Genomic DNA, 144,179 nt, shown 5'->3' on the forward strand with positions numbered 1-144,179 from the left:
TTCAAGAGTCCAGTTTTTTTCAATAGTCACCCATTTAGCGCTCACCAATGTATCAGTGCCACATTAGATTCAGACAAGAACACATTCAAATTTATAAAAAAATATATCATTTTTATTTTTATTTACTTCATGTTTTAGAGTGCATATAGACATATTCATTTATTCAAACATTTCAATATAACAAGATAAAAAACACCCCATCAACAACCAACCTTCCTGCATTCAAACTCAAACACATTCATCAATCACTAACAAACATTCTCATACATAATTCATTCATTCAACTTAGACAGGAATTAAGGAATAATGCTCTGAGAACATCCTGAACATGTCCTCTCAGCCATAGGCCGGAGATCGGTGATTAAAGGTTCAGGGCAAGTTGTTTCAACGCCGACGCGCGTTTCGGTGCCAGGCCCGTAGACTGGCCGCACCTTCGTCAGGGCAAAAGAAAGGGAAGGAGAGGGGGTAGTAGGTAACAGTATCACAAATGCTTCTGATATCCAGGCACTCTTGTATTCAGGCCCGAATTCACTTAAGCAGTCCACCCAAGGGGAAATGATGGCAGGTCACCACCTTTAAATAACAAACAGGGTTTCGGAACCTTCCTGGAACCCTAGGCACAGAAGAGTCCTAATATGCGAATAAAGCAGCGTGGTATTAGGTTCGGGGCCGGAGACTGAATCGGCTTAATCGCGTTACAAATTAGCGCGTAGCAGCTTTGTTTCACAGAGTTTAGGGTTCAGGCGAGTATCAGCTCTCAGCACGCCCCCGCAGTCAAAATAAAGGGTCTCGTCTTGCGGTGCTTTCAGCAATAAGTACCGTCGGGATACGGACGATCCTTGTGGAGATTCCCCTTGACTCCGCATCCGGCAGCCGCTTATTCTTCGCTCATTCATATCAAGCCCTACTCGTTTCTATTACTCTATTCTTATCACTTCTCTTCATATGTTCTTTCTTTTTTCCTTTGCTCTTCTTTTTTCTTTCTTCTCAGTTTTTCTTTTTGTCATATAACTGGCCTTTACCTCGTTTTATCCTTTGTTCTTCATGGACTTATAATATTGGGTCTTTGATGTTTCTTCATACAGTATTTATATTCCTTAATAGTTTTCATTCCTCAAATCTGTACCTCGACTGGTTTTTGAAATGTTTTTCTGACTTCTTTATATGCTTTTAAAAATAATTTCTTGGAATGTTAGAGGTTTGCATTCTCCAATTAAAAGTCAGAGAGTTTTAACTCTCCTTGCCAAGCTAAATGCAGACATTGCCTTTATACAAGAATCACACCTATCAGCTGAAGAATCTGCTAAACTGAGGAATTGGGTGGGTGAGGTCTATTTTTCCCCGGGTGATAGTAAACTTAATGGAGTCCTGATTTATTTCAAAAATCCCTTACCGTCAAGCTCATATCGAACTGTACAGATGATTTAGGTAGATGGGTGCTAGTGAATTTTACATTAGATAATGTCCCCATTTCCATTTTAAATGTTTATGCTCCAGCGACTGGTGATGCCTCCTTTTGGACCTCCTTAGCACCACACATTACACAACATTATGTTGATAACTTTATTTTTACAGGTGATTGTAATGAGGTTTTTGACCCATTTTTTGATAGACACTCGTCTACCGCTTACATACCTCACAAATCACATAAATCTTTAACACAACTTATTTCTCAATGTAAACTTATCGATGCTTGGAGACTTTGTAACCCCACTTTGCGAGAATACTCTTTTTTTTCACCCCCTCATCAACCTCAATCCCAATTAGATTTTTTTTTTATTTCACATCATCTTTCCCAGTCCCTTATTTCTTCCGATATTGGTTCCATCTTAATCTCTGATCACGCGCCAGTCTCTATTAATTTAGATGTATTACATAATTCTAATTCCATTCAGAAATGGCGTTTTAATAACTCTCTACTTCTTGATTAAGAATTTGTCTCTACCTTTACATCCTTTTTTCATGACTACTTTTTGTTCAATCAAACTGATGATATCCAATTTCCTGTAGTGTGGGATGCTTTCAAAGCATCGGCTAGAGACTTCATAACCAGTTATGTTTCACGCAAGCGAAAGAAAGGTCAACAAATTAATAATGAACTTTTCTCTAAAATTAAACAGTTAGAACTCCTTCAAGCGCTCAATACTCTTAAACATGGGAAAGCCCCGAGCCCTGATAGTTTAACTGTTGAATTCTTTTCTAATTTCTCAAAATTACTTATCCCCAAATTGCACATTCTCCTTTTCACTTTTTTGCAATCTGGCTCTGCTTCTGTTACATTTTCTGACGCTCTTATTTGCATTATCCCGAAACCAGGTAAGGATGTACAGCATTGCAAAAAATATAGTCCTATTTCTTTAGTTAACATTGATTACAACATTTTTTCGAAAGCGTTAGCCTTGCGTTTAGAATCGTATTTACCCACTCTTTTAGGAAAAGAACAGTCCAGATTTGTTAAAGGCAGATTGTTGGCGGATAATACTAGACTGTTTTTTGACATTCTCTCTAAGACCTTGCATTCTTCTCTCTCCCTTGCAGCCATAGCTTTGGATGCTGAGAAAGCTTTCAATAGGGTTGAATGGTCATATCTTTTTAATACTTTGAAGTGGTTCGGCTTTGGCCCAAAAATTTCCACCCTGATTTTGCTCTTGTATTCTCACCCTAGAGCGGCGATTTCGGCAAACGGCGGTTTATCTTCTTATTTTTCCCTTAATAGGGGGGTCAGACAGGGATGCCCACTTTCACCTTTTTTGTTCAATCTTTCTCTAGAACCTTTTTTACTGAGGATTCGTCAAAATAATGAAATACGTGGTTTTAATTTCCAGCAGTCTCACATTAAAATGGTAGCATACGCCGATGAAGTCTTATTATTCCTATCCCAACCTACTACGTCCCTACCTGCATTTGTAGACAAAGTTAACGCTTTTGCAGAAGTCTCTGGCTACAAAGTAAATAAAGATAAATGCAAAATTTTACCCCTTACTAAATTCACTCCTAAAAACGACTTTTCTGATTCAGGTTTTACTTGGAGTCCCTCCTCTATTAAATATTTAGGTCTTCGTTTTACATCCTCCCTCTCGGGTACAGTCACTCGATGTATGGAAGATTGTATACAGAAACTTACTACTCTCACCACCAAATGGCATCCTTTGTATCTGTCATGGTGGGGGAGATTAGATACAATTAAGATGATGCTCTCTCCTATTGTCCTATTTACAATTTACAATATACCATTTTCTATTCCCTTGAAACACTTTAAGAAGATTAATTCAATTTTATCTCTCTTTTTGTGGGGACACAAAAAGTCTTGCATGTCTTTATTCAAATTGATGCGTCCTAAAAAAGAGGGTGGGGTGAATTTTCCAAATTTTTCCTTATATCATAACTCTTTTTTATTAAATCAAGCATCAAATTGGATTTTGGATTCCACCTCATCATCTCCCCTCTGATTGACCTTAGAACACTCTTTCATTTCTCCTTTTTCTTTCAAGGAATATCTTGTTTTTTCTCGTAAACCGCAATCCTTATCAACTCCCATTCTTAAATTTACTTCCAAAATCCTCCCTGACCTTCCCACTACATCCTTTTTTGACCAGCCTTTTTGGCATAACACGTCTATTTTAATTATTTTTTTTCAGGATTTTGGGAAATCCTGTAGCTCACTGGGCCTTATTTGGGTTCACCAATTATCTCATCACAACCAGTTTATATCTTTTTCTTTAGCTGCCTCTTCTTTTCATTTACCTTCCACTTTTCAGACTAAATACTTGTTACAGTTAAGTGCGCTTCAAACTGCTTACGCAGCTTATCTGGCTTCCCCTCCTTATTCTTATCAGGATTCTTCTGTTACACCTTCCCTAAGATCCTTACTTCTTAAACATTCTAAAGCTTCAAAAATCTATGCACTCCTTCAAACTTTACCTTCCCCTCGCACCAAAACCAAGACAGAGGAGGCTTGGGAAGAGGATCTAGAGGTTTCCTGGTCCATAGATTTATGGGACAAGTTATGGTTAAAGATCCGCAAATCTTCCAGAGCCGCTAACACAACTCAGACACTATTTTTCCTTTATAACCGTCTATTGTTACCACCACTCACTCTTAGCAAACGTTATCCAGACACTCCTGACATATGTTGGTCCTACTCCTCACCACGCGCAGACCTTTTTCATATGCTTTCAAATGTCCCCTCGTTCACAGTTTTTGGGTGCAGGTAGTATGGTCTCAAATTAACAAGATTTTTTCCTCCACTCATTCCTTTTCTATCTCTCACATTTTCCTGGGGAGTGTTTCTCCTATTTGGGATCATTGTACTTTCAAGGTCAGGATAATTGACTTACTATTAGCAGTAGCCTTCCAACAAATTACCAAAAATTGGAAAGATTTTACTAAAATATCATATCAAGCTTGGTGGTACGCTGTCTGCTATAACCATAGATTAGATATGACTTTTGTCTTCCCTTAACTTTAGCTACAAAAAGAAGAGAATTGTGGACTCCAGTTACATTATTTTTTGATATGAGTGCTAGGTGTTCTCTGTCTATATATCCGATGCAACAAGAAGTTCCTAAACCTCCATGACTTCCTCTAACTTATTAGATGTACTTCTTTTATTTTGAATTTTTATTTATATTGTATATTTATTATGTCCTTTATTTTTCTCTAATTTGCCAGTAGCCAATTTTGCTTACAGTCATGCTCAATTTTTGGGTTTCTCTATTTCGTATTATTATTATTTCCTGTTTTACTGTATGATCTTATATGTCATCTTATTTGATTTATTTTGTAACTTTTTATCTCATCTGTTTCAATAAAGTATTTTCTGAACTTAAAAAAAGAAATGAAAGTCGCACAGATGAGTAAGCCTGAAGTTGCATAAGTAGGAAGAGCCTTGAAAGGAAGGAAAGGCTTCCTCTGAGCATCCCGGAGAACAGCATGTCAATACAGAGCATCAGCTTTACATTCTCTCTACATCAACTGTGTCAGTACAAGAAATGAAAACATGGCTGCATTGAGCAACAAACATGGAGCAAGGGTCTAGCTTACAAATCGCAGAAAAAGTATGGTTCTATTAAACACAGCATTTTCATTTTTGTGCAGAAGTGTTCACAAGGTTACATATTGTTAGAACACAATTTAATTAAATCATATCTGCTTTTTCATCCCTCACACAATTCTCCACGTTTTTAACTGATGACATCATGCTCCAATATTTTCCTATACGTGTAACAATTTCCCTGGACTTTTGTACTCCTTGATTATATGCTGTATAAATAGTACGTTCTACTATTGTAATTACAGTCTTTACAGTAACTTTAACACCATCAATAAATGAGCACCCCTGTTTAAATCTGCTATTTTCCAAAGCATTTTAATTTTAGTAAAATTATATGTATATATAGTATACTTACTTATAGGGGTCAACCCTCTTCATCCATTGGTATGTTCTGTCACTTACATTTCCCCCCACCCTTTGCAGCATACAGCCTGCGGCAATGAGTCATCCCACTTCACTGTGAGTGACAGCATTTTGCTCTATCACAAAGTAGTTCCTTTTAGTTCCAGGGACTACTGTGGCAATACATGTTTTTTTTAAAACACACGCATACATTTGGTTTTAGCCATTTTTTTATAACCTCTAGTTCCCACAGCTCCCACAACCAAAACGTTTTTTTTTAAACGTGACTAAACTAAAAAGCATTGATAAGGTGATAATGCTGGCACTCAACGCCAGACCTTTTGACTTTGGCGATGCTTCTTGAAAGATGACACAAGTCATGGGAAGGAGTGCAGTGCACTTGAAGGTAGGCGAAGCAGTTATTTTCTCATTCCTGTACTTCCATTCCTGCGCTTGCCATATGGCATCTTGTTTTGCAGAGCTTTGGAAAAGAATCAATTATTTTTTTCTTCAGTTTTAAGAACGTTTCATCACTTTTTCCTTAGTGCATGAAAATAAGACATAAGTACTTTACCAGGAAAGAGCTGGAGTTTAAAAAGTATTCTAACTCGGTGCCAAAATCTGCGATTTAAATCATGGTGCAGTGCGAATGAGCTTGGATTACCGCAGAGAGATATTTGTTTTCACCCGACATCTTTTGTTCTACTACAAACACTTAAGATGCACCAAAAAGTGTACGTTTCGCTTACAGGAGCATGTCCTTCCGGTTCTGCACACACGGTTTTGCCGAACTGGTCACACTGTCTGCTGTTCTATTAAAAGACTACTTGACATTTCAGCAGTGCTTAATTTGTTAAAACATATATGCCGGGGCCCTTGTCAGGAGGCTACTGAGGCTTGCACCACCCATTGCCCCTGTCAGCACTTACAATGAAAGGACCAACACAGCTACTAACCATTACACTCCCACAAGAGTGACAATTCAGATTATTCCAGCCCCTCACAGTTATAAGAATGGCTTGGAGGCAGGTATTAGTCATTTTTATGGCATATTGAATTGACAAACAACTGTAGTTGTGCTCCTCTCTAAAGTAAATAAACAATGCCACCATGTGGTAGACTATCATAAGCGCCAGTGTTGACAATTAAGTGCCAAGGCCAAGCACTGGAAACTACTGGGTCAAATTAAAGCACTGCATTTCAGGCATCAGAATTTATCTCAGGTTCCAAAAGCAACATTATGTATTAGAGGAGGTGCAATAAATCAAAGTTAGGCAGGTGACTGTGTCCTAGGCAGTCATGCTGATATTTTGTAAGATGGCATCAAGCTTCAAATGATTGGTGTGTTCCAAAAACAGAGACAGCAATTTTGTGTAGTTCACCATTGTCTCCAGTCTTCAGAACCTCATTTCAAGGCAAATAGTAGGAGGCCACAGGGAAAAGGAAACTGACACCTGCTTAATGAAGGCTGCATGATTCAAAGAGGGCCCTGCCTCTCCCACCATAATGTACCCTTGTAAAGAAACCTATTAAGCCTACAGAAACCCAGTGAAACCTGACACCAGCACGAGGGAAGTCTTGTGAAGTCCCTGCATGTTAGCCTGCATCGACCAATCTCTTGAAAAGGCAAACATTTAATACCAAGAAGCACAGCAAAACACAGCACCAGTGCAAACAAGATTATGTGAGCTTCATGTTTACAACAACCTTCAATAGCCAATCTCAGAGGACATTGTGAATGCGGTCAGAATGAGACTTTAAAAATGGATTATTGAAGCCTTCGAGAGCCTAGAGGAAGATTGTACCAACGTCTGGGATGAGTAAAGACCTCCCCATCCATGACAATCAATGTCAACCAGTCCATGAGGACCTCATCATTCCAACCAGGAGAGCCCTTGAAAAAGAACATTGCAGCATTAGGAAGCCCAGAGAAATCCAGCACAATTGTGAGGGGTGTAACATCATCTATCTAATCACAGCAACTCCAATTAGCCAATACCAGAAGACACAGTCATTTCTACTAACACAAGCCCTTGAAAAGAGATCAGTGCAGCCCCAGTAATCCCAGGAAATCCCACACCACTGCGAGGGAGATCACACGAGCTTCCCAACAATGGTAATCTACATTAATTAAACCCCAAAGGCTTCTACTGCACTCATCCCAGAAGCATCTTCCCTTCATTTAATTTACTCTACTTTGTCGTATGACAGCCTAGTCATTTTTCCTCAGCACGAACCATTATCTAATTCATCACTGTATTACATCTTCTGAGAGTTCAGAGTTTGGATTATGATTAGGTTCGGGTTTATAACTTGAAGTTATGGTAAGTGTAATGGAAAGTGGAAAGTTTATGGTTACATATGTTTGGGTTAAAGTAGGAGGTAGGGTTGGGTTAGCATAAGGGTAAACCAAACCTTTGACCTGTCTCCAGGTTAGAGTTCAGTTTATAATTAGAGTTACAGTTGATGTTAGGTGTAGTGTTAGGAGATAAGGTTAAAGCATTAGTGAAAAGGTCAAGGCTATCACAGTGCGATGGGGTCCAGGAGAATCTTAATATGCATGCGGATAAGTGTCAGATGATGTGATTAAGTTTAGCAAATGTTCTCAAGGCAGTGGCAGAGGAAAAACTGGATGAAGGGATTGTGACATACATGTGTTACGTTGTTTACATGTGTTTGTTTTTAATATTATGTGTTCCATGATTACAGTTCCTAGATACTGGAATGGGGAGATAACTGTATCTTAGCAGTACTGGATATGAGCAGTTGCTCTTTACTGTGCTGCCATAAATAAACCAAATATTATACATACATTCTGGATTTGGATCTTTACAATGGCAACGAGGATGGGATATATAAATTCTGGATGTGGAGACATACTAGCTACACCATTCCAGGCCGCACTGCTGCGGTATTGTCTCCAGCAAACCCAACATTTTCTTATTCAACATATCCTGCTACGGATTGAAATGACTTCCGCTTTTTGAGGATTTTCGCGAAACCCCAAGTTTCCTTTCACCTTTCACCTTTCATGTGATTCCTATTGATTTTCAAGTATTTTCGGATATTCGTCATCCCCACAGTTGTGACTGCTCGAGCCTGTTGAACCAGTTACTGAGCAACACGTTCCTGTGACGTAACCAGCGTATTACCTACGAAGCTGAGCGCCGTCTGTTGCATGGAAACTGCTGCAATGCTGCTTCATGTTTCTATTCCTGTGACATCTACCGTGACACATTACCTGGATTCAGCGCACAATAATGCTCACCCAGAAGTCGAGCTGTTGTGATGGCATTCCATTGCAAAGTGTTACTTAGATATGGTGTACGGGTGCGTCGGTCATATTATTTATCTGCTCACCTGAAGTCAAACTCTTCAGTTAAGCTCTTATGCTCTTTCCCAGTGGGTGTTTATTCTCATATTTATACAGGTTTACATTTTGGTGACTTGTTGACTATTTGTTGTTCCGATACTCTGGATCTTCAGCATTGTTTCCTACAATGATTCTTAAAATTCTGGGGATTTTGGACTAAGACTCCATATTGACAGTTGATTGTGGGGTAGTGTAATTACTAGTGTACAGTTTGGTCCACCTAATAAGTTTATGCAAAGTAAGGGGAAGACCCCCATTCCGTGGACCATATGGAAAGAGGAATTCATCACATATTTGAGGGCAATTGATGGAGAAAGAATGGCTTCAGAAAGCAAGAAAAACATTCTTTTACATTATTTAGGATCTGAAGGGCAAGTTGTATTTAGGACACTGCCGCAGACTGAAAGTGGTGGTGATCACAATACCTATGATAAAGCCATGTTGCGGATGGAAACTCGTTCCAAAACTACAACTAGAGTTGCACACAATAGACTTTAATTCTATGCCAGGGCACAAAAAGACAGTGAAACCTTTGATGAGCTTCTCACTGGCTTGCATGCTTTATCCACAAACTGTAACTGTGGGCCAATTACTGATGAAATGTTCATGGGCCAAATCATAATGCATGTTAGGAGCAAAAAAGTGCAAGAGAAATTATTGCTAATGGGTGATCCACATTTTCAAGCAGCCATTAGCACAGCTAAAGCTTTGGAACAGTCTGAGAGATGGACGAAATACTTGTGTAAAGATACTAAGACCTCTGGATATGTGACCAGTATAACACCTGGCACTTCCAAGAATGTTCAAAGTCATGGGAGTAAGGTTAAAGTTTTTCATTGTTTCAGGTGTGGGAACACTGGTCACAGTGCGTTATCGCCACGTTGCCCTGCTATTGGAAAATAATGAAGTACATGCGGGCATATTGTGCATTTTTTACAGGTATGTAAAGATGTAAAAAGAAATGCCACCACTAGCAATACTAGAGGGAAGATATTGTGTGTGATTGAGGATTCATATGGTGACACACAGGGTGGAGGGGAAACAGGTATATTGGTCCTCCTAAGTGTGTAGTGCTTATATTAAATGTTGAGCTTCATTCGATGGCCATCATCACTAAAGAGTATTGTGTACAGTGTTTTGGTGATTTGATACTGTTGGATGCTCTCAAGAAGCCTGACATTATTGCTGAAAGTTTTAATGGGTCCAGAATTGATATAAAGGGTTGTGAAGAGGTGGAAATTGAGTTTAAAGACAGGAGGGCGCATATTAAATTACATTGTGGCATCTAAGGGAGTCAATGTGTTGGGTTGGCGTGACCAGGCTAAATTGGGTATCGTGCTTAATCCTAGAGGTAAAGAGCCTGTATTGACGATTTCGGAGAGCACAGACAAGTGTCATGTGATTCAGCAGTTCCCCACTGTTTTACAGAAAGGTTAGGAACATTGTCAGCCTTCAGTCACAAAGTCAAGGTGAAAAAAGAGGCGGTTCTAGTGAAACAAAAATTGAGGTTGTGCCGATTAATGTGAGGAGGAGTTGAAAAATATGTTGGAAAGAGTTGGATCAGGATGGTATCATTAAGGAGGTGGAGTCATCAGAATGGCTTTCTCCCATTGTTTTGGCTCTCAATCCTGATAAAAGTCTCAGACTCTCTGTGAATTTGAGAGCGTTGAATGCCAACTTGGTGGTAGATTGTCATCCTTTGCCTAACATTAACAAAGTAGTATGTATGTTGGTGGGGGCCCGAGTGTTTTTCACTTTGGATTTTCATTCAGCATACCACCAGGTTGAACTTACAAAGGTTTAAAAAAAATAACTACATTTATAACACCACAATGTTTATTCCAGTTTAAGAGAATGCCATTTGGTTAAGCCTCAACGGTATCTGTATTTCAAAGAGCAATGTATCACATCTTCAAGGATGTGGACACATTTGTAAAATGTTTCTAAGATAATATACTTATCTTTTCAAAGAATGGTGAGGGCCACTTTTGGCACGTCAAGAAGGTGTGTAATAGGCTGAGAATGCATGGTTTGACACTCAAGGCAGGAAAGTGTAAATGTTTCAGAGATTCTTTGGAGTATTTGGGGCACACTTTGTCAGAGGATGTGTTGGTGCCAAAGAAATCTTTGGTAGATGCTATAATTAAAGCACCGGCGCCTGATAATAAGGAGAAGCTTTTGTTGTTTGCTGGACTCTGTGAATATTACAGCAAATTTGTACAAGGCTTTACAACGAGAATGGAACCCCTCAGGAGTTGACAAGAAATTCTTCTGAGTTTGTGTAGTCAGAAAGACAAGAGGTGGTGTTCCAGCATATTAAGGAGGAGATTCTCAAGTCCTTCTGTTTGAACAAGATGAGTGTTATTATGGTTGATGCCAGTTTGTATGGGGTGGGTGGAGTGTTGTGTCAGAGGAGTAGTAAAGAGGAATGGTGTGTGGCGTTTGCATCCAGTCACTCACTGAGACTGAAAGGAGATATGCAGCGATCAAAAAGTAGCTTCTGGCTTGTGTTTCTGCCATTTAACACTTTCGCAACTATGTGTGGGTAAGTAGGCTTCTGCTTAGAACATACCAGAAGCCCCTTGTGGGAATTTTGTCTCCAGGTGGGGTGTGGAATTCCACTGCACTTATTGCGAGGCTTACTTCCACAATACAAGAGGATAATTTTGAGGTGCAGTATGTGCCTGGGAAGAGTAATAGCACTGCCGATTGTTTGTCAAGATTACCATGTTCTGATAGTGAGAGTATAGGAGATAAAGATGAAATTGAGATGGTGGCAACTGTTAGGGATTTTGTGTCTGCAGAATGTATGGGTGTGTCTGAGGAGGATTGGAAATGAGAGATGAGTGAAGATGTTGTTTTTCAGCTGATAACAAAATATTTGAGGGAAAGGTGGCCCAAGGAGAGATGTGTATCTTCTGAAATCAGTCCTTACATAAAAGTCTCAGATGAGATGGAAGAGGCAGGGGACTTGCTATTCAAAAGGAGAAAAGTTGTTCCACCGGGTGCCATGCAGGAAAAGATTTTACGGTTTGCAGCCATTACCCCGCATTTTTTATCCCGCGGACTTTCAGTCCGCATACCATTATCCCGCAAGGTCATTGACCGCGCATACCATTATCCCGCATTTTTTCAAAACGCATGTGCAGTTATCACGCATGCCTTTACAACGAATTACGTTTTAAAGGCATGTATGGTAAATTCATTTGCGTTATGAAAACCACGATAACGAGAGAGGTAAGTGGGTTTGGGTTCATTTTTTCGTGGGTTAGTGATTGTGTAGTGTAGTGTTGTGTAGTGTAGTGTTGTGTTAGTGTAGTGTAGAGTTGTGGTGGTTGTTTAGTGTAGGGTCGTGCTGGGGGAAGTGTTTTAGGGTTTAGGTTAGTGTTGTAGTGTTTGTGTAGTGTAGGGTCATGCTGGGGGTAGTGTTTTAGGGTTTAGGGTGGTGTTGTAGTGTTTGCGTAGTGTAGGGTTTTGTTTTTTATGTTTATGTTTTTTGCGATTTTTATAGCGCACAACTACCCGGAGGTGTCTCGGCGCTCAGTATACAGAACGATAGCTATGGCAGAAATTTAACGTGAGAAAAGCCAGGTTTTTAGTTTCTTCCTAAAGCTAATGAGTGTAGGGGCCATTTTGATGTGAAGGGGGTGTGTGTTCCAGAGTTTAGCTGTAGAAATCGTGAAACATCTGTCACTCCAGTTGGCTCTTTTAGTTCGTGGGACTTTGAGTAGATGGGCAGAGGAAGAGCGAAGCGTTCTTGAATTGTCAAGCGGGCAGAGGGCGTCTTTAAGAAACTGTGGGCCTAAATTGTTGATGGATTTGTAGGCGAAGCATAGTGCCTTAAATTTTGTACGGCTCCTGACTGGGAGCCAGTGCAGTTGTTGAATATAAGGGGAGATCGAGGAGAACTTAGGGATGCCCAGTAGGATTCTGGCTGAGGCATTCTGAACTAGCTGCAGCCTGTTAAGAACTTTTTCCTGGGCGTTCAGAAGAAGGGCATTGCAGTAGTCTGTTTTGGCGAAGACCAAAGTGCTGATTAGGGTTTTGCCAGCTGAAGTGGGAAGATAGGGTAGAAGTTTTTTGATCCTTTTTAGGATAAAAAAGGATGAGGAAACCACAGAGTTGACATGATGATGGAAGGTCATTTTATTGTCAAACGTAACTCCCAGGTTACGAACCTTAGTAACAGGTACTGGTGGGGATCCCATCTTAGTTGGCCACCATTGGGGGGACAAAGTAGGTTCCAGTTTCCCGAATGTCATCACCACTGTTTTGTCAGAGTTTAGTTTAAGACAGTTTGATGACATCCAGGAACTGATTGCCAGCATTCCTTCATGAAAGTTGGCAGCAACTGATGCACCATCGTTGTGCACCAATAGCAGCAATTGAGTGTCATCGGCGTAGGTCGTCAGGGCAATGCCGTAAGTTTTTATCACCCTCGCTAAGTCCGCAACATAAATATTAAACAGTGTCGGACTTAGCGAGGATCCCTGTGGGACTCCGCAGGGAAGGGTGAAGGTACGGGAGGTGAAATGGCCCATTTTTACTATCTGTGAGCGGTCCATTAAGAAGGAGGCAAGGAGCTCTTTGGCCTTGTTGTGAATGCCTATTGCTGAGACACGGTCGATCAGGGTGGCATGATCGACCGTGTCAAAGGCTGCGGAGAGATCTAGTAGTATCAATACTGCCGCTCCTCCTTTGTCCAATGTCATCCTTATTTCATCTGCCGCTTTTAGTAAGGCAGTTTCGGTTCCGGGACCCTGTCTAAACCCGAATTGGGTTTCATCCAGTAGGTTGTTTTTATCTATGAATTTAGAAAGTTGTATATTCATAGTTTTCTCGAATAATTTTGCAGGAAAAGGGAGACATGCAATGGGTCGAAAGCTGGCTCGGAGAAGGGGATCAAGGGTGTTTTTTTTTAGAAGTGGCTTAATGATAGCCTCTTTCCAAACTGAGGGATATAAGCCAGTGCTGAACATAGCATTGCAGATGTTCGTCAATGCAGGGGAAATGGCTTCTGGGATGAGGCCTTTCCAGTCAACGGACTTCGGAGGATTGAAGGAGGCGACTCTTTCCCTTTGCCTTCACCGCCAGTAACAGGCTTGGGACTTAAAGCCAACGACTTGCCGGACCCGCTGCGCGGGTCCTGCTGCGGAGAAGGACACTCTGCGGGGAGCTCAAGGGGAGCCCCAATCCATCAGGCATCTTGGTCACCGGCAGGGCTGCGAGCAGGCGAGCAGGGACTCCATTGCCCAGGAGTCCCTGCGTGCAACACCTGTGGCCGCTCTCCCTGCCGGCAACGCCCCCTGACAGCGGCTCAAAACCACAGCGTTTCTCGTGCTGAAGTGGGAAACCTTTCCAGTCAACGGACTTCAGAGGATTGAAGAAGGCGACTCTTTCCCTTTGCCTTCACCGCCAGTAACAGGCTTGGGACTTAAAGCCAACGACTTGCCGGACCCGCTGCGCGGGTCCCGCTGCGGAGAAGGACACTCTGCGGGGAGCTCAAGGGGAGCCCCAATCCATCATGCATCTTGGTCGCCGGCAGGGCTGCGAGCAGGCGAGCAGGGACTCCATTGCCCAGGAGTCCCTACGTGCAACACCTGTGGCCGCTCTCCCTGCCGGCAACGCCCCCTGCCCTATCCTATTTCTTAGGGCAGTGCATCCGCTGCGCGGGAGCGCGCGGGAGCGACCGGGGCAAAGACCGGGCAAAGAGCGGGCCGTTTGAGGCCGTTCGAGTACGGCAGAGTCCGGCCTAGGCCCACCCCCCCTGGTCGATTAGAAGGCCATAAGGTAGGCGGCGGACTCGGGGCTAACATCTTCCGCTCCTTGGTGTAATTATTACTGCCTGCCATTCCACCGCCATCTGTACCCCCTATAAAATGCTGTTACGGTCAGGGAAGGAACGTACTGTCCAAATCCACACCGCCAAGGGTGTCGTGTCTGGCCCCCTTGACGCTTTCATAACACGGGCCACTGGAATCCTGGAAAAGGAAATTGCCATGGTAGAGAAAAGACTCTCAATAGACCTTATTAGTGGAAAGCGATCATCACGGGGGGCCCTAGCTACTTCCACCTCCCCTGCGCCCTCTGCCCCACATGCTGCCTTTAACTGCGTCCACACTACCTCTACGGACGCAATTGTCCACTTAGAAAACATAGGGGGAAGCCCAACAGTGGATACTTTGAGGGAAGAAAGGCATAGTATAGATGCTTCCCAATGTAGCCAGGGGGATGATGATAATGATTCCTTGATTAGTGGGGGGCCGGATTTTAGTCAGCTTTCTGGATGTCTCCCCCTTAATCGCTCTAACATCTCTAATCCTGCCGAAATCACTAACCATCCTATACCCAATCCTGGCCCCAACATTAAGAAGAGAAAGCTGGATTCTAGATTGTCGGGGGAAAGAGACTTAAAAATCCCTAAAGTAAATAAAGCCCAAGATGGTAGGAGACAGGGGTCTGAGCTTCCCCCAAACCCCTTAATTCCCTCTGTATTTAACAATATGCTATGTCCTTCCCTTTCGGCTTTGGGCTCTTCAAGTACCTGCCCCATGTGCCTTAATAGTGACAAAGTTTTGCTAGCAAAAATGGAGGCCATGTTTAAAACATTACTCTTACCAGTCCTGGAGCGGACTAGGCTCATGACCTCAAAAATTGATAGTATGGAGGCTTTGATTAACTCAAACCATACGATGCTACAAACGTTACTTGGTTCTAATAATATGGGTGCCAGTAAAACATCAACATCTACTAAGGTCACTTGTAATAACAATATGGAAAGGGGTAAAACACTTCCTAATAAAACCACAGGGTCGAATATTGCCACGCTTAAAGGGGGTGAAAAATCTAATATTACATCTTCCAAATCAGGTGCTAGCACTCATGCCCAGGCACCAAAGCCCCACTCAAAACCAGTGGCTAAACAAAATACTGGTGGGCGCCAAACCATGGGTCCTCCCCCACAATCTACTTTAAATCTTGCCCCCCCAAGCACCCAAAGAGACCAACGTACTGCCTCCACCAACCACAGGGAGGGGGGACGCAAAAGACCAACTATCCCTTGTGTTGATTTACCACCTGAAGCAGCTCAACACACCATCGTCTTGACAGGTGTAGCACCATTAAAACCGGGTGCCAGGGAGTCTTATGGCGACCTTCGCAATAAAGTCATTTTTTGGTTGAATAAAAACCGCCCGTTACCCCCCTCCACTCCTATGGAGATACTATTCGTGAGGAGAGTAGATTGGGTGGGACATGGGTCAAAAGACTTGGAGGGAGATTGTATCTTAATCTCGTTTAAAGATTCGTGGGTGGTAGATGCCATTCGACAAGAACCGAGGTTTGCAAGGCAGGGGGATGTACAAACATTAGCCTTATCATAATTTTATCCACACAGGCAAATACCCCCCCCAATCCTACCCTTTATTCCGTAAGGGCCCAGCTATAATACACCCCCTGGCATTAACTCCACTTGACTGTCAGCGTCCCTTTCTCTTTAATCACTTTGGCCCCCTCTCTGGCCTTGAGGCTATCGATTGACTCAACGATCTATCTAGTGAGCCTTTGCTTGCTAGCGCAGTAGCCCAAGAGTCCATTGAGCATAGTATGGTGCGCCCATATCAATCCAGCAATCCAGTAGATGAGGATGGAGGTCAAGCTTCTCTGCTACTTAGCCCTCTACCACACGCAGCTGTCCAGGGGATCTCGACCAAGGACAATCTCATAGCTCCAGTAGATTGTGTTATGCACCTAGAGGTTAAAGATGATAAAGGGATGCCTCAGGGAGTTGCACAGCCCTTACAACCTCCGTCTCTGGACTATCTGAAAGATCACTTGAAAATCTTGTCCTGGAACATAGCGGGTATCAAGGCGCGCCTTGCTTCTACTGATTGGTCGAACTTTGTGGACAATTACGACATCATCCTGCTGCAGGAAACGTTGGCAACTGAGCCTGTTCACAAGTTGGGTTATATTAACTTTTTTAAACCTGCAACTAAAGGGGGTAAAGGGCGGGCCTCAGGCGGTCTGTTGATTTGGGTGAAACAATCCTTGGGTTTCTATCCAACTGAACTTCCTGTGGAGAACCCGGATCTCATACTAAACAAAGGGAACCAGCAAATCATGAACATTGTTAATATCTATGCTAGAGGTCTGCCTGGTGGTCGAAGTCCACCCTTGTTGAACTTCATTGACCATATAACCACGGAAATGGACAGAGGCAATATCACTATTCTTGCTGGTGATCTAAATTGCAATATAGAACCTTTGTTTGATATGGGAGACACTTGGAGCATGGCAGAGGACTCTGTTTGGGGTATCCCGGATTTACAAGTGGTAAAGAGGGCAAAGGCAACCGAGGCGGCAGTATCTTGGTTGGCATTTTGCCTACAAAAGGGGGGTTCGTGCATGTAACGGCCGTTCTACTTCGGACATTAAAGGAAATTGTACTTTTGACAATGGGCAGAGGCAGAGCCGCATTGATTACATTTTGCTGAACATGGAACATTGGCAGTTATTAATTGACATGGCAGTATTACAGCACCCGGAAAGTGACCACAACCCGCTGTCATTGTCATTGAAGATACCGGGTCTAAATAGACAGGAGGAGCCAACTGCCACCTATACAGGGGACCCCCAACTTACCAATGACAGGAGGAGATTGAAATGGTCCCGGGTCATGGAAGACAAGTGTTTATGGGACAACATTAATATTGTGGTAGAAAATGCGCTTAATGAAATGTCGCAAAAAGATTTGTTGGGGGCGGACCCTGGACTGGCTAACAATGTGATGGGAGTACATACTAAATGCTTTGACCATTTAAAAACCCTTCTTTCCCTACCGTGCGGAAATGCTCCTACTAAAACAAATCCTTTGCCCCAAAAATGGTACAATAGGAAATGTAGGGAGGCACATGCAGCTCTCATTTCAACCATCAAATCTCGGGATATGGTTGGAGTGAAAGCTGCAAGGCTCAATTACAGGAAAACCCTTAGAGAAGCTAAACGGGAGTGGGAGGATAAGTTCTGGTCAGATCTTTTGGAGGTATCTTCCACTAACAACCAAAAAAGGTTTTGGGATCTAGTTAAATGGGGAAAAAACGCGGACTCTTCTACCCCGGCAAACAATGTGCCCCTTGAGGATTGGGTATCATTCTACTCGGCCCAATTTAGAGCCGATGACCACGAAACTATGAATCCCTCAGGCAATACACTCTTGCTGACCCCCCAAAGAGAAAAACTTACCTTCACAGTTGCTGAGGCCGAGCTGGCCCTTGCATTGACTCTCCGAGGGAAAGCCCCTGGCATGGATCTGATCCCGGCAGATTTATTCAAATCTAATCCCGCCTTGTGGCTCCCTTATATAACAATGATAGCCAACACCTTAGCCCTTGGAGCCACAGTCCCGAAATCATGGAGGGGAGCCGAAATTGTTCCGATTTATAAAAAGGGCGATAAGTCCATCCCAGGCAATTACCGCCCTATCAGTTTGATCGATTCGATCCAAAAGATAATAGCACGTATGGTCCTGGGACGGGTCCAGGGATGGATTGAAACAGAGAGTATTCTGTCACCCATGCAGGCGGGCTTCAGATCGGGAATGAGCACCATAGATCAGGTGTTTAGATTCTGCCTGATCTATTGGAAGGTGGTATGGCTCGGCGGCGGCACCATCTATGCTGCATTCATTGATCTGAAGTCCGCCTTCGACTTGGTGCCAAGGGATAAACTGTGGGGTGTGCTGAAAAATCTGGGGTGCCCATCAGAACTATTAGACCTCATTGTTAGACTCCATGAGGACAACTATGCGAGGGTGAGGTGGGGGGGCCAGGGACAAGTGACGGAGACATTTCCCGTAACTCGAGGTGTCCGCCAGGGGTGTGTCCTGGCCCCAACTCTCTTCCTCCTCTTCATCGATCAAGTTGTCAAGTTTTTCACGGATACCCCCACTGATGCCCCAATACTGGCTGGGATGAGATTTCCTCTACTCATCTTCGCAGATGACACTTTAATCCTCTCAAAAACACGTAGCAGACTTCAGCGGGCTCTCGACCGCTTTGAGGAGTACTGTGCCATCAATAACCTGGTGGTTAATGTGGGGAAAACAAAGTTCATGGTTTTTACAAAAAACCATCCAGTTCGGAGTTCCGTGAGGTTGAATGGAGTAAACCTCGAGCAGGTTGATACCATGACCTACTTAGGGGTTACCCTCGATAGCCGTTTAAGATGGAAGGACCAGATTAACATACAACATCTTAAACTTGCTAGGCTGACTGGTTGCCTCATCAAAGAGCAAAAGGAATCAATTACAAAGCGGGTCCTCCCGGCCCTCAAGATCTATGATGTTAAAATCTCTACCGCCATTTTATATGGCGCGGATCTGTGGGGCCACATGGACTTGCTTAACTTGTTTTAAACCCAATGTAGATTCCTTCGTAACTTAGTAGGCCTCCCGCAGTCGACACCCTCGATCCCCCTCTGCTTGGACCTTGGTTCCCCACCGATCAATGAGATGGCTAGATTTAGGCTAGTGGCCCTGTGGAGACGGATATGGACATCTCCAGATCTATCCCTATTTGCAAAGGAACTGGCCGAAGTTAGGTCTATTACGGGTTCAGGGAAAATCCCATGGCTTTCTGCTGTTAAATCTATCCTTAATGACATGGGCTTGGAACACCTCTGGACATCCCCTCAATCCAATGTTTTCCCTTCCAAAGACGAGTTCAAATCCTTGTATTGGGCCACGACCCGCTTAAAAAAAGTTCTGCTTTCTAACAAAAATAGCCTCACAGGCAGGTTTCTAACATTCAAACTTGACCTATCGCGAGAGCCCTATTGGGACGTAATAACTCGACCGTTAGATAAGAAGCTGTATCACCAGTTTAGAGTGGGTTCTTTGCCTTTGAACCCTTTTCTAAACAAACGGTCTACAGGGTTATCGCCCTACTGTACATGTTGCCCAGGTCATATTGAATCTGAAGGACATTTTCTTTTTGCTTGCCCTAGGTACGCTGCACCCCGAAAGAAATGGTTAAAACCCTTGTTTCAAAAATTACCATTCAAAACATCGATGGAAGCAATATGGGTGCTTAGGACCAACACCTCCGAACTCTTTGTAGTAAGTTTGGCAAAATATCTGGGATGGGCTTGGCTCCTAAGGCTAAAAAACAACATGCCTTAGCCCCAAGGACCAAGATGCTCCACAATCGGTCATAATCTGATTGACTATGTATTAGTTAACTGATTTATGACTTAGTTGTTTCATCTGTATCCCTTGTATTTTTGCCATATAAAGGGCCCATTTACAATGAACTTGAACTGCAATGTCTTTTTTAACTTAAATGTATCTTTTTTATAAAATAGTCAGGTTCTTCATTAATTGAAATTTAATCCTGTTTTATCTATTTGTCTTAAATGTTCCTTATTTGCATACTTTTGTTAGTGCTTAATCTTTTTATAGTTTTGTTCTTTCCTGTTTTTGCTTAAATTGAATTAGTTAAATTCTTTTGTATTTTAATGTGTCTTTTATGATTTGTTAAAAATCGAAATAAAGACTTTAAACCTGGCTTCTGGGATGAGGTTGAGGATGGCAGGGGGACAAGGATCTAAGGGTGATCCTGATTTTGTGCTAGAAATTAAGTGTCTGATTTGTTCCTCAGTGACTGCTTCAAAATTCGAGAAGATAGGGGTATTAATGGGCAGCCGTTGGTTGGTGGTGGTAGTGGGGACAGAGTGGGTGAAGGCTGAGAAAATAGAGGTGACCTTGTCTTCAAAGAACTCAGCAACAGAGTTACAGAGGGATTGTGAGACGTCAGGACGAGGGGTAGGGGGATTAGAAAGTTGAGTAACTACCTGAAACAGTTGTCTTGCTGAGTTTTTTGCCTGATTGTCAGGGTCATGCTGAGGGTAGTGTTTTAGGGTTTAGGGTAGTGTTGTAGTGTTTGCGTAGTGTAGAGTCATGCTGGGGGTAGTGTTTTAGGGTTTAGGGTAGTGTTGTAGTGTTTGCGTAGTGTAGGGTCATGCTGGGGGTAGTGTTTTAGGGTTTAGGGTAGTGTTGTAGTGTTTATGTAGTGTAGGGTCATGCTGGGGGTAGTGTTTTAGGGTTTAGGGTAGTGTTGTAGTGTTTGCGTAGTGTAGAGTCATGCTGGGGGTAATGTTTTAGGGTTTAGGGTAGTGTTTGCATAGTGTAGGGTCATGCTGGGGGTAGCGTTTTAGGGTTTAGGGTAGTGTTGTAGTGTTTGCGTAGTGTAGGGTCATGCTGGGGGTAGTGTTTTAGGGTTTAGGGTAGTGTTGTAGTGTTTGCGTAGTGTAGGGTCATGCTGGGGGCAGTGTTTTAGGGTTTAGGGTAGTGTTGTAGTGTTTGCGTAGTGTAGGGTCATGCTGGGGGTAGTGTTTTAGGGTTTAGGGTAGTGTTGTAGTGTTTGCGTAGTGTAGGGTCATGCAGGGGGTAGTGTTTTAGGGTTTAGGGTAGTGTTGTAGTGTTTGCGTAGTGTAGGTTTATGCTGGGGGTAGTATTTTAGGGTTTAGGGTAGTGTTGTAGTGTTTGTGTAGTGTAGGGTCATGCTGGGGGTAGTGTTTTAGGGTTTAGGGTAGTGTTGTAGTGTTTGCGTAGTGTAGGGTCATGCTGGGGGAAGTGTTTTAGGGTTTAGGGTAGTGTTGTAGTATTTGTGTGGTGTAGGGTCATGCTGGGGGTAGTGTTTTAGGGTTTAGGGTAGTGTTGTAGTGTTTGCGTAGTGTAGGGTCATGCTGGGGGTAGTGGTTTAGGGTTTAGGGTAGTGTTGTAGTGTTTGCGTAGTGTAGGGTCAAGCTGGGGGTAGTGTTTTCGGGCTTAGGGTAGTGTTGTAGTGTTTGCGTAGTGCAGGGGTACTACATTAGAGTGTAGGGTAGTGTAGGGTAGGGTAGTGTACTTTTACTTACCTTTACAACTTTTACAACGAGTATACCTTTAACTTGCATGCCTTTACGTTGTAAAGGCATGCATGCTAAAGGCATATTCGTTCTAAAAGTTTTCGTTCTTTTAATTTGCGGCCTAATAGTACATGCAGGAATATTTTTGCGGACTGATGGTATGCGGGCTGTTTGTCTGCGGGATAACGTCATATATTCAGATTTTACAGTCGGCACATGAAGGACACCTAGTCATGTCTTCCATGAAGTGTCTCATTAGGGCACACTTTTGGTGGCCAGGTCCAGACAAAATGGTGGATAAAAAGGTGAGAGAATGCACATAGTCTAGAAACAGTGACAAGATGCTGAGAGTATTTACTGCCCCTCTCAAACCTGTGCCATGACCTGATTCTCATTGGCAGAAAGTGGTGTTTGACATCTCAGGTCCCTACAATAGTTTACCTCTGGAGGCTAGGTTTGCTCTGGTTTTAGTTGACTATAATTCAAAGTGGTCGGAGGTGAAGTTTGTAGCCAAGGCCACCTTCCAAGTTGTGATCCTATTTTTTAAAGACACTTTTGCTCGCAAAGGATGCCCTTAGGTGCTTGTAACTGACAATGGTATAAAACGTACGTCACATGAGATGGAGGAATTTCTTCAAAAGTGTGGTATCAGACATGTCACCATTGCTCTTTACAAACCAAGAGCAAATAGTCAAGTTCAGTGCTTCAACCTGGTACTTAAGGATGATGCTAAAATAGTTTGCAAGTCATGAGGTGAATGGAAGGATATTATGAGGAAAAGATTATGGATGTATCCCATTACACCTCATTCTGTTACCGGGGTGAGTCCATTCAGGTTATTGAAGGGGAGGGATCTCATTTCAAACTTATGTCCATGGTGGATAAAGAAGTGTTGTGGTCATTTTGACAATATGGATTTTGGGTGTGGTAGCTGAAAGAGTGAAGGAACGGCAAGTCAAGATGAAGACAAGATTTGATGATAAATGGAAAGTAAAGATTCATGATTTTGCTATTGGTGATTGTGTAAGAATCCGCAAAATGGGGTTCATGGCAAAAGGTGGATCGAAATTTGGACATCCTGTCATGGTGGTTAGACTCAACAGAAATAGTGTGGTCGTTCAAGATGGCACAATGGGAAATGTAAGGCAGGTCGTCAAGTGTAGGAACAGTGCTGAATGGCACAAAATTGGTGGCAAATCTGTTTTGAGTGATGCGATGGATTCTGATGGACATCAATCTGTGGCTTCAAGGGTGAAGGAGAATGACAGGATCATGCTATTACCAGCAAGGTATAATGTTTAGAATGTTCATTAATAATTTTGTTAAGGAAGAAATTTGTTACGCTGTTCACATGTGTTTGTTTTCAATATTATGTGTTCCATGGTTACGGTTCCAAGGTTCTGGAATGGCGAGATGACTGTATCTTAGTGGTACTGGACATGAGCAGTTGCTCTGTACTGTGCTGCCACAAATAAACACAATTTCATACATAAATTCTGGATTTAGATCTTTACAACGTGCCAGAGCAAATGGCAAACAGAAACAAGGATTCAAGACAAGGAAACTCCAGCTTGGGCTATTTAGGGCCTGCAAATGTAGACGGCCATACTTCCTGCCACTTGCGCACTCCAGTTCCCAGCACGTTTAGTACTCACTCAACATGTGCCTCATTCCCACAACACTATGCATCATCCCCAATATCTAATTGAGTACAAACACCCTAGGCAGTCCAAATACTTAAATCAATGGCTATTTGTAACAGCAAAAACAACAATTGATGGACAGAATGCAGAACAATGTCATACATTCACCCCAGTACAGAGATCTGGGCCTAAATCATCTTTTTTTTTTTTGCACTCCACACCACCCCAGTTCAGACATGGCCATATGCAAATCAGCCTTGACCCTGTGCCTCATGGGAACAGTGCAGCCCGAACCGCCAAGCCATGTCTTTCCTGGACCGGAATCAAGCATCCTAGGACCGGTTTCTGGCTATCAGCCATCTTCAGCCAAGATAGCTTGACTCTAGTGGTGTGGAGAGCATGGGACTCACGTCTGAGCATACCCATCCCACTCGGGGTGACAAATGCAAAAACAACAATTGATGGACAGAATGCAGAACAATGTCATACATTCACCTCAGTACAGAGATCTGGGCCTAAATCCACAGTTTTTTTGCACTCCACACCACCCCAGTACAGACATAGCCATATGCAAATCATCCTTGACCCTGTGCCTCATGGGAACAGTCCAGTCCGAACTGCCAAGCCATGTCTTGTCTGGACCGGAAGCAAGCATCCTAAGACCGGTTTCTGGCTATCAGCCGTCTTCAGCCAGGATAGCTTGACTCCAGTGGTGTGGAGAGCATGGGACTCACGTCTGAGCATACCCATCCCACTCTGGGTGACAAATGCAAAAACAACAGTTGATGGACAGAATGCAGAACAATGTCATACATTCACCCCAGTACAGGAGGTGGGGATAGCATTGTGCAGAGCAGCCTATTCAGTCTATTCAGTTGTCAGTGACAACTCCTCCCACCACTCTTGCCCAGGATGGCACATCAGCATATGCAGGGCACACCTCAGCTCCCTTTGTGTGAGTGTCTGGTGTGATTGCACCAGCAGCCCCTTTCAGTCTAAAACCAGACAGTGAATCCACAAACAGGGAGAGGCACAAAGGACGGTTAAACAAGAAAATGTCCACTTTCTAAAAGTGGCATATTTAAACACACAATTTAAAAACTACCTTCACTGAAAGGTGTGTTATTAAATTCTGACTGCAGAGATCCCAAACTCCAAACCTCTACAGATTTACACTTTACACTTGTAAAATATTACAAGGCAGCTCCAATGATAGCCTACGGGAGGCGAGTCCTTGCAATAGTGAAAAACGTAATACACAGTATTTCACTATCAGGATATGTAAAAAACACCAGTACATATCCAACATTTAACATACACTGTACCTAGCCCATGGGGGTGCCATGGGCATACCTTAGGGGTGGTTTATATGTAAGAAAAGAGAAGGTTAGAGTCTGGCAATTGGGTGCACTTGCCAGGTCGATATGGCACTTAAAGACTGCACGTGCAGACACTGCAGCTACAGCTCTGAGATACATTTGAAAGGTTACTTGTATGGGTGGCACAATCAGTGCTGCAGGCCCACTAGTGAAACAAAAGGGGATGATGGATGAAGCGTTTGAGCAAATCAAACACTCACCCCCAGTCAACTGATCTGGGTTTAATCCATCACCATTCTTTAGCTCACTCAGCCACCCCATTTCAGACATGGCCATATGCAAATCAGTCTGACCCTGTGCCTCATGGGAACAGTCCAGCCCGAACTGTCAAGCCATGACTTCCCTGGACCGGAAACAAGCATCCTGGGACCGGTTTTGGATTCATAATCCTCATCAGCCAGGCTATCTTGAATCCAGTGGCCAAGTGAACAAGGGACTCACGTCTGAGCATACCCTGCCAACTTAGGGCGAACAAAGCAAAATAAAAGGGGATGATGGACGGAGCGTTTGAGCAAATCAAACACTCACCCCCAGTCAACTGATCTGGGTTTAATCCATCACCATTCTTTAGCTCACTCAGCCACCCCAGTTCAGACATGGCCATATGCAAATCAGTCTGACCCTGTGCCTCATGGGAACAGTCCAGCCCGAACTGCCAAGCCATGTCTTCCCTCGACCGGAAACAAGCATCCTGGGACCGGTTTCGGATTCATAATCCTCATCAGCCAGGCTATCTTGAATCCAGTGGCCAAGTGAGCAAGGAACTCACGTCTGAGCATACCCTGCCAACTTAGGGCGAACAAAGCAAAACAATAGGGGATGATGGACGGAGCGTTTGAGCAAATCAAACACTCACCCCCAGTCAACTGATCTGGGTTTAATCCATCACCATTCTTTATCTCACTCAGCCACTCCAGTTCAGACGTGGCCATATGCAAATCAGTCTGACCCTGTGCCTCATGGGAACAGTCCAGCCCGAACTGCCAAGCCATGTCTTCCATTGACCGGAAACAAGCATCCTGGGACCGGTTTCGGATTCATAATCCTCATCAGCCAGGCTATCTTGAATCAAGTGGCCAAGTGAGCAAGGGACTCACGTCTGAGCATACTCTGCCAACTTAGGGCGAACAAAGCGAAACAAAAGGGGATGCTGGACGGAGCGTTTGAGCAAATCAAACACTCGCCCCCAGTCAACTGATCTGGGTTCAATCCATCACCATACTTTAGCTCACTCAGCCACCCCAGTTCAGACATGGCCATAAGCAAATCAGTCTGACCCTGTGCCTCATGGGAACAGTCCAGCCCGAACTGCCAAGCCATGTCTTCCCTAGACCGGAAACAAGCATCCTGGGATTTTGGATGCTTGGTAGCATTTGATTTACAGGTCCTGGGCACACACAATGCACTTTACTAGGGACTTATCAGCAAATCAAATATGCCAATCAGGTATTACCAATCATGATCTCAATTTACACAGGGAGGACTTGCACTTTGGGACTAATCAGCAGTGGTAAAGTGTCCAGAGTACAGAAACCAGCACAAACGATATCCAGCACCCAGTCAAAAATTCAGGAGGTAGAAGCAAAAAGTGAGGCGAATCCAGTCGAGGAAGGTCAGGTCTAACACTATACCACCATCATAAATGAAGCTGCTAACAGAAGTAGAAGACTCTTCAAGACAATCAAGCAATAGATCAACCCTCTGCCTCACCCTCCAATCCCATACTTCTCTGAAAAGGACAATCCCCTCAAACACTTCTTCAGTGTGTAAAAATACAAAAGATCCAAACGCACATCAACACCACCAAACCTGCTTCTACTGTGACTGTCACAGACACAGACTCTTCCCTGCTGTATCCCCCAATGGTTGCCTTTCAAACACCTGTCCTTTGCAGAGCTAGCCAACAACCTGAACTTGTTTAGAGCCACCTCCCTGAAGAGGATGTCTTACCCTTGATGATATCTTACCCTTGCCTTAGAAGCTCTCTTTCCCATAATCATCGTCATCAATACCTACCTCACTCAAGGCATCTTCCAAAAAGCTGACAGGATAGGCCAGTTCCTTTCACTCCTGAGATAATCCATATTAGACCCTGATGATCTTGACAACTACTATACAGTCACTCACCTACCCTAATCAGCAAGTTCATTGAATATGTACTCTATGCACAATTCCAGGATTCCATCAATGCCCACCATTTTCTGCATGGCTACCAATTTCCTTTTAGACTCAGCTGCAGCTCAGAGACCTCTACATTACAAATGCCAAACACTGCCTGTCTGATCACCTGAAGGTGTTCTATGCCTCTTGATATTTTTAGACCTCTCAGCCACCTTGGACACCATTGCTCATCCAAGGCTTCATCCATACCCTGGTCTCGAATATGACAAGGATTGTCCATTAGTTATTTGAAGCAGATCCAAGCAACACCAGTTCATTCACATGGTTATTTCCCAGTCAGTAAGAATTCTTATCACCTGTGGAGTCTGGGGTTTCATTTTGCCCATGTCATCTGAAACCACTACATGGAGACACTTGGTAATCTACTCACCAATGCCAGCATAAAAAAACTAATTACGACGCACAACTGTTCTTGAAAGTATACTTTGCTCTTGACATCTAAAACCTCAAGAGCTGCCTGCACCTCATCTAGAACTATATGTCCAGCACCTAAAAGAAGGTCAACTCCATCAATGCAGAATACCTACTATTCCACAAAAACAACAGGTAACAAATAGTCTAAACCTGTCAAAACTATTTGGAACTGGATGGTTTCAAACCACAACTTTCACATAATGCCAAGTTACTCAGGTACACCATGAGCAACGACCTCAACCTCAAGGAATACAACGACGAGAAATCCTATTCAGCCTGGTATCAGCTCTCTCTACAGAAGTAAGTGAAATTATTCCACCTGCAAAATAACTTCATAACTGTTGTTCAAGCCCTTATACTCTTACGTTTGAACTAGTCACCCTGCCCATTTGGCTGACAAGCTCAAAACATCTGATGACTCTGAGAAAACCTACAGCTAAGACACCATTAGACCAGATTAGATTTTGGAGATGCAAATACAGTTAATAGGCTTTCCTCATTTATGCACCCAGGATCTGGAACAATATCCCTGTATCCACAAGACCTGCCACAATGGCAGTTTAGGAAAAAACTTTAAATAATGCCACATCACAACAAATTACCAGTGCGCCACCACTCTCAGAACTCAGCTTCCCCTTCAATCACCTATTGGCCGTAACTTTGCCTTTGACCCTGTCCAGTGTTCTTCTGTGTTTTGCCTAGGTTTGCGCTATACAAATACCACATTAATAATATATACAAATAATTGACCAGTCAAGGTCAGGTTAAGATAGTGGTGTGAAAACAGTACCTTCACCTCATAAAATTTTCTGGTGGTAACAGCAGGTTATCTAGGATTGTGATTGGAAAACGATAACTTAATTAATGACGTAGTTATGTATTATCTGCATCACCATATTACATGTCCTTTAAACATCAGCAATAAACAATCAAGTCAGAAATAATATACATACGTCCAGAAACATTTCACAATTTCATCATTTTACTCGTTCAGGAAATGAAATACAAAATTGAATAAAGATAGGCGTCCTTGAAAACCTTCATCGACAGCCTTGGAGCACACTCTAAAAAATCAACAAAACAAATTGTAAAGAAATTCACTATGACTTACTATGTTTATCTTTCAGGTCAAATGATGTCAGGACTCTGCAACATATTACTTGCTGTTTTACATTAGCACATAGTTGATGCATCATAAGAAAGCAAATGTGCTCTTTTTAGGGTGTTGCTTCTAACCCAGTACCGAGTAGAGTTTCCATTATTCAGTTGGCTTGTAGCAACAGTTGAAAAATATTTCCTGGGCCACCCGTAACATTCATAGCCGCACTTTCCTGAACATGACTAGACATTCCTAATATTTCAACTAATGTTGCTGTTGGTATCCAGAAAAAAGAGCCTCCTGAATGTCAGCACTTTGGGCAGTGCAGTTCAGTTGCCAAACTAAACTAAGGAGAAGTAGAACACAGAATCCGCCACATACTCACTGCATTATTCAAAACCTCAATTGCCACAGCCACCTTCCCCGATGGCTGATAAAACACAGAAGTCAACGCCCTACTAAAAAAAATATTGGCATACCCCAGGGAATACAACAACTACCAACGATCTCTCTGCTCTTGTTCCCAGCCAAAGTATTTGAAAAATCTATCAACTAACAATTCTCCTCACATCTGGGACCAGAACCTCCTACTCGACTGCTCCCAGTCTGGATTCCAGAGCAACCACAGCACCGATACAGCCATCATCACAACTACCGATGACATCCAAGCCCTACTCGGCCAAGGAAAGACTGCAGCCCTTATCCTCCTAGACCTCTCCGCCGCCTTCAATATGGTCTACCACTGCACACTCATCACAAGGCTGTACAACACAGGTGTCCAAGGAGCCACTCTCAGATGGATAACCTCTTTCATTGCTGGAAGAAAGTAAAAGGTCTGCCAACCCCCTTCATCCTACAAACCCAAGGGAATTATCTGTGGACTACCCCAAGGCCCCTGCTCAATCCAACCCTCTTCAACACTTTGATGACATCTCTGGCAAGCCTCGTCAGAACCCATGGACTCAACAGCATGTCCTTCAACGATGACATTCAACTCATCCGCTCCCTCTCCAATGCCACCATCAACACCAAGACCGACTCCCACAACTGCATGACATACATCACCAACTTTATGAAGGGCAACGGCCTGGAGCTCAACTTGGACAAGAAAAAGGTACTTATTTTTAGAAACAAAAGCTTCCCATGGCATGCATCCAGGGGATCCTCAGAACTCTGACCTACTACTACCCCCACAGACCATGCTAGGAACCTTGCCATCATTCTAGACAGCAAGCTAAGCAGTATAACACAGAGAGACTTAATCTCCTGCCCCTGCTTTTTTATCTTCCGCATGCTTCATAAGATATTCAAATGGCTATTGGCAACCCCAAAGTTCAATGACCTGGATCTCATCTCCAGCCGACTGGGCTACAGCAACTCTCTCTATGCAGAGATTGCACCTCACCTCCTCCGATGACTCCAGAGTCCAGACCATAGAGAACCCTGCTGCCAGCATTGTACTGGAATTCCCTAGATAAAGACTCATCATCCCCTACCTCATGGAACTCCACAAGATCCTTGTAAAGAAAAGATTCCAGTTCAAGTTCCTGACCCATGCATATATAAGACCCCACACAATTGAGGACCCGCATACTTGAGCCACCGCCTGAACTTCCACCAGACAGCTCCGTTCTGGGTATCTTTCTCTAACCCTCACCCCTGCATTCGACATACATAGCAGATGCGGAGGTCAATCCTTCACCTACATGTCAGCAAAAAGTGACGAGCAACCCTTTCATCTATGGATCTCTCACTTCTTTCAGAGTTCCGAAAGTCACGGAAGACAATGCTATTCAGCTAATCAACTGGACCCTGCCAGTGCCTGGATAACCTAACTGATTGATTAATTGATTGGTTGAATGGTTACTGGTATGGAACCAGAAGTTCTGCTAGGCAAACAGTAGAAAATGACCTTTGACTTTGACCTCCAAGATACAAAACAAAAAATAAAGCAGTGTTACACGGCACTGGATTACAAATTTAATGTCAATAAAAGAATGAAATTGTTTCTTACTTTGATTGCCACCAGGAGATTTTTTTAGTTAAATACTAGGTAGGTAGTTGTTCTTTCTATGCAAAATCTGGTGTGACTAAAGTTCTTGTGGGATTCTTGTCCTAGTATGATTAGTAATTCTGTACCTTAGCCAAAAATTAACTTTTATCTTACCATTGGCAAAGTCTGCAAGATGAGCATTTACCATTGACTGAAGCATGAGCACTGAAGATCACTACTTGCTGTATAATGTAATCAGTTTTTCATCAAACTTACCCTCATCTGGAGAACTGTAATGTATGTGTCACGTTTTGTTCCAAATGACAGCTGAAAAGTCATCAATTCCAAGCAGAATTTTCAGTTAATCCTGCCATCTAGGCATAGGTGCAAAAAGACCAATTGAGGGACAGAATGCAGAACAATGTCTTACATTCACCCCAGTACAGAGATCTAGGCCTAAATCCATCGTTTTCATGTTCCCATCCCAATCCAGTTGACCCTGCGCCCAATGGGAACAGTCCAGCCCGAACTGCTAGGCCAGGTCCTCCCTGGACTGGAGACAAGCATCCTAGACCCCGTTTCATGGTTTCACCCCTCATCAGCCAGGATAGCTTGACTCCAGTGGCATGGAAAGCACGGACCCACGTCTGGGAATACCCATCCCATTCGGCTGATAGAGTAAACGCCTGTACACTGGAAGGGGTCTAAAGGATTATCCATCACAAGTGTCTGGATTCTTGGAAGTCAAGAATTCTATGTCAACCTTTTAACGTCTCCATTCTATTGATGGACATTGTCTTGATTTACTTAGATTGAAGTGACACTTCTTCGTGATAAACTGCTCCATGTTTTAGTGCCCTAAAGGGAAGAATGTAGCCTTCTAGAGGTAAGAAACAAGGCTGGATTTACATTATTCAATCTCAGGCATTGAACAAGACTTTTGTCATACAATGTTATCTTTATTGGTATGCCCCTGCTATTAGAAACCCTGGGGTTTTGTGAGTTTGACAAGTGAATGTTTACTTTGAATTTGAACACTTGACTCTCTCAATTGCAAATTGAACAGTATAAGCTGCTGGCAGAAGAAAACAATAGATTGTAGGTTTAGAAACAAAAATAAAGATTTCCATTTTCAAGAGTCTGCACTTAAAAGCCATTAGAAACCAATGCTGAAGAAATTATGATGGGTGCTCCTCGCTGAAGGACAATACAGATCTCCCCATAGCATAACATAATATTTTCTCTTGAAAATAAACAGGAACATTTAGGCAGAGATGCTTTGAAGACCAAGAGCAACTTGCAGACAAAGAAAGATGGTTTTGGCAAGACCTGCAGAGAAAACATTTCACTAATGTAATGATGCCTTCATCCATCAGTGATGGGAATGGAACTCTGTTACATCAAAGCTTCATTTCATGAAGCAAGTCTAAAATTTATAGGAGTTTGGTGGACTTGATTCATGTCAGATAGAAAGATTTTCTCACCTTATAGTAGCCTATGGAATACTGGTCTTACGCAATGAAAGGGTGGCATTACAGACTGAAGCTACTCTGGGTAACAGGTACATGGTTATGACTTTCTTGGTGGAAAGGGAACAATTTATAAATACATGTATGAAAACCCCTTTTCAAAATGAAATAAATTGGTAAGCAGCCCATATGGGTTGAGGATTATGTTAGTAAAGTTCTCCTGAATCGCTTTGACTATCTATTGGATTGCAATTGATGCTGAGGCAGAGCACCAAAGTGGCAAATATGTTATTATTAGATCTGCATCAGAGGGTAAAGAAGCTATATGCGATTCCCAGGACTGAGATGATTCGGAATTTATTTGAGATAGGTGTACCTCTTGTTAGAAATTGGGTTTCTGGTTGGCAGAGGTATGCACCCCGTACAAGCAGGAACCATAATCCTAGTCAGGGCAAGTCAGATACCTTAAATTAACCTGTGCTCACCCTCTGCTTTGTGGCACAGAACATGCAGGCTTAACTTGGAGGCAGTTGCAGTACTTTATACCCACTTCTAAGGGCCCAGGACTGGGTTGGCACTAATTGTCTGGGCTATACTTGCAGCAAGCAAAGTCCAGGTGTTGTAGATGAAAAGAAGATGTTTTTGATGTGCCCTGAGATGTTAGAACAGGGGTCAAACTCGTTTGCCCTTGCAGACACTCTAGGATCAAGTGAGATGGCCCAATCCTTCATAAGAAGGGCAGAGGTTAGCAGGCAGCAGGATAGCGTAGCAGAGCAGAAAAGCAATTCTTCCAGAGCAGTAATCCAGCACAGTGGCAGTCCTTGTATCAGCACAGCAGTCCTTCTTCCTGACAGATTTCTTCACAGGTCTAGTAGTGTCTGACTTAGTGGGTTCAGAGTCCTAGTACTTATACCCAGTTGTGCCTTGGAAGTGGAGGTGACTTCAAAGAGGGGCTTTGAAGTGTACATAGGTGTAACCTTTCCCAGCCCTGGGTCCAGACTCACTACAGGGGTATGCAGCCATTTGTGTGGGGATAGGAGACTGCCCATTCAGCTGTAAGTGTCAGCTCCTGCCCAGGATGACCCATCAGCATGTAGATGGCCACTCAGTCACACCTAACTGTCCTTTGTGTGTGGCTGTCTAAAGGGAATACACAAAGTCTAGCTGTCACTCACCCCAGACATGTATTGGAGACAGGCTGCAGGCACACAGAGCTTTAAGAGCAGAGAAAGTCCATGATTCTAATAGTGGCATTTCTAAAATAGTAATGTTAAATCCAACTTTGCCAGGCAAGAGGATTTAATATTACCATTCCAATGATATTAAACATGCCAAAGCTACTCCTTCTCGATCAGGAATTACCGCTTAAAAGTGAAATAAGGAATTCATAATGTTCACATAAGAGAAGAGTAGGCTTCACAGTGGTGAAAAATGAATTTAGGTATTTACATGTAAAACTTAAAAGGACATGTACTACCTTTTACTTATACATCACCCTGCCGTGTAGGCTACCTAGAGCCTACCTTAGGGGTGACTTATATGCAATAAAAGGGGAGTATAAGGCTTGAGAAGGGGTTAAATGCCAAGTCAACTCGGCTGTCTAAACTAAGTATGGGCGCAAAATCCGCTCCGCTCGCGAAATGTGTGAATTTTCGGCAATTTCACGATCCGTGAATCTTGCGTAATTGCCGAAAAATTCGCAAATTCGCGAGCGGGTGGATTTTTTGTTTGGGCCCACAGGAAGCATAGTTAAGGCAGGTGCTCGAGTAGAAGCTAACTTTGTGACCATTTTAGAATGCTGGCTGGCGCCGTTCTAAAATGGTTACAAAGTTAGCTTCAACTCGCGCACCTGCCATAACTCTGTAAGTGCTTCCTGTGGGCCAAAAATTAAACCTCAACATTAAGCACTTACAGATATAAATAAGCTCAAATTCAGTAACTTTTTAATCAGCCCAAAACATTAGTGAGCACGGTCGAGGCTGGGGAAGTGTTCTTTAAACCCATATCTGCCGTCGACAATTAGCTGTAATACCCTAGGGAGATCTTTGCATCCCTGAGGCTGCTTTCTCCTCACCTGCTGCCCTGCTCGCTCTCTGACCCTTTATACACAAAAGGCTTGTGAACACTCATACACGAGGCATGTTGACACGCATAGAAGCCCCGCACCACACACTAGCGGTATCAAACGTCTTCCCGCCCTTTCTCAACTATGATGGACAGCTCACTCAAGGGACCTCGGTGCCCGAGTAGAAGCTCAAATTCAGTAACGTTTTAATCAGCCCAAAACATTAGTGAGCACGGTCGAGGCTGGGCAAGTGTGCTTTAACCCCATATCTGCTGTCGAAAATTATCTGTAATACCTGAGGCAGGTCTTTGCATCCCTGAGTTTCTCGAGTGCAATCCCCGTTCCTGTGACCAGGAGGCTGCTTTCTCCTCACCTGCTGCCCTGCTCGCTCTCTGACCCTTTATACACAAGAGGCATTTGAACACGCATAGAAGCCCCGCACCACACACTAGCGGTATCAAACATCTTCCCGCCCTTTCCCAACTATGATCGACAGCTTACTCAAGGGACCTCAGCGCCTTTCGGCGCGGTGGCAAAGTTACAGGCACACATGGTCAGTGGAGACAAATCTTCTGGCCCTACGCAGCTGCAGTGTAGGAAAAGCACTGTCATTTACCCAATGAGGCAGCACTTACTGGATTAGCCAGTAGAAAGTACTCCAGTTGAGTAGAGGTATTCCACAAAACCGTGGCATCTTCATGGATAACTATGCCGGGCAGGATTCATTCTGGCACGAGGCTCCTGTCACAAAATTTAAACCTCAACAGGATACACTTACAGATATAAATAAAGCAGGTGCCCAAATTGAAGCTCAAATTCAGTAACATTTTAATCAGCCCAAAACATTAGTGAGCACGGTCGAGGCTGGGCAACTGTGCTTTAACCCCATATCTGCCATCGTAAATTAACTGTAATACCCTAGGGAGGTCTTTGCATCCCTGAGTTTCTCAAGCGCAATCCCCGTTCCTGTGACCAGGAGGCTGCTTTCTCCTCACCTGCTGCCCTGCTCGCTCTCTGACCCTTTATACACAAAAGGCATGTGAACACTCATAGAAGATCCGCACCACACACTAGCGGTATCAAACGTCTTCCCACCCTTTTCAAACTATGATGGACAGCTCACTCAAGGGACCTCGGCGCCTTTTGGCTCTGTGTCAAAGTTACAGGCACACATGGTCAGTGGGGACAAATCTTCCGGCCCTACACAGCTGCAGTGTAGGAAAAGCACTTTCATTTACCCAACGTGGTAGCACTTACTGGATTAGCCAGTAGAAAGTACTCCAGTTGAGTAGAGGTATTGCACAAAACGGTGGCATCTTCGTGGATAACTATGCATGGCAGGATTCATTCTGGCACGAGGGTTCTGTCACAAAAATTAAACCTCAACAGGAAGCACTTACAGATATAAATAAAGCAGGTGCCCGAGTTGAAGCTCAAATTCAGTAACGTTTTAATCAGCCCAAAAGCATTAGTGAACACGGTTGAGGCTGGGCAAGTGTGCTTTAACCCCATATCTGCCGTCGAAAATTAGCTGTAATACCTGAGGGAGGTCTTTGCATCCCTGAGTTTCTCGAAGACAATCCCCGTTCCTGTGACCAGGAGGCTGTTTCTCCTCACCTGCTGCCCTGCTAGCTCTCTGGCCCTTTACACACAAGAGGCATGTGAACACGCATAAAAGCCCAGCACCACACACTAGCAGTATCAAACTTCTTCCCGCCCTTTCCCAACCATAATAGACAGCTCACTCAAGGGACCTCTGGGCCTTTTGACGCGGTGGCAAGGTTACAGGCACACATGGTCAGTGGAGACAAATCTTCTGGCCCTTTACGCAGCTGCAGTGTAGGAAAAGCACTATACATTTACCCAACGAGGTAGCACTTACTGATTAGCCAGTAGAAAGTACTCCAGTTGAGTAGATGGAAATCGCAAACAAATCCACAATTTCGGAGGAAAATCCGCGAATTCGCAGACTTTTTTGTGATTTCGCGCTAATTCGCAGATCCGCAAAATTCGCCCATACTTAGAACTGCCCACAGAGGCTCTGCAGTAGCAGGGTTGAGGCATGTTTAAAGGGCTACTTGTGTGGGCGCCACAATCAGTGCTGCAGGTCAACTTGTAACATTTAATTTACAGGTCCTGGGCACAGGTAGTGCACTCTACTAGGGGCTCCCAGAAAATAAATATACCAATTGAGGATAAGACAATAAAACCATGTTTAGAGGAGAGAGCACACGCACTTTAATACTGGTTAGCAGTGGTAAAGTGCTCAGAGTCGTAAAGCAAACGAAAACAAGGTCAGAAAAAGAGGAATGCAAAAAGGTTTTGGGGAGACCCATTTTCCAAAACATCTGCATTGAGATTATTTACACATTTATAAAATATGGATCTGCAGATGTTAAAAGGTTCAAACCGAAGTTGCATAAGGTAACTTTTTATATTCTGCCCTTACCTTAGCAACAGGACTTAAAGCTCCGCACGACAGAGATTGCCACTGGGAGTATCAGTCATTTACACTCTCAATTTATTCAGACTTTGAACTCATTCTACCTGTTTCACAGTAATTTGTGCTGCATACGTAGGCATATACTATATGTTAGTCCTGAATTTTTGCTTCAACCCCTATTTTATCTGAATTTGTTTTTGTTGGGTTTAGAATTTTGTGCACTTTACCGGCTAAACACTCATAAAGTGCTTGTGCTCTCTTCCTAAAGCATGGTACAATTAACCTAAATGTATTTGGCACATTTAGTTTACATATAAGTCCCTAGTAAATGGCACAACATGTACACAGGGCCTGTAAATCAAATACTACTAGTGGGCTGCAGCACCCATTGTGGCACCCAATAAAGTAGCACTGCAAAACATGTCTCAGGCCGGCCACTTAAGCCTGTAGAGAAGTTTTAAGAACCTTATGCCAGGCCTAAACCTTCCTTTTATAATACATATAAGCCACCAATAATGTGGGCCCTAAACAGCCTCTAGGGTAGGTGCACTGTCTTTAAAAGTGGATCGTGTATTGTTAAGTTTTACATGTTCTGGTAGTGAAAAACTCCTGAAGGCATTTTTCACTACTGTAAGGTCTCTCCTATAGGATAACATTGATTTGATTTATCAACTTTAATACTTATACATCAGTCAGTCAGTCAGTCAATACATCTTTATTTCGGTTAATAAATACCATAAAAGCAATGCAATACAAAAATTCATTATATACACATTATATACACATTAAAATTTGTACAGAAATAAGATATACACATGATTGCCGTTCAAACAATCTAAAACAGTTAAAATCTTTGATGCAAAGAGAAAAGAGACAAAATCTGTATCATGAATATAAAGGCCCAACCCTATTTTCAGACAATCCTCATTCAGTTATGTGTCCTCCTGATAGTGAATTCATTAGGGTGAGTCTGATTTTAGTTACACGCACTGCCGCTACCAAAAAACTGGCTATACTATGCGTAACCTGCATAGAATCAAGCATTTGTAAATGTAGGAGGGCAGGACTCACCTGGACGAATTTTAGTTCCTTCAGAACAGGTTATAAAAAATGTTTACGGGCTACCAGAAAGTGCTTGCAAAACATCACCAAGTGGAGCGTGTCCTGTGTAGAGAAACTATCACAGGTGCAGGGTGGAGTATCTTCAGGGGTCCCCCACTTCAGATAGGTACCTAGTGTGAGGTGGATGAGGTTGAACCTGAATCTAACTAAAAGGAAATGATGGTAAGAGTTGGTCACGTACTTCAGATAGGGTTCCATGACTGGGGAGATCACAAGTTGATAGATTGATCTCACCATAGGTTTCCTGAGTTCAACTTCCTCCCTTTCCGACTCAAGTAAATTGAGGAAGTTGCGCTTGATCCACCCTACATCCTCATTCCTGAGACCCTGTGGTGACAGATACATTTCCGGACGCCCCAGCCTCACGCATGCCGCTCTGACATACGCAAGCCAGGGTATTCTATCTACTCTATCCAGGGCCATACAATCCTTGAGTATTAGGTGGTTAAGCGTGATCTCCTCATTTAGACATGTTTTAACCCATCGTAAGAAAGGGGCCATTTTTAAGTGATCAGAAATATACCCCAAGCCTACTTCACAGTGGATGGAATATGTAGGGGATGATTGAGGGAGTGACAGAAGGGATCGTATGAACTTATTTTCTATGATTTGGATCCCTGTTGTTGGAACATAGCCCCATATATCAGCCCCATATGAGGCAATTGCTACGCACTTTGATTTATAAATGCGGATCATAGCCTCCATGGGTCTTGCACCCAATCTTTTTGAAAAATTCATGAGGGCTGTGGTAGATCTTGCAACCACGTTACCCTTGAGTTTCAACTGGGGTCCCCAATTCCCTCTTTCATCAAATAAAACCCCTAAGTAACAAAAGGAAGGTACCCTTGAGATTGGCGTTCCATTGCATCTAAAGGTTTTGATCTTCATGGTTTTCCTGCGTAAACCAGCCACCATTACGTGGGATTTCGAGGTGTTGATTTTTAAGTCTAAGGCCTCCATAAAGGAGCCAAAATGATCTAACAATCTTTGTAATCCAGTACCAGTTTGAGCAAGTTGGACGTCGTCGTCTGCGTACAGGAGGACCGGTATAGCCGACCCTCCCATGCGCGGGACGTCCAGGGTGGCCAGATCTAAGGATTTACCCAAAGAGTTAATGTAGAGCGTAAATAGAAGAGGGGCCAGAATGCAACCTTGTCTGACCCCTCTTCTTGATCTAAATTGCTCAGTACATCTGCCCTCCCTTGTTACCCTAACAGAAGCCGACAAGTTCTGGTAAAGATCATTTAAAAAATTAACCAACGAAATGTCCAAACCCATATCCCGCAAAATGAACCATAATTTAGAACGATTGACCAAATCAAATGCGGAAGAAAGATCCATAAAACCCAAATATAGAAGCCCCTCCTTCACCACTGTGTACTTGCTAATAATGAAATGAAGGTTTAGGCATTTGTCTATGGTCCCCCTATGTGCCCTAAAACCGTACTGGAGATCAGAGAGAACCCCACTCCCCTCAAGCCAATCTCCCAATCTCTGTAAGATAACTCTGCCTAGGATCTTTACGGCAGAGTCCAGCAGGAAGATTGGCCTGTAGCAAGCGGGGTCTCCCCTGTTCCCTTTCTGGAAAATCGGAACGATAATAGAGGTTGACCAAGAAGATGGGGAGCCTGCTGTGAGTATTGCATTGAAAACATTTGTTAGAATTTTGGACCAAAATTGTGGGTACAAAATGTAAAGATCTGCAGGGACCCCATCTGGGCCAGGGGCCTTATGTTTGCTAGTATCTTTAATCGCCTTTTCCACTTCAGAGGTGTTAAACTTAATGGACATATTGTTTCGAGGTACAACTAAATCTGGGGGAGTAGGAACCCCTAGCTCAATATCATAGATGTTTCTAAAGTGATTAAGACAACTCTCATCTTCAATTACACAGTCCATATCTAATTTCCCCTCCTCAGTGAAAAACGACTGATTGATGATAGCCCAAAATGTTTTGCTGTCTCTCAACACATCAACAGATTGTAGATGACCCCAAGCTTCTTCCTTAATTTGGTTCTTGCGATTTGCAATTGCCAGTTTGTATTCCTTACGAAGGTTCGCCACAATTAGCCTATCCCTGGATCTACGTTTCAGCGCTTTAAGTAGGGCACTATAAGGGGGTGAGCACTTTTTGTCAAACCATTTAAACACCTTCTCACAATGTGAGCCGTTTCTAGACTCCAAATTCTTGGAAATCCGTGAGCATATCTCTACATAGGCATCCACAAAAGCAGCCCCTGATGCAGTGGAGTCTAAGCAGAGAGCCATATTGTCCTCGGTTTCCTGTGCAAGTGTTTTAAAAAAGGTTTCTGGAATAACCCTCTCCCATTTTACCCTCCTGCCCTGCCCTCCACTTGGCAAGTCTTTTGATGCCACCACGCTTGATTTCCTCCCATGCAAGAAACTCTCAAGATCTATAGCCAATATGAAGGGGTTGTGGTCACTAAAAATTGCGGTCACTACACTGTACTCCTGCGTTTTGGCTAACACCCCAGGGGAAACAAAAATATAGTCGATACATGTGTTTGCGTCCCTCCCAATAAATGTAGGTGCTCTAATCTCGTCATTACCTAAGCCTGGTTTGAATAAGTTTGAGTTGGCAAGGAGACTCTCAAGGGCATCACCCTCCTTACTATGTTCAAAATGGGGGACCCCCTCCACAGGTGATCCTCCGTATACATCATTATAACAATCCCCCTCACAGGGGTGAATATTATAATCTCCCATAATAACCATCTCTGGGACAGAAGTGCAATCATGTTTGTAGACTGACAGAAAATCTGCCAGGGCAGTCAAATGCTCATTCTCAGATGAGCCCGCCCTGGAATTATAAAAATTAACAATTAGACGCTTTTGTTGGTCCGAAATGGTCCATTCAATTATTAATGAATTCAGAGGGGTGGGATCTATTTTTTTTAAAACCCCAACCAAGTTAAGTGAGAACAGTGTAAGCAAGCCCCCTTTAGCTCTTCCTCTCAGCCCCGGTACTGCTGGGGTTGAGAAACTAAGAAAGCCATCTAATGAAAAACTGGGTGATATATCCCATGTCTCTTGAAAGGCCAAAATATCATACTGCTTAACAAAGCCCTGCCATAAAGGATCAGAAGTTTTTTCGCTTAGTCCAGCAACATTCCATGTAAGCATTTTGCAACATAGACTTATTATTTCTTTGTGTGTGCTTTTAGCTCCAATTTGTAGTGGACTTCTATTTCATTGACTCTGATTACTATGCAGTGCCAAGTTGATCCATTTTACATTTATTTCTGTGTTTCTTTCTACCTCTTTTTGCAAGGTGGTACATTCATTTTTTCTGGAGATCTAGCAAGTGCATTTCTTAGGACTGGTACAGTCTTCGTCCCTACCTTCTTATGTTTCAGTGGAGTTTCATCTCCTATAAAAGGACTAGGGTAAACCTCTGGAATTTCCAATCTAAAAGAGCAGGTGGTGAGGTATTACCAGTGCATAGCCCATGCAGCAATAAATATGAGAAGGGTTATTTTGAAGTGGCATCAAGGGAACCAAAGACAGCTACCACCCACCGCTGTCAAAAGACAGCAATTACAAAGTAATTGTTGTCACAATAGAACAAACATATAGGATTCCCTGAGCACAAAAGTACACATATCTGTGAGTTTTACAGATAATATCTATTAAAAAAAATCATTGTCCATATCTGTGCATCCAAATTATGAAAAGTCCTTATTTTTATTTTCTCAGTCCAGATGATCACGAAGACTTGTGGATACAGCAGTACAGTCTTGGTACAGTACACAACAGCCAAACGCCAACACGTGTTTCGTCAAGGGACATCACCCAATGACTTCCTCAGGGCCTAAAACTGTTATCACTTTCAGTATCAAAACAGTCAGGTTGGTATCAAGGACCTTTGTTATGTAATTCACCTTCAAATGATCTTTCAACTATTTCAATAATTACTGTCTTCCTTAGTATAGTATTCTCGGTATGTAAGAACAGGCAATATCAGCCTTCGTTCTCTGGAACCATCAAGAGCATCTCGGGTTCCCGCAGCAAAACGTGTGTCACATCCTATTTTCAATACGGCGTCGCTACAGCTACAGCTACAGCTGAGAAGGAGTAGTTGAAGAGTCAGCTCTTTATGTCCTTCCTGAACTTCTGCAATGCAGGTGCTATGCGGAGATGGAAGGGGAGGTTGTTCCAGGATTTGGCAGCCAGAGTGAAACGGTGTGGGCACATCTCCTGCTCCTATAAATGCAGGGTGTGCGGGCCAAGAATTTGGATGAGGAGTGAAGTATAAGGGTAGGTTGATAGAAGTTCCGTGGTTGAGATATGCCTGTCCCTTGTTGTGTAGGGCAATGTAGGGGTTGATGAGAAGTTTGTACTGGCATTGTTTGCCAATGGGGAGCCAGTGCAGAGACTTGAGTTGGGGGTTGATGTGAGTCCATCTCGGGAGGTGGAGGATGAGCCTGGCTGCTGTGTTCTGGATGGTCTGGAGTCTGTTTAGTAGCTGTGAGGGGGTTCCTACCAAGAGGGGGTTGCGGTAGTCCAGGAGCCTGGTGATGAGGACCTGAGTGATTAGCCAGTTGAAAAATTCCCTGAGCATGTGCAGGGTGAGGAAGCAGGAGGAGGAGAAGACAGCGTTTATCTGTTTCCTCATCGAGAGCTGGTTGTCCAGAATGATTCCAAGGTTTCTTGCGTTTTCTTTGGGTGTGGGGCCGAGCTTTATAGGCCGAGCTCTATAGGCCACCAGGAGTCATCGCACAGTGAATTGTTGCTCCCAAAGGTGAGCACTTCTGTTTTGTCTGTGTTGAGTTTGAGTCATCTGTTTCGCATTCAGCTTGCAATGCTGGTCATGCATTTGTGGAAGTTAGACTTGGTGTTAGTCGAGTCTGAAAGAGTGAGAGGATGAGCTGAGTATCATCTGCATTCTAGATTATGGGTATACCCTAGTATCTGCCGAGGGTGGCCATAAGGTCCAATTAGGTGTTGATTGAATGAGATAAGGCTTAGGGAGGATGCTTTTGGAATACTGTAGATGCTGTTTTTTGGACCCAGGGTGAAGGATGGGAGTTGGAAGCTTTGGGTTCGTCCAGAGAGGAAGGAAACCATCCATTCAAGGGCTGTCCATTGGATCCCCATTTGGTAGAGATTGTGCAGGAGGGTGAAGTGGTATATGGTGTTGAATGCTGTGACAAAATTTTAAAAAATCAGGACGGTTGTTTCTTCTCTGTCTAGGAGAGTTTTGATGTTGTCTGTAGCCACAATCAGAGCAGTTTCAGTGCTGTGAGTGAAATCCATACGGTGAGGGGTCCAGTAGGTTTTTGTTATCGAAGTTGGTGGTAAGTTGGTGCAGTCTTTGGGGTCGGCAGTGGGTGTTTGAGGAGCGGATTGATTGATTTCGGCTTGTTTCCATCCTTTGGGGAAGGTGGCCAAGGCAATGGATGCATTGATGATGGTGGTGAGTTCCTTGCTGATGGTGTTGTTTACTAGGTTGAACATGTAGTGGGGGCAGGGATCCTTTGGCGCTCCTGAGTGGATGGCGCCCATGATGGTGGCAGTTGTGTTCACAGTGAGAGGTTCCCATGTGTTTAGGGAGATTTTGTGGGAGTCAGTAATGTTGAGGAGTCTATTGAATTCGGTTACAGGAAATTAGGGTTGATGTTTTCATAGATGGTGGAGATTTTTCTATGGAAGAAGTCGGGGAGGGAATCACAGAGCTCCTGAGAAAAGGTGATTGTGTTCTATGTGACTATGGGGTTGGAAAATTCCATTATCATGCATAATAGTACCTTGCTGTGGTTGAAGTCGGTGTCCAGGAAGGAGGCCAGGGTGTTTTTCCTGGCTGTCTTGGGTTTCTGGTGATACTCGCTGAGGGCTAGTTTGAAGTTACAGCATCATTGTTGGTTTTGCTGGTGAGCCAGAGCCTTTCAAGACTGAATCACTGACAAAATATCAACGGTCAGAATATCGACCTTCAAAAGTATTGCAGCAAGAATATCGAAATCAAGAATATCGCCATCTTATCTACATTATGGTAAGCCCAAAAATATTGAGAAAATAAATATCGATGTCAAAAATATTGTTGGTAAAAATATTGCTTTAAGTAAAAAAAAGTTAAAATAAAGTAAATAATACATATAATTAAAAGAAACATAGTAAAAAATATTTTGAATTATAATTAAAATATGTATATATATAAAAAATATATTAAACATATACATATAATATATATATACTTACTTATTAATATGTTTTAATAATTATTGTAAAAATATTGTTTTAAGTAAAAAAAAAGTAAAAAAAGTAAATAATACATATAATTAAAATAAACATAGTAAAAAATATTTTACATTATAAATAATATATATATATATATATATATTTAAAAAATACATTAAACATATACATATAATATATAAACCTACTCAATATGTTTTAATGATTATTGTAATAATTTTTTTTTTTGTCCTCATTAGCCTCAGATTGCCTTCCAAGCACCTCCATCCGTAGCCGCCCTTTGTCGTGCCGTGAAAGCAAGGTTCTGATAATCGCCATACTTATCAAGAGACTCCTCAATTGCACTTCAAATATCCGGACTTCCTGTCTTCCGACTCACTTACTCAAAACCCATTGCTTAGGTATCGACCCTCCGTGAGAGATATGGGAGATTTAGGAATGGCTTGTGCATTTTTCCGAGGTTTGCTTTCGATACATATTCATTGGACTGCCCTTCCTACCTCTCCAACCATTCCACTACCGGACACCAAAAGGCATACCTTCTCCTATCTAAGGAGGTTGCATCCAAACTTAAATTGTATCTCAGTGATGATTTCCACTCTATATAGGTAGGAGGAAGGGAGGTAGTCCATTTTTTACATAACTCTCTTCTCGCCAACAACATAGCATAAAAATAAAATGTTTGTTCATCTATGACTAACTCGCTGTCCACCCCAAAAAATATTAGGAGAGGGCTTACCTGAATCTGTTAAACATATACATATAATATATAATATTCACTAACACCACTCCCACCTCAAACTCCGAATACAGGGCGGGTGCTGTCTCCATAAATGAGGGTAGGACCTCATTCTTGCTGCATATATAATATATATACTTACTTATTAATATGTTTTAATAATTATTTTAATAACTTATTAATTGTTTAAAAAATCTTAAACATTAAAAATACATCAATGCACATAAAACAAAAATACAAATAGAAATTAAATAAATATAAGTAACACATTGTTCAAATGAATTATATACTACATTAGCTAAAATAATGCAAAACATATTAGATAGTGGAGGGAATAAAATTACTATTCCAACTCCAAACAGTGCAACAGTAGTGAAAATGTTGGATAGCGTAGCGGTTAAAATAAATTACTATTCCCACTCCAGGGAGTGCAACAGTAAGGAAAGTGTTGGATAGCGTAGGGGTAAAAATTACTATTCCTACTCCAGGGAGTGCAACAGTATGGAAAGTGTTGGACAGCATAGGGGTAAAAATTACTATTCCTACTCGAGTGAGTGCAACAGTAGGGAAAGTGTTGGATAGAGTAGGGGTAACAATTACTATTCCCACTCCAGTGAGTGCAACAGTAGGGAAAGTGTTGGATAGTGTAGGGGTAAAAATTACTATTCCCACTACAGTGAGTGCAACAGTAGGGAAAGTGTTGGTTAGCGGAGTGGTAAAAATTACTATTCCCACTCCAGTGAGTGCAACAGTAGGAAAAGTGTTGGCTAGGGTAGGGGTTAGAATTACTATTTCAACTCCAGTGAGTGTAACAGTGTGGAAAATGTAGGATAGCATAGGGGTTACATTAACATACGTATCAATTAAATAGTTTTTGTAAAATAAATAACATATTAATAATAAATACCAATACAATAAAATTAATATTTGCTTAAATAAAATAAAATTATTTTCCACACTATTCCCCCATTAACACACCACACACTACACATTAAAAAAACTAAATTGATTTAACTATCAATTAATCAATTAATAAAAAAGATTAGGTAAAGAAAAAATAATTAACAATACATTAATATTCAATACCAATAAATAAAAACATATTCATTGAAATTAAGTTAAATGAAATGAAAATGGCACTTATAAAGCGCATGGCTACCCTAGAGGCTTCCCAGCGCTAAGAACCGAGTCCACAAGTGTTTAAATAGCTGGGAACAAGAACGTCTTTAACTGTCTGTGAAAAGATAAATGGTCTTCTTCCACACGAATATGGTCACGAAGAGCGTTCCACCTCCTGGAGGCAATGTAGGAAAATCGTCGGCATTTAATTATTTCTCACCCTATTCCCCTAAAAACCCACAACCCACAACACATAAAAAATCACATAATTAATTTAATTATCAATTAATCACTTAATAAAAATTAATGACCAATTAATAATTAATTAACAATACATTAATTACCAATACCAATAATTAATGTATTTATTATAATTAAATTTCTTCCCACCCTATTCCCCTATGACCCCACAACCCGCCCTGATATTAAAGCGCAACATTTACTTAAATAAAATTACTAATTTCTAAACATGTAATACATATATTTAAATATTGATGAAAATACATTAAAAAAAATGTTAATCATACATATAAAATACATACTAAAATACATCACACAAAAAATGTTTTCGATATTACTGACAACAATATTTCTGCTAACAATATTACTTACTTTGATATTACTTCATTCAATATTAAAACAAGCGATATTACTTACCTTAAGGTCAATATTCTGTCCCTACGATATTAAAAACTCGATATTAAGGTAGGTCGATATTTAAAAATCAATATTTTGACTGTGCACCAAGACATTTGCAGGTGGACTTGTGGGTTTTGAGCTCAGGGGTGGACCGGCTCTGATGTTTCGATGATCTGCTGGTTTTGGTGGGCTTGAAGGTTGTGACTATGCTGGCGCAATTGTTGATCAATGCGCTGAACTTTTTGACAGCCCCCTCAAGCTAGGTCATGGCCTCGGGAGGTGAGATACTGAGGGAGCTGGTCCAGAGGTCTTCGGTTACTTTGCTCCAGCTCCTGTAGGTGGATTTGAGTGGGGCAGCAGATGTTGTGGGAATGGGTATGATGTGGAAGTGGACGATGTAGTGGTCAGACCAGGTGATTTTGTTGATGTGACTATACCTGATTCTGTTGCTGGCTGAGAATATGAGGTCAAGAGTGTGTCCAGGGATGTGCATGGGGCCTGTGTCCAGTTGGGAGAGCCTGAGTAATTCCATGCTCTCGAGTAGCTTGTTTGTGTTGGTGAAAGTTGAGGTCATTGAGGAAGAGGAAGTCTTTTGATCGCCAGCCGGGAGATTAAGTCAGAGATGGCTTCGCTGAAGGTGGGGCATGGTCCAGGAGGTCTCCCTCTGACCATTGCTTTGCTGTTGGTGTTGATCTGAAAGTTGAGGTGTTCCATGATGGGGATGGTGGTGCCGGCAGTGACAGTCCAGTTGAGGGACTCTTTGTGATTGATGGCTATTCCACCTCTGTACTTGTTGGTGCAGTTGTGGTGAATTATCTTGCATTCATTAGGTGTGGAGGGCACTGTCAGGTGCTGATGATGGGTTCGGTCAAGTTTTGGTGAGAAAGATGATGTCGGATGTGATCATGTAAGGGAGGTGGTGGTATCCCAGATCTCTCTGGAGTGTTTGTGGAGGGATCGGGTGTTGATCAGCAGGCACTAGAGCTGACCTGTTATGGTAGCGGTGGGTGGCGGCTTTAGAGCACAGGGCTCTGTGCTGCAGTAGAAGTGGAAGTAACAGCAGGAAAAGGTCCTGCTGTTGATTGTGGTGAGGCATGGTTGCAGTTGTTATCTGGGATTGAGGATTAAAAGTTTGGTGCAGGTGTACCTGTGGATGGCTGGGGGGCCAGGGGCCTGGGAGCTGGGCACTGTCCAGGTGCGGACGGGCCCAGACAAGCTTGCCATTGGCGTGCCAGTAGCATGCCCACTGCATACGTGCTCTCCCAGGAGGGGGGGCGGGGTGCTAGATGGGATCAGGGGGATGTGGATGGGAGATTAGGTACGAGAGAGCAGCTGTGATGAAAAAGCGGGGAAAGTGGTTAGCCTGAAATAGAGGGGATCCAAGATTAAAGGGGGAAAAAGTGAGTGTTTAAGGGGAAAAATGATTATGGAATAAAAAATAGGATCAGAAGGAGTAACAAACGAGATTAGAAGAGAAAAATGATGAGGGAGAAAAATATGGTTAGGAGGAGTAAAAATGAAATTAGATGAGAAAAAATAATTAGGGTATAAATGCAATAAGGAGCGTAAACGAAATTAGAGGAGAAAAACAATTAGGGGTATCAATGTATGCTCTAAAGGTTCACAGTGTAACTGCAACAAATGATGGATGGAATGCTGAATGATTAGAACATTCTCACCCAGTCAAGAGATCTGGGTTAAATCAATCATTCTTTTGCCCACTACGCCACCCCAGTTTGGACCCAGCCATATGCAAATCAGTCTTGACCCTGTGCCTCATGGTAACAGGCCAGCCCGAACTGCCAAGCAATGCCCTCCATGGACCGGAAACAAGCTTCCTAGGACTGGTTTCTGGCATTACAGCCGTCTTCAGCCAGGATTGGGAACAATCCAGAATAAACTGCCAAGCCAGGTCCTCCCTAGACCAGAAACAAGGATCCTGGGACAGGCTTCAGGGTATGTCACCCTTCATCAGCCAGGCTAGCTTGAATCCAGTGGCACAGTGTGCAAGGGATCCACGTCTGGGCATACCCATCCCACTTAGGGTGAAAAGTGTAATTGCAACAAATGATGGACAGAATGCTGAATGATTCAAACATTCTCTCCAAGTCAAGAGATATGGGTTAAATCCATCATTCTAAAGGCTCACCGGCCAGTGGGCATGGTGTTAAAAAAGTAGGACATTTGTGTTAAAGTTTTACTTGTCCTGGCAGTAAAAACCTCCTAAAGTAATTTTTACTGTCTTAAGGACATTGCTCCCATAGACGAACACTGGGTTACCTTATTTTGAAGAGATAACTTCAGTTTGGGAAAGGATAGAAAAGTTTGCTTCTTCCACTAAAATGAACTGTAATTTTAAATCCTCTATTATGGTGAAGGTGGATCTTAAGTTACTATTCAGAAAATTCTACTTTTAGAAGTTGACATTTTTCTGCCTTAACATTTTTCTGCCAATGCCTACTGTCACATGACTGTGGATGGCTCTCCTGTGGTGTTTTGGCTGTTTCTTACAGACATGAGGACAAAGGAGGCCTAGATGTCAAGTGAGAGGATCTTTCTGACAGGATGGCTGTGGAGGAGTTGTGCCCTGCCTGATTACACATCAAACGACCCTGCCCTCAGAACACACAAAGGAACCTGAAGCCAAGCCTGCCCTTTCCTTTGTCACCCAAGACAGCTCGGAGCTAAATCCAGGGGAAGAACTGACAAAAAACTGTTTGAGGAGTAGGTCAGAACCCTCCTCTCCCCCATAAAGGCAGGCACCAGGTCTAACAGTAGCACCCTCAGAACGTCTCATCAGAAGACTGCTGGACCTGTGAAAGATGCAGAAGAAGAAATTACCATCTGTCTGAAAAAGGAACATTTGACCTGAGTGCCTCCCCAGAAGTCCCTCTAAGTGTCAGATGGTTGGCCTCCAGTCTGATCTACAGGGACACAAAGAAATTCCATGCCTCTCCCCAAACTTTCCAAATGATCAGCACTAACTGAACCTGCCTGGATCTGCCTGAGTCATTCTACTGTCCTGAAGTGATTCCTGACCTCCAAGAGGTGCCCCCTGGTGCTGGACCCTTGGCTGGCATCAAAGTGTACTCCTCCTGAACTTTAAGTGAAAATATAGAGGCTCTGAGCTCCTTGTGACCATCCATCTATGAAGACCACTAATGTGAAACTCCAGTGAAACCTGAACTTTTCGCACCTAAGCAGTACCTATTCATGACACCCGACCTGCTCCTTGCACCAGCAATGAACTCCCTGCGGATGCCGACACATGAACAAAAGCCTCCCATGTTCACTTGAGAATGCAGTTCTTCAGCAGGACAAACCTGGTCCTGTACGTGGCCCAGGCTCCATTATGATAAGCCTGAACTTGAGATTTTACCCCAGCTGGGAGGCGGTTGGGCTTTATGGTACTATTATAACTAGAAACTTTGGCTCTCTTTAGCACTCCAGCAGAGGTCAACAGGGCTCAGGCAGGTCCAGTTGCAGGTCTAGGACAGTCCAGTTCCAGGTCACTGGGGCTTTTGTGTCCCTGTAGCTCAGAACAGGAAGTCAGCCAACTGATCCTTGGAGTCACTCTGGCCGTTCTGGGATCAAACAGCAAGGTAGGCCTCAAGCAGCAGGGCAGTCCTCTGAGGGAACAAGACAGGCTTCAGTCAGCAGGGCAGTCCTCTGGTAGCAGCATGACAGTCCTTTGAGAAATAAAGCAGGCTTTAGCAGCAGCACACTCCTCAGTAGTCCGGGGCCGTCTTCCAGGGGTCCTCTGCAGGTACAGTGCACTGATTAGTGGCTCTGGAGGTCCAATATGTTTACCCTGTGCCACAATTTGAAGTGGGGGAAACTTCTAGCCGATCCCCACATCTGATTCAGAAATATTCCTGCCTTTCCCTTTCTTTCCCTACCCATTCCCTACCCATGCTCCATGAAGTCTATGGTGACAAAAGACTGGTTCCACCGTAAAATTCCTTTGTGAGTGTGCAGGAGGCAGCACTTTGAAATTTAAGTGGGGCAGCCAACAGTCTGCGCCTCCCTGCCTGGACCCAATATGCCTTCCTGGTTGAGGAGCAGCCAACAGGTTCAGGCAGATGGAACTACTAGAAGGCCTCAGAAAGTTCAGGGCAGGAAAATTTAATCAAATGTAGTACAAAAGGGGTGGTGATGGACGGAGCATCTGAACCAATCAAACACTCACACCCAGTCAACAGATCTGGGTTAAATCCATCACCGTTCTTTAGCCCACTCTGCCACCCCAGTTCAGACATAGCCATATGCAAATCAGTCTGACCCTGTGCCTCATGGGAACAGTCCAGCCTGAACTGCCAAGCCATGCCTTCCCTGGACCAGAAACAAGCTTCCTAGGACTGGTTTCTGGCATTACAGCCGTCTTCAGCCAGGCTTGCTTGAATCCAGTGGCAAAGTGAGCCAGGGACAAACGTCTGAGCATAAAATGCCAACTTATGGCGAAAAAAGCGGTACAAAAGGGGGTGGTGATGGATGGAGCATATGAACCAATCAAACACTCACACCCAGTTAACAGATCTGGGTTTAATCCATCACCGTTCTTTAGCCCACTCTGCCACCCCAGTTCAGACATAGCCATATGCAAATCAGTCTGACCCTGTGCCTCATGGGAACAGTCCAGCCCGAACTGCCAAACCATGCCTTCCCTGGACCGGAAACAAGCTTCCTAGGACCGGTTTCTGGCATTACAGCCTTCTTCAGCCAGGCTTGCTTGAATCCAGTGGCAAAGTGAGCAAGGGACTCACGTCTGAGCATACCCTGCCAACTTATGGCGAACAAAGCGGTATAAAAGGGGCACTTATTAAAAGCAATAAGGTAACCCAATGATATCCTATAGGAGAGGTACGCCTTACAGTAGTAAACAAATTACTTCAGGAGTTTTCACTACCAGGACATGTCAAGAAACTTAAAAACACACATTCTGCTTTTTGAATACAGTGAACACTTCCCTTGAGGCTGTTTAGGGCGTACGTTAAGGGTGGTTTATATGTGTTAAAAAGGAAGGTTTAAGCCTTGCAAAAGGTTTATTTTGTCAGGCCGAGTTCGCAGCTTAAATCTGCACTACTGCCTGCCTGAGACATATTTTTGAAGGCTATTTTAGTGGGTAGATCAATGAGTGCAGATACTGTTGCAGCGATACTGCACATATACAGAACTATGACCAGGAAACAGGGCCTCAGTAAATAGGAGTGTACCAACCTAATACATTAGTACCGAAAACCCCACCGACTAGCTGTAGTGTCTCATTTGTTCTCCGTCTTTCTCCGTCTACAGCGAAGCTACCAATGATTAGACAACCCAGAACATGTCATTCTATGTTGGGAATCGCGGGAGCCAGACACTCTTTCGCTCACTCACTCGTACTTGTCCACAATGCAAGTAATCTGAGAGTGGTATAGTTTAAAATGTTTATTTCAACTAGCGCACTCTATGGTGCAGTACACAAGCCAATACTAGCAGCACAATGCACAATATACTCAGAATTCTTACAATATCTTAGAATACAAACGGGGATCTCATTTTCTAAAAGAAGATCTCTGGGCTTTGTCAGCAGACCCAGATACCTCAAGGCCTAGATGCAATGTTCACATTTCTGGACAAGCACCGCTCTTCTTTTTGGAAAGGTGTCCCTCCAAGTGCGTGAAAACATGTTGCGCTTTCAATATTAAAGCACACGATTTCTAATAGTGCAGCTGTGTGTACCATGTTATGTCTTGGTGCGAGGGACTGACCAGAACGGAATAACAAGGGGCATTGTTGTTTAACCTTGAACATTGTGTGCAGACTAAACCTCTGAGCACAGCAGAGAACGTGCAAGGTAGACAGTTCAACTTCTCATGTGAAAGGGGCACAAACGGGGTCTTGCGAAATATAAGCATGCAGTGTTGTGAGCAAAAGCAGCCTTGTGGCAGCGAAGCTCATGCTAACTTAGCAAATGTCGACAACGGACCAATAGGCCATACTACAATACCAACGAGTAGCATTTATTTACAGGCACTGGGCACCCATGGTACAATATACAAGGAATTTACAAGTAAATTAAATGTACCAATAAGGTGTAAGCTAGTGTTTTAGGGGGCGAGCACAAGCATTTTAGCACTGGCTAGCTGTGGCAAAGTGATGAAAGTCAACACAAATGGGTATGGAAATCAAGAAGGGTGAAGGCAAAAAGTTGGGGGTGACCCTGCAGAGAGGGGAAAGTCCATCAATGTCTGACATAGTGTTGACACTGGAAGAGGAGGGGACATGAAGCCCACAACTCCTGACATAGTGGGCCTTTGGGAGACATCAAGAGCTTGACCACAGTGTTTTCTGCATAGGTATTGTGCTCAATGCTATTGAATGTGTTTTAAATCAGTGATATAGCTTTATTGTGTATTTTTATATTTCTATTTTATTTTCAGTTTTCTTGTTTGGACTCCCTTGCATGGGAAGCATGCCACAAAAAAAGTCCCCCAAAACAAATTATTGATTGTTTTGATCCTCTAATTTGTAAACTTCTTTTGAAAGAGGCATCACTAACGCTAAAGTCAAGCCACTAAGAAATGAAATTTAATTCATTCTAGCATTCTAGACATATCGAATCAGGAAACTAATTCACTTGTTTAGAATAAATCACTTTTGATTAGAGTAATAAAAATAAATAAATAAATAACTAAATAAATAAATAAATAAATAAATAAATAAAGTATTATAGGGCCAAATTCAATTTTTCTGGTTTCATCAAACCGTGTGTAAAATCTTGTCCTCCGGAAACACATTTCTGTAAGGAGTTTGAGTGTAGCGCATTACTGCCATAAATTCATTATTTTATCTCTGACAGAACGCAACTCACTAATGTAAAATTGTCCTTGTCAATATTTTGAAACATATGGAAACCTCACTTAAAAGAAAAAGCGAAAACAACAGAAGGGCGACGTCAAACCTTGCTTGACCTACGCGTCCAATTTCTATAGAATAAAACATTTACTTTCACTGCACTCTATATAGTTTAACATGACAACCAGGCCCAGTCATTCAGTTTGGAATGAAACTTTAAATATGGCTTTTAGCCTTCTACCTTTAAAGTGAAAGAAACATTATATGCAATCTGATGTCAATGATACATAACTCTTAACACCACATACGCAATCCCCTCTTGGGTCTATTTATTGGAAAACATCATACTGCAAGTGTCAACTATGAGATGGGCTCTTGATACCCACCCTGGCAATGAGCTCCAGCTGGCCTGAACTTGAGTTATCTTGCATAATTGATAGCATATTGTGGGAATCTATTACATCATAATGTCATTTCTTGACATACTGTTGGCACATATTCACATGCATTGCCAGCTACATTCAAGTAAACTGTGGCTGGTTGCAACATTAATTAAGGGGTTGAGGAACAGCTTCTGCCTCTATATCAGTTAATAGTAAGTAATTTCCCAGATCTATGTAACCATTTATAACAAGTGCCATATGTATCCTTTCTCAATAATTTACCCATTAGTTCATCCATGCTCTCACAATTCATCAATAATTAACTCGCTCACACTTCTATCCTTCCATTCACTCATCTATTTATGCAGCCAGCTTTCTGTGCACTGTTTCCTCCATCGATCCAGCCAAGCAGTCAATAACTCATTGCACATGGATTGAGGTGGGCTTCAATTCCAGTATTAAGAATTGTGGAATCCAAGCATTGTTACTCACTGATATGCTAAAATGGATTGAAAAGACTGTTCATGATAGTGAATGGGTATGGAAACCATATATAACAAATAGAAGTACAGATGCCTAATAGTGAATATCGTAGATGTTTTTTACTGAGGAATTCTAAGTGACATCAAATAGATAATGAGAACAAAGCTTGAGTTGTCTATGATGTTATTCAGAACCCCAAGATGAAAAACTCCCATTATCAGCCTCCTACTAATCTGTAATTTTATGGTTAATGCTGCCCTAAATGATCTGCCCCTTCTTTTAATATCTACACTGGCGCAATACAACAATTGAAAGCCCATATATAACATGGCCTCCCCTTCCTTTCCTGTTAAAAAATAGGTGGCTTCCGGCCACCCTCCCCAAACACCCTCTGTATTAGGTCTACCTCTATCCAAAAAAAAGAAATTAGCTGGTCTCCTACTACCCGCCCCACACTTATATTTACCTTTTCCATGCTCGAATTGAAAAAAAAATCTGTCCTCCTTTTAAAAACTCCCCTGCATTTACCATCACCTCCAATTTCCAAATATATAAAATAATACCTATCCTCTTGCCTCTTCCCACCACCAAACTCTATATTTAGACTCTACTATCTAAGCTGAATAAAATACCTGCCTTCATGCCATCCACCCCCACTTCTCTTTGACCCCCTCTGCTGAACATAAAAAAAATACCTGGCCTCCTGCCAACCACCTCCAACTCACTGAGCGCCAGTTCTCCACGTATCCATCTGTGCCCAAAGCCACAATCTCCACTCTCACAAAAAAGAGAGCTGGCACTGCACTGACAGCAGTGTATATGACAGCCACTGGTTAGGACAGAATTCATTTTCCTGTGAGGGTGGGTCTGCAAAGACCTGTTCTGGCAGAGATATTTATTGGTAGCAGGGCGGGCTTTAGAGCAGTGCGACAGGTTCGGCAGCACTGGGCGCCGACCTGTGGAGGGGGCATCAGCCTCAGGGGGGCGATCTATTTAGCAATAGCTTAGGATTGGAGAGATGAGGTGAACTTTTGCCCAGTGTTACTGAGAGAATCCGAGGAGGCGGCAATGGGGTGTCGGGCGCCAAAAATGATTGTTGCACCAGGCGCCACTAGCACTAAAGCCGGCCCTGATTGGCAGACACAGGCAGTATGCCATCCGCATTCTTCTATTTTGGTCAGGCATATGCAGACCCAGGAGAGACACTAGTAGATCGATGACTTGCTAACTGCCATTTCACCACCTCACTTGGGTCTCTGGAGATTTGGGCCAGTTGGCTGCACACAGGGAATGTGAGTGCTTTCCCTCGTGATGTCACAAAAGTAGGAAACAACTTTTTTCCCAAGTCTCCCAAGTGTATTTTTATAAGTAAATCTGTGAGTGGTGGGTTGAAACACTTATTATTCGGTTGAGGAACAGTTTCTGCATCTAATTCAGTTAATGTCAAGCAATGTCTAAAATCTATGTAAACATTTACAACAAGTGCCATTCATATATGTATAGACTCTCAGTAATTTACCCAGTGGCCTCCAATGGAAGCCGTATATAACAATCCAATAACTGTTCATTCGCAATCCTACGTTCAATATTATAGGCAAAAAGTCAGTCTAAGATGAATCTTTTGTGGTGGATTGGCATCAAAGATAGTCTCCTAATGACTACACATAAGTGCGAATCTCATAGGCTGCCACCTATGGATTTCCCATTATCTCTAATTCAAATTGAAATATCTCCCTACAAATATTTTAGAGCCTTTCACTTCAAGTGGAAAGAAGAAATCCAGAAGGCCAGCATTAAACACGAGTATTTTGATCCTGGAGGAAACACATGTTTTTAACCTTAGATTTTTTTTGGGTTGTAATTTACTTTTTGGGAGTTACTAGTAGATTAGCTGGAAGGATACAAATTAGGAGTTTTGAATAACTGCAGTTTAGTATTAGACTTGAAATTTATTGATACTCTCCTACCCAAAGATGACAATGATTAATTGTAGTTAAGTGCAAAATGTGACATTTTGAATGTAAGAATTCCATAGAGGAATGAAAGAAAGTTACAGGCATTAGCAGGCTGTCATGGAGAACAGACGTGTTGGTAGTGCTGGTACAGTATTAAAAGCCGCCTTCACAAAAGCATCAGATTACCAATAGAAGTAGACAAAATGATCTCAGAGCAATTGGAGAGGGCAGCAAAATGTAGCTTTGACTAACGTACCACACTTTCTTGTAATGTGAGGTGTTGTTGAAGTTATCTTATTCATGCATCTGACCACTTTAAGACAAAAATATGTCCAGACCTTACTTTTCCATGTCTTAAATTGCTATTACCAAAAGTTGGCCCTTGTGTAAAAATGCATTTCCTCAAAGAAATTGAATGGGGATCACCCTTTGATAAATCAGGCCCCTTGTCCTATCTCACCTCAACTGTTGTTTATCTTTCTCAATTACCTCATTAGAAGACTCTTCTCCATTTCACTGCCTTGAACATAGTGCTATTTTCGTTTTGGTTTTCTCTACACGATGCTCCTTGCACCAAATACTTGTTAACTCTGCTGTTTTCTTATTCCTTGTTTTTGTTAATTCCATTGTCGGTTCTTAATTTGTTGATATCTTCATGTTTTGGCTGCACTTTACCATTTATTTTTGCTTTGCTTTCTAGGTGCCTCCTCACACTTTCAGTTCTCCACGTTCTTCGAATAAAATTTGCTGACTTCCCTTGAAGTACTGGTGCATTTGTGTCCATATTTGATTGTAAGATTCTGAGTAACTTTGTTAAGTGATTATTATGAAAGAGTCATATAAAGAAAAGTTAACAAAGAAAGAAATATAAAGAACCATGAAAATATTTTTTATGTATATATATATAATTAGCATACAAAAGAAATGTTGATTACGCTGAGAAATTCCTCAATGAAGTCTAAAGTATTCTGGTCCCTTCTAAAGGCCATATGAACAAATATAGATAAATGCAATTTCATGTAGCGCTTCATTCAGCTGGTTTTGCAATTTGTAGGAACTGTAAAAACAGCTGTTATTACCCAAATGAGCTGTACTTAATTTATCACCTCAATAAGATTTAAGGCAAATTAGGTCTGAATGGAATTCAAACTTGTAACTTACAGGTTATATCCAATATCAGCAGCAGTGCTTAACTCATCGAATTATTGTTGAGTGACCACAAATTAGATCTTTTAAAATATAGTATGGTTTGCATCAGATATGGCTTCAAAGAGATGCAAGGACATACATCTCTGGTAGAAAGGAATCAGACAGAGTTTGTGAGTGCGACATTTGAATAATTCAGGGTTATAAATACCCTGGTAGATTTAAGTGTTTCAAACAATAAGCTGCCTGCCACCAATGAGGCAGGGAGCATGTTCCAACACTCTTGTGGCGGCCAAAGCAGATGGGATAAGATACAGCTTATCACTAAAAAAATAATTACATGTATGCATTTTGGAAGCAATGCTGAGAATAAATCAGAAATAAGGATTAAAAACTCAGGTGACAGCAAAGGGCTTGATCAACTTTTAAGTGTAAACAGAAAAGTGGGATGGAGTTGTCATCTCACTAGAGGTGGATAGACAGTTTTGCCATATGGGCCTGGCTGACCATGCAGTCTTCAAATACTATGAGAAAGATATTAGAACTTTTTTTGCTCACATAGGTTGAATTCAGGTGCAGAAACATGTCGACTATGTCTGCAAATGAAGATTCGGATTCATATTATCAGGATCTGCAAGCACTTACAGTACAGGTGAATCTTACAACTTTGGAATGTGTGCTAAGCTGCCCAATTATCCTATGTCTTGTAAAGGTTAGGAAAATGGATGTTGGAAGTTGGAAGGGTGGGTACTCTGTGAGTGTATTCACAAACATTTGCAATGCATTTTCCTAGCTTAAATGTTTGAGCAAAACTACTCCAATAGATCAGGAATGGTATCCAGATACACCCCTAGTTTACAATTTGTAGGAGAAGTTGAAAATGTGCAATGCCATGTTTTTTTTCTGGAGCTAAACCTGCAGATTATCCAACTCAAGATGAACTTTTTAAATATTAGTATGGGAATCAAGAGTTTGGCCCCCATTAGGATGGCGGGCGTACTTTGCCCGCCCACCATCCCCGTGCAAAACGGGACCGCCCGCCATAGGAGCAGCGGTTCCGCCTTGTCAATTAGGATACAAACGTCACACTGGCGGGCGCATCCGGTATTTTTACCATTGCGGTGGGCGGTGCTGAAAGAGCCGCCCGCCGCAATGGTAAAAATGCACGTTGTGCATTTCAAAGCACAACACGACAGGCACTGCGCGGTGCCTACCATGTTGCACTTTGAAATGCAGGGGGTACCATAGGTACCCCCCATGTGCACCTCCCAACCCCCCGGAGTCCCTGGGGGCCCGCAACGGGCCCCCGCAGGGATTCTCTGCATGCCTTTCCGTGGTGGAAATCTCTACAAAAAAAATTGATCTACAAAAGTCATAAAGGTAAGTATATAATGCATACATTTACACCATGCTTTATAGAACTAAGCCTGTGCATCCTTCCAGATAGCAGAGACATACATTATTTAGTCGTAATAATTCTTTTTAAATTTGAAACACCAGTGTTTCAATTATTTGGTTGTTTTTTCTGCAAATCCACGGAGAATGAAATCGAGAATCAAGACAGCAAAATATGAATGCGTCCAGTCATTTAAAAAACAACAAGAGTTCAACCCAGTTACTAATCATACACACATTGCAATGTTATTTATAGCCCTGTACTAATAACAACGTTAAGTAAGAAGGCACAGAATTCATTGAAAATAAGAAACTAATGCTACTTGACCAGGAACACTTAAGCTTAAGCAAGATTAAGTGTATGAATAAGTTATAGATGTCAGGAGAGATGTACAGGGCCAGGACTTTGGAACTAATGTTTTCAGTGAAAGTCACGTATTGGACACGGGTGGTAAATACATAATCATATAAAATATGCAAATGTAATGTGGCTGTCACTACATCAGCCCAGAAACATTTTAATAGCAAATTAAATTCTGAACATAGTGCTAAGTACTGACAAGATGAATTGTGTAGTGCAGCGCTGTGGAGCTATCACTTTCTGTCCTTCAGAAAAGCATCAGGTACTCTGTCAGCATCTCTCTCAGACTACATTGCTTTTGCTAATGGCCTCATTACAAGCACTCCAGTAGTCCCCATTTAGATCCAAGCGGTGTTTACCGTGGAATCAGGATTACAAGTAACGAGGGTGAGCCTCACTCTTGAACATTTTTCCAATCCAATCCAATCAAAAAAATTCTTTATTTCGGTCTTTTAGACCATAAAAGATGCATAGCATATACAATTACACATATATATTAAAAGAAACAGAACATGTTATAAAACACATTATATAAAATTGGTTAGCAAGAAATACCATACATGATAAGGATTAGAAAACAATTCATAATTTGAGGAGATTTCAGAATTCAGAAAGATTGTTCATGGCTAAGTAGTGATGGTTTCATATTTTCGGCATTTGTGCAATTAACAGTTTTTTTCTAATCTGCCACATAGCCAGAATGAATTTCGCCACTGCAAAAACTATATGGGGTACTGGTTTTTAGTAGTCTGTACGCATGCAGATGGCTCCTGAAACCCAAGTTCCTGCATAGGGGGACCATCCAGTATTTCCTTGGTCTAAGATATGCAGGACAAAAGAATAAAAGATGAGTTTCCTCCTCGTCATGAAGGTTACAGCCTGGACAGGTTTTATCATCCCTCTGTAACCATTTACAAGTGAAAGCTTTGATGGGCAGAGTGCCAAGCCTCCACTGTATAAACAATTTTCTTGCTAGGATGGGGTAAATAGAATCCATAAAACCTTCGAATTCGTAAGAATTTTTGGATTGCAGAAACCGTTCAGTTAGGGTACCATTATTAGTTCCAGTCAGGAGAATTTCTAAACTGTTCTCCTTGTGTCTTTGGACTAGTCGTTTGCGGGAGAGGCTTTGACAGCCTTGTTCTGGAGCCTCCCATAACTCAGGCAATTTTAGACGATATAGTTCCCTCTTGACAAAAGCCAACCAGGGAATTCTATCTCGTCGGTTCAGGTCCATTACATGGACAAGATCGGCCCTATAGCTTGCAAGCTCTCTAGTGGACCAGAGCCTATGCCAGAACCTCAGAGGCTTAGACTCTAGCTCAGATGCGATAGAGGGCAAACCTACATCCATTCTTAGGGGAAACAGGGGTGTGCCATGAGGGAGTGCCAGGAGGCGTCTGAGAAAGTTATTTTCCACTCTGGCAAGGTCCGGGCCTGCTCTATGTCCCCATAGTTCACAGCCTTAAGATGCAGCCGCTTTTGCTTGTGTTTTGAACATTTCTAGTGCCGGACTTATAGGTTTGAAGGTGGAGGTGTTAACAACCTTCAGAATTGCACCAGATAATTGGGATAGCTTTAGCCTGGCTCTTGCTATCTGGGGGTCCCAGGATAGATTCTCGTGTAATGTCACCCCCAGATACTGAAAAGTAGCAACCCTTTCCAGGCTGACTGAACCCAGGGTGGGATTAGGTCTACTTTTTGGGGACGGATTAAAGATCATGAACTTAGTCTTCTCTGCGTTGATCTCTAGAACATGTTGTCTACAGAAAATACCAAATCCATCCAAAATCCTTTGGATCCCCATTGGGGAACATTTTTCCCAGAAAGCATGGTGGAAATTTCAAGGAGGAAAGTGTTCAGAAAGATGCAAAGCAAACAGGAATTAAATGTGAAAACTCTGATGCTCTGTGTTATTCCTATGCCAATGTATCTAAATTGAAATCGACAAATTGTCGTGACCAGGGAAATACCAGAGCACATGCTGGTGGCATTTCCCCAGGAAGTTTTCCGCCACAAAAATATCAGGGTGCTCGTAATGAGGGCTGAAGACTCTTATGGAGGGATTAAGGAGGGCTGACGGAGGTTTCAAGTCATTGACAGTCCATCTTAAATTCTTTTATTACATCTTCAGAAATTCATACTCAGGAGTTTCAATTCAGACAATGTATGGAAGAGTGTTTCAATTGAGAATATACTTAATTAACAAAGGTGTTGAATTGTTTTAGAGTACTTGACATCAAATGTAATACTTTGCCACAAGATTGTCAAAAAGCTTATAGTTCCTTTAAAAGGCAGCAAATTGAAGATTGTTATTAATTAATTAACATTTGATAGCGCACATGGCTACCCTTAGGCATCCCAGCACCAAAGGTGATCTGTTTTAATAGAGCACAGAGGGTGATTTTATGAATGCAACGCATTTTACAAGGTACAAAGATGCATATATGGGCACCATTTGTATGTCTCAAGAAAAAAGGAGCAGAAAGTTGACATGCATCTGCCTTTCCACTTACAGGAAGATGTACTAATATGTTCTTTAAATAAAAGAGGACAAACAGGATAACCCATGTGGTCTCGTACAAAATAAGTCATAAAGAACAAGGCGCTTCTATAAGGTAATTATGTTTTAGAATGAATCTTCTTTTTTAAGACTATGGTATTTATTCAAGCTCATTCATCTAATATGATTTACGATATCGTCAATGCGAAATTACCGGGCCTGTGGATCGAGGGATTTCCATTTCCATTTCCATCCCTTGACTACGCCCGATTCACTCGCACTCGCTGATATCTGATACTTGAGATTGATTCTCCTTTGCCCGATCACTGACTGGATCGGATGTCAGATCGCTCCACGGTACCCCAGCCTTCAGCCTTGACCGACCCGGCCTACAGGCCCGGTGATTTTGCATTGATGATATCTAGTTCTGTGCCCCAGGATTACCACTGATAACTATATTTCCGACAGCACCGTTTTCACTTCAACCCAGTCCTGATGAAGATTCCTAATAATAAGGATCGAAACGCCGCCAACCACTCAGCGCAATAAGAGGCGCAGCCCACAATGTGATTCATCCTAATTACAGTCAACCTAAATTAGAACCCAAGCTTCTCAATTCATCTGGAGCCACATTGTTTCATTTACTCACTGTATATATTTAAGCACCATTCACCATGCACCGTTTATGCTGATCACATTGTCACTTGCGTCGCAACCTTGTTCTACACATGCACATCTTGAGCACCAAGTACAATTAGGGTAGTAATATTTGTTTATCTACAGTGCTGCTACTACTGTAATTTGCCCAACCATCTCTAGATATATATGATGCCATGAGCGCATTGGAAATAATCAATGAGTCTCCTTATTATTTTGCTGATAATGTTTATTACATATCCAGTCTAATTGTCTTTCAATAATACCATTTGGGATACTATATGTTTATTCCGATTATCCACCCCAATCCCAACGTGGTTGAAGGGTTTTTGCTCCTGTGCTTTATACAAAATTGAGTGCTACGGGGTCAGACACTTGAGTTTAACACCTTTACCAGTTCACAGTGACCAGACAATTAAAAAAAAACTTTGTAAAATAAGCATAACTTTTGATGGCAGATTGATTTAGGGTGTGAGGTGTGCCTTCCTTCATAGTTTTCATATTTTTTGTGCTGGTTTGGGGCCACTCATTCACTGTCACTGTGCTCATCACATTTGGTGCTATGGAAGTGTCTCTAGCATATCATTTATGCAGGATATTTCATTAAGACCAATGTACTACAGGTGTTACAGATGTGAACACACACTTTCACAGGCATCTCGTCTGTCTTTTTCGATATGTTGATTCCCTATTGTTCTCTATGTGTTTTTTACTTTAATTTCAGTTTTGTGGTAGAGACATACCCAGTGGTTTAAGTGGACATTATTTCTTCCTAATTAGGTAAGATCATTTATGTAGTAGATTCATTGTTCCCTACATTAAGTTATGATACCCACCAGATCACCAACATTGTTTAAAAGCCATCTTTTATCTCCTTACAGATCAGGGTCAATAAATGTTTGTTAATCCGCTATGTGAGTACTATCATGCCACACTACTGAAGGACTGGGTTATCTAAGACCCAGCGGTGCCAGGGGACAACACCTGAAACCTTCGTGGGTTACCTGTTCCGGCATACAAATGACAGAGACACGGGACACTTCCTTGGGCGTCAAAGATCAGGGTTTATTTTACTGCAGGGAATACAGAAGTCACAAGAAGTACAACGTATGTAGGTTCTAGGAGACTGCTTCAAATTGTATCTGTGGATCGCTCCTTTTATACAGTTTTTCGTCATAGAACAACATGGCAAACAAAAGGTTACAACCCAGTTCCCACAGTAAATTTCATAGGGGGTCGCTTTCATGTATTCAGGGTCCGGAACATAATTACAGTAGCATCGCCGGTTCCCAACTGTAAAAGTACATCTTCCCACCATTAGTGCATTCCATTCCGGCTGTAAACGAGTTAAAGAAGAGTCAGAAAACAGGTGCAGAGGAAGACAAAGATAGTCAACAGATTGAGAAGAGTGTAAGGGGGTGATATCGGAAACACAATTGCAGGATCAAAGGAAACATGCCTAATGAATGCACGGCTGAAACAATAGACCGGCACGGCAAGATGAGCCTTGAGCGGGGCCATCTGCCTTTGCAGTGTCATCCCCCTCGTCATAAAGACACCCTTAAAGGAACACGTGTCTTCTGCAAGAGTTTGAGAATCCCAGGGTCATGAAGCGGACAGTGTCCGTTCGCTGGCTACTTGAGGGCAAGAGACAAAATGGATGCCGTATCTAAAATGGAACCCGTGGGTTCAGATGGAGAAACCCACGAAACAGACGAACAGCTTAGGGCAGCAGAGCAAAAATGCGTACACCCACTAAACTCGTCATTTGCGGTTCATAGATACCAAACTCGTCCATATTCGAACGAGTCGAAAACACCACTTACGATCGTCACGGAACCTCACTACCACCTCTTTAGCTGCGGCCTAGCCTTACAACATAACACTTACCAATTGCACCCTTTCATGTTTTTGTACTGCTTACAGTAGAGGCTCCTGGAGGGAGTGCTGTGGAGCGGCGGGGCGGGGGAGGGTCAGGGTGGGGTGTAGTAAACTCCAACATATGGCAGATCGGAGTTAAGTAAAGAAATAAATAAATATAACAAATTAAATTGCACGCGCTGGGTCTCCACTATAGTCTTGGACAATTGTCAGAGATTAAAGAACTTGTTGTGCTGTTTTTATAAGGCTTTTTGACCAAGGCTCAACAGCAATGCAACCAATGTCATCAATCTATTGGTAAAATGTTTAACAAAGATTTTTGAATCTAGGTTCAACACGAACAAGGGACGGTAAGCTCCCCACCTCCAAGGGGTCCTTCTCCTGCCTGGAATGTTAAACTGCTATCAACTCTTTCTTTGGTCGTGTCAGTTTAACCCTAAAACTAGATGCCTCAAACACCTTTAACAGTCGATGTTCCAATTGTGCCTTATGTTTCACATCAAATTATACTGTGGTGTCCTGGGGCTCTCATTCGCACCAGTTGGTAAATTGCTTTAGTTTTATTAGCCAGTGTTAGTGGGTTATCAAGTGCCTATCTCTGTTCCAGGGGTATGTGGGGCATCCTAACTGCATTGAAATATGTACGTCTTTGCTTCTGTGACATATGTCCACTTTCCCTATATAAGTTAGTGTAATATCTAGCAAATAATTCATTAGTCTCTACCAGTATTAACTATGGTCCCTGTTTCTATGTGCATTGGCATATAAGAGACCCTGGAGACTTACTCACACCAGTATTCTGTTATTTGATTAAACAAATATACATAATAATATATTAATCCATCCATATGAAGAAGACTTTGGCAGGTACTGTGGTTTCCTCAGCAGTCAAATCAAAATCAAATCAAATTAGGCTTTATTCGGATCATTCAAAATGTCCATAAAAGCATACTATAAAATACAATAAGTCATTTATAATCAATACCTAAGTTTTATCCAAACATAATACTAAAAACACCCTTTTAACATGATTCTAAAAAGTGTACAGGTTCGTAATACAGATATGGTTGCATTAATTCATAATTCAGTTTACTAAGTCATTCCTTTGATTCATTGCCAACTGTATGTAACAAATCACTCCATTACAGACTGTCATTTTTTCACATTCCTTAAATAATTAAAAGCAATTTTATAGAAGAACAGGGTATTAACCTTAAAAATTGGACGGAGATACATTTTCCTAATATCCATATAAAATTTACAAAAAAGTAAAAAGTGGAGGGTACTTTGTTTGGACCTACCGTCACACAAACAATTCGGAAGTTTAGAGCACCACTTGCCTCTTTTAGGGAAGGCAAATAAATAGTGTAGTGTGCTCAACCTCAGTCTGGTTAGGTAGAATCTGTGTTGTACATTCGTTACAAATACGAGGTATGGTTGTTTCCTCACCAGTCAAAGGATGCAAGATGGTGTAACTATACTCTTCTCTCATAAGTTACAGTTCCTTATTTGAAACCATAAAAATAATTCTGAAGGACATTTTGTTCATGATCAAATTCAAATCAACAAATATTATCTTCATTTATTTAATATTTATGCTCCTACTCAAGATGATCCTACTGCTAATATCTTTAAAAGTGCTTATCTTTGGTAATGTACCTTTCATTATTGTTGGGGGAATTTTAATTTCCACAGTTACATTTTGTCTCACAAATTCATATGTGTTGATTAAACCATTGAGAGCTAATGCTAAAAGGATTGACAATTGGATACGTATTTACCCAACTAGTAAGGACTTTAAATGTTTTTGATGAACTCTATATATTCTCCTATAAAAATTTGTGTCATATGGTTTTCAATTTCGAAACAGACCCCTAACCCAAATGTTAGATTATTTGAATAATAATAATCCAGAAGATACATTTAAAATTATTTATCAGAATGTGTTTATTACATTTATAAGAGGTGCCACTCTTTCCATTATGAAATATGAAAATAACATGTTCAACTCCAAATTAAGTGCCATGGAGGACCAAATTGTTAAAATTGAAAAATTATTCAGATCTTAATCAAGCATGCAATTAAAGTTGCAATTATAATATCTTTGTTATAAATACTATACATTTCTCAGTAAAAGAGCTGGCCTTATTATTTTTAGGCATAAATGTAATTTAAAATTTTTGCTAATCATTCACAAATCAAAAATGATACAAACCAGATAATGGCATAAAAAAACTTAGATGGCCACCTAATTATTTCCTCAACTGTCATAGTTATGGAATTTAGAACTTTTTCTTAAAATCTTTATATCAAACCTCAGGATGTTCAGCATGATCTTATTCAGGCACGGCCCGTGCCAGGCGTTATACTGGGGCGGTGTCATCAGGCAGGGGAGGGTATGGGTGGGGGGATGTAAAATACGGGATAAGGACCATTAGAGGTAAGTATCGGAAAAAAAAAAAAAACTAATTTTGTTGCCCAAGCTGCATCACATTTGGCGATGCAGAGTGGGCAACGAAATTCGACTGCACTGTGCCACTGTGCCACACCTACTGTCGCATGAACGAGAACACGTCCTCTTCAGAACAGGGATCCAGAATAGTGAGAACCGGGAGACGTGCTCACGCTGACTCATAGGAAGTCAGTATCCAAAATGGCTGCCAACTAGGATTTTTGGGACATGTAGTCCTTGCAAAGACAAAACAGGGAAAAACACACAAGGGCTACAAAATAAAACACTAAAACCCTCATGAACATCTGAGAGGCACCAATGCCCATATAAATAATACATATGAACAATTCACAAGCACAAGTTACGCAACACCTCAGCGCTCAGTGCAGTGCCACCACCCACGGACCATGGGGCAGAGAAATGGGCTTTCTCACATGGCAAACTGGAGGACTGGCGCCGAGGACAGGACCACCACGGCGCTGTAGCACCAGAAGTTGGTGCGGGCCCTAGACCGCGCACCGCCACGTTAACACTATCTCAATCTGGCCACTAAACATTCTGGTCAGTCTATTTTTTTTCTGGGTAGGGTATCATCATATACTACCAGATTACTATGTCATGATTTATCTTTGCTACAAGCGATTAAATGCTCTGTTGGATTATTGACTTTAGATGCTGAGAAAGCATTTTAAAAGGTGAACTGGAAATACTTATTTAGAACTACGCAGTAGTTTTGCCTTGGTATTGCATTTATGTTGGTAGCTAAAGCATTAAATCGATCCCCTTTGTCATCAACCTATGTTAATTACATTAATCCATCTTCTTTTAAGTTATTTAAAAGCACTAGATACATTTGTCCTTTATCTACATTATTATTTTTTTAGCATTTGAACCACTATATTATCTTACTCATAATTCTGTAGATTAGAAAAAAACTTCCTCCTATGCAGTTGATGTTTATTTATATTTTAATAATCCTATTTTCATCATTCCAGTTAATTGAACACAATTTATTGCTGTGCATTAATATCAGAATATAGGTTGAATGTTAACAAAATTGATTTCTTTTTTACTAAACAGACTTTGTACAGCTAATGTATTGCATAATACTGAGATTCTTTGGAGTCTATCTGGTCCTAAATATCTAGATATTTATTTCTCAAAAACAATTAAAAGTTAAATTCTGTTGAATTGTAAAAAATGTATCTCTAAAGTAATCTTTTTAAATCTATTGCTGTGGGGGAAAGTTTTGAAAATGTAAATAAAATAAATAGAAATTAACCTATCGTCCGATTTTGCTGATTAACACGCACATTAAGATCTATGCAAAAGTGTTAGCGATGCAGCTGGGCCAGGCATTATAACATCTGGTTCATTCAGATTGGTGTGGACGTATGCCAGGCTGCAGCACATGCCATGTATTAGGAGGGTCCAGGCAGTGCTGTTTCGGGTGCAGGTTGATGACACCCCTGGCCCTCTTGCTAGTTGACTTCATCAATAATTTCGATACAATGTCCTGGGACTTTATTGATGGTGTCCTCCATCGGGTTGGTCTGGAAGAGGAGTTCCATTGAATGGTCAGTCTTCTCTACCATACCCTGAATGCTCAGGTTTGTGTAAATGGGGTTCTCTCTCCTGCATTTCCTATTGAATGTGGTATGCCCAGGGGTGTTCACTGTCCCTATTGCTTTTTGCCTTGGTGATATTAGGTCTTTAGAAAAAAGCTTAAGACTCATCTTTTCTAGCTCCATATCCCCCGTGGTGTTGTACTGTTTTTGTCCTCAGCGCGGAGATACCCCATTAGGGTGAGTCAAGCGCTTTATAAATGTTTAAAATAAATAAATAAATAAATAGAGCCCCTGGCGCTGCTTATACACTGCAATGCCCAAGTTTGGGGCTGGCAGTGGGGGAATGGCCTCAAAGATCTCATAGTGTTTTATGCAGATTATATTCTTCTGTGCTTGAAGGATCCCCAGCTGTCTGAAACTTCGTTGGCTATACAGTGATGCATCCAGGCTCCGAGTTAACAAAGGAAAATCCTGCCTAGTCGAGGTGAAGGAGGAGGCTCTGGATGGGTTTGGTGTTCCAATATTCCTTCCCGCCACAATTCCTTTCAAGTACTTAGAGGGGTTCACGTGTCCCCCCTCCCAGAGCTGGCCTGGGCCCTTAATTTCTGTGGGCTAGACCTGTGTCTTGATCGCAACCTCAGCCGCTGGGCCATCCTGCCACTGAACCCCATTAGGTGCACAGGCTTCTTTAAAATGGTATGCCTGTTGTGTTATCTGTACACTCTGGGCAACTATTTCTACCCTCTACCCTGTAAATGGTTTCACTCCTTAACTGCCAAGATCATTAACTTTGTGTGGGCAGATGGTAGGCACAAGGCGGCCTTTCATTTACTGTGCAGATCCCCATTTGATGGTGGCCTGGGTCTGTCAGACTTCTACTTATAATACCTTGCAGCTCACTTGGTGCAGGTTAATGAATAAGTGTCAGGGGTTGGGAAGACCCGGCTTACGTGTTGAAAATCATTTATTGGGAATAAACGTCTGCCCGATCTTCTATACGGAGAGCATCAATCTGACAAATAACCTTTGTGTACGCAGGTGTCACTCACCTGTTGGTAGGCAGCTCTTTGCCTCTCTGGCTGTTATGGCTGCCTCACCGGGATGACCCCATTATGGCAGTAAATGTGGCTTGGTCAGCTTTCGACCCTGGAGGGTTTCATCCTCTGGGACCGTTTTGGGATCTCTTTGCTGGGAAATGTTTACCGGGGAGGGAGCATTGTGTCATTTTAGGAATTAAAGGCTGGCCATACCCAGTCTAACTCACAGTTCTTTTAGTACCTCCAACTACGCCACGCCTTGCAGGCTCACAATCTCCCTAATAACTCACTACGCAAATTCAGTCTGTTGGAAGCAAAGATTCTTGTTGGGTGGCTGAGTAAAATGGCAACTTCTATGATTTACTGATAGTTAGTGATTCATGCCTCTGATGGCCTCGAGGACCCAGCAGGGGTGCGACCAGGGTGGGAGTCTTGGATGAAGTGCTTGTATGGCACCTCAAGAGTTGGCGATTTCATTGCGGATGCATATGGCTCAATTTAACTACTTACATGCAACGTTTCTCAGCCTGTGGTGCTTACCTCACTTGCTCCCTGATGCTCAAGCGGTGTGTGTGTGAGATGCCTGCTCCCAGTGGCAGACTTTTTTCACGTGGCTTGGGAATGTACGGTGTTGAGGTCCTTTTAGAAGTGGGTGGGTAAAGAACTTCCTTCTGTCATGGCTGCACCCTGGAGCTAACACCCTCACTGTGCTATTCAAGTTATCAGAGGAGATTGATGACTGGGCTTGCTGTAATGCTCTGCTTGTGCCTTGATCATTTTTTTAACTGTTTTATAATGTGTCATTCTGTAAATCTCTTAATAAAGTTGGTTGTAAAAAACAATATGAAAAATACAAAATATTGCTAATTTCACCTGGAGCAATAAAACTTCCCAGATTAATTGTAAACTTTTACGATCCTTTAAATACATTTAAATGCACAAAGTCGCATCTTTTCAAATACTAGCAATTTGCACTATGAATGCGAAAAAAATATTCCCCCGCAATTAATGCAATTAAATATGCCTTATCCAATTTAGATGCCAAAATGCAAAATACGATTATATCCTTTGAGAAAGTATCCTTATTGTGTAATCCTATAATTACATTGAATATACCAGTTTCTTATTTAGAAATATGGATAAAAGCTCGACTATTCTGCTTCACATATATCTGTCAAGGTGTTATGTTTATCCCATTTGTTGATACACAAAATATTATGTTGTACTATATTATGAAAATAAGTTTCATGTTCCCTCTTCAGACTAGCAAAAGTATGTCTTATTAAGTAATGCTATATTGAATGCTTATGACAACTCTATTCCACATGCTAAATATTCTAATGTAGAGCACTTTCTTAATATCCATAAAATATCTGGTCATTATGGGCCGGATTCACAAAGTTAAACTTAGAGCTGAAGTCTAAGTTTAGACCTGAAGTAAACATTCAGACCTGAAGTCTGAATTTAGACCTGAAATCTATCTAAGTTTAGACCTGAAATCTTAGTTTAAACCTGAAGTCTAACTTTAGATGGAAGAACTAAACTTAGACTTCAGGTCTAAGTTTACCTTTGTTAATAAGGCCCATTGTGTCTAAAACATACAAAAAACTAAACTCAACTATGTTTATGACTTTATACACATGAAGTGAATTCTGGAGTCACATTTTGTGATCTCATTTCATGTTACAACAATTGAATAACATATGGCCATGCAATAGTTCATATTCTCTACCATCCTCTATGTTTGAAACAACTGCACTGGTCCCATGTAAATTAAGTAAAGCAAAATTGTTAGATAATCAAACTATTGGCATTATAATAAGGAACCTGGTACAATAAAACATTTATCCCTTGACGATCACATTTTGGACTGCTGCTATGTACAAAATGTTACAAATTTCTGTCTTAAAGATACCTCATTCCTATGCAAATAATATTAGGAAATCTTCTGCTATCACACCTCAATTCTCAAACGTACATGGGAAATTAGTTGACCATTTTATTTTATATAAATGTCAAACCTATTAATATGAACTGAAACAATGTGAATACCATATCTGTTCATTTTGTGGAGGGAATGAGTTTTATTTATGGGAAGTGGAATTGAATGTGTTTCAACAAGAATTTGGAAAACACTTCATACTTATATTGCCATATGTTGATCCAACCATACAAATATGTTTTAAATAGTTTGCCTTACACAAGTAGCCCTATGTACATTTTTAAATTTAGTGTTACATTTTAGCAACTCATTATTATTATATATCTTTTTATATTATTACTTTTTAACCTTCATGTAATATTTTATTTTATGCATGTACACTTTTCCTGATATATTGTGTATGTCTTACTAATATTATATTATATTATATTCAATCAAATATTTTGCACTGATAACATTATATGTATTGTGTTGCATTGTGACTCTTTCTATTAACACAACCTTTCTTTTACCACTTGCATCTTGCAAGTCAAGTCATGGTGGATCACCCGGCCATATGTCCATACTTGTATGCTAATCATTGAATCTAATCTGATGTTATTGGCGTGATCGTTCCCCCCACCCCAAGCATCTCCAATGGAGCTCTCTCTCCTTCAGATGTGGAGGTTGTTCCCCTATCAAAGTTTGCCTGATGAGTCAAATCTCGGCAAATAGCATTCCAACTCGGTACTTCAACAATAATGCATGCTTCCTCAGGTTCTACTTGTTTTCTGGTGGGCCGGCTAGCGGTTCCTTATCCTGGATCTTTTCCTGTTTCATCTCCATTCAGATTTTCACTTCACTCCAGTATTAGCAATGAGAGGGGAAAATCCCCTATATTCCAGCCATGTCCGCACTTCCTAAACTGACATGGATAGGTGTGTTTCTTTATCATCGACCACTTTACTGGAAACAGCAGTTTATGTTTGAGTACCAATTGACATAAATGCTGTGTGACATGAAACCGATGCTGCTGTAATTGCACTGCCACTGTATTGACTGGATAAATGGAGACATTGCTACTATCTATATCCAGCGTCCTTATTTCCTGCTAGCTGTAGGATGTGGTCCAGATCTCTGAAATTACACAGCTTCTCCACCATTGGTTTTGGAGATGCTCATTGTTCTTTCCTGGGAACCTGGGAGCTTTCTCCAATGTGAGAAAATTGAAAACATTATCCTACAAAACTGTAAAGGACAACCCCCTCCCAGGAACAGCCCCAGATTTTGCCCCTGTGCTTTCGCCGGAATTCTGACTATGCACATTCTATTGCATAGAGAGCATCCCTATTGTTTCTTTGGCTCTGTTGCACAGCTGCTTGACAACTGAGCTCATCACTCTTACTTCCTTGTGAAGGGCCAGCATTGAAGGTCTCCACTTGGCAGAGCAGATTCATTTGTGACTCTATTGACCAATTTAATTTAGCAGCTCGTAGAAGGTTCACCTTAATCACCACAGAGTCAAAATATGCTGATTTTGCCATCTTATTTTGACACTCCCATTCCATGGCCACAGCATTTCCTTGTCCTTGTGGTGGCAGCCAGACCCCTTGTGAGCCTACAGAGGGATGCTGCAACCAGCTGAAGTTGGATCATATGCAGATGCAGTGCCAGAGGCTGCATGATCATTGGCTATGGGGCTGAGGGCCTTTAAGCGATTGCAGAGTACCGTTCACTCTATTACCTGCTTGGCCAAACACTTTAGGGCTTTTCTGAACTTTACTGAGAGCTGTTTATTAATGAAAATGTTCATGAATGGTATTCTAAATAGCCGTTTGACAATGCCACTATCAACATTTTAGGAAGATTGATCATTTAATACTTAAGTTCAATTTATTTTACTAGATTCTGGGCAATGACCTGTGTGTTAACCAAATTACAATATAAATACAGTTTTCTTGTGGAACACCATTTTAAATTAAGAGGCTGACCAAGGATATTGCTACTAGCTTACAGCAATGACTTTTAGATGTACAAAATCAGGGTACTGGGAGCATGAACTATCACTACAAAATGTGTCAATTCCCCTGCGTAACCTTAGGTGATCTTAGGTCTTAAAATATTCAGTGACTGGCATTGTTAGGGGAGAGATTCTTTTAGCCCTTCCCTTGTCACTGACTTGACCCTGCTTGCATTACAAAAATATATATATATTTTAACACCCCACCCATTTAGTTTCTGCTCAGCGTTGTGAAACCCAAAACCATAAAACACTGTGCAGATGGATAAAGGCTTGGGTTCACATATTTGTACCAAATTCTCTCAAGAAAGACACTGGCAGACATTCTCAGAGACCTTACAGAGTAACTGACAGTGTTGGAAGGAATGTGAGGACGGGCTTTAATGTGAGTTATGTACCTCCATTCATCTCCACTAGACTATCCCTGCAATCAGATCACTTCATTATCCCGTTCTTTGTAGATAATACCCCTTTAGAAAACAGACTTTTTAAACCCCCTTCCCTGAAACGGAGAAACTGGAAAACTTTTAATCAAGAAGCACTCAGATGTGCACTACAAAAAAAACCTCCTCCCGCAAAGTAACTCTCTTCAGGAGGCCTGGAAGAACTATGAAAAATGGATGTCCACTGCTCTGGATGAGATAGCTCCTTGGACATCCAAGCCCCCTGCTAGGCAATCTAAAACCGCTACCTGGTTTTCAGAAAAACTTAAACTTGCCAGAGCCAGATGCAAGACTCTAGAGCGCCGCTGGAGAAAACATTATCATCTTGAGGATAAACTATTGTACAAAGTGAATTGATTTTGAATAAATACCATAAATTGGTGAGATTCGAAAAAAGCTGCCACCTTAAAAGCAGAATTGACTCAGCGAACAACCCTACTAGAGAACTTTTTACCATCTATAGAGAGCTCACGGTCCCAACCAGACTGGAAGCTCAAGACATTTACTCGAAAGAATTGTGCGACTCTATTGCCGAGTTTTTCGTAAGCAAGATCGACAAAATCCATGCCACTTTTACTAAGGATGAGACCCATCCAAGTAAACATGCAGAAGCCAAAAACATCTATACGGGGATATCTGGTCTCACTTGTTTTATTACACCTGAGAAGCAAGAGCTATTAAGCATCGCCAACAGCATACAATCAGGCTCACCGAGCGATGTTTGCCCGCCGGCTCGCTGTAAAGGAGTCATGGAGACCACAATAATCGACCAGATCAGCCTTATTGTGTCGCTCTCTTTTCAAGAATGTCAGGTATTGGATGCTTGGAAAACTGCCCAGGTAATTCCCCTTAAAAAGAAGGCCAACATCCACATCTCCCAATTTCAAAACCTCCGTCCTATTTCCCTTCTTCCCTTTTGTGCAAAGATTGTGGAAAAAGTTGTGAATAGGCAGCTCATGCGTTATCTGGAGGAACATTCTCTCCTGCACCCCACACAATCGGGTTTTAGAGCTGGTTACTGTACAGAGTCAGCCCTACTCTTTTCCACCGAGGGCCTAAGGCGCATAGTGGACGAAGGAGAGACAGCAGCGTTGGTTCTTTTAGATCTAAGTGCAGCTTTTGACACCGTGCTGCACTCAACGCTGCTGTCTCGGCTGTCTGATATGGGAGTAAAGGGACAAGCCCTTGCTTGGATAGAGTCCTTCTTGGTCAACAGGAGCTTTCAGATGCACTGCCCCCCCCCCTTTAAATCCTCTCTCAGGAAGACAAGCCATGGGGTTCCTCAGGGCTCGAGTTTGAGCCCTACTTTGTTCAATATCTATATGGAACCCCTGGCTCGCATAGTTGAGACATTTGGGGTGGGCATTGTCAGCTACGCTGATGACACCCAATCGATGTTCAAGCTCACACCCGACCACAGAGAAGATGCCACCAATTTCTCCAACTGTCTTTCATCTGTGGCAGCTTGGATGAACAGCAACTGCCTACGCCTTAATGGCGATAAAACCGAGCTACTGGTGGTAGGGAAACCATCTTCAGCATGGTCACACATGTGGTGGCCTGCGGAACTAGGCAGTCTGCCCTGTCCTGTGGTTTCGGTGCGTAATCTGGGCGTAACACTTGACTCAGACCTTTCATACAAGTCTCATGTCAGTAAAGTAACAGCTAGGTGCTTCAGCATACTGAAAGTTCTCCGGAAGGTCTTAGACCTCCTTCCCATGGATTCCAGGAAGACCATTGTCCACGCTGTCACGTTGTAAATAAGGCGCAACGTGGCGCATGGTTTATGCCACAGCTGCATCACAGAAGTATTTGTATTTGTATTGGGTATTTGTAAAGCGCATCTATCGCTCGGAAAGGAGCATCCTGGCGCTAAATTGACGCAATGGGGGCGTAAATGTATTGCAAGGGGCTTGTAAATGTGCCCCTCAGCTTCTAAAGCGATGAGGTGTTTATTTAAGACTTTGGGCTAGGAAATGCATTTTGGAATTAAAATATTCCATAAGAAATGCGCTTTAGAAAGATGAAGAAAAAAAACGATTTCCTTATGAGATTTCTATGACCATCTATAACTGATCCATTTTCTGGAGCCTGGTGCACTGTTGTACAATACTCCCCAGATCCGTGAGCCATTAATTAATAGCTATGGACATCCTATAGATTTCATCTTCCAATTGTAAAATGGAAACTCACCACCTTTTCCTCCCCCTTTTGGTTGTCGTATGTGGTCATTGGTCTCAGCTGGATTGCAGATGCAAACTATAGATACATATTCTTATGATTCTCAAGGAAGAGAGGAAGGTCCCTTTCACAAAACATTTCCTTTTGATCTTCAAGGAGTCTCTATGTGGAAGTTATGAGTCACAAATTTGTGACTAGTAATGAAACTTTAGTATACCATGTCTTTGGATCTTCCACCAGCTAAGCGTGCATTTCTGGGGACTGGAAGCTTTAGGAGTGCAAACGACTTTGGCACATAAGGCACCTTCTTCCTTAATATGTCCTCTGTCATTAGTTATCACATTAGCCATTATTTGGTATTTTTTTTTTCAGTAAAATTTTTATTGAAATTTATATTTACATGGTGCGTAACATATACATGGGAGGTGATCCACAGGGGAAAAAGAGGAAAACGCCCTGGGGGCGGGGGGGGGCAGGAAGGGGGAGGGGGGAGGCAACACAAGTCCATCATCTTGGCAATTAGTCCTTCTGACTGTGGCTGTGCAGTTCTTGCAGGGTGTTCCGTTAGTTCGTGCCCTCGTATCAGTAGTCTTTAGTTTCCCCCTCCGCCCTCCCTGGTATCTTTCTTATTGTTTTCCACCCCAGTGGCCAGAAAAAGAGAAGAAGAGAGAGTGGAGAAGAGAGAGTGGAGAAGCGCAGAGTGGGGGAATATTTCTTGGTGCGGTCTATGGGCGGTGTCTTGTTGATGATCTATGACTCAGTTGAGGCTCCTGTGGTTGCGTTGCTTGTTGCCGTTGCTACGGCGGTTTGTGTGAGGACAGGTAGTTGTCCAGTGATCGCCACATTTCGCATTTCTTGTGGGGGGTCTGTGTGTGTTTGGCCGTTATGGTGTCGGCCCCCCATAGAAATGTAACCCAGTTAAACCATACCTTGAATGTGGCATTCGCTGTGTCCTTCCAGTTGCTCAGTATCGTCTTAACTGCTGCCGTCAGCAGCAGGTCTATCAGGTCCCTGTCCTAACATTATGATAACACAAACAACGTATTTGCAATGATAAGACTCTGTTCTAAGTGTCAGGCCCCTGCCATGCAGCCGGTAGGATCTACTCGACTTTAAACGTTTTCTTTGACGTTTTTTGCCTCTGGTGTCTTGGGATGCATTGTACTATGGCTCTGGAAACTGATCCAAGTACAACCCTAACCCTTTCTACACTTAACTCTCGGGGTAGCAAATAGCATAGCACTGACTGGTTAACTTAGGGATGGCACTGGCACTGGCAGAGGTCAGAGGAGGCCTGGCCTCACCTGGCACAGTAAAAACTTACGTGGATCACGGTGGTGGTGGTGACCGTGACGTCGACTATGTGGAACTTCTCTCACTCTGGTGGTCTGCTCCGAGTCCTCGATGTATGTCTTCCGTTCCGACCAACGCAGCAGCAGTAGACAGGAGACAGGAGAACTCACACAAAGCACCAGGCGGTCCGGTCCGTCCGTAGTAGATGTAGGCAGGCAGGCACCCAACAACAACAACGACAACGACTGATCACTACTTCTGCTTTCAGTTTCACTCTTAGTTGTTGTTGTGCAGCACGCCACCATCCTGCTGCAGCAGCCAATCCTGTTGCAGCGTTAACAGCGCCACTGCGCCAGGATTGGCGCCGAGCAGCCTACTATCTGCCCATATTGTGCCCGGGACCCCGGGTCCCTGCCTGTGTCTCTGGGTGATATGGAGGGGGGAGGGAAGGTGTACCAGTGTACGCATGCGCCGGCCAGTCTCAATATTGCCATCCCCTGGATTTCACATGCGCAGTGTGTGTGAGTGTCATACGCTATTCTGTGCGCCGCAGCCCCGCCCCCCCCCCTCCCCCCCCTCCCACGGCCCACTTCCTTAAAGATGCCCGATTCTGTCAGGCCGGTAGTGCGCTTGAGCCAGTGCGCGCCGCTATTTAAAAAAAAACATTTTTTAATGCATGTTGGCACTGCAGTGCAGTTGTCCATGGCTAGTGGGGCAACGCCCCAACACCCCCAATGGACGCACCACCACTGCTTTCAGGCATCCTGGCGCTGTATACCACTGTGGAATCCTTCCTGGCTTTCTCTATGAGATGTCCTCTACTGGGCACCCCTAAGGTGAAGCCATGCACCCCAGTGCTTTCAGGGCCGTTTTGGAGATTAAGCAAGCTATTGCCCAGAGTTGCAGAGTGGGACCCATGATTAGAGTAGGCACCAAGGCGAGAATTATCAAGTCCGTGGACATTGAGCCCAAGACCCTGCCGCATCGGGAATTGAACCCTGGTCCCGGGTCATACCTCTGCATCAGGGTCTGCTGCTTATAACCAGTGAGCCACACTTCTCCACATCAGAAGCACTAGTTTCTGTAAGAACATTATTCAGCCCTAATAGGCTTATTTAATAAAGATTTATGGAGCCACGCAAAGCCACCCTGTGTGGCCTCATAAATCATGAGTAAGGCGATACAGCGCAAATCCCTTTGTAGCCTTACTCTGCACCCAGATGTTGGGCCATATTATCAAGAATGGCGATAACTTTATCGCTGCTTTAGCGGCAGGAAACTGCAGTTAAAGCGGCGATAAGGGGCTTGATAATATGCCCTTTAGAATTCCCATAGAAGCCCAGGCTCTGGTGTGAAGGACATCAAACCAGGGCTTTTATGGGAATTCACAAGGGCATATTATCAAGCCCCTTATCGCCACTTTAGCTGCAGTTTTCTGCTGCTAAAGCGGTGATAATGTTATCGCCGTTCTTGATAATATGGCCCGTTGTTTCATGGGCATTGTGGTGGGTTTTCCCATGCAACAATCATAAAATTTGATGCTGCACCAGATCTACAAAGTGATGTAAACCTGGGGAATTGTCAAATCCCTATGCCTTCCTCATTTTTCCTCTTTCCGCACTTTCTGCATTCTGAAACACACATAGAAAGAGGAAAATGCCTACTAGAATTGTTTTTGTGCAGGAAGGTGCTCCTTCATGCACAAAAACAATCCTGTCTGCAATTGAGACACCCTTGCATCATGGTTCAAAGTTGCCTACAATGGTGCTAGGCTGCCCAAACGGGACCAGTGCAGGCAGAAAGGACAGGACGCACCATCCTGCTTAAATGCAGTGCAATTCTGCCCTTTCACTTTATCATACAGCAGCACATCAAGGTGCCTTGCTGCCTTGCCCTACGCGAAAATGCCAAAAATGAGTCCGTAAGTGCCCTGAAAATCCCAATTCAGTTGCAAATACACATTTGCACCAGAATCAGGGTTACAAATATCACACCCCTCATGGTTTTGCCAGCATGATTTATTCCAGGTAAAAGACTGGGATAAATTGTATTAGTCAACTGTGCATTTTATGAGCTGTTGCATATCATAACAAAAGGAAAACTGGTATTAACACATTATCACTACTTAACTGTCCAGAAATCAGATGAGTGCTGGCATTGTTCACCAGGTAATGAATACACCCGATTTACCGTATTTATGAGGTGCATAAAAACTAACCAAGATTGTACGGCTCCTTTAATAAACTCTTAGGTGTGGGTGAATTAGAAGGCTAGCTTATTTGGTATCACATATTTAGTTCAACACAGACACTAGAAGAACCCATGAGAGCTGTCCTAAACATCTCCAGTAGAGAATGGAGGAATTTGGCTCTTTTTTTTCTCAAAGTTTGTAGAAGACAAAATAGACACTTAATGCCATTAAAACCGATGACTTGTGAAGCACTTTCAGGGTAAATCTGAACACAATCCTTGCTGTCTTGAAAAGTACCCTACCCTCCATTAACAATATTGGGGCATATTCTCAAGGACTTATCACCAAATTATCAGCACTTTATCACAGCCAAATTGGCGATAAATCCATTGCTTCATTCACAAGCTGATTCTAACAGCCCATATCACCAGATTACCTGCGATAGCAGCCGCAAAACACATCGCCACAGATGACACTGGCAACTAATGCTAATGAGATGCAGGGTAGGCGTTCCAATGCAAAAAACAGCGAACACACCACTTCGTAACATTCACAACGACCAGCAAGATCAGCGATAAGAACACAAAACAGGTGATAAGGCGCGTTAGCAGTAGGAATCTAACACCTGCTCTGACCTGGTGTAAAGTCAGACGTCAACCTGCACCATAAAAGGGAAACCAGCCCAAAGCCACACCTGAAGAACAATAGATGGCATGGAGCCACCGTTCATGCAGCCTGGACACCCAAGAGGGCCAAAACACCCACCACCCCCAGGTCCGCACCCCACCCCCCAGACACCCCATGGTAAAGATATGTGACATCGACTTTACGAAATCATGAACAAAACAATTTGCCTGATGTCGCACAAGTACAACACTCAACATGCATGTGAGGACGGAAAAATGAGAATCACTCTGTCACCTCTGAATTACCAAACAAAACATTTTATTCAAATTACAATCAAAACAACTATTTGGAAGAGCCATGGTGGGTCATCTCTCGACAACCTGTAAGTCACAGCCTGCAAGAGAAAATTCAAAATGAGAAGGTGTGTCATGCAATCATCAAAGGACAGAGAGAGAGAGAAAGATAGATAGAGAGAGAGAGAAAGAGACAGAGAAAGAGAGAGAGAGAGAGAGAAGGACTAAGAGAGAGAGGGAGATAGAGAGAGAGAGAGAGAGAGAGAGAGAGAGAGAGAGAGAGAGAGAGAGAGAGGATAAAGAGAAGGAGAGAGAGAAAGAGAGAGACAGAGAAAGGAAGAGAGGGAGAGGGAGATAGAGTGACAACACTACAGCACTAAAGACCCAGGCCTCACTGCCCAACTGCTGCCAGTGGTGTGACTCCAGCCATGTGCCGGTACACACTGCAGTCCACCAGGTCCCATATCTGAAACAGAGTCCAGATTTAGGAATGGCAGAGTATGTACAATTGCACACACCATCATCGCATGCCTACGGCACCCCAGCCCCCTCCCGCTGCCTAGTGGTGACTACCCGCCCCTGCGCACCCAGGCAGCTGCAACCCAGCCCATCCCGCCGCCCAGTGGTGACTCCCCGCCCCTGCCTGCAGAAGGTGACTGCTCGCCTTCCACCACCAGTGTGTCTCCAAGAGGCAAGCTCCAAGCCCGTGGCACATGACCTTGGCAGCCCCCAAATCATGCAGCCCGCACCGCGGGCCACCAATTCACACACTTGATTCTGGGTCTTGATTTTGCAATGGCAGAGAACATATCAGTGCACAGTGCATCATCGCATGCTGCACACACGCTCAGCCCTTTAGGTGCCACTAACTCTGTGATCCGCAAGTCAATGCCACATGGCAGTAGGCCTGCGCTGCCCGCTGGCTCTGGCCTTTGCTGCGGTCCAGCAAGGCACACAATTCCGAGCAATCCAGACCGCCAGAATGGGGCATCATCGCAGGCTGCACACCTGCTCAGCACTGAAGGTACCCCTCCCTCAGTGCACCGTCCTATGGCGGTGTGCCTGTGCCGCTGAGTCTGTGACCTGCAAGTCATGGACCCTCTATGATTGGGTATCGTGTGGACATCATCATGTAACCTCCGGCCCTGTTGAATGTGCTGTGGTAGGGCCTTAGGCCCTCATGCATAAATAATATGGACATAGACACATCCAGATAGAGAGTGGAAATGGCGTCCAGCAAATGAGCCTTTTTAATGGCAGGGTCACATGTCCTGTGACACCTGTGCTGGATGGGTGTGGTGTGGGTATATAGCAGCCCCGAGGGAGTGACTGTGGCATGCTGACAACTAGGCCTGTGATCAGCAGATCACTACAAGGAAGACCTGGGACATGTAGCGTTGTCCCCCCCCTGTAGGCGTAAGCAGAGTGGGCTGACCTGGCGTATGCCAAGCCTGCATAAGGGTGTGAACAATGACCCCGGAGCTCTGGGCGTGGTTCCGTCCTGGGCTGGACTAGGAAGTAACTGATGCATGTGTCCCTGTTGTGGTGCCGACCCCACCCGGACCACAATCGGCAATGTGTCACCCTGTGACCCAAGTCCCACAACATGAGCAGCATGGACCCTGATTTCATCCATACTTCCACACTTGAAAGATCATAGATGTGAAACATATGCGTGAATAGGAATGTTTAATGCACATTCAGTCGAGTGGTGTTGCTGGAAAAGTACAGGGCCATGAAAACCCCACTTTTACTTGATGGCCCGTGGAGGGCCAGCCAGAGTCCTTCAGGGACCAAGGGAAGAGGAAGAGTTCAGTCCACAGTCTGCATAATGTGTCATTGGTGACCAATCTGAATATGGCAGTCCATGTCGTGGTCCAAGGTGAGTGTCACAGAGTGTATCGGGGGACAGTGGAAAGTGATGACGCAGAGGGCAGAACCAAGCAGGAACCATCCATATGGCGGAGATGAATGCTGCAGTTTTCTTCTTACCAGGAAGTCAGATTCATTCGCATCTTTGTCCTCTGCTGTTTCATGTGCCTCACGTGGGGGCAGTGGTGTTCTGTCTCCAGCACTCTGTGGCAGTGATACAGCAGGGGCCGGAAGTGGACTGTCTGCTGATCTGTGTAGCACTGACACTTCAGGGGCGGAGATGTGGATGTAGTGGTAGCAGCAGCATTCATCAGCGCCAGGTCTTGTGGCAGCAATGCCATGAGGAGGGTCTTTAGGTCATTGAGGAACACAGCTACCACTCAATGGTGTGCAGATGTGGCAGATGCTCTTTACACCTGCGTCCGCTCCATGGTCTCCATTAACCTCCACCTGTGTCCCAACTCCCAGATGACATCGCTGGAGCCACTCCGACTAGACAGTTGTTCTTTTCTCAGAGTCAAGACTCCAGCGATGTCAGCCATGGTTCATTGGAGGGCATGGACCGGACTGTGGATGTCCGTTAGAGACTGTGAGTGGTCCCTGATGGGACTTAGACACCCACTTATGGCATCTAGTTTGGCTGCCAAGTGGTCGATCCCCACCCGCACCTGTTCAGCCAGCTGCTCCTGGCACCCCAACAGACGCCGTTGGAAGGCAATATGGCCTTCGTGGGGGTCTTGGGAGACAGCTGTGGTGGTGGGTGCTTCCTGCTGTGTGGTCTGTGCAGGAGATTGGGTCTCCTCTTAGCAGCTGGGCTGCCCTGATCCTGGAGGTGGGCTGCGGAGGCAGTCAATGAACTCTTGGAGGGCATCTGTGTTGCAGGTGTGGTGGTCCTCTTCATCATCAGAGAAGAGAGGTTTGGGCTGCTCTGCAGGAGGTGTTGATTCTCCCTCTGCAATGTGAAAGGGAGATGCAGTTTAACATTGTGTTCACATGTATGATGTTGCACTGTACATGTTTACATACAGACTGCATGACAGTGTACATTGTGGCTGTTTGGGAGGAGCTGCCTATTTGAAGTGGGACAGTGGACATTTTGACAGCATCACAGATGTGTGTTTGTACTTGTACATTATCAATAGGGGTGGGCGGAATTTGTTATGTTATGTTATGTTATGTTATTTTTATTCATACAGCACACAGCTGCCACAGCAAAGGGGCGTCCTGGCGCTATGAAGAGACAGACACAACACAACATCAAAGAGAGAAGGGTAATGAAGAAGCCAAGCCATCAAACAAACAGAAGCGTTTTGATGGCGCGTCTGAACTGGAGAAGGTCATCTATAGCCCTGATCTCACAGAGAAGAAGATTCCACCACTTCGCAGCTAACACTCGAAAGGAGCGGCGGCCGGTTCTGCTCAGCCTGAAGCGGGGAACCACTGCTAAATTCTTGCCTAACGATCTCAATGCTCGACGAGGGACATAAGGAGTTAAAAGATTAGCCAAAATTTGGGGATCCATGCCTTTGAAAATTTTAAATGCCAGGCAGAGCACTTTAAATTCAATCCTCTGCTTAACAGGGAGCCAATGGAGCGAGTGCAGCGTTTTTGCTACCGAGCACCGCCTAGGCAGACCTACCACTACTCTGGCTGCGGCGTTTTGCATGCGCTGCAGCCGGGTAAGTTCCGCCTGATTAAGCCTGGCAAGAAGCGAGCTGGCATAGTCTAGCCGGGACAGTACTGATGCCTGAACCACCAGCTGTCTGGAGGGGGCATCAAAAACTTTCAGTATGGGCCTAAGACCTCTGATGATGCCATAACACGAGGCCGCCACCCTCTTGGTGTGGCAGGTGAAGCTCAGTGTAGAGTCTAGCCAAACCCCAAGATTTTTTATCTCCGAAGCCGGAGAGGGGGTCACACCCAGTTCAGAAGGCCACCAATCATCACCCCACAACCCCACTTGTTTGCCGACCACCATGGCCTCTGTCTTCTTGGTGTTCAATTGAAGACAGCTAGTATTCATCCAATTGGCCACGGCAAGCAAACCATCCCTGAACCTGAGGGCCTCCACATCAGAGTCACCACTCAACGTGACCGCCAGCTGCGTGTCATCAGCATATGAGACCAACGTCAGGCCCCACTGTTTGACGACCGCAGCAAGCAGTCTCACGTACAGATTGAAAAGAGTGGGACTCAACGAAGACCCCTGTGGGACCCCCAGGGACAACGGGTACGGTTTGGACTTGCCAGGTGGAATCGCAACCTGGAACGATCGATCTGTAAGGAAAGATCGAAACCAGCATAGAGCCAGGCCCTTGACTCCCACTTCCTTTTGCAGACCTTCCTCAAACGCCGGGGGGTCATTGTTGCTGCCGCTACTGGTGCCGCTGGGTTCCTGACGCTGACAGCACCTCCCGCCGCTGGTCCTCACTACCTGCACGGCCGCTGTGGGGAGGAACTGCAGCTCCCAGCAGGCATTGCGATGCCCAGACCAGCCGCTTCCCGTCACCACGCGCCTGAAGGCACTGTAAAAGGAGGAGGCTCTCACTGGAGAGCGGAGACATCTTTTGCAGACCTTCCTCAAACGCCGGGGGTCATTGTTGCTGCCGCTACTGGTGCCGCTGGGTTCCTGACGCTGACAGCACCTCCCGCCGCCGGTGCTCACTACCTGCACGGCCGCTGTGGGGAGGAACTGCATCTCCCAGCAGGCATTGCGACGCCCAGACCAGCCGCTTCCCGTCACCACGCGCCTGGAGGTGCTGTAAAAGGAGGAGGCTCTCTCCGCATCGCAGACGCGCGCGGACGGCGCCGGGTGGAGCCCGGGCAGAGGGAGGGCCGTCTAAGGCCGTCCAAGGACGATCAGGGACGGGCCACGTCCCTTCGACCATGGGTAAGCGAAAGTTACCAACGTCTGCGGTGGGGGATGTGAAAGCTAAAGTTCCTAAATATACTACCAGTATTATAACATTTCTGACCACGAAAGGGGATGAACTCTCATCTCAGATTGCGGTCACGGAGCGGGAGCTGGGCCTTGAAGGTACTCAAGAGGGCCTAGGCACAACTAATACTTCTCCCATCAACTGTATCCCGTTGGAACCGAGGGTCATTATTGAGACATGTAGACCAACCATGCCGCAGACCCCTACTGTACTTCCTATCCCGGAACTGCCAGAAACGGTGATACCTCCCACACCTATTGTTTCTGGTGTTAAGGAGAGTATATCAAGGAAAGCACTTACTAAACCATCTAAAAAATATGGAAAGAGGCCAGCCAAGATACCAATTTTGCCTGATACGTCTGGCCAGATTGGGGGTCAACCTGCCACTTACATCACAGAGGAGGGCATTTCATCATTACTAGAAAAACTTTTTTCTGACAGACTGGAATCCGCTCTAATTCAGATTGCCAAAGACATAACTGAGACTCTGAAGGACTGTGTTAAGGGCCTTTTGGCTAAATGTGATCGTATAAATGACTTTTTAACTTCACAGGTCCCTATGCCCCCCATACAAACTGTGATGTGTACACCAACTTTACAGGCACCTGCACCTAAGGCTGGCGGTCCCTTGGCTAATACGGTCACTGGTAACCTTGCGCCTAATAAAGGAAAAGTTGATAAGGGTATACCCACACCTATTTTGCAAACTATGCCTAGTTCCATATCATTAGAAAGGGCCCAAGGCTTACAGGGGGGGCGGTCGGGTACGGTACCCCCAGTTAATTTACCACCAGAGGCAACACCTTTTGTAGCAATACTGGTAAATGTGCCTAAGTTAGCTGATGGGGAGGTAGAATCACATGAAACCTTGCTCAGCAACATAAAAAAATGGTGCAATGCTAACTGTTCGGGCAAAGGTAATATTGCAGATAATATACTGACGGGCAGAAGGGTTAATTGGGTGGGTCATACAAAGAAATGTGTGATAGGCGACTGTGTAATAGTCAATTTTAAATCACGCAATACAACCAGCCGCCTCTTCTGGGATGCCTCCCTCCCGGACCCAGTAGGTAGGGGCGTTCGCGCCATGCCCCTGGGATTTTTTTATCCACCTGCACACGTGTTATTTGGTGGCGAGAAAATTAGGCTGTCTCATAATAAAAACTCATGGGAAGAAGGTAGGGCAAATCCCCCTCTACAAACTTATCAATGGGTTACCCAGCAATGTAGGGGTGGAGGCGGTATAGTTAATAATCCTAGGTTCATGCCCAGAGATGACTTAATTTTGTCTAATAGATTTGCGGCACTCGCTAATCAAGCAGACACGGACTGACTAGTGCATGCTAAAACGAGACAAAAAGTTTATGACCACGATAATGCTATTACTATGTTACCTTCTAACATATCATCTATAACAGAAATTGGCCGGGAAAACATTAAGCTATTGTCCTGGAATATTGCGGACTTACGTTCGAAGCAGGAAGACCCTATTTGGTTAAAAACGCTTAAAGAGTACGATATAGTGGCCTTACAAGAAACTTGGTCCAGGGACAACACTTTTGGCAGAGTTCCCTGGTGGGAAGGGATAAAGGGGGTCTGATGCTCCTAGTGTCTGTAAATGTAGCTGGTAGTGTTAAGGAAATCCCCAGCTCTTCACACTATTTTCATTTGTTGGAAATCCTCCTACCAGATAAAAACAAGATGGTAATTATAAATTGTTATAACTCAATGCAGGGGGGTGCTCCAAATTTTGTTCTAGAAGGGTTATCTTCTTTTTTAATTGATTATGTGTCAAAGCAAACCACTTTTGTACAAATCATATTAATGGGAGATTTTAATGTTCATTTGTGTGGGTTAAATTGCCAGATTGAGAATGTTGATTGTCCTGATCACACGACTCTGCCACATTTTGAGCACAGTATAAAGGGTTCAGCTATGGAAGATTTGCTATCCTCCAATGATTTATACGAAGCAGGGTTTTCTGACCCAAGTGAGCGTGTGGTCACATATAATGCAAGGGGTAGTGAGTCCATCATTGATTTTATATTTATGTCCCCAGGTCTTCTTCAATATGTAATTTTTTACAATGCCATACTAAGTGGGTTTAGTGATCATAACCCGGTGACGCTTGTTTTGGATGGGTCTCTTTGTCTCCTCAAGAGTCCCTTTTTGGGCACTTTTGTGAAGGATGTTAAGAGCAAAGATCAAGGGAGGCGACTAAAATGGTGTAGAGTGTGCCCTGAGGACTTTCTAGGTTTGATTGAACAAGAATTGGCAGTAGAACTTGATACATGCAGGGATCCAGACATGGGGGGGAGAGGTAGTTGCCGCCTTTGAGGCTATCTGTTCTAGAGTGGCTGATGAGCTCACAGTTAGCCCAAGGAGGGGACCGGCCCCAGCCCATGGTTGGTTTGATCATGCATGTTCTAACGCTCATTCTGCATTGCTGAAAGCGCTCAAACACATTCCTAGAGACAAGTCACTGGTTGTCCAACTTAGGAAGAACTATGCTGAGGTGGTGAAATTACAGAAAAAGGTTATAAAAAAGGAAGCCTGGGACTCATTAATGGAATCTGCCACGCTCAAACAAAGTTCTAAATTCTGGTCAATAATGAATAACCCTTTATTTGCCCAAACACGAAATACAGATCTTGAAGTAAATATCCCTGAAGCAGACTGGCTTAAACACTTTTCTGTTATCTATGGGAGTAATGAGGTATTTGAGACTTTTCATATGCCTTGCCCCACTGATATGCTACCCAAAATAGAGTTTAGTGTATCTGAAGTTGAGGTAGCGATAAAAGGTTCTGCTGGGAATAAAGCTCCGGGCCCAGATGGGGTGCCATTGGATCTTTATAAATCAAATTCAAATATGTGGGCAATAATACTTGCGAATGTTTTTAATTGTGTACTTGTATGGGGTTTCCCTAAAACCTGGCTATGCTCAATCATTGTGCCTATTTTTAAAAAAGGGCAAAGGTGTGACCCCAAATGCTACCGCCCTATATCCTTGTTGGATTCTTCTATGAAGGTCCTGGGCAAAGTGCTGCTTGCTAGAATTAATAAGTGGACGCTGGACAATGATATCTTGTCCAATGCCCAGTATGGGTTTCGATCAGGAAGAGGCACGGAGGATCAATGTTTAAATTTACACTTGATTATTTCAAAATATACAAGGGCCTCTAAGGGGTCAATTTTTGTGGCCTTCATGGACCTATCCAGGTCTACAGCATTTGACCTGGTTAACAGGTCTCGGCTATGGTCCATGCTGTTAAAATGGGGCCTTGACCCACCTCTTGTCCATTTTCTAGCTGAACTCCACAAAGATCTAAAGGCATCTATTAGAATGAATCAAGAAGGTAATCGAACAACATGGTTTAAATCTGGCAGGGGTGTGCGCCAAGGCTGCATCCTTGCCCCCATGTTGTTCACTTTGTATATAAATTCTCTGGAGAAAAAACTTTTAACTGCATCCTTGGATATCCCGCGTGCAGGAGATACTCCTATTCCTGTTCTCCTGTATGCGGACGACGCTGCATTAATAGCCCGGACACATTTAGGTCTCCAAAGACTACTAAACACATTCAGTGATTTTATGTCCTCACTTGACCTAGTGGTGAATAACTCAAAATTACACGTTATGACAATTGGGGCTGTTAAAAATAATACTAAACCCTTTTTCTGTAATGGTAAAGCAATCACTAACGTCAAAGTTTTTACATATCTTGGAGTGATATTTGATAACAAGGGGAGTTGGACTCCACAAATAATAGCCAAAACTAAAGCAGTGAGGAGCTCGGCAAATACAAATTTAAGCTTTGCGAGGAGACTTGGAGGGAAACCGAGCGGTGCACTAATAGCCTTGTATAAGGCAAAAACACTTGCAATAGCAAGGTATGGAGCGGGCCTGTGGGGTTATGCTAAAAGTGATACCATACAAAGGGAGGAAAATAAGTTCCTCCGGTCTATGTTAGGGCTCCCTCAATCGACAGCCACTTTTTCAGTCCATCAGGAGCTTGGATTGGGGTACATTACTGATATCCTGTCCATGGCACCTATTCTTTTATGGATTAGGGTTTGGATTAATAATAACCTAAGCCTGAACCATAAAATATTGATGGATTGTTTAAAACTTGATAAATTTAAAGATATTGACTGGCTGTCATATATTAACAAGTGCTCAATAGATCTAGGGCGCCCTGAGATATTTTCATGCCCCTCGGGACTAAAAAAAGTAGATCTAGATTGGGTCAAGCATAACTTCCCTAAACTGAAGGGTTTGGATTGGGAGTCAAATCAACTAATCAAGCCCTCGGTCAGAGCCCATTACATGACGATCACCTGTTTAGCTATTCAACCGTACCTTGCTGTAGTAAATATCCCTTTTCACAGGTGGCTCCTGGTTAAATTCCGATTTAACCAAATTTACACGGTCCTCTGGGATAGCACTGGTTGGTATAAGCCTGAGGATGCACCTGTGTGCAAATGTGATAATTTTTCATTACAAGACAATATGCACCTTACGTTGTTCTGTCCATTTTACAATTCTCCAAGAACGAAGTATTTGGTCCCTTTGCTTAAAGGTAAAGCTTTTTTACAGGCAAAACCAGCTCTTTTATATCTTCAAATGCTAGAATCTCCCTTGGTTATGTTTAGTGTGGCTAATTACTTTGTTGCAGCTGTCAGGATTAGGAGGAGGAGACTGAAAATGTAGCATTGGGATCTGTGTGGGCGACAAACTGTTTTCTAGATATGATTAATTCCTTTTATTAATATTTATATGTTTTTTTGAATCTTTATACAAATCATGACATTTTATTGTTTGAATTTTTTATGTAATTGAAATGCCCTTTTTGATTGTAGCATGCTTTTATGATTAAAAAAAAAAATTGAATAAAGTGGTTTTTGACTTTGACTTTGACTCCCACTTCCTCTAGTCGCTGAAGTAAGATCCCGTGCGATACAGTGTCGAACGCGGCACTAAGGTCTAATAGTAGTAGTGCCGCTGTCCGACCTGCATCAAGCACAGAACGTAGGTGTTCGACCATAGAAAGTAGGGCCATTTCCGTGCTGTGGCCCGCACGAAACCCATTCTGGGTTGGGTCTAGGATGTTAGCTCTGGTCAGATGGTCAGCCAGGATACTGTTCACATGGGCCTCAGCAACTTTTGTGGCCCAGGGAAGCAGGGAGATCGGGCGATAGTTCTCAAATTTGAGAGTAATCTCGTTATGCAAATCTCCGCGAAATGGTAACAATTCTCCGCGAACATGCAGAAATTCCGCGAACAGGCGGAATTGCCTGTTCGCGATGCTTTTTTACTCTTTGCAATTGCTGTTTGCGTGCTCGGGGGGAAATATCTCACGAACACGCTTTCCAACTAAGGCACTATTTCAAGCCATTGCAAAACTTTCCGCTTCAGCTATCTGCAATGCAGGAGAAGGTAGTCAGGCATTCGGCAACTTTTTGGTAAAAAAAAATCAACAAAAAGTGGAGGTACTCTTTAACTAGTTTACCTCCAGTGGTTTTACCTACCAGATCAGCATCAAGGTCAGTATGGGGATCTCAGATAAGACTATTATTACTGAATTTGCCTGCTAACAGAGGATCAAGTCACACTTGCTATTCCCAGGACAAAATCGTGATCTCCACTGGATCCCTATGCCCCCATTATCTTCCACCTATTCCACAATGTAGTGGCCCCATCTCTGGCAAAGTCTTCAATGCCATCTTTATTATGGTCTTTTTCCCAAGGCAGTGAAAGCCTGTTTCGGTTCTTCAACTGTTGAAGAAACATAACCTAAATTAGTAGAACCCGAACAACTATTGTCCCACATCTAGGCTGCCCTTCCAAGCAAAGTTGGTGGAAAAAGCCATGAACACTCAATTGGCCGCTCTCTGGAGAACAACGGTCTGCTTGATGACACAAAGTTTGGTTTCCGTAGTGGCCACAGTGCAGTATCAGCACTTATTGTGGCCAGTGGATAAGGGTGGCAATGCCACCCTTAACTTGCTCTGCCTATCTGCGGCATTTGACATAATCAATCATGACCTTCTGATTGACCAGTTACAGAGTATGGGTATTCAGGGTTCGGCTCTTCACCTCTTGCAATCATTATTCACAAGTCGTATTCAATCGGTTTCTTTTACAAACTTCACATCTGAACCCTATTCACTGCCATTTTGGGTACCACAGGGATCATCATTGAGCCCAAGGTTGTTCAATCTCTACGTTACCCCCTTATAGCTTTAATCAAATCATTTAGGTTGTTTCAGGTGTCTTACTCATATATCACCCAGTTTGTGGTTTCATAACCTGATAAGGGTCCCGACATGAGCAACACCTTTAGGAGCTGCATGAGTTCAGTGAGCTGCTTGATGGGCAAAACAGTCTTAAGAACAATTCATCCAAGACTGAAGTCATTTTGTTTGGTAATATTCCCATTTTCTGGTTCCACGTTTGGTGGCCTGTTGAACTAGGCACCCATGTGGGGGGCACAATCAGTGCTGCAGGCCCACTAGTAGCATTTGTCATCACCAGCCCTGGCACACCCAGTGCGCTTTACTAGGGACTTCTTGGTGGTACAAATATGCCAATCATGTATATCCAATCATCATAACAATTTACACAGGGAGCACTTACACTCTGGCACTGATCAGCAGTGGCAGAGTGTCCAAAGCATCTAAACCAGCAAAAACTAAATCCAGCACAGCATCAAAAATACAGGAGGTAGAGGCCAAAAAGACAGGGGAAACCACACCAAAGATGCCAGGTCTAACAGTAGGCTACTCCAATGGATTATATCAGAAAAAACTTGAATAAACTGCACATTTTGCAAAACTCAGCAGCTCAGATGCTGATGAAGTTCCCCAGATCTGGTTCGGCCTTGGAAGCCATTAGCATATTGCATTGGCTACCCCTAAAGAAGCATATACTCTTCAAGGGCCTGTGTATGGCCTACAAAGCACTTACTTCCTAGGCCCCACTTATCTTAGGGATAGGTTCAGATGATATCAGCCCGGAAGGACTCTTCTCTTGAGCTCTGCTAGTGACTTGGCGATTCCCACCAGCAAATTGCCCACCTGGGGAGGCAGGAGTTTTGTTATCTGTATGTCCCAAAATTGGAATTGTTTGCCTCTGGAGCTAAAAAGGAGGGTTCATGGTTTCCTGAACCCTCCTTATTAGGGTTCAGGAAATTACTGAAGACCTTGCTATTCAGTGACAACTAGCTATTGTTTAGTTATCCATTTACCTGTCCTTGGTAGAGGCAAGAAGCCTCTGGGCATACAATGTGATCTACAAATTATAAAACCAAATCAACATCATTTTTAATGTATGATTGCATGTCTCGTGCTCTTTCTGGTCCAGACCCTTTCCTGGACTAGGAGTGGTTGGAACAATTGTCCAAGTCAATTAATTGGCTCATGAGTAGCATAAGGCTGCCACTGTACACCACCCAAATACAAACCCCTTCAGAATGAGCATACAAAGCCCCTTAGAGTGAGCATACATGTTCTTTGCATGCATTTTGGTTAACCTCAAATTTAAAACTAAACTAAATGACTGCCATTCAGTGTTTTTGTTTTACAAACTAACCCAAGGAAGCTTCACTGTCTTGGACTGCAGCAACGCTGTCCTCTATTCCCAGTACAACACACTCAATCAATCAGTTATTTATAAAGCGCAGCAAATCATATGTAAGGGTCTAATAGCCCTAGAGTTTGATGGCTGCTCTTTGGTTAATGGTTCATATGAACAACCAGGTCTTGAGTCATTTTTTGCATTCCTGGAGCAATGAGGTGGTTCTGAGCTGCAGTGGGAGTTTGTTTCAAGCTTTGGCCATCAAATAGGAGAAAGAGCATCCTCTACTGTTGGCTCGGTGGATCTGGGAGGGTCGACTTCGAGGAGGAGAGAGGTAGAATGTAGGCATCTGGTTGGTTGGTGGAAGGTAATGCGCTTGTTGATGTTTGTAGATCCTATCTTCTGCAGTGTATGCATGGGTCAACATCTTAAACTGGCATCTCTTCTGGATCAGGAGCCAGTGTAGCTTCGTAGGTGGGGATGAGTCTTGAGACTGAGTTTTGTACTGTCTCTAGTTTCTTCAGGAAGTGTGCTGTGATTCCTATCTAGAGAGTCTTCTAGTAACCTAACCTGCCGGTGACTAGTGCTTGTGTAATTGTCTTTCTGGGGTCAACTGGGAGACACCTGATGATCTTGAAGAGCATGCGTAGTGTGTGGGAGTAGGCGGATGAGACTGTGTTTACCTGATGCTTCATAGATGGCTTGCTGTCCAAGATGATGCTAAGGTTTCGGGCATGGTCTGTTGGGACAGGGGATGAATCGAGTTCCGTGGGCCACCTTGTCTAATTCCAAGGTGAAGAATTGTTTCCAAAGATAAGGACTAAGGGATGGTCTTTGGGGTACGCCATAGATGATCTTCCTGGGTTCAGAGGTGAATGGTGGGAGACGTATTCTCTGGGTTCTTCCAGTGAGAATTGAGGTGATCCATTTGAGGGCAGGTCCCTGGATTCTGATGTGATGGAGTCTGTTGATCACAATTTAGTGGGAGATAGTGTTGAAGGTAGCTGATAGGTCTAGGAGGATGAGGGCTCTCATTTTGCTGCATTCCAGGAGGGCCCTGATGTCATTTATAGGTGCAATCAGATCTGTCTTGGTGCTGTAGTTGGCTCAGGAATTCTGGTCACACACTGGCAAGAGCTACACTTGGTTGGACACTAAGGGCCATATTTGCCAAAATATAATGCAGGGCAGCACACCAAGTCACAATGCTGCACTGTGCTGCATTACAGCGCAAGGGTGAGAATGTGATGTATTTATAACAACACAGCGCATTCCTGCCTTTTCCCAGCGCTTGAACACAATGTGCAGCTTAGAACCAACGCAGGCTCTCTTGCACCATGCTGCATTGGTGTCTGCTTTGCAGGCAGGGTTGTGTTTTTGCAGGAAGGCACACCCTTTTGCACAAAACAATCCCCTGATGCATTCTCCTCTTTCAATCATAGATTGATAAAAAACGAGGAGAAAGAAACATATTTCTCCTCATTATGCCTACCCTGGGAAGGCATAGCACATTGGCACATTCTCAGGTCTACCAGTTGTGGTAAATCTGGGAATACATCAAAATGAATGGATGTTGAATGGGAACACCCTTGCACTACCCATGATATACCTACCTGGATCAGAGTAATGCAACACAGCTATTTGTGCTGCATTGTATTACTATGCATTTATCAAGCTAGTCAGGGCCACACAAGGGGGCCTGGCTTGATTAATCTCATCTTTGGGGTTGGGTTGCTTTTGCACCACATTGTGTGGTGCATACGCAATGCAACCCCTTGTTAAATATGGCCCAATGCTCATAAGAACAAAAGATAAAACATAAAAATGTGAGCAAACTAGCTGAAAATGTGGGTAACACCACCCATGGGATGGTGAGTAAAGGGCTAAAAACATGCCCTAACATGGGCACATTCAAATTAGTAACCTCTATTACACAGTGGCGGCTGGCATGTACTGAGGATGGTGAGATGGGGCAAAAAAACAGAAAGAAAGAAAGAAAATAGGCTTATTTTCCATGTTCAGCGTGACGTCCTTCTCCATCTGGTGTCTTCTGGATACCGTATGCAGGAAACTGCACTACCCAACTACAGCAGTCCTTCCCAGCGCTTCTAAGAATACTGGAGGCCTGCGCTTTCCCTAACCCAGCTGTATAAGACAGCTAGGTTAAAGAACTTTAAAATATGCATATCTGGCTGCCTGTCGCAAGGTGGCCGGCCAAAGGGACAGGCGCATTTTAAAGCGCACTGCACAGCTCCGTTCTTCTGCCTCTCAGCAGCACAGGATCTGCCCCATCCTGACACAGTTCCGGACGGGTTGCTGACAAATAAAATGGTGATAACTAACCTGTATTACTATTTTATTTTTCTGCTCCAGGGCTTGTGGTGCGAGGCTCCTCTGCTCAAATGGAGGAGCCGCCCCTGATTAAGTACATCCTTTTGTTCATCTCCTCCACCAACGCCTTCTGAGGTTAAAACGAGCGAAAAAACACCCAGGTAAAAATAACGGAGGATATTAACAAGGACAGGCGATAATTATCGCTAAGCGCACTTCGTGCTAGGATAATTATCGCCGGCCAACTCTGAATTTTATCGCGGAGATAGCAAAGCTTATCTCTAAAGTGATAAAATTCAGAGCGCAAGCTGCCAATTGTGAGATTACCGCTGGAAATACATTGATAATCCCACAAGGTTTGGCGATAGCTTGCTGATAGGGATAGACATACTTAGCCATGATATCCACCTTACATAAGATATTATGGCTAAGTCAGAAAAATACAAGACATAAAAAAGCAATGTTAACCGCAGTTAGCGCGGCTTTTTTATCGCTAAAAGGGTTAACGATCTCCTTGATAATAGGAGAAATGTCGCTTAGCGACATTTCTCCTATTATTTTACTCTGGAACGCCCCTGTTGCATCTCATTGCAAGGGGAAGCATAGAGTAAAAGGGTGCTAGCATATGAATGTGAGTGTTAGCACCCTGTTGCTGATAGGGCGCTAGTTCTATCTCTGCTTTTTTGGCTTTTAAAGCCAAAAAAGCAGAGATAAAGCCCCTGTTAATATGCCCCAACATTAGCTCGTGCTATCAGGCATATTTCGAACTTTTACGCGAATAAGGTGCACAGATGCTTTTTGCCTGATTTTCCCACAATCCTTCCAATGTTTCATTGTCTTCCATAAGCAACTTCGTAGAGGCATTACGTGTGGAACACTGCCTTAGAAAATCGACATCGAGAGGAATCTGCGCTCATCTCAAAATGGGCCCAAAGTGAAAACGTGGAAACGAAAAACATTTAAGCCAGATTTTTAAAATTGAAAACAACTCTGAATGAGACTCAAAATATATTAAACCAATAAAAGTATAAAGATCAAAACCTGATGGATCACAATATGCACATAATGTTGAAGGTCTAACTTTTTACATTTTTATGTTTATTTTTTCCACGAAGTCTTTTAGAGATGAGTACCGGAAGAATGCAGTTCTCAGCCGTGCATTCTCATGCACCCCAAGCTTCACAATAGTCGGTCTTTTTTTCACAACAGATGCTGTAAAAAAAAAAAACAACTGCACATTTCCCAGCATCAGATAAGGCAATATAGCAATGGTTCAAATACCCTCATTTTTCCCCAAGGAGGAGTTGTGACAAGAACACAGTGCAGCAATGAATTTGGACATCACTCATCATTAAAACAACATTTTAATAGCCTGCCAGCGCTGAAAGTGATATATGCTCTGTATATACGTTGTCCCTAATCTCTACCTTGGTTAAATAAACCACACTAGTGAATGCAGCTATATATCACACAGCTGTAACCCACATCAAAGAAAAGCTGGGAAGAAAGGGCCAAAAGATATCTTCACTTGTTTTTGGGAAGAACAATACTGGGAAACCTCGTATTTATGAAATCAAACAGCACTGCTAACTTTAGAACTTCATTTTCAGCATTCTTGAGTAATTGGCTGCAGGATCCTCTGAATGCTGCTGCCTCGGATGCTCACTACCACACAAAAGCCTCACTCATGTTGTGAGACAAAGTTCAGTGGGTTCTCTTTCAAAATCCTAATGAAGAATTTCTATAGGAGCAAAGACATGATTAAATAAGGCCTTTGCAGGGGAGGAGGACTGCTTTTCAAGCACAGTGAATGAATGGCAGGTTACAGTGAGTTCACACGCCACTCTAAGAAGTTGTTTTGTACCCAACCACCATTAAGGCCCATGATGCTGAGATTCTTGACTGACTGATGGGCACCATGGTGCCAACAGAGGTATCATATAATTATTGAAGAATGTAGGAATGTTGTACCAGTGGAAGGTTAGATTTTCATCAAACCACTTAGTATTAGCTCTTGGCATGAATCACGTGTTAACATAAATTTCACACAGAGGCAGTTGAGATAATCTCTGTTCTTGGCTGTTTCAGAAATCTAGTGATAGAATCTTGAGATTATGATACCATGAGGCAATTTAGGCACCCAATAAGTGACTCCTTTAAACAAAAGTGTGCAATAATTTCTGCATTCATGCAGGACAATGGCTTTGTGTTATATACCTGATTCTCTGTGTCCTTGTGTGTGCAGTAAAATGCTCTCATGCATGTTGAAATATAAACTAAGAAAGTGTGGGGAGACGGGTGGCAGTGCACCAGTAGCACAGCCCATAATCAGATAGAATGGATTGTGATCCTGGTGAGGTGTGTATGACACTTGTTGTTTGATTGAAAACAATAATAAAGTGTGTTTTGTTCAACTGCTTCCTGGCTCCTGTTTGTTACCATCTTTTTAACCGAACAGAAGACATTTTGTAACAGTTAATATTACTTTTCTCCAATATAAGTCTGCCGGGAGATTTGATCTTAGACATTTTAAATGTTAGGAGCTACGCTGAATACAGCTGGTTGAAAGAGGGTAAGTAATGTGTATAGACCTTCTGCTCCAACATTTCTCTGCCTGTTTTTCTCCCTGTTTAATTTGTCAGTTTGTTAGTGTTTAAATCTTTTTGTCATTGTTTTAAGAAACACAACAAACAATGGTGCAGAACGCATCCAAATACCATTAATGCAAACGATTGTATTCCGTTTACCATCAATCAATCAATCAGTCAATCAATCAAGCAGGTGTTTGTAAAGCGCACTACTCACCCGTGAGGGTCTCAAGGCGCTGGGGGGGAGGGGAGTGGGGGGGAAGCAGCTCTGGATCAGTCAAATAGCCAGGCCTTGATGTCCCTTCTGAACGTGTGCAGGGTTGGGGAGTGTCTGATGTTCACAGGGAGCTTGTTCCAGGTCTTGGCTGCGATTTTGGAGAAAACTCTTCCACTTGTTCTATTTCTGCGATACGGGGGGACCTCTGCCTGGGCGAGGGTGGCGGAGCAGAGGTTCCTCTTGGGTACGTGGAAGGATATTCTCTCATTGAGGTATTTGGGTCCAATGTTGTTGAGGGACTTGTAGGTGTGGATGAGGAGTTTGTAGGTGACCCTCTTCTCAACGGGGAGCAGTAGAGGCCTCGTAGGTGTTGGGTCATGTGCTCGTGACATGGTGTCCTGAGGACGAGTCTGGCTGCGGCGTTCTGGATAGTTTGGAGTTTGGGTAGAAGACTGCAAAAGTAGGCAAATAAAGACTTTTACAGTGAATCATTGAAAAAAGTGGACAAGAAAGTACAGCAGTACCAAAAAAGAAAAAAAAGAGAAAAGGCAGAAAAGAAGAAAAAAGGACCACAAGTTTCCCAAAATTAGCTCCACATTGTCAAAGAGCCCACGGGGCCCCACCGTTAGCTCAGGGAGAAAGCTTAGACATAAGGCACCAGGTGAAAGACAGTATGCAAGAATTATAAATCAAGCAGGAGCACACATCACAAGGACATGTTCTGTGTTCAGGATTGCTAGGTAATGATGGGACGAGCAGTGACCAACACTAATCTTGCTGGAGGAAAGCTCCACCAAATGTCTCTGAAAATGTGTTCATGGTCATTCAGCCTGCATATCAGCTGTTGTGGCCACAGTCTCAAGCCAAGCCTGCCTAGTATGTGCAGGGAGGGAAGTTCCACCAAATGTCTCTGAAAATGTGTTCATGGTCATTCAGCCTGCATATCAGGTGTTCATGGGCAGCTGTTGTGGCCACAATCTCAAGCCCAGCTTGCCTAGTATGTGCAGGGAGGGGACGCTGTCCTGCGTAGAATGCATAGTTCGCCAGGACTGAGGCCATCTATCTTTTTTCATGATTAGTAAGGTCTGAGATCTCTTGAGTATCAAGTAGAATGAAAAGCACTGATGTGAGAGTAAGATGGCCACTGTAGCTCTCGCACAACGGTTGTCCAACTCCAGACCAGAACAGTGGGATTGGAGTGCATGGCCAGTGGATATCGATATTGTCACAGCCAGCCTGTTGGGAACACCAGCAGTCGAGGTGAGCGCCAACTTAGCCCTATAGAGTTTAGTAGGTGACCAGTGCCAATCCAGAAGGGTATTGAAGTAAATCAACTTCATCTTAACTTCTCTAAGACCTCTGTCATATGTGTTCATGGTATGGGACCAGGTCAGTGGAGAGAATTGAACTTGAAGACATCCCGGCCATCTGTATCGGTAGAGATGTTCTCAGGGTTCAGAAAAAAGTATCAAATAAAAAGATAGAATAAGCTAGAAAACAATATTTTATAGCAGCCACAAAGAGCTAGATAGTAGTGAAGTGAGGTGGGGTGTATAGGTCCCTTCAGATGCTTGGCACTGTGTGTGGAGACAGTGTCTGTTTTTTTTCCAGAAATGGGACCTCGGCAAGTGATAGTATTTGGCAAGATCTATAAAGGATATAACAGAAACCTCTTTCAGTAGATGTCATACTTCTGAGATACCTTTGCATTTGCAGTCTGGCCAAGGTAGGGGGAATTTGTCGCTGGAGATAGCCCCATTGTGCCACAACTTTATCAAATACTTTCCTCTTGTAAGTAGCCTCTTAAACTGGTAAGCTAAGTTTGACTCCTTTTAACTCACTCTCAATAAGTATCCATAATTTCAGTTCTTCCTACTCAGCTCCCATTTCTATCTAAATATTCCGGTCTATTAACAATTTTGACACTGGCTGCTGGTTAGTTTTAGTTTTAATTAAGATGACTGGTGTTGTGGATAAAACTCGAACTAGAAGTAGAGCAACCCAAATATAATCCTACACTCTTCTAACCACACAATCAATATGGTCTGGAATGCTGTTCATGCAGGTAAGCGCTTCAGCACTATACCAATGTCACAGTACAATGTGATACATGTTATGTTATTATGTTTTTATAAAGCGCCTTATCACCCAGAGGTATCTAAGCACTGACAGTGATATTGCATACATGGAGGAAAGTTTTGGAGAATCAGTGTTGACTGCATATGTAAAACACTACAAGTGCGTTATGCATACAAACAAGGTAAAAGAAGCATTTGGCACTACCTACAGCAAATGGCAAGAGTGATAGATAGAGGGCTGGTCTAAATCATCCAAAGTTTTAAATTCAATTGGTCCTTTCTAAGACCTGTTGTCTGATTACACCTAATGTCAGTTGTTACATTACAATAGATTACAATGCAGTCATCACGTTGTGATTACCTTTACATTGCAGAATAGACAGTAAGTATTATTTCTAACCCTCTATTTATGTACGTATGTGTATTTTTATATATATATATATATATATATATATATATATATATATATATATATATATATATATATATATATATATGTACAAAGTTATAGTTAGAAAGACTATCTTTATGTTTGGAATACAAACCCAACTTGAGCTACACAAGCATTAGAAATTCTACTGTTACAGACATATTTACTTTCTCATGTAAGCACCAATGTTACAGTTATATGTCATGCTTAAAACGAACATTTATACTTACGCACCACTTTAAAATTCACTAAACTCGCACACCTCCATCCACAGTCTTCTCACCACACTCGCCACACTACATTCACTATAACTCACCACTGTACCGCGCAATGTGTTCAGGCAAACCATGTAATTTGAGATGTTATAAGTGTTATTATTTATACAGTGATTCCAAATGCTCTAACTTCTGTAAAATGCATCAGTATAGGGAGTGGATGGAGAAGGGGTGAGTTATAGTTAATGTTGTGTGGCGAGTGAGGTGAGAAGACTGTACAGAGGTGGGTGAGTTACCTGAATTTTAAGGTGTTATATTTTAACCCAAAAAACACCAAGGTTAAAGGAACATTATAGTGAGGTGAAAATGTCACTTAAAACCACTGAAATTCATCAGTTATAGTTATCTCAAGAGACTGTAACTCACACAACTGCAATAAACAATGTTGTCATCAAAGTTATATTTTCAGATTTTGAAGCCATGTTATCAATGATGTCATAGAACATTTAATGAGCGATGTAATATGTGAGGTGATAAGGAGTGCATGGCGAGATATGTTACTTTAAGGCATGCCTCCCTCCCCTTTATATAACATTGGGACCCCGGAGGATGTAGTCCCAAGTGCTTCAAGGCATCTCAGGGGGGGGCAGCCCCCCCCCACTATAAAATACATTGCGCCATACCCCTGGGCTGTGGGCCAGGCTAAGGGTGGGAAAGTAACACTGCAGATTGCTGTAAAATTTGTGGTAAAAAAAATTGTAAACAATTTTTGGCCCAAGGGGGGGTGCCTCTAGGACCCCCACACCAGGCCTAGGGGGGGCATGGTATCCGTATCCTGCCTTTATATATTTTGTAATATTTTTTTTCAGAACAGGGGACCGAGTTCCGAATTCTAAAATGTCTGCCATCACATCTTTGTTGATGTGGTGGCAGTCAATCAATTCTTACCTCTAGGTCTGTCATCTCTGCTGATCAGTCACGGTGTGAACCTTCATTTTTTCATACCTAATGAACTGAATTACACTAAAGTACAAAAAGCACGCTTTGTAGAACAATACCTAGCTCTCTACCAAATTTGTCATAATTTCGTTCAGCCATTTTCGCTGTAGCTCCGTCATATTTTTCTATAGAAGAAAATATGGGGAAAACAAGTTTTGGGCCTTCCACTTTTTCTTAGCCCTCGCTTAACGGAGCATCACGTAACTTCCCAGAAAGTTGATGAAGTGGAAGAACATAATCGCTTCAAATGTTTTATCAAGATTCGTGAAACAGGCCCAAACTTATAAGCATATCAAAAAACGCTTTTCCAATGGAAACGTGGTTCTAACTATGACAACCCAGGATGTGTTTGTGTAATATATATATATATTTATAGTTAGGACCTAGTTTCCATAGGAAAAGCGTTTTTTTGTTTTCCCAATAACTTTGGCGCCGGTTGATGAATCTTCGCAAAATTTTCACAACTCTTGGGGCGTTCCGGTCAGCTCCTGTCCTGAACGTTTTGGGGTGATTTGGTAATCAGGGCCTGAGAAAAAAGGGGGGTCCCAAAACATGTTTTCTCCATGTTATTTTCCAAAGGAAAATTTAGACACGGCTACAGCCCAAACTGCTAAACCGAATTACACCAAATTTGGCAAAAAGGTAACCCTTGTTTCAAAAAGAACTCTTTTTGTGAAAAGATGTAAATCTGTTCAGTCATTCCTGATACATTTAAAAAAAGGTTAAAAAATGAATTTCCCATAGGAACGTTTAAACATGGCTACAGCTTGAACTGCTAAACAAAATTACACCAAATTTGGCAAAAAGGTAGTGCTTGGTTCAGAAAGCGCCTTTTTTTTAAATGGTGTAAATCCGTTCAGTAGTTGATGAGAAAATCAAAAAAATAAAAGTTTTGATATTTAGAGACGCAGTGGATCCGCGGACCCTCCCGACCACGAGTTTTATTCTAATTGGCTGTCAACACTCCACACCAGGAAGTGCTGGCAGCCATCTTGTGCCTCGGTAATCGAGGCACAAGAAAACAGAAAAACAAAAGGTGAAAAGTAACAAAAGGGGGCAGGGTAGAAACACCCTGACACCCTAAGCTGCTCCATGGACACGTCCTGGGGCAGTGAAAAAGAGTGTGGGGGGGCCCCAGTCCACCCACACTGCCCTGGGGACCACCACCACCCAGGGCTTCTTTTTTAATCTGTGGGGGCCTCCAAAACCTCCCCAAGCCCCGGGGAGCACCAGACCACAGGCCTTTTAAAAAAATTAATGTGGGGGCACATGTCCCCCCCAGCCCCGGGGTCTGCCAACCCCGAGGCTTGATTTAAAAAAAAGAAAACAACCTGTGTGTGGTCGAGTCCCCCCACACGCCCGGGGACCGCCACCTCCCCCGGACACTAAGGGGCTGATTAGGATGGGGGATTTTCCGCATCCTCCGGGCCGGCGGAAGCCACCGCCGGCCTGGAGGATGCGGAAAATCCTCTGCGGACCCACCAAGACCCACTGCCACATTAGGATGGCTGGTGGGTCCTGGTTTCCGTCTGCAGCTTTTCCGCCGCGGTTGGCTTACAACCGCGGCGGAAAAGCACTAACATGGTGACGGTGTCTCTCAGACACCGTCAGCCAGATTAGGTTGTGCTCGGAAACATGCTTTTCCGTGGCGGCTTTTCCGCCGTGGAAAAGCGTGTGTAACTTCACTGCGGGGGCCCGTTGCAGGCCCCCTAGGTGAGGGGGGGGGGTGGGGGGTGCACATGGGGGGTACCTATGGTACCCCCCTGCATTTGTATGAAGTAAGCGGCAGGCACCGCGCGGTGCCTGCCACTTTCTACATACAAATGCAATGCGTGCATTTTTAACATTGCTGCGGGTGCAGCTTGAAGCTCCACCCGCCGCAATGTTAAAAATAGAGGATGTGACCGCCACCATTGCGGTCACATCCTAATCTGCACAGGGACTCAGGGGTCGCGGACGGACTGAAGTCCGTCCGCGATCCTAATGACCCCCTAAGTATTTAAATTTGGCGGTCCGTTATAGACCCCCGAGCCCTGGGGACCACCACCTTCCTGGGGTTGTGCATGTGCCAGGAGCCTGTGATGGCCCTGAGGACCCCCACCTCCCAGGGCCAGCTCTTGCAGTGTCCCGGGGTGGCCACCCCCGGGACACTGCTGTTTGCAATGACAGGGTCGTGCGGCTCCCGTCCTGTCATTGCAAACTGTGGTTTGGGTTTTGAAAGCGAGAGCAGGGAAACCTGCTCTCGCTTTCAAAAATCAAACCAGATTGCTTTTCCAGACGAGGAGCTGCATGTTAGCAGCTCCCCCTGTCGAAAATCAATGCCGGCTCCCGCAGGAGGTGGGGAGCCGGCAGGGACTGTGGGGGCATTGGGGTTCCCCCACCATCCCCAACGAAGTGGCCAGGCCCCAGGGATGGGGTCTCCAGTGCCAGAAGTGGCCCCCCTCCACTATGAATAAAAAAAAGGAAAAAACTGAGAGGCCAGGCCCCGGGGGATGGTGTCCCCGGGGTCATATTTGGCCTGAGGAGGGGGGCCGTGGGGCATGTTTGCACAGTGGTGAAGGGAGGGGGCAGGACCTGAGGTGACTTGTGTGCAAACAAGCCCTGTGGCGCGTTTAAAGTTGGGGAATTAATTCCTCTTTAATCCCGAGGGGCCAACTAGCTCACCGACTACCTCACCAAATGTGATGCAGTGCGCGCAACGAAATTCGTTTTATTTATTTATATGTTTACTTACCTGTTAAACTCCGTAATCCATACATTACTACCCCCCACCCTGCCCCTCCTCCACCGCACGTCACCGGCCGGCAGGTACTCCCACTACCGGCCACGGCAGCGCTCAAGGAACAATCACAAGATCACTGGAGACATTTCCTCAGGTTCCTTTATGCAGCTGTAGTGCAAGAGATGCACTCTACATTTATCCAACCAGGTAGCACCTACTAATTAACCAGTAGAAAAGTACTCCACTTGGGTAGAGGTGTTGCGCAACATGGTGAGCTCTTCTTGGATAAATTTGCAGTGCGGGATTGATTCTGCAGGACGCTCATTCCACCAAAATAAAACCTCAATGGGAAATACTCACGAATATAAACATAGCAGGTTCCCGAGTTGAAGCTCAACTTCTGTAAAGTACTAATAATCCTAATTTCGAGCGCATGGCCAAGGCAAAGCAAGTGTGTCTTCTCTGCCTTTATACCATGAAAAGTTATCTGTAATTTGTGAAGGAGGTGTTTGTATCCTTGCTTTTTTAGTTGCAATATCATCTTGTAGTGACTGTGATGAGGGTATTCTTTCGCATAATCTGCTGCTGAGAGAAGAGTCTGTGATTCTCCCTTTTAAATGCCTATAATAATGCCCAAAATCCATAGCACCGCTCAAACACCCACACACAAACCCACACAGGCACTCACACAACCACTCACAAACCCACCCAGGCACTCAAAGACCTACATAAGCACTCACTCAGACACACATGCACCCTCTCACAGCCCTACTTAGAGACTCACACACCTACTCACAGACCTGCTCAGACAGTCACACAACCACTGACAGTCCCACTCAGACACTATCACACAATCTCACAAACACTCACAGACCTACTGAGATACCCTTGCACTAACTCAAACACTCACTGTTAAAGCTTAGTCGTTATAGTTAGGAAATAAATACAAAAAACCTTAGAAATTCACTTTAAAAAAACAAAAGCTACAAGAACATTATAGTTAGGAAATATTTTTTTAAAACCTCCGAAATTCACTGAAAAAAACAAAGATAACAGAGTTGTTATAGTTAGGCTCAGATTTCACTCATACAAAACCATAGAAATTCAGCAGTTATAGTTACTTGAGCTAATTCTAACTTAAACCACTGCAATCCACTGCTTAAGTTCACACATATTACATCACTGATGACATGGTCAGTGACATCACTGATGCATTCACTGGTGAATCTCCAATGACATCACTGATGATATCAATGATGACATCATCCACAGAACTAATCACACCCCTATGTAGTCTCTCATACACTCATTCACTCACACACCCACATAACCATTCACATATTTATTCACATATCCATACAACATGTCACACACCCACTCATTCATCCATGCAAACACTCACATACCTACTCACTCACCCATACAGCCGCTCACCCACTCATACCGCTGCCCATAACCACTTTCTTACCGATGCAACAAGTTACACTGTCATACAATCACTCATACAGCTACTCATACACCCACTTCACAGTCATACAACCAATCATGCAGTCACTCAGACAGGCAGATATTCACACATGCAGCATCTATTGACACACCTGTGCAACTTCTCACACAACCACTCACACACTCTCACAACCACTTTCATACCCATTCACTCATCCCTATAAACACTCAGATGACTACTCACTCAAACATATATCCACTCACACAAACACTCAATCTACACTCAGACATCCACTCACACTGATAAAGACAGTCAGTCAGCCACTAAGATGAGATATGATAGAAATAGTATGACTAATTACTAGTACAGAAAGAATAGTAATATAACTTATGCTGTAGCTTATTACAGATCTTAAAGTCTCAGAAATGTATATATATATATATATATATATATATATATATATATATATATATATATATATATATATATATATATATATATATATATATATATATATCCAAAGTAATGCTTCAAAGCAAAAACCTGCGCACTCAGGGATTTGATTTCAGCATGAAAGGTTTATTTTCAGTTACCACGCTACGCGTTTCGACACACAATGTGTCTTGATCACACGTGAACCACCATGAACAGTAAGGCTTGTTATGCTCAAAACAAAGGTAAACATGGAAGAGGTGACTCAATATGGTAAACAGAACATTTCATCACTCGAAAGTACCGCCATTTTGTAACAGGGTATTTCTGAAACAAGTTATAATACATCTACTGCTTATTCGAATAAGATGTAGTAACACCCTGTTGTAATTCATAACGAGTGATTATATGACATAATGGTGCCGGCTGAGACACAAATACACTCGCTAGGACTACAGGCACTAGACCGTATGAAAGCCATAGAGAGAAGTCTGATAACCCAGATATATATCTAATACCTGCATGCATCCTTTAACACTTGTGTGTGGTACTATGCAGTTTCACATCAGGATGCTCTGACATGTAATATGGAAAGCGTTGGAATGATCTCCTTTCAGAAAATATTGGTGAAATGTTTTTTACACTTTTATATACCATGATTATTCATCGCCCCGATGTTGGGTAAAACTGATATATTTCTGATCTCCAACTGTATGATTAGATAGTATCAACTCAGTATTTCGTTCTGTTGTGTCATATAATCACTCGTTATGAAACGCGTAGCGTGGTAACTGAAAATAAACCTTTCATGCTGAAATCGGATCCCTGAGTGCGCAGCTTTTTGCTTTGAAGCATTACTTTGGATTTACAAAACTAAATCGGCCTTTGCGGTCCGCCGATACTCGTGCGCCACCTGACTTGGGAGGAAGAATCCCAGCAGGACCCTGCTTCTTGTTTCGGATATATATATATATATATATATATATATATATATATATATATATATATATATATATATATCCACTGAAAAAAACATAGGTTTCAGGCACGACGTTATAGTTAGTTAGACATTCACTCATAGAAAACCATGGAAATTCCCCTGTTATAGTTAGTTGAGCTAACTATAACTCACGCTCCCCCAATGCACTGCTGATGACATCACATATTACATCATTCATGACATGGTCAGTGACATCACTGATGACATCACTGATGACATCTCAAATGACATCACTGATGACATCACCTATGACATTATCCACGTGAAAATCTGATGCACCTCATCACACTCTAATATTACACTTTTTGTTTCGAAGATAACTTTTGATTTATTTAATGAATTTGCCTGAAACTTTCCACAAAACAAATGCCATCTAATGGGGCCTCTTTGTTCATGGAAAATGTTGTTCTAATCTGTCATGCAGTGTCCAAAAAATAGGTCTGACGTTGTTCTCCAATTTAAGAAAAAGAGTGGAATGGGATCAGATCAAATTTTGCAGAAAGTTCGAATTTATTCAGAGAGCTTGCATTTTGTGATTGTGTGTACATCTGTTCAGCCATTTTCAAGAAATATGTATTTAAAGAGGGGCTTGTGTTGAGCATGAAAATGTTAGATTATGAGTTATAATGCAGCGGTTTTTTCTGGGGTACTGCTGCTTTACCAAAAAATAGGGTCTTCGGATTGGCCAAGTGACCTTTTCTCCCATTGGTCATTTCAGTACTGTGGTCATGGTACTCATACTGTGGTATCGAGCAAGCTGTTTGGCTTGATGCAACTCTGAAGAAAATGTTACAGCCACAATTGCAAGACTCTGGGAAGGTTCCCTTGTCTTGAAAATGTTTACTAAGAAGGACATACAGGAGCATGGTAGGGACACCCTGACCCAGGCAATTATGGGGTGGGTGTGCTGAGGGAACTCCTGAGGTTAAAAAGAAATCAGGCCATGGGTACCGCAGTACTTCTGTGGGACCCAGCATGATCCTCCCTTGAGGTCTGCCAGTACTCCCTTGGGAGCTGTTGTACCAGCTTTCACCCCACGAAAGCTTGTATTGTACCACAGTACCATTGTGTGGAAGCTTACATGATGCATACCATGGAGTTCCATAGTACCTGAAATCTTAAGAAATAGGAGAATAAAATGCAAGTTGGGTACTTACGGAGGAGGTGGCCACCCACGTGGGTGGGGGGTTGATTCGCAGGTCATGGTCAGAGGTCAGGCAGCTCCGCCAACCCCCCCTTGCTGCACACAACAAAAAGCCAGGTACTGAAGGGGGTGGCAACCTATGGTGGGGTTGTGTGAAGGGCCTTGCCAGAGGACAGGCCCTGTGGCTAACCCCAATCCATAGGCCAGTCTGTTATGAATAGAGGAGAAGACAGTGTAGATTATTCATCCTCCCAGTTTCATAATACTCTTATTTCTTTTTATATTGCCGAAGTTGTGGATGTGATACAAGGAATAAAAGGGGAAAACTGCAACGATGATACATTAGTTCGGGTCAACAGCACCCCACTTCCTGGAAAGTTTTAAATATTCACATTGAATAGTGAACTTGCTACAAATACCTTTCTTCCCCAAATGTCTTTAGAGGTACTGAGCACTCACTCACCTAAATGGAAAATAATGAAGAAAGCTGGGAAGGGAAAGAGAAGAGCAGGAGTGCTTGCAGTTGCAGGATGGCTTTGGTAAATCCCAGACCAGATTGGTGTAGTCTTCTGGACTGGTAGACTGCATGTCTGTCTTAGCAGAAGAAGATGGTGTCTGCTCTGGGTAAGAAGGGTAACTATAATAGTGTTAGAACCAAAAAAGAGTGTAAAACGACTGAGTCTTTAGAATACGTATAATTATCTTACCTTGCTCCTAGACGAAGGATGGTCATGGTGTCAGGACCAGATATCGACAAGGGTACCAATGCTGATCCCCACAATGCCAAAGATCAGTAAATCTTGCACCGCAGGAACAACATAAGACAAACAAACAAGTATTGACAAACAGAGGTGGGAAAAAGCCACAAGCAAAGAGGGCAAAATCAAGATCATCAGAGAACTGAATAAGGGAGAACACAATAGAAATGTTGGGATGCTAAGGCAAGTCTGTACAGGAATGGAAAGTCAAAACAAACACAATATGTTTCCAGACAGAAGGACATGTTTGCAATGGTTCTAAAATGCTCTGTTGCTAATGACTAAGAAGTGAACCTTATGCCAGGAAATCCCATCCTGTGGTTGGCGGTATATCTGTTCTTATGCACCACTATCTCAACTACCAAAGCCTCCAACCTTGGCCCTGTCTATCTCGGGTAACTATGTAATTGCCTCAGGAAATTATGGTAGAATGTTTCTATTTGCAGAAGATCTTACTACATCAGGTCTGTGTAAGCCCTACCCTGTGTCTGTGATGACATGCTGACCCTCGTCTCAAGGTTATCAGAAAGGTGATTTCTTTCTTCCTGGGGAACTGTATGTGGAAATGTTTAACTAGCTGACTAGCATATCAACATTGAGATCACTACCATGACCACAAATGTCACATCCCTTCCCTTCCTCTAGATAATGTAGATAATGCAATTGTTTGTGACAATTTTTTAAGTCTATGATAGCATCTACCTCCTAACTCTGACGTAGCAGGATTTACTCGAGAAACATGGACCACAGAGGATATCAGCCACCTTGATGGTAGCTGTAGCCTGATTTCTGCTTTACTTACCCTTTGTAACATCTTAAAAGGTCCTACAAACCTCAATGTGAGCTTTGTGTGGGGACCTGAAATAGAGAGCCGCTTGGTAGATCACCATACTCTATGTCCAATGTTGTAAGAAGGTGCATTCTTCAATGTCGATGTAAGCCAGCCTGCGATTTATCTTTGGATTTTACTTTAATGAGGTGCTGTTATACTGCTTTCTGAATACTTCTGATATGGAGGGAAATTTAGAGACTGTATCATGGAGGGAAGCACTCTGGAGTGGGGACCATATGGGTAGTACAATATGCAGAGTTATTATATGAGAATTGTGCCACTGGATTCAAGCAAGCCGGGCTGAAGTCGGCTGGAATGCCAGAAACCGGTCCTCGGAAGCTTGTTTCCGGTCCAGGGAAGACATGGCTTGACAGTTCGGGCTGGACTGTTCCCATGAGGCACAGGGTCAGACTGATTTGCATATAGCCATGTCTGAACTGGGGTGGCAGAGTGGGCTAAAGAAGAACGGTGATGGATTAAACCCAGATCTTTTGACTGGGTGTGAGTGTTTGATTGATTCAGATGCTCCGTCCATCACCACCCCCTTTTGTACCCCCCCCTTAAGATGGCGGCAGCTGTGCGGCCGCACCGCTGGCACGCCGAAGGTGCGCCGAAGGTGTGCCGAAGGCAAGCCCGTCTGCGCCCGTCCTCACCTGGACCCCACCCAGCACCAGAAACCCTGGACCCCGCGAACGCCACGACACCAGACTCCACTACGATTCCAGCAGCCTCCACGCACTCAACGCCGGCCGAAACCACACCAGCTTCCAGGACACCCCGAAGTGGATCCACGGCCCCTTCTCCTGCCGCACCTGCGGCTTCACCTGTGACAGAACCTCCAAACATCCAAGGACAGGACCCAACCACCTCCGCTGCATACTCCTCTACACCCGTTCCGCACGCAAACACGCTGTCGAGCTCTGGGATCTGCTCGACACATATGCCCCAGATGTGGCCTTCCTGACCGAGACCTGGTGGAACGACTCCTCGGCGCCCGACATCGCCATAGCCATACAAAAGGGGGTGGTGATGGACGGAGCATCTGAATCAATCAAACACTCACACCCAGTCAAAAGATCTGGGTTTAATCCCCTGGACAGCTACAAGATCACCCGCAGGGATCGTGCCAACGGAACCGAAGGAGGAATAGCCATCATCCACAAATCCACCCTCAAGGACACCACCCACGCAGATGACACCCTCAACACCGCCGAACACCTGCACTTCCGGATCCACACCGACCCCAACACCTCCCTCAGAAGAACACTCATCTACAGAACCCCGGGACCCTGGGCTCAGTTCAGCGACTCCATTGCCGACCTCGCCAGGATCCACGCACTCCCCTCCACGGACTACATCCTCCTCGGGGACCTGAACTTCTACCTCGAGAAGAACAACAACTCCAACTCCGCCACCCTGATTGACAACCTCACCAACCTCGGCCTTAGACAACTCGTCACAGCAGCCACCCAGGCCGTCGGCCACACGCTGGACCCCATCTTCCCAACAGGCACCCATGTCGCCTTCGACCACACCACCAAACTCCACTGGACCGCCCACCGCTGCATCCATTTCACCTTCAAGAAACTAACCACGCACCACCGCACCCAACAGCTGCCTCGCCGCTGCTGGAGCAAAGTGACCGAAGACCAGCTGACCACCACCCTCGCCCAGAACCCACCTACCGACCCCACCAACCTAGACGCCGCAGCCCGAAACCTCAGACAGTGGATCGACGACTTCGCCAACACCCTCGCCCTGCTTAAGAAACCCTCCAACAACCACGCCAGCAAGAGAGCCACCTGGTTCACCAACAAGCTCCAGACCATCAAACGCGCATGCCAGAAACTGAAGAAAATATGGCTCCACGAACGCACACCGGACAACCACGCAACCCACAAGGACGCCAACCACAGACACCACCACCTCATCAGATTAGCCAAGAGATCCTCCTTAAAAGACCACCTGGATAACAACGCACACGACAGCCAAAGAGCTCTTCAGCATCGTAAAGGAACTCTCCAACCCCAGTGCCAACGACATCCCGCCCTCACAAGAACTGTGCGACTCACTAGCCATCTTCTTCCACCGCAAGATCACTAACATCCACAACAGCTTCAACACCACGACCGCCCCGACTACGCCAGACTCCACCTCCCCTGTGAACACCACCAGCACCATCTGCCTGACCTCCTGGTCCAATGTCAATCACGACGAGATACGCAAGGTCATCCACTCAGGATCTCCATCAGACCCATGCCCACACCACGTATTCAACAAAGCAGATGCAGCCATCACACCTCAACTACGGAAGGTCATCAAGATCTTCTTCAAAACAGCGACATTCCCGGAAAGCTGGAAGCACGCCGAAATCAACGCCCTCCTCAAGAAGCCCAAGGCAGACCCAAAGGACCTCAAGAACTTCCAGCCCATCTCCCTGCTCCCGTTCCCGGCAAAGGTCATCAAGAAAATCGTCAACAGACAATTCGCCCGCCATCTGGAAGACAACAATATTTTGGACCCGTCCCAGTCCGGATTCAGACGAAACCACAGCACCGAGACAGCCCTCATCGCAGCCACAGACGACATCAGGTGCCAACTAGACAACGGCGAAACATCAGCCCTCATCCTCCTGGATCTGTCGACCACCTTCGACACGGTCTGCCATCGCAATCTAAAGACACGCCACCTAGAAGCCGGGATCCAAGAGAAGGCCCTTGACCTGACCACGTCCTTCCTCTCCGGCAGAACCCAGAGTGTCCGCCTCCAACCCTTCCGATCCGAAGCCACCAACATCATCTGCGGCGTCCCCCAGGGCTCATCCCTCAGCCCAACGCTGTTCAACATCTACATGGCCCCCCTCGCACAAGTGGCCCGCCATCACGACCTCAACATCATCTCCTACACTGACGACACTCAGCTCATCCTCTCCCTCACCAAGGACCCAAACACCGCCAAAACCAACCTCCACGAGGGAATGAAGGCCGTCTCTGACTGGATGAGGAACAACCATCTGAAACTGAACTCGGAGAAGACGGAGGTACTCATCCTCGGACCCACCCCTTCAGTCTGGGACGATTCCTGGTGGCCGACCACATAGGGAACAGCACCAACACCCACCGACGATGCACGCAACCTAGGATTCATCCACGACTCCTCCCTCTCCATGTCTACACCGTCTCCTCCTCCTGCTACAACACCCTCTGCATGCTCCGCAGGATCTACAAGTGGATCCCGACCAAAACAAGAAGAACGGTGACACAGGCCCTGGTCAGCAGCAGACTGGACTATGGCAACGCACTCTACGCAGGAATCCCAGCCAAACACCTACGACGACTACAACGCATCCAAAAGGCCTCCGCCCGACTGATCGTCAACGTCCCCCGCCGCAGCCACATCACCCCCCCCACCTGAGAGACCTACACTGGCTCCCCGTCGACAAGAGGATCACCTTCAAGCACCTCACCCACGCACACAAAGCACTCCACAACGCCGGACCCGCCTACCTGAACAGCAGACTCAGCTTCTACACCCCCACCTGCCTGCTCCACTCCGCCAGCCTCGCCTCTGTCCCCCGCATCCAACGAACGACCTCCGGCGGCAGATCCTTCTCCTACCTCGCAACCAAGACCTGGAACACCCTCCCTACCCACATACGGCAGACCCAAGGCCTACTCGCCTTCAGAAGATTCCTCAAGACCTGGCTCTTCGAGCAGTAGCAGCACCCCCCTCCCCTCAGCGCCTTGAGACCCTCACAGGTAAGTAGCCCGCTCTACAAGTACTCTGATTGATTGATTGATTGATTGATTGATTGATTGATTGATTGATGCCTGGGTTCTGCACAGCTAGCACTGTCGACTAGGAGCCTTTTGGGTCACTTATGAGAAGGGTTTGGATCTTAAAAGTGCCTTCTTCCTGGCAATGGGTTTTGAGCACACAAATGTTATGTTATGTTATGTTATGTTATGTTATACCAATTTATAGCGCACACTACTACCCATAGGTGTCTAGGTGCTTAGCGGACTGCATACTGCCAAGAAAGATATTTTAAAAAAGATTAATTTTTAAAGAGCCAGGTTTTAAGATGTTTCCTGAATTCCAGCAAGGATGTGATCCTTCTAAGTGCAAGAGGAAGAGTATTCCAAAGCCTGATGGTGCTGTGCCTAAAGCTCCTCCCCCCATCCACCCCCTCCCACCCCCCAGTTCTGCCTTTAAAATGTTTCTGGGACGTCGAAGCCAATGGATTATTGTTTTTATTGCCATTCCTCTCTTTTATTGCAGATCCTCAGTGCACCATGCCTATGTGGATAGTCACAGGCTAAAAAGATAGCGCCTAAAGTGTTTTTGTAAAATGTACTAAGAACAAGGAACTATCATTCGGCAGAATTAACCAATAAAGACAGCTGGAGATTGAATGCTAGAGTATGATGAATATAGTAAGATAATCAGACTGGAAATCGTACTCTGAACCTGCCAGAAATGCGGGGTGGTTGTTTGTGTTATTGGATATAGCAGCATTTTAAAGGACAAGTTATTTGTGGTTTGTTTTCGTAACACGATTAACAACAGTCGCAAGAAAAATTGTTTTGTCGTTCTATCCGTCACCACGAGGAAACTGCTGGAAGTTTAATATAGTCCGGTATGATATATAGAATCGACGTGCCAGGATATTAAGCTCACTCACGTGTGTTGCCCTAAAACGTAAACATTGACAGAATAAAATGACTTAATTGGCTCGAATTCTCTGCCACAAGGAAAACAAAACTTAGATTTAGCAATTTCTTCAGTGATCCTGCCAAAAGGATCTATTAAAAAGCTCTTTTAACTGTTTGTAAAATAAAGTTTGCTAAGAAAAGACTCAAGCATAATATTTCGGTTCTCGCAGGGGCTGCACAAAAACAATAAGGCAGGGGGGCCCACAACTATCCGCACTCAGAAAAACCCCAAAATCTTGGTAAATAAGGACATTCCAGAGTGAAGATTACTGGTAGTTCCCATAACTTTGAAAAGATGACTTCATGCATTAGTTCTTTCAGTGATTGTCTTGTCATTCGCTAATTAGTTCTCTAGGCTTCTGGTTTATTTTAGATAGTTTTCGAGTTTGAGAAAGTTCACATGCTATTCGCCATAGCTCTCAAAAATACTGCTATAAAAATAACATTTGTGTAGTGAATAATTATTTTTGGATGGCATTCTGCCCCTCCAGTGTCCTGGATTTTGCCTATGGTGCATTGTGAAGATTTTCTCAGGAATTGAAAAAAAATAAGTTATCTCCTTGTGACCTTAAGAGAATGTTGCACTTGCTTTCCCTTGGTGTCCCGGATCCACATAGTTTTAGTCACTTTACATGCATACCTAGGTGATTCTGGGCTGTAGCGTAGCAAGTTTACCATGGGCCCTGGTGCAAGCAGGAAAATGATGCATTTGACGGCTGTACAGCAGCTATCAGGGTTCAGTGCCCTCAAGGGCATATTTATGAGCCCTAGCGTCACTTTTGCGCCGCCGTTGCATCACTTTTTGTGACGCACCAGCGGTGTAAAAAATTATCCTTGTTGCACCATATGTTCAAAGTGACTCATCTAGGTAGATGTGTCACTTTGTAAACTCCTGCGCCACAATATACCTGCGCCAGGAGTAATGTATGCTTGGGGGGTGTTCCAACGCAAGAAAGGGTCGTAGAAGTGACGCAGTGAAATCTATAAGATTTCACGGCGCCACTTCTAGGACACAAATGCGTCAATATCTTACGCCTGGCTCATGGCAGACATAAGACTGGTGCAGGCACATTTCACATGGGACTTGCCCATGTGTAATGAACCATTGCTGGAGTTGCGTCACTTTTGTCACGCGCTCCAGCAATGTGTAATTTTTGAGCCTACAGATACGTCAGAAATACTGACGTATCTGTAACTCCTGTGACATGATGCATCATACTGTAAATATGACGCATCATTGGTGTCGCAAGGAGAGTGCAGTGAAAAGTGGCGCATCGCTGTTTTCACACAGCAATGCGTCACTTTTTATAAATGAGGCCCACAGGGCTTTGGGCGCCGGTGCACTGCGCCGGCTGCACCATTGGTAGCTACGGCCCCCTCCACCACGTCGCTGGTTCAAAGTATGCTTAATAAGGAACCTCACTCTGTTGCACTTTAATTACCCAGTGTAGGAATGCATAGCCCGAAGTTTGCAACTGTATATCAAGGACTGGACATTGTGAGGGTCTTTGTAGTTCCCTTTTTGATTGCCCGAGGAATGGTGACTCCTCCCAGTAGCTATGGTGTTACCCATCACGCAATAAACATGTGAAGGATGTCATGTTATTTTATCGCATACATGTTCTAAAGCACAACAAATACTTCAAGAAGTGCTCTGGTGCTAATGCTATGTATCTAGTTAAACAGTTCCCAGTTAGGAAATTAATTCTGGGCAATATTGGTAGTTCTTGATTGTAGATTTGGAAGCTGTAGACCATGGAACAACACTACCCTGTTACAGGCTATAGAAAGAGCTCAGCATAAAGGTCTTCTAGGTGGGAAAACCCAGTAAAAAAAACTGCAGCAAGTAAAGGGAGAAAAAACAAAGACAAAAAATTGAGCAATGAGGACAACGAAGAATAGGGATGTAAAAGTGTTTCCCCGCAACCTTCTCTTCCGGAGCCTCCTCATTTATGGCTTAGGCAGGTTAGGACATCACGGGAAAAAAGATTGACCCCATTTTGGAGTAGGAAACTCAGATAAAAAAAAAACACTGGACAGAAGAAGACGTAACGTGGGTGAAACCTTCTTTTTAAGGAGGATGGTTTCCTTTAGGTGTAGAAAAAAAAACATTGTGTAACACCTTTCCTCTCTTTCCTGCTCCTGTGCTCCGCCAGCGGATACCCCAGCCTGACTACCGCAATGCTCACAGGAGAGATTATTGCCAGCGTGGATCTCCCCAGCCTGGCAAGACCACAGGCGTTGTTGACATTGACTGGTCAAAGCTGGAGCAAAGTCTACACCAGGTGCCAAGCACAAAGGCCAAAGACACATTGGGGCATACTATCAAGGACATGCAATATTTATCGCACATCGCGCTTAGAGCAAATTTCATTATCGCCGTCTATCTCTGGAGTACATCACCGTGTTAACAGCGTATTGCTACGCTTTGCACAATGGCGATGTACACTCCAGCGATAGACGGCGATAATCGGCATTTGCGTAGGAAAAGCAGCGATAATGGTAGTGCGCTATTGAAAAACCTGCTGATAGGGGAGTGTGGACTTAACATGTCAATCCACCTCCCATTGTGAATATAGCTTAGTCAAGTTTGAAGCAGCTGTTAAATTCCGACGATAACCGCGGTTAGCGCAGCATTTTTATCGCTTGACCTGCATTGATTATAGGGCGATGTTGTGTTGGCGACTGATTCCATGAGGATTAGGTGAGGAACGCCTACCTTGCATGTCATTAGCGATAAATATCGCTGACATGCAAAATAGAAAGAAAAAGGCAGCAAACTCAAGGAAACTCGCGCTAAAGCTTGTTAGCGAGTCCTTGTAAATAGTGAGTTAAAAAAATCGCCACTTTTCTGGCACTATGTACCGAAAAAACGTCGATATGTCTCTTGATGATATGCCCCAGGATCTTCTTTTTGTAGACATTAAGCCAAATGACCACACTGCTGGATCTGGGGAGACTTACTGAAAGATGTAACACTGAACAACATCCTATTCAACACCCCAATGTTGTGCTGCATTCTTTAAGGTTTGTTGAAATGGCCCACAGTACATCCTCTCCACTTTCCTTTTCTAAATCCTAACTTCTGTTAGGTAGACCACCTCAAGCGATAGGAAAACCTGATGCCTTCTATTACCTAATATAATTAAACATCTTAAAAATGCCTTCGATGCTGGATTTGCTCCCACCCTGACTCATGTATTTGAGATGCCCCATCGCTCTTGATTGAAATCACTTTATTTATATTTTTTCCTAAGGTATTAAAGTAGCCATTTTTGCAAGGTGTATGTATATGCGAGCTTGCTAGTAGGCTAAACAAGCACTAGCAAAGCCTATAGTTCTGGCTCTCAGTGGTAATGGTGGTGGTGGTGGTAATGGTTGTGTTGGTAATGCTGATTGTGACAGTTTGGGTGGTGTTAGCAGTGGTGGTAATGGTGGTGTAGTAATGGGGATATTGATGGTGATTGTGGTAATGGTGGTGGATATAAGAGTGGTGGGAATGGTGTGGGACTATTAATGAGGACAGAGGATTTGTAGACATTTCCCCATGGGGAAAACACCAGCTCACTCTTGATGTCGGTGTTTGCCCCTTGGTGATGGTAGTGGTGGTTTTGATATTAGTAGTGCCGGTTTTAAGTAAAATTGGTGTTCGTAGTAATAACTCAAACTCGAGTCATGACAATAAAATCTTTAAAAAAAACTATTCAGGTACAAAAATATAAAAAGTAGTGCTTTGAGTACAGATATGTAGAAAATTAAGAGATGAATTTGTGGTGGTTGAATACATTTATCAGATTTAACCCCATGCATGTGGTGCACTTCCCGCTGTGTGCTAAGGAATGCAGAACCCCATTGTTCATGACGAGCTGAGCTCGTCATGAGCAGCGAAGGGGAGTGATACACTCAATAGCCAATGGCATGAAGTGAGGCAGTAGTGTATCCTTGGGTAAAAAATCATTCTGTGTAAATTTTAAAGAATTGGTAACAATCTGTCTTGCATATATCTGCTTGTCAAGTAATATCTAAACATGACCACGTCACTTTTACAACAAAGGTGGCCCCTAACTCGAAGGTGGTAGATGATTGTATACATGTCCTGGTGATGTTCAACAAAATGGTGAATATTTCGTTCTGCTGAGAAGTTACACCTGTTTACTGTGAAACAGATGTTCTCCCCCAATCTAGGGCCCTCTTGCATTTTCAATATTTTCCTTGAGACACATCTGATAATTTTTTTATCTGTCACCATATGTTTTAGTTCCTTGCATTAACTCTGAAAGCGCCTAGTGTCCCAGGTTGTATTCATAAAATTCAATTGTTTTTACTGATTTCATTTATAATTTGATTTTACTTTACTAATATAGTTTATTGTTTTTGTAATTTATTATTTTAACCAATATTTTTCTTTGCCATTCCGTTTCTTTTGTCCTCTTTTCTCCTCTACTGTAAATTATACAGGATGCCAAGCAGTGACATCACCACAGTGGGACATTTGCTCCACTATCAGCCACCCCCTCAGTCGATCAAGAATCTACTCTACTTAAGTTATTTAATGGGTTACTTTAGATAAGCCCATCCAGGCCTGACCAGGAGAAGGGTCCAAGAACCTTTGAAATGCAGCTTCAGTCTCAGGACCACAACTCCCTCACAAATACTCTGATGACTATCTTTGCACCCTAACGTGTTTGGAAATCCTCTCCAGCCAGCATTGGTTACGTTTTTTAAAACAATCTTTGAACATCCTTCTCCTTCTTAATACTCACTATTCAGTCCCTTTTCAAGCTATCAACGACTCCATTTTGTGAATAGACTTAACAAATGCCCACTCCCTCCCAGTGCACTCAATTGAAATGTGGGGTCTCATTTTTTAACACACATTTGTTACACTTTGCAAAACAAAACCTGGATTTGCATTCACATCGAAGAGATTCTCATCAACTAATTCACCGACTTACATGCACCGATTGTCATGCTGATCAATGCGCTGATGGAGTTGCAAATATATAAAAAATATCTTTGACAGGTTTTAACTCCCAAAATCACCATACTATTGAATAAGGTAACCGTAGCTCCTATTTTCTCACCCGAGCCCCAGCATTCTCAGCCCTATAATTAGTACATCATCCCCTCCCCCGGAGAGTTCAAACACTTTTGTTACCACTGTTGAAGACATAGTAACTGAATTTACTATTAACAATAAAGTGCCTAAAATTGTAGACAATTTTATATTCAACAAAAGAAGGGTGCCTGCACCTGTCGTAGTCAGTGACTCTTGAATAGTATGATGGTGCTTGGGAAACCTAGGAACACAACCCTATAAGTTCCTTTTAAGGACAGAGTCCTAAACAAACAACAAAAGCTGTGGAATCAGCACCCATCTACAAAGTACAATTGCAAATAATGTCCTTTAGAACAGTGGTAAGCATCCGTATCAAATGAACAGGTCCGAGCTTGGCAATCGTATATTTTCAATCCTTTATTTTGATTTCACAGTAGAAAAATGATCCAATTCACAATGGATTTTCTTTTTTCCTTTTTTACTAGCCAACGCGTTTCGTCTCTACAAATGAGACTTCTTCAGGGCTCAAACATCTGTCTTATGGTATGCAGTATGAGCTGGCGAGTTCTTAATATGCTTGAAAAACTTGTGAGAGATCTGTCATGTCCTACGAGTATTTAGAAATGACTTGGGGACGGCATGGTGACCCGCTGAAGCAACAGCACGGATTCAAAGTAGCGAAAAGAAAATCCATTTGTGAATTGGATCATTTTTCTACTGTGAAATCAAAATAAAGGATTGAAAATATACGATTGCCAAGCTCGGACCTGTTCATTTGATACGGATGCTTACCACTGTTCTAAAGGACATTATTTGCAATTGTACTTTGTAGATGGGTGCTGATTCCACAATTTTATATTCATTTACATGATCCCAAAAATAAGGCATTTAAAGCCAGGCTAGTTCACTCACTGCAATTCAGTTCATATAATCGATAAGCCTAGTAACATAGGCAACTATCTCCTATATTGACCCATTGCTCCTCCTGAGATCATCCAGGAAATTCAAACCAGATCTGTTGTTTGGTCTGACCATTAATTTATCATATTTAACCTTGCCATACCAGCAAAGAGGAAAGCAAAAAAAGGGATGGATAGATGGACCACTTAAATGAATCTAAGTCACTGGTAATTGCCCTGGGCTGCAATCTAGTCCATTATTCTTGGTCCACCAAGCCAACGTCCACAGGAACCAGCCATAGAAAAATCAGCCTTGGTCTCTCACCAATAGGAACAGTCTAGTCTGGTCTCCTCTGAACAGGAACACTGGCAACCCTTACATCATGTCGTGCTCACTGGTCCACATGACTCAAGTTGCAACCTAGTGGTGAGGCCCAAAGAGCTGAAAGCACTCTGGAGCTGAATGTGTTCCTGTTCAAAGGATACCTGGCCTGGTGGTATGCTGTTAAATCAAAGCACATGCTCGATAAAAAAAATCAGATCCATCATCTAATAACTATAGCACAAAACAGCAAGCTTTGCCCTAGAGAACAGCCCATTAGGTATTTAAGCAACACCAAACAATATTAACGTCAGAAAGCAAACTAATACAATTCCTCAACCAATTCAGAAAAAGGCGAAACGTAATAAGCTAAATGAAGCAAAAATGTTCAAGACCATATTAAGGGAAATATAAGTATTAATATTTAAAGTTTTTAGGTTAAAGACAATGAACTGCTTGTTTCAGTTAACCAGAACACAGGCATTATTTAATGGCGACTAGAATGCAGAACAGTCAGCTAAGCTTTGTGAGCCACCCCTGTAACAAGCTTAAACTTAGGGCTTAGGGCCCTACTTGGAGTTTGGCAGATGTGTACTAGCCATCAAAAGGTAGCTTCAGCTGTATTAAGAGTGCATTGGCATCAATAGCACTTTAAGTGCAGTGGACAAGATATCTGCTACGGGGATGCCTCATTCTGCCAAATTCTATATAGGGACCTTTTGAGTTTTTCATGGAAGTTCAAATACTCCAGAGAGACAAGGCCGGATACTATAGTAAATGAGAGTCTTTTAAATTCTAATGCTAGTTTTTTTGGGGTCCCACTGAAGCCTTGAAATTTGCAATCAAATGTTCCAAACAGGACAAATTTAAAAATTGTAGCCACAAAGGTAGCTTTGCTACTCAGTAACCTTCCATCTTGTCCTGGTCTCTAGATTTACCTTCATAGTTCGTAAATGTGTGGGAGGTGAGGATCCCACAAACTATAAAAGACACACACAGGGCATGGCCAGGGGCTTGGCTTTCCTTCCCTTGATGAGAAGAAGCCTTGCTTGGGCTCTGCTCGTCAACAGTGTTAATCTGCTTGGGTTCAGCTCTTCAATGTGTTCTTGGTTCTCAAGTTGACATTATCTTCAAGACAGATGTTAGAAACATATCTCCAGAAGTTTTCTGATTGCAGTGCTTTTTGTAATTCCTTCTGCAGTATCACCTCAAAGAGGTTTCTTGCATCTTTGGAATTATTTGACCCATTCCAGCACTGTCTTCCAAGTTTCAGGTTAGCAAATACTAGCGAGAAATGTTTAACACTTGCTTGGATTGTGGGACTCTTGTTGGGCCCTTGTATAGTGCCCTACACCTCCATACTTGGATTAAATCTTACCCTCAAAGCTGTACTGCATCAACTGTCTTTTCAGCTTCTTCAGTGTTATAAGCAGATCTTGCGTGAACCCAAGTGTCTGATCTGTGTCTCAAGTTTGAAGCATTAACAACTGCTACACGACACTTGAAGAAAACCAGTCTCAAGGTGATTATTTTGGATCTAACCAGATAAAGTTCTCTGCCACTCATAGGTTAAAGGGTCACCATTGTGCATCAGTTACTAGAATAAAGACCATCACTCTTGGGGATCTGCAGAAAATTTGAGAGAACCTCCATCTGATGAGATGAACTGTGGGAGTACAAAAGATACATCTCTTGTGCACCTTCTGTCATATCCTATATATATATTTATTTATTTATTTATTTATAGCATTTATAAAGCGCCTAACTCACCCCAAATGGGGTATCTCCAAGCTAAGGGCTACAAGAGGTACAACACAGTGGGAGCAAACAATGCTAAAAAAGTAGAGTCTTAAGCTTTTTCCTGAATGCCAGATAGTTGGTATTTAGGCGAAGTTCCAGAGGCAATTGGTTCCATTGCATGGGAGCCATGTAGGAGAATGATTTTTCTCCTAATCTGGTTTGCTTGATTCGAGGAACGACGAGTAGGCCTTTTCCCTCAGAACGAAGTGTGCGAGATGGGGTATATTTGACTAGTTTTTCAGCCAAATAAGTAGGGTCCATATGATTGAGGCCTTTGAACACATTACAGCACACTTTAAAGTGAATTCTCTTCCGAATAGGAAGCCAGTGTAAGTTGTGTAGTAAGGGAAGAGATGGGGCATGATAGGGAGCACTGGTCACCAGACGTGCTGCAGTGTTCTGCATTACCTGCAAGCTTTGTAGGCCAGAATCCTTGGCAAAGATTAACAAAGTATTACTATAATCCAAGCGACTGAGAACTAAAGCATGGATTAGTGTTTTTCGTGTTCTGATTGGAAAAAATGGAAAATCTTTCGAAGCAGGCTCAGCGCATAGAAACAGGATCTTTTAATAGTTGCTGTATGATCCTCCAAATTGAGATCTCTGTTTACTAGAACCCCTAGGTTTTTACCAACTGTCTTAGGTGTGGGAGCTAAACCCAGTTCTTCTGGCCACCATCTGGGAGACCACCTAGTAATAGCATCCTTGAAGAGCATGATTTCCGTTTTTTCTGCGTTTAGCTGCAGGAAACTATTCATCATCCAGGAGGTAATCGTTTTCATGCCTTCTGAGAACACGTTCTGGATGTTGGGGGTGTATTTATTATATGTACAAATCAGTTGTGTGTCGTCCGCATAGGAGATTGGGAAAAACCCAATTTTCCTAAGAAGTGCTGCTAAGGGGGCGACATACACATTAAATAAATACAGGCTAAGGCAAGAGCCCTGCGGTACCCCTTTCGTAAAATAGCTGATCTTAGATTGAAAAGGACCTAGGTTCACTATTTGTGTCCTATCTGTTAAGAAATCTTGTATCCAGTTGAAGGCAGTATTCTGGACACCTATGGAGCGTAATCTATCCAATCGGATTTGATGAGATATGGTATTGAATGCGGCAGACATGTCAAGCAGTACAGAATTACTGCCTGACCTGCCTCCGCCAGCATTCGTATATCATCAGTTACCTTAACCAGGGCAAGTTTGGTACTATGTCTGGGACGAAAACCAGACTGAGAATAGTCCAAACAGTTGGTAGATTCCAGATAGGCCAAAAGATGGGTATTAACATGTTTCTCTAACAGTTTACTGTATAGAGGTAACTAGGAAATAGGACAATAGTTAGTTATAATGTCCGAAGCTAGTTTGGTATTTTTTCGGATGGGCATAATCTGAGCAACTTTCCATGCTTTAGGAAGTTTGCCTTCGTTAATGGAATAGTTAAGAATGTAACTAAGAGGCTACGCCAATTGAGCTGCTAATTTTTTGGCAATTTTAGCAGGGATTAAATCAGTTGGCGAGCCAGATTTTGTAGATTTTAGTAAGAGTTCCGTGTCCTGGGGTGTCAGCAAAGGAAATTCTTTTAAAGTACACTGTCCAAGAAAGTGAGGGGATTGGACAATGTCAAAGTCACATTTATTATTGACAGAAGAGGTTATGTTGTTATATACATCCTCAATTTTTTTAGAAAAGTGGTCTGCAATATTATCACAGAGAAGTTGAGTGGGTTCCTCTTCTGTATTAAGGACTTTAGGATTGACCAAGGTATTAAGAATATGAAAGAACATTTTGGAAGAATTGCCTGATTGCTCCAGTTGCGTGGTGATTTGATATTTACGGGAAGATTTTACGTTTTTATGATATTTGTCCAAAGCCATTTTATATTGTTCTTTGTTTGAGGAGTCCTTGGTGTGCCGCCAATTGCATTCAAGTTTTTTACAATTTCTCTTCTCCATCCCTAGATCAGATGTATGAATGTCTGACAAATTATCGAAATTCAGAATATCGACATACAATAATATCGGAACAAATATATCGTAATCACTAATATCGACTTCCTATACTTATCTAGATATGTACAAAAATATCGATATTTTAATATCGACATACACAAACATCGTTTACATTGATATCGACTACTTTTACATCAGTAAACAAAAATATTGCTTTCTAAAAAATATATAGACATTAAATATAATATCGACATCAAAAATATCGTGAACTAACATATCGGATTTTCTGCAATATCGACATTTTATATGCATCTCTTTGCACACTTATTTAACTTTTTATATGTTTTAACATCTAAATAAACACACACTTCTTAAATTAACACTATTGTCACACTATTACTTCTTCCAAACTATACTATTTGTATCATTATATCACCTACACATATAAACATATTCTATGCTAGTTTTTATAATTTTATAATGTATTTGGTTTTTCACTTCTATTAAAAAGTAATCACAACTGAAATTCAAATATACTAACTAACCAATCACAACGCTGATTTTTAAAATAAACCAATAGCAAACTAATTACTAATGACACTCCCCTATATAAACAATTAAACTCTAAACACAAACTACTTGCTAAAAGTCACTGAAGGAGATTCATCTCTGTCTGAATTGCTGCACAACAACAAGAAAAACAAGACTATCAACCTACAATTACATCTTCTAAGTAAGTAAATAAAATAGAAACTGCATTAATTGCTACTACTACTTACTTACCTGCTAAATACCCAGTGCTCCTTTTCTATTCATACTACTTAACATGCAAATAATTTATATATAACAATTTTTTATAGATACTACAACTACAGAATATTCTACACAAAATAACTGTGAACAAAAGCATAGGAATACAGATTATAATAACTATGTAAGTAAATTGATCGTTTTTAATTTTTGGAACATAAATCTAAACACACTGAAAGAATGACATTTTTCCCACATATTTCATTTTCTTCTCCAGATTCTACTACTGAAAACTGCACTACTAATGAACTAAGGACATCATTACTATTTCTACATTACATTTTACTAAGTAAGTATTTGTAAACTGAAATAAAGGTGGAAACATTTTCACTTGTTCTAATCAGTTTGTATTATATATTGGTTTTTTACAGAGCAAACACTACAAATAGATATACAGACATTATACAGAACTCCACATTCGGAAGAATAAATATACAAATCACTAAGTAAGTATATTAAAGCACATAATTACCTGATAATCTGTTAAAAACCTACCAACATGGTGAATATTCTAACACATATGTTCCTTGTTTTTTTAAGATAACACTACAAACTACTCTCCAGAAGCCGAAGAAACAACTATACTGGCAAAGACCAACAAAAATAAAAATATAAGTATCTTCACAATGTAAATCATAAATCTACACTTATTAGTATGCACTTTTGTAGTAGAAATTAGCTGTAACATTGTAAATATACACAAACATTTTTTAGTAATATACTATTTTCATGTTTTTCATAACAGCTACAACAACATCACAAACAAGTATCCCCAACAAAGGAATAAAGCAGATCCTAATTTTGCCGTGAATTCTAAAACACGTAAGTATATACATTCCTACTTATCACTAACTTAGATTAATTATCACATTTTATTTGACATTAACTATTATATATATATATATTTTAGATATACAAAGTACAAAATGACAGAAGGAGCTGAATTTGTTACCAGCCAGAAAGGAAAACTATTACTGTGCTACATGGGTTACACTTATACACAAGAAAAGCAATATGGCATGAAAGTTAATTGGAAATGTTGTAAATATTATTCTAACAAGTGCTATGGAAGAGCAACAACCAGAGAAGCTACAGTACTGTATACTAGGGAACACAATCATCCACCAAATGTTACTGAAATAGAAGTTAGAACAGCTTTGGAAAATATAAAAGAAGCTAGTACAGGTTCCCAAAAGCAAACAAATGTCATATTAAAAGAAGCCATTCCTAAAATCCCTAAAACTGCCACAACCCAAATGCCAAATATTCTCTCCTCAAAAAGAACTATAGCACAAACTAAAAAAGCTACTACTACTACGACACCATCTCCCAGAACATATCATGATATAAACTTAAATGCTAACCAAATTATAACTTTAAACAAACAACCATTTATAGTTTACGACAACCAAAACAATGACAAAAGACTGATAATTTTTCGTACAAATATGAATTTAGTTAAACTTCAGCAAAGCCAATATTGGATGATGGATGGAACATTTAACATCTGTCCCAAACCATTTTTCCAATTATACACAATACATGGCCTCTACCACAACTGCAACATACCACTACTATATGCACTATTACCAAACAAAAATAATTCCACATATATGGAATTATTAAATATTATTAAACAAAAAACAAATGATTTTTCTCCTGAAAAAATCATTCTAGATTTTGAGCAAGCAATGCTCTCAACAATCCTAAAAATCCACCCCCATACCTGCATTCATGGCTGCTACTATCATTTAAACCAGTGTTTATGGAGACATCTACAAAAAACTACCCTAAGTGTAGAATATGCTACAAACTCATCTTTTGCTTTCCAAATTAAAAAACTCATTGCACTTGCTTATGTCCCAGAAACAGACGTAGCAGAACACTACAACATTCTTATAGACAGCCCCTTCAACAAACAAAATGAAGCTAAGTTAAGTCCATTTCTCGACTACTTTGAAGACACCTAGGTAGGCAGACTCCACAGATCTGGCCACAGAAGAAACCCCAAATTCCTAATACTCTGGTGGAACGTTTACAGAAGCACCCTAAATGGAGAATCTAAAAGTAACAACGCAGTAGAAGGTTGGCACAATGCATTTGTACAATCAACTGGCAGAACAAAACCTACTCTAGAACATTTTATTAAATGCCTACAGAAAGAACAAAGCTACCAGGAATTCAGAATGGACCAATCTATAACTGAACTAGTCCCTAAAACGTCAAAACAAAATAAGCAAATGCACAAATACCTAGAAGAACAAGTAAAACTGTACCCTAGTACAAAAGGCATAGAATACTTAAACATCATTGCCAAAACGCTACTCTGAATAATTACCAAAAATTAATAAAGCCCTAAAAATATCACCTAACTATGCAAAACTATCAAACGTGAGCTTCAAAAGTATTTAATGTATGCAATATATAGAGATATTATTCACATATATGCACACATTAAAACAAAATCACAACTAGAAAAAAATTCCATATTAATAATCACATTACCCACCCACACAAGATAACAACCACACGGAAATATTCGTTTTCTAAATCGAAAACACAACTCCCTCACATTTAACAACACTAAATATAAGGTCACTACTCTCAAAACATCATTAAAAGACACATAAAACATATAAAATAAACCTTACCTGAAGCGACGTGAAGTGTCTCCCAACCGCGATCAGCTCTTCATCCAAATCACCAAAAACGACCTAACCCGGTTACAAAATAAAGAACCCAAAAGCAATAAAATAGTCCCAAGTATTAAATATAATATCAATAGTTTACTAAATGGCCTAAAATAATTAAAAAATAGCTATTATTGTGAAAAAATATGTACTTTTGTCCTACTCTGATTTGATTTACAAATATGTATATAAACGTAATAAATAAATATTATGAAAAAAATAATATTTATTTAAACAATGTATAGAAATATGACTACATTGTCACAAATTATAAAAATGTTAAAAATGTGTTAACAAATTTTGTGACTTATATTATAAACGTTTGATGTTTAGAAATGAAGCTGAAAATAATATTTTAGAATAAAACATTTGTTATTACTACATGTTTTTTACAATGTACAATATGTAAAATTATACAAAATAATATTACATATGAATAACAATAATTTCAAAATATATAATGCTTCAGTAAATTTGCTTGTCATTGTGTTTAGAAAATATGATCATAAAAACACAAGTTTCATAAATGTGAATTTGTTATGATTAAAAATTTTATTTCTGAAAAAATAAAAAACATAATAACATTTTTTTTGTACAATCATGTTGAACTATTTTTATTATTGTCTTACTATAATGTAACAATCTTATTATATAGAAAATGCCCAATGTATATAAAATTTGAGTAGATGTTGGACACTAATTATTTAATAATTAATATTCCAACTCCAGTCTACATTAAATTGGAGTAGGTGCTGGACACTAATTAATTATTAATTAATATTCCAACTCCAGTCTACATTAAATTGGAGTAGGTGTTGTACACTAATTATTTAATTATTAATAATCCAACTCCAGTCTACATTAAATTGTAGTAGGTGCTGGACACTAATTAATTATTATTTAATATTCCAACTCCAGTCTACATTAAATTGAAGTAGGTGCTGGACACTAATTATGTAATAATTAATATTCCAACTCCAGTCTACATTAAATTGGAGTAGGTGCTGGACCCTAAATAATTATTAATTAATATTCCTACTCCAGTCTACATTAAATTGGAGTAGGTGCTGGACACTAATTAATTATTAATTAATATTCCAACTCCAGTCTACATTAAATTTTATTAGGTGCTAGACACTAATTAATTAATAATTAATATTCCAACTCCAGTCTACATTAACTTTGAGTAGGTGCTGGACACTAATTAATTAATAATTAATATTCCAACTCCAGTCTACATTAAATAGGAGTAGGTGCCGGACACTAATTATTTATTAATTAATATTCCAACTCCAGTCTACATTAAATTGGAGTAGGTGCTGGACACTAATTATTTAATTATTAATATTCCAACTCCAGTCTACATTAACTTGGAGTAGGTGCTGGACACTAATTAATTATTAATTAATATTTCAACTCCAGTCTACATTAAATTGGAGTAGGTGCTGGACACTAATTATTTAATAATTAATATTCCAACTCCAGTCTACATTAAATTGGAGTAGGTGCTGGACACTAATTAATTATTATTTAATATTCCAACTCCAGTCTACATTAAATTTGAGTAGGTGCTGGACACTAATTAATTATTAATTAATATTCCAACTCCAGTCTACATAAAATTGGAGTAGGTGCTGGACACTAATTAATTATTATTTCTTATTCCAACTCCAGTCTACATTAAATTGGAGTAGGTGCTGGACACTAATTATTTAATAATTAATATTCCAACTCCAGTCTACATTAAATTGGAGTAGGTGCTGGACACTAATTAATTATTAATTAATATTCCAACTCCAGTCTACATTAAATTGGAGTAGGTGCTGGACACTAATTATTTAATAATTAATATTCCAACTCCAGTCTACATTAAATTGGAGTAGGTGCAGGACACTAATTAATTATTAAAAAATATTCCAACTCCAGTCTACATTAAATTGGAGTAGGTGCTGGACACTAATTAATTATTAATTAATATTCCAACTCCAGTCTACATTAAATTGGAGTAGGTGCTGGACACTAATTATTTAATTATTAATATTCCAACTCCAGTCTACATTAAATTGGAGTAGGTGCTGGACACTAATTAATTATTATTTATTATTCCAACTCCAGTCTACATTAAATTGGAGTAGATGCTGGACACTAATTATTTAATAATTAATATTCCAACTCCAGTCTACATTAAATTGGAGTAGGTGCTGGACACTAATTAATTATTAATTAATATTCCAACTCCAGTCTACATTAAATTGGAGTAGATGCTGGACACTAATTATTTAATTATCAATATTCCAACTCCAGTCTACATTAAATTGTAGTAGGTGCTGGACACTAATTAATTATTATTTAATATTCCAACTCCAGTCTACATTAAATTGAAGTAGGTGCTGGACACTAATTATGTAATAATTAATATTCCAACTCCAGTCTACATTAAATTGGAGTAGGTGCTGGACCCTAAATAATTATTAATTAATATTCCTACTCCAGTCTACATTAAATTGGAGTAGGTGCTGGACACTAATTAATTATTAATTAATATTCCAACTCCAGTCTACATTAAATTTTATTAGGTGCTAGACACTAATTATTTAATAATTAATATTCCAACTCCAGTCTACATTAACTTTGAGTAGGTGCTGGACACTAATTAATTAATAATTAATATTCCAACTCCAGTCTACATTAAATAGGAGTAGGTGCCGGACACTAATTATTTATTAATTAATATTCCAACTCCAGTCTACATTAAATTGGAGTAGGTGCTGGACACTAATTATTTAATTATTAATATTCCAACTCCAGTCTACATTAACTTGGAGTAGGTGCTGGACACTAATTAATTATTAATTAATATTTCAACTCCAGTCTACATTAAATAGGAGTAGGTGCTGGACACTAATTATTTAATAATTAATATTCCAACTCCAGTCTACATTAAATTGGAGTAGGTGCTGGACACTAATTAATTATTATTTAATATTCCAACTCCAGTCTACATTAAATTTGAGTAGGTGCTGGACACTAATTAATTATTAATTAATATTCCAACTCCAGTCTACATAAAATTGGAGTAGGTGCTGGACACTAATTAATTATTATTTCTTATTCCAACTCCAGTCTACATTAAATTGGAGTAGGTGCTGGACACTAATTATTTAATAATTAATATTCCAACTCCAGTCTACATTAAATTGGAGTAGGTGCTGGACACTAATTAATTATTAATTAATATTCCAACTCCAGTCTACATTAAATTGGAGTAGGTGCTGGACACTAATTATTTAATAATTAATATTCCAACTCCAGTCTACATTAAATTGGAGTAGGTGCAGGACACTAATTAGTTATTAAATAATATTCCAACTCCAGTCTACATTAAATTGGAGTAGGTGCTGGACACTAATTAATTATCAATTAATATTCCAACTCCAGTCTACATTAAATTGGAGTAGGTGCTGGACACTAATTATTTAATTATGAATATTCCAACTCCAGTCTACATTAAATTGGAGTAGGTGCTGGACACTAATTAATTATTATTTATTATTCCAACTCCAGTCTACATGAAATTGGAGTAGATGCTGGACACTAATTATTTAATAATTAATATTCCAACTCAAGTCTACATTAAATTGGAGTAGGTGCTGGACACTAATTAATTATTAATTAATATTCCAACTCCAGTCTACATTAAATTGGAGTAGGTGCTGGACACTAATTATTTAATTATTAATATTCCAACTCCAGTCTACATTAAATTGTAGTAGGTGCTGGACACTAATTAATTATTATTTAATATTCCAACTCCAGTCTACATTAAATTGAAGTAGGTGCTGGACACTAATTATGTAATAATTAATATTCCAACTCCAGTCTACATTAAATTGGAGTAGGTGCTGGACCCTAAATAATTATTAATTAATATTCCTACTCCAGTCTACATTAAATTGGAGTAGGTGCTGGACACTAATTAATTATTAATTAATATTCCAACTCCAGTCTACATTAAATTTTATTAGGTGCTAGACACTAATTAATTAATAATTAATATTCCAACTCCAGTCTACATTAACTTTGAGTAGGTGCTGGACACTAATTAATTAATAATTAATATTCCAACTCCAGTCTACATTAAATAGGAGTAGGTGCCGGACACTAATTATTTATTAATTAATATTCCAACTCCAGTCTACATTAAATTGGAGTAGGTGCTGGACACTAATTATTTAATTATTAATATTCCAACTCCAGTCTACATTAACTTGGAGTAGGTGCTGGACACTAATTAATTATTAATTATTATTTCAACTCCAGTCTACATTAAATTGGAGTAGGTGCTGGACACTAATTATTTAATAATTAATATTCCAACTCCAGTCTACATTAAATTGGAGTAGGTGCTGGACACTAATTAATTATTATTTAATATTCCAACTCCAGTCTACATTAAATTTGAGTAGGTGCTGGACACTAATTAATTATTAATTAATATTCCAACTCCAGTCTACATAAAATTGGAGTAGGTGCTGGACACTAATTAATTATTATTTCTTATTCCAACTCCAGTCTACATTAAATTGGAGTAGGTGCTGGACACTAATTATTTAATAATTAATATTCCAACTCCAGTCTACATTAAATTGGAGTAGGTGCTGGACACTAATTAATTATTAATTAATATTCCAACTCCAGTCTACATTAAATTGGAGTAGGTGCTGGACACTAATTATTTAATAATTAATATTCCAACTCCAGTCTACATTAAATTGGAGTAGGTGCAGGACACTAATTAATTATTAAATAATCTTCCAACTCCAGTCTACATTAAATTGGAGTAGGTGCTGGACACTAATTAATTATTAATTAATATTCCAACTCCAGTCTACATTAAATTGGAGTAGGTGCTGGACACTAATTATTTAATTATTAATATTCCAACTCCAGTCTACATTAAATTGGAGTAGGTGCTGGACACTAATTAATTATTATTTATTATTCCAACTCCAGTCTACATTAAATTGGAGTAGATGCTGGACACTAATTATTTAATAATTAATATTCCAACTCCAGTCTACATTAAATTGGAGTAGGTGCTGGACACTAATTAATTATTAATTAATATTCCAACTCCAGTCTACATTAAATTGGAGTAGGTGCTGGACACTAATTATTTCATTATTAATATTCCAACTCCAGTCTACATTAAATTGGAGTAGGTGCTGGACACTAATTAATTATTATTTATTATTCCAACTCCAGTCTACATTAAATTGGAGTAGGTGCTGGACACTAATTATTTAATAATTAATATTCCAACTCCAGTCTACATTAAATTGGAGTAGGTGCTGGACACTAATTAATTATTAATTAATATTCCAACTCCAGTCTACATTGCATTGGAGTAGGTGGTGGACACTAATTAATTAATCATTAATATTCCAACTCCAGTCTACATTAAATTGGAGTAGGTGCTGGACACTAATTATTTATTAATTAATATTCCAACTCCAGTCTACATTCAATTGGAGTAGGTGCTGGACCCTAAATAATTATTAATTAATATTCCTACTCCAGTCTACATTAAATTGGAGTAGGTGCTGGACACTAATTAATTATTAATTAATATTCCAACTCCAGTCTACATTAAATTTTATTAGGTGCTGGACACTAATTAATTAATAATTAATATTCCAACTCCAGTCTACATTAAGTTTGAGTAGGTGCTGGACACTAATTAATTATTAATTAATATTCCAACTCCAGTCTACATTAAATAGGAGTAGGTGCCGGACACTAATTAATTATTAATTAATATTCCAACTCCAGTCTACATTAAATTGGAGTAGGTGCTGGACACTAATTATTTAATTATTAATATTCCAACTCCAGTCTACATTAAATTGGAGTAGGTGCTGGACACTAATTAATTATTAATTAATATTCCAACTCCAGTCTACATAAAATTGGAGTAGGTGCTGGACACTAATTAATTATTATTTCTTATTCCAACTCCAGTCTACATTAAATTGGAGTAGGTGCTGGACACTAATTATTTAATAATTAATATTCCAACTCCAGTCTACATTAAATTGGAGTAGGTGCTGGACACTAATTAATTATTAATTAATATTCCAACTCCAGTCTACATTAAATTGGAGTAGGTGCTGGACACTAATTATTTAATAATTAATATTCCAACTCCAGTCTACATTAAATTGGAGTAGGTGCAGGACACTAATTAATTATTAAATAATATTCCAACTCCAGTCTACATTAAATTGGAGTAGGTGCTGGACACTAATTAATTATTATTTAATATTCCAACTCCAGTCTACATTAAATTTGAGTAGGTGCTGGACAGTAATTAATTATTAATTAATATTCCAACTCCAGTCTACATAAAATTGGAGTAGGTGCTGGACACTAATTAATTATTATTTCTTATTCCAACTCCAGTCTACATTAAATTGGAGTAGGTGCTGGACACTAATTATTTCATTATTAATATTCCAACTCCAGTCTACATTAAATTGGAGTAGGTGCTGGACACTAATTAATTATTATTTATTATTCCAACTCCAGTCTACATTAAATTGGAGTAGGTGCTGGACACTAATTATTTAATAATTAATATTCCAACTCCAGTCTACATTAAATTGGAGTAGGTGCTGGACACTAATTAATTATTAATTAATATTCCAACTCCAGTCTACATTGCATTGGAGTAGGTGGTGGACACTAATTAATTAATCATTAATATTCCAACTCCAGTCTACATTAAATTGGAGTAGGTGCTGGACACTAATTATTTATTAATTAATATTCCAACTCCAGTCTACATTCAATTGGAGTAGGTGCTGGACCCTAAATAATTATTAATTAATATTCCTACTCCAGTCTACATTAAATTGGAGTAGGTGCTGGACACTAATTAATTATTAATTAATATTCCAACTCCAGTCTACATTAAATTTTATTAGGTGCTGGACACTAATTAATTAATAATTAATATTCCAACTCCAGTCTACATTAAGTTTGAGTAGGTGCTGGACACTAATTAATTATTAATTAATATTCCAACTCCAGTCTACATTAAATAGGAGTAGGTGCCGGACACTAATTAATTATTAATTAATATTCCAACTCCAGTCTACATTAAATTGGAGTAGGTGCTGGACACTAATTATTTAATTATTAATATTCCAACTCCAGTCTACATTAAATTGGAGTAGGTGCTGGACACTAATTAATTATTAATTAATATTCCAACTCCAGTCTACATAAAATTGGAGTAGGTGCTGGACACTAATTAATTATTATTTCTTATTCCAACTCCAGTCTACATTAAATTGGAGTAGGTGCTGGACACTAATTATTTAATAATTAATATTCCAACTCCAGTCTACATTAAATTGGAGTAGGTGCTGGACACTAATTAATTATTAATTAATATTCCAACTCCAGTCTACATTAAATTGGAGTAGGTGCTGGACACTAATTATTTAATAATTAATATTCCAACTCCAGTCTACATTAAATTGGAGTAGGTGCAGGACACTAATTAATTATTAAATAATATTCCAACTCCAGTCTACATTAAATTGGAGTAGGTGCTGGACACTAATTAATTATCAATTAATATTCCAACTCCAGTCTACATTAAATTGGAGTAGGTGCTGGACACTAATTATTTAATTATGAATATTCCAACTCCAGTCTACATTAAATTGGAGTAGGTGCTGGACACTAATTAATTATTATTTATTATTCCAACTCCAGTCTACATGAAATTGGAGTAGATGCTGGACACTAATTATTTAATAATTAATATTCCAACTCAAGTCTACATTAAATTGGAGTAGGTGCTGGACACTAATTAATTATTAATTAATATTCCAACTCCAGTCTACATTAAATTGGAGTAGGTGCTGGACACTAATTATTTAATTATTAATATTCCAACTCCAGTCTACATTAAATTGTAGTAGGTGCTGGACACTAATTAATTATTATTTAATATTCCAACTCCAGTCTACATTAAATTGAAGTAGGTGCTGGACACTAATTATGTAATAATTAATATTCCAACTCCAGTCTACATTAAATTGGAGTAGGTGCTGGACCCTAAATAATTATTAATTAATATTCCTACTCCAGTCTACATTAAATTGGAGTAGGTGCTGGACACTAATTAATTATTAATTAATATTCCAACTCCAGTCTACATTAAATTTTATTAGGTGCTAGACACTAATTAATTAATAATTAATATTCCAACTCCAGTCTACATTAACTTTGAGTAGGTGCTGGACACTAATTAATTAATAATTAATATTCCAACTCCAGTCTACATTAAATAGGAGTAGGTGCCGGACACTAATTATTTATTAATTAATATTCCAACTCCAGTCTACATTAAATTGGAGTAGGTGCTGGACACTAATTATTTAATTATTAATATTCCAACTCCAGTCTACATTAACTTGGAGTAGGTGCTGGACACTAATTAATTATTAATTAATATTTCAACTCCAGTCTACATTAAATTGGAGTAGGTGCTGGACACTAATTATTTAATAATTAATATTCCAACTCCAGTCTACATTAAATTGGAGTAGGTGCTGGACACTAATTAATTATTATTTAATATTCCAACTCCAGTCTACATTAAATTTGAGTAGGTGCTGGACAGTAATTAATTATTAATTAATATTCCAACTCCAGTCTACATAAAATTGGAGTAGGTGCTGGACACTAATTAATTATTATTTCTTATTCCAACTCCAGTCTACATTAAATTGGAGTAGGTGCTGGACACTAATTATTTAATAATTAATATTCCAACTCCAGTCTACATTAAATTGGAGTAGGTGCTGGACACTAATTAATTATTAATTAATATTCCAACTCCAGTCTACATTAAATTGGAGTAGGTGCTGGACACTAATTATTTAATAATTAATATTCCAACTCCAGTCTACATTAAATTGGAGTAGGTGCAGGACACTAATTAATTATTAAATAATCTTCCAACTCCAGTCTACATTAAATTGGAGTAGGTGCTGGACACTAATTAATTATTAATTAATATTCCAACTCCAGTCTACATTAAATTGGAGTAGGTGCTGGACACTAATTATTTAATTATTAATATTCCAACTCCAGTCTACATTAAATTGGAGTAGGTGCTGGACACTAATTAATTATTATTTATTATTCCAACTCCAGTCTACATTAAATTGGAGTAGATGCTGGACACTAATTATTTAATAATTAATATTCCAACTCCAGTCTACATTAAATTGGAGTAGGTGCTGGACACTAATTAATTATTAATTAATATTCCAACTCCAGTCTACATTAAATTGGAGTAGGTGCTGGACACTAATTATTTCATTATTAATATTCCAACTCCAGTCTACATTAAATTGGAGTAGGTGCTGGACACTAATTAATTATTATTTATTATTCCAACTCCAGTCTACATTAAATTGGAGTAGGTGCTGGACACTAATTATTTAATAATTAATATTCCAACTCCAGTCTACATTAAATTGGAGTAGGTGCTGGACACTAATTCATTATTAATTAATATTCCAACTCCAGTCTACATTGCATTGGAGTAGGTGGTGGACACTAATTAATTAATCATTAAAATTCCAACTCCAGTCTACATTAAATTGGAGTAGGTGCTGGACACTAATTATTTATTAATTAATATTCCAACTCCAGTCTACATTCAATTGGAGTAGGTGCTGGACCCTAAATAATTATTAATTAATATTCCTACTCCAGTCTACATTAAATTGGAGTAGGTGCTGGACACTAATTAATTATTAATTAATATTCCAACTCCAGTCTACATTAAATTTTATTAGGTGCTGGACACTAATTAATTAATAATTAATATTCCAACTCCAGTCTACATTAAGTTTGAGTAGGTGCTGGACACTAATTAATTATTAATTAATATTCCAACTCCAGTCTACATTAAATAGGAGTAGGTGCCGGACACTAATTAATTATTAATTAATATTCCAACTCCAGTCTACATTAAATTGGAGTAGGTGCTGGACACTAATTATTTAATTATTAATATTCCAACTCCAGTCTACATTAAATTGGAGTAGGTGCTGGACACTAATTAATTATTAATTAATATTTCAAATCCAGTCTACATTAAATTGGAGTAGGTGCTGGACACTAATTATTTAATAATTAATATTCCAACTCCAGTCTACATTAAATTGGAGTAGGTGCTGGACACGAATTAATTATTATTTAATATTCCAACTCCAGTCTACATTAAATTGGAGTAGGTGCTGGACACTAATTAATTATTAATTAATATTCCAACTCCAGTCTACATAAAATTGGAGTAGGTGCTGGACACTAATTATTTATTATTTCTTATTCCAACTCCTGTCTACATTAAATTGGAGTAGGGGCTGGACACTAATTATTTAATAATTAATATTCCAACTCCAGTCTACATTAAATTGGAGTAGGTGCTGGACACTAATTAATTAATAATTAATATTCCAACTCCAGTCTACATTAACTTTGAGTAGGTGCTGGACACTAATTAATTAATAATTAATATTCCAACTCCAGTCTACATTAAATAGGAGTAGGTGCCGGACACTAATTAATTATTAATTAATATTCCAACTCCAGTCTACATTAAATTGGAGTAAGTGCTAGACACTAATTATTTAATTATTAATATTCCAACTCCAGTCTACATTAAATTGGAGTAGGTGCTGGACACTAATTATTTAATTATTAATATTCCAACTCCAGTCTACATTAACTTGGAGTAGGTGCTGGACACTAATTAATTATTAATTAATATTTCAACTCCAGTCTACATTAAATAGGAGTAGGTGCTGGACACTAATTATTTAATAATTAATATTCCAACTCCAGTCTACATTAAATTGGAGTAGGTGCTGGACACTAATTAATTATTATTTAATATTCCAACTCCAGTCTACATTAAATTTGAGTAGGTGCTGGACACTAATTAATTATTAATTAATATTCCAACTCCAGTCTACATAAAATTGGAGTAGGTGCTGGACACTAATTAATTATTATTTCTTATTCCAACTCCAGTCTACATTAAATTGGAGTAGGTGCTGGACACTAATTATTTAATAATTAATATTCCAACTCCAGTCTACATTAAATTGGAGTAGGTGCTCGACACTAATTAATTATTAATTAATATTCCAACTCCAGTCTACATTAAATTGGAGTAGGTGCTGGACACTAATTATTTAATAATTAATATTCCAACTCCAGTCTACATTAAATTGGAGTAGGTGCAGGACACTAATTAATTATTAAATAATATTCCAACTCCAGTCTACATTAAATTGGAGTAGGTGCTGGACACTAATTAATTATCAATTAATATTCCAACTCCAGTCTACATTAAATTGGAGTAGGTGCTGGACACTAATTATTTAATTATGAATATTCCAACTCCAGTCTACATTAAATTGGAGTAGGTGCTGGACACTAATTAATTATTATTTATTATTCCAACTCCAGTCTACATGAAATTGGAGTAGATGCTGGACACTAATTATTTAATAATTAATATTCCAACTCCAGTCTACATTAAATTGGAGTAGGTGCTGGACACTAATTATTTAATTATTAATATTCCAACTCCAGTCTACATTAAATTGTAGTAGGTGCTGGACACTAATTAATTATTATTTAATATTCCAACTCCAGTCTACATTAAATTGAAGTAGGTGCTGGACACTAATTATGTAATAATTAATATTCCAACTCCAGTCTACATTAAATTGGAGTAGGTGCTGGACCCTAAATAATTATTAATTAATATTCCTACTCCAGTCTACATTAAATTGGAGTAGGTGCTGGACACTAATTAATTATTAATTAATATTCCAACTCCAGTCTACATTAAATTTTATTAGGTGCTAGACACTAATTAATTAATAATTAATATTCCAACTCCAGTCTACATTAACTTTGAGTAGGTGCTGGACACTAATTAATTAATAATTAATATTCCAACTCCAGTCTACATTAAATAGGAGTAGGTGCCGGACACTAATTATTTATTAATTAATATTCCAACTCCAGTCTACATTAAATTGGAGTAGGTGCTGGACACTAATTATTTAATTATTAATATTCCAACTCCAGTCTACATTAACTTGGAGTAGGTGCTGGACACTAATTAATTATTAATTAATATTTCAACTCCAGTCTACATTAAATTGGAGTAGGTGCTGGACACTAATTATTTAATAATTAATATTCCAACTCCAGTCTACATTAAATTGGAGTAGGTGCTGGACACTAATTAATTATTATTTAATATTCCAACTCCAGTCTACATTAAATTTGAGTAGGTGCTGGACACTAATTAATTATTAATTAATATTCCAACTCCAGTCTACATTAAATTGGAGTAGGTGCTGGACACTAATTAATTATTAATTAATATTCCAACTCCAGTCTACATTAAATTGGAGTAGGTGCTGGACACTAATTATTTAATAATTAATATTCCAACTCCAGTCTACATTAAATTGGAGTAGGTGCAGGACACTAATTAATTATTAAATAATCTTCCAACTCCAGTCTACATTAAATTGGAGTAGGTGCTGGACACTAATTAATTATTAATTAATATTCCAACTCCAGTCTACATTAAATTGGAGTAGGTGCTGGACACTAATTATTTAATTATTAATATTCCAACTCCAGTCTACATTAAATTGGAGTAGGTGCTGGACACTAATTAATTATTATTTATTATTCCAACTCCAGTCTACATTAAATTGGAGTAGATGCTGGACACTAATTATTTAATAATTAATATTCCAACTCCAGTCTACATTAAATTGGAGTAGGTGCTGGACACTAATTAATTATTAATTAATATTCCAACTCCAGTCTACATTAAATTGGAGTAGGTGCTGGACACTAATTATTTCATTATTAATATTCCAACTCCAGTCTACATTAAATTGGAGTAGGTGCTGGACACTAATTAATTATTATTTATTATTCCAACTCCAGTCTACATTAAATTGGAGTAGGTGCTGGACACTAATTATTTAATAATTAATATTCCAACTCCAGTCTACATTAAATTGGAGTAGGTGCTGGACACTAATTAATTATTAATTAATATTCCAACTCCAGTCTACATTGCATTGGAGTAGGTGGTGGACACTAATTAATTAATCATTAATATTCCAACTCCAGTCTACATTAAATTGGAGTAGGTGCTGGACACTAATTATTTATTAATTAATATTCCAACTCCAGTCTACATTCAATTGGAGTAGGTGCTGGACCCTAAATAATTATTAATTAATATTCCTACTCCAGTCTACATTAAATTGGAGTAGGTGCTGGACACTAATTAATTATTAATTAATATTCCAACTCCAGTCTACATTAAATTGGAGTAGGTGCAGGACACTAATTAATTATTAAATAATCTTCCAACTCCAGTCTACATTAAATTGGAGTAGGTGCTGGACACTAATTATTTAATTATTAATATTCCAACTCCAGTCTACATTAAATTGGAGTAGGTGCTGGACACTAATTAATTATTAATTAATATTCCAACTCCAGTCTACATAAAATTGGAGTAGGTGCTGGACACTAATTAATTATTATTTCTTATTCCAACTCCAGTCTACATTAAATTGGAGTAGGTGCTGGACACTAATTATTTAATAATTAATATTCCAACTCCAGTCTACATTAAATTGGAGTAGGTGCTGGACACTAATTAATTATTAATTAATATTCCAACTCCAGTCTACATTAAATTGGAGTAGGTGCTGGACACTAATTATTTAATAATTAATATTCCAACTCCAGTCTACATTAAATTGGAGTAGGTGCAGGACACTAATTAATTATTAAATAATATTCCAACTCCAGTCTACATTAAATTGGAGTAGGTGCTGGACACTAATTAATTATCAATTAATATTCCAACTCCAGTCTACATTAAATTGGAGTAGGTGCTGGACACTAATTATTTAATTATGAATATTCCAACTCCAGTCTACATTAAATTGGAGTAGGTGCTGGACACTAATTAATTATTAGTTATTATTCCAACTCCAGTCTACATGAAATTGGAGTAGATGCTGGACACTAATTATTTAATAATTAATATTCCAACTCAAGTCTACATTAAATTGGAGTAGGTGCTGGACACTAATTAATTATTAATTAATATTCCAACTCCAGTCTACATTAAATTGGAGTAGGTGCTGGACACTAATTATTTAATTATTAATATTCCAACTCCAGTCTACATTAAATTGTAGTAGGTGCTGGACACTAATTAATTATTATTTAATATTCCAACTCCAGTCTACATTAAATTGAAGTAGGTGCTGGACACTAATTATGTAATAATTAATATTCCAACTCCAGTCTACATTAAATTGGAGTAGGTGCTGGACCCTAAATAATTATTAATTAATATTCCTACTCCAGTCTACATTAAATTGGAGTAGGTGCTGGACACTAATTAATTATTAATTAATATTCCAACTCCAGTCTACATTAAATTTTATTAGGTGCTAGACACTAATTAATTAATAATTAATATTCCAACTCCAGTCTACATTAACTTTGAGTAGGTGCTGGACACTAATTAATTAATAATTAATATTCCAACTCCAGTCTACATTAAATAGGAGTAGGTGCCGGACACTAATTATTTATTAATTAATATTCCAACTCCAGTCTACATTAAATTGGAGTAGGTGCTGGACACTAATTATTTAATTATTAATATTCCAACTCCAGTCTACATTAACTTGGAGTAGGTGCTGGACACTAATTAATTATTAATTAATATTTCAACTCCAGTCTACATTAAATTGGAGTAGGTGCTGGACACTAATTATTTAATAATTAATATTCCAACTCCAGTCTACATTAAATTGGAGTAGGTGCTGGACACTAATTAATTATTATTTAATATTCCAACTCCAGTCTACATTAAATTTGAGTAGGTGCTGGACAGTAATTAATTATTAATTAATATTCCAACTCCAGTCTACATAAAATTGGAGTAGGTGCTGGACACTAATTAATTATTATTTCTTATTCCAACTCCAGTCTACATTAAATTGGAGTAGGTGCTGGACACTAATTATTTAATAATTAATATTCCAACTCCAGTCTACATTAAATTGGAGTAGGTGCTGGACACTAATTAATTATTAATTAATATTCCAACTCCAGTCTACATTAAATTGGAGTAGGTGCTGGACACTAATTATTTAATAATTAATATTCCAACTCCAGTCTACATTAAATTGGAGTAGGTGCAGGACACTAATTAATTATTAAATAATCTTCCAACTCCAGTCTACATTAAATTGGAGTAGGTGCTGGACACTAATTAATTATTAATTAATATTCCAACTCCAGTCTACATTAAATTGGAGTAGGTGCTGGACACTAATTATTTAATTATTAATATTCCAACTCCAGTCTACATTAAATTGGAGTAGGTGCTGGACACTAATTAATTATTATTTATTATTCCAACTCCAGTCTACATTAAATTGGAGTAGATGCTGGACACTAATTATTTAATAATTAATATTCCAACTCCAGTCTACATTAAATTGGAGTAGGTGCTGGACACTAATTAATTATTAATTAATATTCCAACTCCAGTCTACATTAAATTGGAGTAGGTGCTGGACACTAATTATTTCATTATTAATATTCCAACTCCAGTCTACATTAAATTGGAGTAGGTGCTGGACACTAATTAATTATTATTTATTATTCCAACTCCAGTCTACATTAAATTGGAGTAGGTGCTGGACACTAATTATTTAATAATTAATATTCCAACTCCAGTCTACATTAAATTGGAGTAGGTGCTGGACACTAATTAATTATTAATTAATATTCCAACTCCAGTCTACATTGCATTGGAGTAGGTGGTGGACACTAATTAATTAATCATTAAAATTCCAACTCCAGTCTACATTAAATTGGAGTAGGTGCTGGACACTAATTATTTATTAATTAATATTCCAACTCCAGTCTACATTCAATTGGAGTAGGTGCTGGACCCTAAATAATTATTAATTAATATTCCTACTCCAGTCTACATTAAATTGGAGTAGGTGCTGGACACTAATTAATTATTAATTAATATTCCAACTCCAGTCTACATTAAATTTTATTAGGTGCTGGACACTAATTAATTAATAATTAATATTCCAACTCCAGTCTACATTAAGTTTGAGTAGGTGCTGGACACTAATTAATTATTAATTAATATTCCAACTCCAGTCTACATTAAATAGGAGTAGGTGCCGGACACTAATTAATTATTAATTATTATTCCAACTCCAGTCTACATTAAATTGGAGTAGGTGCTGGACACTAATTATTTAATTATTAATATTCCAACTCCAGTCTACATTAAATTGGAGTAGGTGCTGGACACTAATTAATTATTAATTAATAT

This window comes from Lissotriton vulgaris, chromosome 6 (assembly GCF_964263255.1).
Source record: "Lissotriton vulgaris chromosome 6, aLisVul1.2, whole genome shotgun sequence".
Classification (NCBI taxonomy): Eukaryota; Metazoa; Chordata; class Amphibia; order Caudata; family Salamandridae; genus Lissotriton; species Lissotriton vulgaris.